The sequence below is a fragment of the Dama dama genome, unplaced genomic scaffold (genome assembly GCF_033118175.1).
Source record: "Dama dama isolate Ldn47 unplaced genomic scaffold, ASM3311817v1 ptg000064l, whole genome shotgun sequence".
Taxonomy (NCBI): Eukaryota; Metazoa; Chordata; class Mammalia; order Artiodactyla; family Cervidae; genus Dama; species Dama dama.
Window position 1 is genome coordinate 1,751,795 of NW_026870889.1, and position 135,827 is coordinate 1,887,621.

Consider the following 135,827-nt stretch of genomic DNA (forward strand, 5'->3'; position numbering starts at 1 on the left):
TGGGCAAGTCTGTCCATGGGCAGGGGCCCTGCTGGGTCCTGACCCTGGCCTGTGGGGCCTCTGAGCACAACCGGCCCTCTCCCACTGGAAGACCTCCCCGGCTGCCTCCAAAGGCCGGTTTGCAAGCGATCCCGCCCACTGTTTCCATCAGGCGTGCACAATGCTCCCAAGCCCGGGAGAAAAGCGCTTCAGGGTGGTGCTCTCTCTGGGCCCTTGACCCTGAGCCTGGGGGCAAGGCAGGGTGTCCACACTCCCAGGCCAAGGCAGAACCACATGCACACGTCTGATCTGCGCCCTGCACCGGCAGAGAGCTCGGGGGAGCCAGAGTCTGTCAGGCAGCTGCTGGGCTGGCCGCCTGTGTGGGAAGGGGCAGAGCCGACCTAGGGGCAAGTTGGGCCTCTTGCTCTCCCTGCTGCCCTGAGGCTGCTGGGCCAAAGAGGTCTTGGCCATCCAGCCCCTTGCTGGTCCCTTCCCTCTGACGAGGCCCTCTGAGCTCCAGCACCTTGCAGTGTGGAGACAGCCCCTGCCAGCAACCTCCTCTCCAAGGAGGCCTAAACCGAGGCCTAGGCACAGGGGAAAGGCACCAGCGGGGATGAGCCTGGGGAGGCGCCCGGGCATGTATGGACCCAGTCCCCGCAGCCTGCCCCTTGGTGGGGCAGTACCCCCGGAGGCGAGGAAGGTCTGGGCAAGGCTGGCCAGGGGCAGGGGACCTGCTGGGTCCTGCCCCTGGCCTGTGGGGCCTCTGAGCACAACCGGCCCTCTCCCACTGGAAGACCTCCCCGGCTGCCTCCAAAGTCCTGTTTGCAAACACTCCCGCCCGCTGTTCACGTCAGGCTCGCACAATGCTCCCAAGCCCGGGAGAAAAGCACTTCGGAGTGGTGCTCTCTCCGGGCTCTTGCCCCTGAGCCTGGGGGCAAGGCAGGGGGAACACACTCCCAGGCCAAGGCAGAAACACATGCCCACGTCTGTTCCTGTCCCCTGCACCGGCAGAGAGCTTGGGGGAGCCAGAGTCTGTCAGGCAGGTGCTGGGTTGGCCGCCTGTGTGGGAAGGGGCAGAGCCGACCTAGGGGCAAGTTGGGCCTCTTGCTCTCCCTGCTGCCCTGAGGCTGCTGGGCCAAAGACGTCTTGGGCATCCAGCCCCTCGCTGGTCCCTTCACTCTGACGAGGCCCTCTGAGCTCCAGCACCTTGCAGTGTGGAGACAGCCCCTGCCAGCAACCTCCTCTCCAAGGAGGCCTCAACCGAGGCCTAGGCCAAGGGGAAAGGCACCAGCGGGGATGAGCCAGGGGAGGCGCCCGAGCATGTCTGGACCCAGTTCCCGCAGCCTGCCCCTTGGTGGGGCAGTACCCCCGGAGGCCAGGAAGGTCTGAGTAAGGCTGGCCAGGGGCAGGGGCCCTGCTGGGTCCTGCCCCTGGCCTGTGGAGCCTCTGAGCACAACCGGCCCTCTCCCACTGAAAGACCTCCCCGGCTGCCTCCAAAGGCCGGTTTGCAAGCGCTACCGCCCACTGTTCCCAGCAGGCGTGCACAATGCTCCTAAGCCCGGGAGAAAAGCGCTTCAGGGTGGTGCTCTCTCTCGGCCCTTGCCCCTGAGCCTGGGGGCAAGGCAGGGTGTCCACACTCCCAGGCCAAGGCAGAACCACATGCACACGTCTGATCTGCCCCCTGCACCGGCAGAGAGCTCGGGGGAGCCAGAGTCTGTCAGGCAGCTGCTGGGCTGGCCGCCTGTGTGGGAAGTGGCAGAGCCGACCTAGGGGCAAGTTGGGCCTCTTGCCCTCCCTGCTGCCCTGAGGCTGCTGGGCCAAAGAGGTCTTGGGCATCCAACCCCTTGCTGGTCCCTTCCCTCTGACGAGGCCCTCTGAGCTCCAGCACCTTGCAGTGTGGAGACAGCCCCTGCCAGCAACCTCCTCTCCAAGGAGGCCTAAACCGAGGCCTAGGCACAGGGGAAAGGCACCAGCGGGGATGAGCCTGGGGAGGCGACCGGGCATGTATGGACCCAGTCCCCGCAGCCTGCCGCTTGGTGGGGCAGTACCCCCGGAGGCGAGGAAGGTCTGGGCAAGGCTGGCCAGGGGCAGGGGACCTGCTGGGTCCTGCCCCTGGCCTGTGGGGCCTCTGAGCACAACCGGCCCTCTCCCACTGGAAGACTTCCCCGGCTGCCTCCAAAGGCCGGTTTGCCAACACTCCCGCCCGCTGTTCCAACCAAGGGCGCACAATGCTCCCAAGCCCGGGAGAAAATCGCCTTGGGGTGGTGCTCTCTCCGGGCCCTTTCCCCTGAGCCTGGGAGCCAGGCAGGGGGTCCACACTCCCAGGCCAAGGCAGAACGACATGCACACGTCTGTTCCTGCCCCATGCACCGGCAGAGAGCTCGGGGGAGCCAGAGTCTGTCAGGCAGCTGCTGGGCTGGCCGCCTGTGTGGGAAGGGGCAGAGCCGACCTAGGGGCAAGTTGGGCCTCTTGCTCTCCCTGCTGCGCTGAGGCTGCTGGGCCAAAGAGGTCTTGGGCATCCAGCCCCTTGCTGGTCCCTTCCCTCTGACGAGGCCCTCTGAGCTCCAGCACCTTGCAGTGTGGAGACAGCCCCTGCCAGCAACCTCTTCTCCAAGGAGGCCTCAACCGAGGCCTAGGCCCAGGGGAAAGGCACCAGCGGGGATGAGCCTGGGGAGGCGCCGGGCCATGTCTGGACCCAGTCCCCGCAGCCTGCCCCTTGGTGGGGCAGTACCCCCGGAGGCCAGGAGGGTCTGGGCAAGGCTGCCAGGGGCAGGGACACTGCTGGGTCCTGCCCCTGGCCTGTGGGGCGTCTGAGCACAACCGGCACTCTCCCGCTGGAAGACCTCCCCGGCTGCCTCCAAAGGCCGGTTTGCAAGCACTCCCGCCCGCTGTTCCCGCCAGGCACGCACAATGCTCCCAAGCCCGGGAGAAAAGCGTTTCAGGGTGGTGTTCTCTCTGGGCCCAAGAAAGACCTCCCGGGCTGCCCCCAAATGCCGGTTTGCAAGCACTCCCACTCGCTGTTCCCGCCATCCGTGCAAATGCTCCAAGCCCAGGAGAAAAGCCCTTCAGGGATGGTGCTCTCTCCCGGCCCTTGGAAGACCTCCCCGGCTGCCTCCAAAGGCTGGATTTCAAGTACTCCCTCCCGCTGTCCCGCCAGCCGCACACAATGCTCCCAATCACGGGAGAAAAGCGCTTCGGGGTGGTGCTCTCTATGGGCCCTTGGAAGACCTCCCCGTTTGTCTCCAAAGGCCGGTTTGCAAGCACTCATGCCCGCTGTTCCCGCCAGCCGCGCACAATGCTCCCAAGCCTAGGAGAAAAGCGCTTCGGGGTGGTGCTCTCTCCCGGCCCTTGGAAGACCTCCCCGGCTGCCTCCAAAGGCCGGTTTGCAAGCACTCAATCCCGCTGTTCCCGCCAGCCGCGCACAATGCTCCCAAGCCCGGGAGAAAAGCGCTTCGGGGTGGTGCTCTCTCCCGGCCCTTGGAAGACCTCCCCGGCTGCCTCCAAAGGCTGGTTTTCAAGAACTCCCTCCCGCTGACCCGCCAGCCGCACACAATGCTCCCAAGCCCGGGAGAAAAGCATTTTGAGGTGGTCTCTCTCCGGGCCCTTGGAAGACTCCCCGGCTGCCTCTAAAGGCCGGTTTGCAAGCACTCATGTCCTCTGTTCCCGACAGCCGCGAACAATGCTCCCAATTCCGTGAGAAAAGTGCTTCGGGATGGTGCTCTCTCCGGGCCGTTGGAAGACCTCCCAAGCTGCCTCCAAAGGCCGGTTTGCAAGCACTCCCGCCCGCTGTTCCCGCCAGCCTCGCACAATGCTCCCAAGACCGGGAGAAAAGCGCTTCGGGGTGGTGTTCTCTCCGTGCCAATGGAGGACCTCCCTGGCTGCCCCCAAAGGCCGGTTTGCAAGCACTCCCACTCGCTGTTCCCGCCAGCCACGCACAATCCTCCAAAACCCCGGAGAAAAGCGCTTCGGGGTGGTGTTCTCTCAGTGCCCATGGAAGACCTCCCGGGGTGCCCCCAAAGGCCGGTTTGCAAGGACTCCCACTCGCTGTTCCCGCCATCCGCGCACAATGCTCCCAAGCCCGGGAGAAAAGCATTTTGGGGTGGTGCTCACACCGGGCCCTGGAAGACCTCCCCGGCTGCCTCCAAAGGACGGTTTTCAAGCACTCCTGCCTGCTGTTCCCGCCACCCGCGCACAATGCTCCCAAGCCCGGGAGAAAAGCGCTTCGGGGTGGTGCTCTCTACAGGCCCTTGGAAGACCTCCCCGGCTGCCTCCAAAGGCCGGTTTGCAAGGACTCCTTCCTGCTGTTCCCGCCATCCGCGCACAATGCTCCCAAGCCCGGGAGAAAAGCATTTTGGGGTGGTGCTCACACCGGGCCCTGGAAGACCTCCCCGGCTGCCTCCAAAGGACGGTTTTCAAGCACTCCTGCCTGCTGTTCCCGCCACCCGCGCAGAATGCTCCCAAGCCCGGGAGAAAAGCGCGTCGGGGTGGTGCTCTCTACAGGCGCTTGGAAGACCTCCCCGGCTGCCTCCAAAGGCCGGTTTGCAAGGACTCCTTCCTGCTGTTCCCGCCAGCCACGCACAATGCTCCCAAGCCCGGGAGAAAAGCATTTTGGAGTGGTGCTCACTCCGGGCCCTTGGAAGACCTCCTCGGCTGCCTCCAAAGGCCAGTTTGCAAGCAGTCCTGCCTGCTGTTCCCGCCAGCCGCGCACAATGCTCCCAAGCCCGGGAGAAAAGCGCTTCGGGGTGGTGCTCTCTCCGGGCACTTTCAAGACCTCCCCGGCTGCCTCCAAAGGCCGGTTTGTAAGTACTCATGCCCGCTGCTTCCGCCAGCCACGCACAATGCTCCCAAGCCCGGGAGAAAAGCATTTTGGGGTGGTGCTCTCTCCGGGCCCTTGGAAGACCTCCCGGGCTGCCTCCAAAGGCCGGTTTGCAAGCATTCATGTCCGTTATTCCCGACAGCCGCGCACAATGCTCCCAAGCCCGAGAGAAAAGCATTTTGAGGTGGTGCTCTCTCCGGGCCCTTGGAAGACCTCCCGGGCTGCCTGCAAAGGCCGGTTTGCAAGCATTCATGTCCGTTGTTCCCGACAGCCGCGCACAATGCTCCCAAGCCCGGGAGAAAAGCGCTTCGGGGTGGTGTTCTCTCAGGGACCATGGAGGACCTCCCCGGCTGCCCCCAAAGGCCGGTTTGCAAGCATTCCCACTCGCTGTTCCCGCCAGGCACACACAATGTTCCAAAACCCCGGAGAAAAGCGCTTCGGGGTGGTGCTCTCTCCGCGCCCTTGGAAGACTTCTCTGGCTGCCGCCAAAGGCCGGTTTGCAAGAATTCCCTCCCGCTGTCCCACCAGCCGCACACAATGCTCCAAAACCCGAGAGAAAAGCGCTTCGAGGTGGTGCTCTCTCCGGGCCCTTGGAAGACCTCCCCGGCTGCCTCCAAAGGCCGGTTTGCAAGCACTCCTGCCTGCTGTTCCCGCCACGCGCGCACAATGCTCCCAAGCCCGGAAGAAAAGCATTTTGGGGTAGTGCTCTCTCCGGGCCCTTGGAAGACCTCCCGGGCTGCCTCCAAAGGCCGGTTTGCAAGCACTCATGTCCGCTGTTCCCGACAGCCGCGCACAATGCTCCCAAGACCGGGAGAAAAGCATTTTGGGGTGCTGATCAGTCCGGGCCCTTGGAAGACGTCCCCGGCTGCCTCCAAAGGCCGGTTTGCAAGCACTCATGTCCGCTGTTCCCACCAAGCGCGCACAATGCTCCCATCCCGGGAGAAAAGCGCTTCGGGGTGGTGCTCTCTCCGGGCCCTTGCCCCTGAGACTGGGGGCCAGGCAGGGGGTCCACACTCCCAGGCCAAGGCAGAACCACATGCACACGTCTGTTCCTGACCCCTGCACCGGCAGAGAGCTCGGGGGAGCCAGAGTCTGTCAGGCAGCTGCTGGGTTGGCCGCCTGTGTGGGAAGGGGCAGAGCCGCCCTAGGGGCAAGTTGGGCCTCTTGCTCTCCCTGCTGCCCTGAGGCTGCTGGGCCAAAGACGTCTTGGGCATCCAGCCCCTTACTGGTCCCTTCACTCTGACGAGGCCCTCTGAGCTCCAGCACCTTGCAGTGTGGAGACAGCCCCTGCCAGCAACCTCCTCTCCAAGGAGGCCTCAACCGAGGCCTAGGCCCAGGGGAAAGGCACCAGCGGGGATGAGCCAGGGGAGGCGCCCGAGCATGTCTGGACCCAGTCCCCGCAGCCTGCCCCTTGGTGGGGCAGTACCCCCGGAGGCCAGGAAGGTCTGGGCAAGGCTGGCCAGGGGCAGGGGCCCTGCTGGGTCCTGCCCCTGGCCTGTGGGGCCTCTGAGCACAACCGGCCCTCTCCCACTGGAAGACCTCCCCGGCTGCCTCCAAAGGCCGGTTTGCAAGCACTCCCGCCCACTGTTCCCACCAAGCACGCACAATTCTCCCAAGCCCGGGAGAAAAGCGTTTCGGGGTGGTGCTCTCTCCGGGCCCTTGCCCCTGAACCTGGGGGCCAGGCAGTTGGTTCACACTCGCAGACCAAGGCAGAACCACATGCACACGTCTGTTCCTGACCCCTGCACCGGCAGAGAGCTCGGGGGAGCCAGAGTCTGTCAGGCAGCTGCTGGGCTGGCCGCCTGTGTGGGAAGGGGCAGAGCCGACCTAGGGGCAAGTTGGGCCTCTTCCTCTCCCTGCTGCCCTGAGGCTGCTGGGCCAAAGAGGTCTTGGGCATCCAGCCCCTTGCTGGTCCCTTCCCTCTGATGAGGCCCTCTGAGCTCCAGCACCTTGCAGTGTGGAGACAGCCCCTGCCAGCAACCTCCTCTCCAAGGAGGCCTCAACCGAGGCCTAGGCCTAGGGGAAAGGCACCAGCGGGGATGAGCCTGGGGCGGCGCCCGGCCATGTCTGGACCCAGTCCCCGCAGCCTGCCCCTTGGTGGGGAAGTACCCCCGGAAGCCAGGAAGGTCTCGGCAAGGCTGCCAGGGGCAGGGACACTGCTGGGTCCTGCCCCTGGCCTGTTGGGCGTCTGAGCACAACCGGCACTCTCCCGCTGGAAGACCTCCCCGTCTGCCTCCAAAAGACGGTTTGCAAGCACTCCCACCCGCTGTTCCCCCAGGCACGCACAATCCTCCGAAGCCCGGGAGAAAAGCGCTTTGCGGTGGTGCTCTGTCCGGGCCCTTGCCCCTGAGCCTGGGGCCAGGCAAGGGGAACACTCTCCCAGGCCAAGGGAGAACGACATGCACACGTCTGTTCCTGCCCCCTACACCGGCAGAGAGCTCGGGGGAGCCAGAGACTGCCAGGCTGCTGCTGGGCTGGCTGCCTGTGTGGGACGGGGCAGAGCCGACCTAGGGGCAAGTTGGGCCTCTTGCTCTCCCTGCTGCCCTGAGGCTGCTGGGTCAAAGAGGTCTTGGGCATCCAGCCCTTTGCTGGTGCCTTCCCTCTGACGAGGCCCTCTGAGCTCCAGCACCTTGCAGTGTGGAGACAGCCCCTGCCAGCAACCTCCTCTCCAAAGAGGCCTCAACCGAGGACTACACCCAGGGGAAAGGCACCAGCGGGGATGATCCTGGGGAGGCGCACGGACATGTCTGGACCCAGTCTCCGCAGCCTGCCCCTTGGTGGGGCAGTACCCCCGGAGGCCAGGAAGGTCTGGGCAAGTCTGTCCATGGGCAGGGGCCCTGCTGGGTCCTGACCCTGGCCTGTGGGGCCTCTGAGCACAACCGGCCCTCTCCCACTGGAAGACCTCCCCGGCTGCCTCCAAAGGCCGGTTTGCAAGCGATCCCGCCCACTGTTTCCATCAGGCGTGCACAATGCTCCCAAGCCCGGGAGAAAAGCGCTTCAGGGTGGTGCTCTCTCTGGGCCCTTGACCCTGAGCCTGGGGGCAAGGCAGGGTGTCCACACTCCCAGGCCAAGGCAGAACCACATGCACACGTCTGATCTGCGCCCTGCACCGGCAGAGAGCTCGGGGGAGCCAGAGTCTGTCAGGCAGCTGCTGGGCTGGCCGCCTGTGTGGGAAGGGGCAGAGCCGACCTAGGGGCAAGTTGGGCCTCTTGCTCTCCCTGCTGCCCTGAGGCTGCTGGGCCAAAGAGGTCTTGGCCATCCAGCCCCTTGCTGGTCCCTTCCCTCTGACGAGGCCCTCTGAGCTCCAGCACCTTGCAGTGTGGAGACAGCCCCTGCCAGCAACCTCCTCTCCAAGGAGGCCTAAACCGAGGCCTAGGCACAGGGGAAAGGCACCAGCGGGGATGAGCCTGGGGAGGCGCCCGGGCATGTATGGACCCAGTCCCCGCAGCCTGCCCCTTGGTGGGGCAGTACCCCCGGAGGCGAGGAAGGTCTGGGCAAGGCTGGCCAGGGGCAGGGGTCCTGCTGGGTCCTGCCCCTGGCCTGTGGGGCCTCTGAGCACAACCGGCCCTCTCCCACTGGAAGACCTCCCCGGCTGCCTCCAAAGTCCTGTTTGCAAACACTCCCGCCCGCTGTTCACGTCAGGCTCGCACAATGCTCCCAAGCCCGGGAGAAAAGCACTTCGGAGTGGTGCTCTCTCCGGGCTCTTGCCCCTGAGCCTGGGGGCAAGGCAGGGGGAACACACTCCCAGGCCAAGGCAGAAACACATGCCCACGTCTGTTCCTGTCCCCTGCACCGGCAGAGAGCTTGGGGGAGCCAGAGTCTGTCAGGCAGGTGCTGGGTTGGCCGCCTGTGTGGGAAGGGGCAGAGCCGACCTAGGGGCAAGTTGGGCCTCTTGCTCTCCCTGCTGCCCTGAGGCTGCTGGGCCAAAGACGTCTTGGGCATCCAGCCCCTCGCTGGTCCCTTCACTCTGACGAGGCCCTCTGAGCTCCAGCACCTTGCAGTGTGGAGACAGCCCCTGCCAGCAACCTCCTCTCCAAGGAGGCCTCAACCGAGGCCTAGGCCAAGGGGAAAGGCACCAGCGGGGATGAGCCAGGGGAGGCGCCCGAGCATGTCTGGACCCAGTTCCCGCAGCCTGCCCCTTGGTGGGGCAGTACCCCCGGAGGCCAGGAAGGTCTGAGTAAGGCTGGCCAGGGGCAGGGGCCCTGCTGGGTCCTGCCCCTGGCCTGTGGAGCCTCTGAGCACAACCGGCCCTCTCCCACTGAAAGACCTCCCCGGCTGCCTCCAAAGGCCGGTTTGCAAGCGCTACCGCCCACTGTTCCCAGCAGGCGTGCACAATGCTCCTAAGCCCGGGAGAAAAGCGCTTCAGGGTGGTGCTCTCTCTGGGCCCTTGCCCCTGAGCCTGGGGGCAAGGCAGGGTGTCCACACTCCCAGGCCAAGGCAGAACCACATGCACACGTCTGATCTGCCCCCTGCACCGGCAGAGAGCTCGGGGGAGCCAGAGTCTGTCAGGCAGCTGCTGGGCTGGCCGCCTGTGTGGGAAGTGGCAGAGCCGACCTAGGGGCAAGTTGGGCCTCTTGCCCTCCCTGCTGCCCTGAGGCTGCTGGGCCAAAGAGGTCTTGGGCATCCAACCCCTTGCTGGTCCCTTCCCTCTGACGAGGCCCTCTGAGCTCCAGCACCTTGCAGTGTGGAGACAGCCCCTGCCAGCAACCTCCTCTCCAAGGAGGCCTAAACCGAGGCCTAGGCACAGGGGAAAGGCACCAGCGGGGATGAGCCTGGGGAGGCGACCGGGCATGTATGGACCCAGTCCCCGCAGAATGCCCCTTGGTGGGGCAGTACCCCCGGAGGCGAGGAAGGTCTGGGCAAGGCTGGCCAGGGGCAGGGGACCTGCTGGGTCCTGCCCCTGGCCTGTGGGGCCTCTGAGCACAACCGGCCCTCTCCCACTGGAAGACTTCCCCGGCTGCCTCCAAAGGCCGGTTTGCCAACACTCCCGCCCGCTGTTCCAACCAAGGGCGCACAATGCTCCCAAGCCCGGGAGAAAATCGCCTTGGGGTGGTGCTCTCTCCGGGCCCTTTCCCCTGAGCCTGGGGGCCAGGCAGGGGGTCCACACTCCCAGGCCAAGGCAGAACGACATGCACACGTCTGTTCCTGCCCCATGCACCGGCAGAGAGCTCGGGGGAGCCAGAGTCTGTCAGGCAGCTGCTGGGCTGGCCGCCTGTGTGGGAAGGGGCAGAGCCGACCTAGGGGCAAGTTGGGCCTCTTGCTCTCCCTGCTGCGCTGAGGCTGCTGGGCCAAAGAGATCTTAGGGCATCCAGCCCCTTGCTTGTCCCTTCCCTCTGACGAGGCCCTCTGAGCTCCAGCACCTTGCAGTGTGGAGACAGCCCCTGCCAGCAACCTCCTCTCCAAGGAGGCCTCAATCGAGGCCTAGGACCAGGGGAAAGGCACCAGCGCGGATGAGCCTGGGGAGGCGCCCGGGCATGTCTGGACCCAGTCTCCGCAGCCTGCCCCTTGGTGGGGCAGTACCCCCAGAGGCCAGGAAGGTCTGGGCAAGGCTGGCCACGGGCAGGGGCCCTGCTGGGTCCTGCCCCTGGCCTGTGGGGCCTCTGAGCACAACCGGCCCTCTCCCACTGGAAGACTTCCCCGGCTGCCTCCAAAGGCCGGTTTGCCAACACTCCCGCCCGCTGTTCCCGCCAGGCGCGCACAATTCTCCCAAGCCCGGGAGAAAAGCGCTTCGGGGTGGTGCTCTCTCCGGGCCCTTGCCCCGAGCGTGGGGGCGAGGCAGTGGGTCCACACTCCCAGACCAACGCAGAACCACATGCACACGTGTGTTCCTGACCCCTGCACCGGCAGAGAGCTCGGGGAGCCAGAGTCTGTCAGGCAGCTGCTGGGCTGGCCGCCTGTGTGGGAAGGGGCAGAGCCGACCTAGGTGCAAGTTGGGCCTCTTCCTCTCCCTGCTGCCCTGAGGCTGCTGGGCCAAAGAGGTCTTGGGCATCCAGCCCCTTGCTGGTCCCTTCCCTCTGACGAGGCCCTCTGAGCTCCAGCACCTTGCAGTGTGGAGACAGCCCCTGCCAGCAACCTCTTCTCCAAGGAGGCCTCAACCGAGGCCTAGGCCCAGGGGAAAGGCACCAGCGGGGATGAGCCTGGGGAGGCGCCGGGCCATGTCTGGACCCAGTCCCCGCAGCCTGCCCCTTGGTGGGGCAGTACCCCCGGTGGCCAGGAGGGTCTGGGCAAGGCTGCCAGGGGCAGGGACACTGCTGGGTCCTGCCCCTGGCCTGTGGGGCGTCTGAGCACAACCGGCACTCTCCCGCTGGAAGACTTCCCCGGCTGCCTCCAAAGGCCGGTTTGCAAGCACTCCCGCCCGCTGTTCCCGCCAGGCACGCACAATGCTCCCAAGCCCGAGAGAAAAGCGCTTCGGGGTGGTGCTCTCTCCGGGCCCTTGCCCCTGAGCCTGGGGGACAGGCAGGGGGAACACACTCCCAGGCCAAGGCAGAACGACATGCACACGTCTGTTCCTGCCCCCTACACCGGCAGAGAGTTCGGGGGAGCCAGAGACTGCCAGGCTGCTGCTGGGCTGGCTGCCTGTGTGGGACGGGGTAGAGCCGACCTAGGGGCAAGTTGGGCCTCTTGCTCTCCCTGCTGCCCTGAGGCTGCTGGGTCAGAGAGGTCTTGGGCATCCAGCCCTTTGCTGGTCCTTTCCCTCTGACGAGGCCCTCTGAGCTCCAGCACCTTGCAGTGTGCAGACAGCCCCTGCCGGCAACCTCCTCTCCAAGGAGGCCTCAACCGAGGCCTAGGCCCAGGGGAAAGGCACCAGCGGGGATGAGCCTGGGGAGGCGCCCGGGCATGTCTGGACCCAGGCCCCGCAGCCTGCCCCTTGGTGGGGTAGTACCCCCGGAGGCCAGGAAGGTCTGGGCAAGGCTGCCAGAGGCAGGGACACTGCTGGGTCCTGCCCCTGGCCTGTGGGGCCTCTGAGAACAACTGGCACTCTCCCGCTGGAAGACCTCCCCGGCTGCCTCCAAAGGCTGGTTTGCAAGCACTCAATCCCGCTGTTCACGCCAGCTGCGCACAATGCTCCCAAGCCCGGGAGAAAAGCATTTTGGGGTGGTGCTCACTCCGGGCTTTGGAAGACCTCCCCGGCTGCCTCCAAGGCCGGTTTGCAAGCACTTCTGCCTGCTGTTCCCGCCACCCGCGCACAATGCTCCCAAGCCCGGGAGAAAAGCGTTTCGGGGTGGTGTTCTCTCTGGGCCCAAGAAAGACCTCCCGGGCTGCCCCCAAATGCCGGTTTGCAAGCACTCCCACTCGCTGTTCCCGCCATCCGTGCAAATGCTCCAAGCCCAGGAGAAAAGCCCTTCAGGGTGGTGCTCTCTCCCGGCCCTTGGAAGACCTCCCCGGCTGCCTCCAAAGGCTGGATTTCAAGTACTCCCTCCCGCTGTCCCGCCAGCCGCACACAATGCTCCCAATCACGGGAGAAAAGCGCTTCGGGGTGGTGCTCTCTATGGGCCCTTGGAAGACCTCCCCGTTTGTCTCCAAAGGCCGGTTTGCAAGCACTCATGCCCGCTGTTCCCGCCAGCCGCGCACAATGCTCCCAAGCCTAGGAGAAAAGCGCTTCGGGGTGGTGCTCTCTCCCGGCCCTTGGAAGACCTCCCCGGCTGCCTCCAAAGGCCGCTTTGCAAGCACTCAATCCCGCTGTTCCCGCCAGCCGCGCACAATGCTCCCAAGCCCGGGAGAAAAGCGCTTCGGGGTGGTGCTCTCTCCCGGCCCTTGGAAGACCTCCCCGGCTGCCTCCAAAGGCTGGTTTTCAAGAACTCCCTCCCGCTGACCCGCCAGCCGCACACAATGCTCCCAAGCCCGGGAGAAAAGCATTTTGAGGTGGTCTCTCTCCGGGCCCTTGGAAGACTCCCCGGCTGCCTCTAAAGGCCGGTTTGCAAGCACTCATGTCCTCTGTTCCCGACAGCCGCGAACAATGCTCCCAATTCCGTGAGAAAAGTGCTTCGGGATGGTGCTCTCTCCGGGCCGTTGGAAGACCTCCCAAGCTGCCTCCAAAGGCCGGTTTGCAAGCACTCCCGCCCGCTGTTCCCGCCAGCCTCGCACAATGCTCCCAAGACCGGGAGAAAAGCGCTTCGGGGTGGTGTTCTCTCCGTGCCAATGGAGGACCTCCCTGGCTGCCCCCAAAGGCCGGTTTGCAAGCACTCCCACTCGCTGTTCCCGCCAGCCACGCACAATCCTCCAAAACCCCGGAGAAAAGCGCTTCGGGGTGGTGTTCTCTCAGTGCCCATGGAAGACCTCCCGGGGTGCCCCCAAAGGCCGGTTTGCAAGGACTCCCACTCGCTGTTCCCGCCATCCGCGCACAATGCTCCCAAGCCCGGGAGAAAAGCGCTTCGGGGTGGTGCTCTCTCCGGGCCCTTGCCCCTGAACCTGGGGGCCAGGCAGTTGGTTCACACTCGGAGACCAAGTCAGAACCACATGCACACGTCGGTTCCTGACCCCTGCACCGGCAGAGAGCTCGGGGGAGCCAGAGTCTGTCAGGCAGCTGCTGGGCTGGCTGCCTGTGTGGGAAGGGGCAGAGCCGACCTAGGGGCAAGTTGGGCCTCTTCCTCTCCCTGCTGCCCTGAGGCTGCTGGGCCAAAGAGGTCTTGGGCATCCAGCCCCTTGCTGGTCCCTTCCCTCTGACGAGGCCCTCTGAGCTCCAGCACCTTGCAGTGTGGAGACAGCCCCTGCCAGCAACCTCCTCTCCAAGGAGGCCTCAACCGAGGCCTAGGCCTAGGGGAAAGGCACCAGCGGGGATGAGCCTGTGGAGGCGCCCGGCCATGTCTGGACCCAGTCCCCGCAGCCTGCCCCTTGGTGGGGCAGTACCCCCGGAAGCCAGGAAGGTCTCGGCAAGGCTGCCAGGGGCAGGGACACTGCTGGGTCCTGCCCCTGGCCTGTTGGGCGTCTGAGCACAACCGGCACTCTCCCGCTGGAAGACCTCCCCGTCTGCCTCCAAAAGACGGTTTGCAAGCACTCCCACCCGCTGTTCCCCCAGGCACGCACAATGCTCCCAAGCCCGGGAGAAAAGCGCTTTGCGGTGGTGCTCTCTCCGGGCCCTTGCCCCTGAGCCTGGGGCCAGGCAAGGGGAACACTCTCCCAGGCCAAGGGAGAACGACATGCACACGTCTGTTCCTGCCCCCTACACCGGCAGAGAGCTCGGGGGAGCCAGAGACTGCCAGGCTGCTGCTGGGCTGGCTGCCTGTGTGGGACGGGGCAGAGCCGACCTAGGGGCAAGTTGGGCCTCTTGCTCTCCCTGCTGCCCTGAGGCTGCTGGGTCAAAGAGGTCTTGGGCATCCAGCCCTTTGCTGGTGCCTTCCCTCTGACGAGGCCCTCTGAGCTCCAGCACCTTGCAGTGTGGAGACAGCCCCTGCCAGCAACCTCCTCTCCAAAGAGGCCTCAACCGAGGACTACACCCAGGGGAAAGGCACCAGCGGGGATGATCCTGGGGAGGCGCACGGACATGTCTGGACCCAGTCTCCGCAGCCTGCCCCTTGGTGGGTCAGTACCCCCGGAGTCCAGGAAGGTCTGGGCAAGTCTCTCCATGGGCAGGGGCCCTGCTGGGTCCTGACCCTGGCCTGTGGGGCCTCTGAGCACAACCGGCCCTCTCCCACTGGAAGACCTCCCCGGCTGCCTCCAAAGTCCTGTTTGCAAACACTCCCGCCCGCTGTTCACGTCAGGCTCGCACAATGCTCCCAAGCCCGGGAGAAAAGCACTTCGGAGTGGTGCTCTCTCCGGGCCCTTGCCCCTGAGCCTGGGGGCAAGGCAGGGGGAACACACTCCCAGGCCAAGGCAGAAACACATGCCCACGTCTGTTCCTGTCCCCTGCACCGGCAGAGAGCTTGGGGGAGCCAGAGTCTGTCAGGCAGGTGCTGGGTTGGCCGCCTGTGTGGGAAGTGGCAGAGCCGACCTAGGGGCAAGTTGGGCCTCTTGCCCTCCCTGCTGCCCTGAGGCTGCTGGGCCAAAGAGGTCTTGGGCATCCAACCCCTTGCTGGTCCCTTCCCTCTGACGAGGCCCTCTGAGCTCCAGCACCTTGCAGTGTGGAGACAGCCTCTGCCAGCAACCTCCTCTCCAAGGAGGCCTCAACCGAGGCCTAGGACCAGGGGAAAGGCACCAGCGGGGATGAGCCTGGGGAGGCGCCCGGGCATGTCTGGACCCAGTCCCCGCAGCCTGCCCCTTGGTGGGGCAGTACCCCCGGAGGCCAGGAAGGTCTGGGCAAGGCTGGCCACGGGCAGGGGCCCTGCTGGGTCCTGCCCCTGGCCTGTGGGTCCTCTGAGCACAACCGGCCCTCTCCCACTGGAAGACTTCCCCGGCTGCCTCCAAAGGCCGGTTTGCCAACACTCCCGCCCGCTGTTCCCGCCAGGCACGCACAATTCTCCCAAGCCCGGGAGAAAAGCGCTTTGGGGTGTTGCTCTTTCCGGGCCCTTGCCCCTGAGCGTGGGGGCGAGGCAGTGGGTCCACACTCCCAGACCAACGCAGAACCACATGCACACGTCTGTTCCTGACCCCTGCACCGGCAGAGAGCTCGGGGGAGCCAGAGTCTGTCAGGCAGCTGCTGGGCTGGCCGCCTGTGTGGGAAGGGGCAGAGCCGACCTAGGGGCAAGTTGGGCCTCTTGCTCTCCCTGCTGCCCTGAGGCTGCTGGGCCAAAGAGGTCTTGGGCATCCAGCCCCTTGCTGGTCCCTTCCCTCTGACGAGGCCCTCTGAGCTCCAGCACCTTGCAGTGTGGAGACAGCCCCTGCCAGCAACCTCCTCTCCAAGGAGGCCTCAACCGAGGCCTAGGCCCAGGGGAAAGGCACCAGCGGGGATGAGCCTGGGGAGGCGCCCGGGCATGTCTGGACCCAGTCCCCGCAGCCTGCCCCTTGGTGGGGCAGTATCCCCGGAGGCCAGGAAGGTCTGGGCAAGGCTGGCCAGGGGCAGGGGCCCTGCTGCGTCCTGCCCCTGACCTGTGGGGCCTCTGAGCACAACCGGCCCTCTCCCACTGGAAGACCTCCCCGGCTGCCTCCAAAGGCCGGTTTGCAAGCGCTCCCGCCCACTGTTCCCAGCAGGCGTGCACAATGCTCCCAAGCCCGGGAGAAAAGCGCTTCAGGGTGGTGCTCTCTCCGGGCCCTTGCCCCTGAGCCTGGGGTCAAGGCACGGTGTCCACACTCCCAGGCCAATTCAGAACCACATGCACACGTCTGTTCCTGCCCCCTGCACCGGCAGAGAGCTCGGGGGAGCCAGAGTCTGTCAGGCAGCTGCTGGGCTGGCCGCCTGTGTGGGAAGGGGCAGAGCCGACCTAGGGGCAAGTTGGGCCTCTTGCTCTCCCTGCTGCCCTGAGGCTGCTGGGCCAAAGAGGTCTTGGGCATCCATCCCGTTGCTGGTCCCTTCCCTCTGACGAGGCCCTCTGAGCTCCAGCACCTTGCAGTGTGGAGACAGCCCCTGCCAGCAACCTCCTCTCCAAGGAGGCCTCAACCGAGGCCTAGGCCCAGGGGAAAGGCACCAGCGGGGATGAGCCTGGGGAGGCGCCCGGGCATGTCTGGACCCATTCCCCGCAGCCTACCACTTGGTGGGGCTGTAACCCCGGAGGCAGGAAGGTCTGGGCAAGGCTGGCCAGGGGCAGGGGCCCTGCTGGGTCCTGCCCCTGGCCTGTGGGGCCTCTGAGCACAACCGGCCCTCTCCCACTGGAAGACCTCCCCGGCTGCCTCCAAAGGCCGGTTTGCAAGCACTCCCGCCCACTGTTCCCACCAAGCACGCACAGTTCTCCCAAGCCCGGGAGAAAAGCGCTTCGGGGTGGTGCTCTCTCCGGGCCCTTGCCCCTGAACCTGGGGGCCAGGCAGTTGGTTCACACTCGGAGACCAAGGCAGAACCACATGCACACGTCTGTTCCTGACCCCTGCACCGGCAGAGAGCTCGGGGGAGCCAGAGTCTCTCAGGCAGCTGCTGGGCTGGCCGCCTGTGTGGGAAGGGGCAGAGCCGACCTAGGGGCAAGTTGGGCCTCTTCCTCTCCCTGCTGCCCTGAGGCTGCTGGGCCAAAGACGTCTTGGGCATCCAGCCCCTTGCTGGTCCCTTCCCTCTGACGAGGCCCTCTGAGCTCCAGCACCTTGCAGTGTGGAGACAGCCCCTGCCAGCAACCTCCTCTCCAAGGAGGCCTCAACCGAGGCCTAGGCCCAGGGGAAAGGCACCAGCGGGGATGAGCCAGTGGAGGCGCACGGGCATGTCTGGACCCAGTCCCCGCAGCCTGCCCCTTGGTGGGGCAGTACCCCCGGAGGCCAGGAAGGTCTGGGCAAGGCTGCCAGGGGCAGGGACACTGCTGGGTCCTGCCCCTGGCCTGTGGGACGTCTGAGCACAACCGGCACTCTCCCGCTGGAAGACCTGCCCGGCTGCCTCCAAAGGCCGGTTAACAAGCGCTCCCGCCCACTGTTCCCAGCAGGCGTGCACAATGCTCCCAAGCCCGGGAGAAAAGCGCTTCGGGGTGGTGCTCTCTTCGGGCCCTTGCCCCTGAGCCTGGGGGCAAGGCAGGGTGTCCACACTCCCAGGCGAAGGCAGAACCACATGCACACGTCTGATCTGCCCCCTGCACCAGCAGAGAGCTCGGGGGAGCCAGAGTCTGTCAGGCAGCTGCTGGGCTGGCCGCCTGAGTGGGAAGGGGCAGAGCCGACCTAGGGGCAAGTTGGGCCTCTTGCCCTCCCTGCTGCCCTGAGGCTGCTGGGCCAAAGAGGTCTTGGGCATCCAACCCCTTGCTGGTCCCTTCCCTCTGACGAGGCCCTCTGAGCTCCAGCACCTTGCAGTGTGGAGACAGCCCCTGCCAGCAACCTCCTCTCCAAGGAGGCCTAAACCGAGGCCTAGGCACAGGGGAAAGGCACCAGCGGGGATGAGCCTGGGGAGGCGACCGGGCATGTATGGACCCAGTCCCCGCAGAATGCCCCTTGGTGGGGCAGTACCCCCGGAGGCGAGGAAGGTCTGGGCAAGGCTGGCCAGGGGCAGGGGACCTGCTGGGTCCTGCCCCTGGCCTGTGGGGCCTCTGAGCACAACCGGCCCTCTCCCACTGGAAGACTTCCCCGGCTGCCTCCAAAGGCCGGTTTGCCAACACTCCCGCCCGCTGTTCCAACCAAGGGCGCACAATGCTCCCAAGCCCGGGAGAAAATCGCCTTGGGGTGGTGCTCTCTCCGGGCCCTTTCCCCTGAGCCTGGGGGCCAGGCAGGGGGTCCACACTCCCAGGCCAAGGCAGAACGACATGCACACGTCTGTTCCTGCCCCATGCACCGGCAGAGAGCTCGGGGGAGCCAGAGTCTGTCAGGCAGCTGCTGGGCTGGCCGCCTGTGTGGGAAGGGGCAGAGCCGACCTAGGGGCAAGTTGGGCCTCTTGCTCTCCCTGCTGCGCTGAGGCTGCTGGGCCAAAGAGATCTTAGGGCATCCAGCCCCTTGCTTGTCCCTTCCCTCTGACGAGGCCCTCTGAGCTCCAGCACCTTGCAGTGTGGAGACAGCCCCTGCCAGCAACCTCCTCTCCAAGGAGGCCTCAATCGAGGCCTAGGACCAGGGGAAAGGCACCAGCGGGGATGAGCCTGGGGAGGCGCCCGGGCATGTCTGGACCCAGTCTCCGCAGCCTGCCCCTTGGTGGGGCAGTACCCCCAGAGGCCAGGAAGGTCTGGGCAAGGCTGGCCACGGGCAGGGGCCCTGCTGGGTCCTGCCCCTGGCCTGTGGGGCCTCTGAGCACAACCGGCCCTCTCCCACTGGAAGACTTCCCCGGCTGCCTCCAAAGGCCGGTTTGCCAACACTCCCGCCCGCTGTTCCCGCCAGGCGCGCACAATTCTCCCAAGCCCGGGAGAAAAGCGCTTCGGGGTGGTGCTCTCTCCGGGCCCTTGCCCCGAGCGTGGGGGCGAGGCAGTGGGTCCACACTCCCAGACCAACGCAGAACCACATGCACACGTGTGTTCCTGACCCCTGCACCGGCAGAGAGCTCGGGGAGCCAGAGTCTGTCAGGCAGCTGCTGGGCTGGCCGCCTGTGTGGGAAGGGGCAGAGCCGACCTAGGTGCAAGTTGGGCCTCTTCCTCTCCCTGCTGCCCTGAGGCTGCTGGGCCAAAGAGGTCTTGGGCATCCAGCCCCTTGCTGGTCCCTTCCCTCTGACGAGGCCCTCTGAGCTCCAGCACCTTGCAGTGTGGAGACAGCCCCTGCCAGCAACCTCTTCTCCAAGGAGGCCTCAACCGAGGCCTAGGCCCAGGGGAAAGGCACCAGCGGGGATGAGCCTGGGGAGGCGCCGGGCCATGTCTGGACCCAGTCCCCGCAGCCTGCCCCTTGGTGGGGCAGTACCCCCGGTGGCCAGGAGGGTCTGGGCAAGGCTGCCAGGGGCAGGGACACTGCTGGGTCCTGCCCCTGGCCTGTGGGGCGTCTGAGCACAACCGGCACTCTCCCGCTGGAAGACCTCCCCGGCTGCCTCCAAAGGCCGGTTTGCAAGCACTCCCGCCCGCTGTTCCCGCCAGGCACGCACAATGCTCCCAAGCCCGGGAGAAAAGCGCTTCGGGGTGGTGCTCTCTCCGGGCCCTTGCCCCTGAGCCTGGGGGACAGGCAGGGGGAACACACTCCCAGGCCAAGGCAGAACGACATGCACACGTCTGTTCCTGCCCCCTACACCGGCAGAGAGTTCGGGGGAGCCAGAGACTGCCAGGCTGCTGCTGGGCTGGCTGCCTGTGTGGGACGGGGTAGAGCCGACCTAGGGGCAAGTTGGGCCTCTTGCTCTCCCTGCTGCCCTGAGGCTGCTGGGTCAGAGAGGTCTTGGGCATCCAGCCCTTTGCTGGTCCTTTCCCTCTGACGAGGCCCTCTGAGCTCCAGCACCTTGCAGTGTGCAGACAGCCCCTGCCGGCAACCTCCTCTCCAAGGAGGCCTCAACCGAGGCCTAGGCCCAGGGGAAAGGCACCAGCGGGGATGAGCCTGGGGAGGCGCCCGGGCATGTCTGGACCCAGGCCCCGCAGCCTGCCCCTTGGTGGGGTAGTACCCCCGGAGGCCAGGAAGGTCTGGGCAAGGCTGCCAGAGGCAGGGACACTGCTGGGTCCTGCCCCTGGCCTGTGGGGCCTCTGAGAACAACTGGCACTCTCCCGCTGGAAGACCTCCCCGGCTGCCTCCAAAGGCTGGTTTGCAAGCACTCAATCCCGCTGTTCACGCCAGCTGCGCACAATGCTCCCAAGCCCGGGAGAAAAGCATTTTGGGGTGGTGCTCACTCCGGGCTTTGGAAGACCTCCCCGGCTGCCTCCAAGGCCGGTTTGCAAGCACTTCTGCCTGCTGTTCCCGCCACCCGCGCACAATGCTCCCAAGCCCGGGAGAAAAGCGTTTCGGGGTGGTGTTCTCTCTGGGCCCAAGAAAGACCTCCCGGGCTGCCCCCAAATGCCGGTTTGCAAGCACTCCCACTCGCTGTTCCCGCCATCCGTGCAAATGCTCCAAGCCCAGGAGAAAAGCCCTTCAGGGTGGTGCTCTCTCCCGGCCCTTGGAAGACCTCCCCGGCTGCCTCCAAAGGCTGGATTTCAAGTACTCCCTCCCGCTGTCCCGCCAGCCGCACACAATGCTCCCAATCACGGGAGAAAAGCGCTTCGGGGTGGTGCTCTCTATGGGCCCTTGGAAGACCTCCCCGTTTGTCTCCAAAGGCCGGTTTGCAAGCACTCATGCCCGCTGTTCCCGCCAGCCGCGCACAATGCTCCCAAGCCTAGGAGAAAAGCGCTTCGGGGTGGTGCTCTCTCCCGGCCCTTGGAAGACCTCCCCGGCTGCCTCCAAAGGCCGGTTTGCAAGCACTCAATCCCGCTGTTCCCGCCAGCCGCGCACAATGCTCCCAAGCCCGGGAGAAAAGCGCTTCGGGGTGGTGCTCTCTCCCGGCCCTTGGAAGACCTCCCCGGCTGCCTCCAAAGGCTGGTTTTCAAGAACTCCCTCCCGCTGACCCGCCAGCCGCACACAATGCTCCCAAGCCCGGGAGAAAAGCATTTTGAGGTGGTCTCTCTCCGGGCCCTTGGAAGACTCCCCGGCTGCCTCTAAAGGCCGGTTTGCAAGCACTCATGTCCTCTGTTCCCGACAGCCGCGAACAATGCTCCCAATTCCGTGAGAAAAGTGCTTCGGGATGGTGCTCTCTCCGGGCCGTTGGAAGACCTCCCAAGCTGCCTCCAAAGGCCGGTTTGCAAGCACTCCCGCCCGCTGTTCCCGCCAGCCTCGCACAATGCTCCCAAGACCGGGAGAAAAGCGCTTCGGGGTGGTGTTCTCTCCGTGCCAATGGAGGACCTCCCTGGCTGCCCCCAAAGGCCGGTTTGCAAGCACTCCCACTCGCTGTTCCCGCCAGCCACGCACAATCCTCCAAAACCCCGGAGAAAAGCGCTTCGGGGTGGTGTTCTCTCAGTGCCCATGGAAGACCTCCCGGGGTGCCCCCAAAGGCCGGTTTGCAAGGACTCCCACTCGCTGTTCCCGCCATCCGCGCACAATGCTCCCAAGCCCGGGAGAAAAGCGCTTCGGGGTGGTGCTCTCTCCGGGCCCTTGCCCCTGAACCTGGGGGCCAGGCAGTTGGTTCACACTCGGAGACCAAGTCAGAACCACATGCACACGTCGGTTCCTGACCCCTGCACCGGCAGAGAGCTCGGGGGAGCCAGAGTCTGTCAGGCAGCTGCTGGGCTGGCTGCCTGTGTGGGAAGGGGCAGAGCCGACCTAGGGGCAAGTTGGGCCTCTTCCTCTCCCTGCTGCCCTGAGGCTGCTGGGCCAAAGAGGTCTTGGGCATCCAGCCCCTTGCTGGTCCCTTCCCTCTGACGAGGCCCTCTGAGCTCCAGCACCTTGCAGTGTGGAGACAGCCCCTGCCAGCAACCTCCTCTCCAAGGAGGCCTCAACCGAGGCCTAGGCCTAGGGGAAAGGCACCAGCGGGGATGAGCCTGTGGAGGCGCCCGGCCATGTCTGGACCCAGTCCCCGCAGCCTGCCCCTTGGTGGGGCAGTACCCCCGGAAGCCAGGAAGGTCTCGGCAAGGCTGCCAGGGGCAGGGACACTGCTGGGTCCTGCCCCTGGCCTGTTGGGCGTCTGAGCACAACCGGCACTCTCCCGCTGGAAGACCTCCCCGTCTGCCTCCAAAAGACGGTTTGCAAGCACTCCCACCCGCTGTTCCCCCAGGCACGCACAATGCTCCCAAGCCCGGGAGAAAAGCGCTTTGCGGTGGTGCTCTCTCCGGGCCCTTGCCCCTGAGCCTGGGGCCAGGCAAGGGGAACACTCTCCCAGGCCAAGGGAGAACGACATGCACACGTCTGTTCCTGCCCCCTACACCGGCAGAGAGCTCGGGGGAGCCAGAGACTGCCAGGCTGCTGCTGGGCTGGCTGCCTGTGTGGGACGGGGCAGAGCCGACCTAGGGGCAAGTTGGGCCTCTTGCTCTCCCTGCTGCCCTGAGGCTGCTGGGTCAAAGAGGTCTTGGGCATCCAGCCCTTTGCTGGTGCCTTCCCTCTGACGAGGCCCTCTGAGCTCCAGCACCTTGCAGTGTGGAGACAGCCCCTGCCAGCAACCTCCTCTCCAAAGAGGCCTCAACCGAGGACTACACCCAGGGGAAAGGCACCAGCGGGGATGATCCTGGGGAGGCGCACGGACATGTCTGGACCCAGTCTCCGCAGCCTGCCCCTTGGTGGGTCAGTACCCCCGGAGTCCAGGAAGGTCTGGGCAAGTCTCTCCATGGGCAGGGGCCCTGCTGGGTCCTGACCCTGGCCTGTGGGGCCTCTGAGCACAACCGGCCCTCTCCCACTGGAAGACCTCCCCGGCTGCCTCCAAAGTCCTGTTTGCAAACACTCCCGCCCGCTGTTCACGTCAGGCTCGCACAATGCTCCCAAGCCCGGGAGAAAAGCACTTCGGAGTGGTGCTCTCTCCGGGCCCTTGCCCCTGAGCCTGGGGGCAAGGCAGGGGGAACACACTCCCAGGCCAAGGCAGAAACACATGCCCACGTCTGTTCCTGTCCCCTGCACCGGCAGAGAGCTTGGGGGAGCCAGAGTCTGTCAGGCAGGTGCTGGGTTGGCCGCCTGTGTGGGAAGTGGCAGAGCCGACCTAGGGGCAAGTTGGGCCTCTTGCCCTCCCTGCTGCCCTGAGGCTGCTGGGCCAAAGAGGTCTTGGGCATCCAACCCCTTGCTGGTCCCTTCCCTCTGACGAGGCCCTCTGAGCTCCAGCACCTTGCAGTGTGGAGACAGCCTCTGCCAGCAACCTCCTCTCCAAGGAGGCCTCAACCGAGGCCTAGGACCAGGGGAAAGGCACCAGCGGGGATGAGCCTGGGGAGGCGCCCGGGCATGTCTGGACCCAGTCCCCGCAGCCTGCCCCTTGGTGGGGCAGTACCCCCGGAGGCCAGGAAGGTCTGGGCAAGCCTGGCCACGGGCAGGGGCCCTGCTGGGTCCTGCCCCTGGCCTGTGGGTCCTCTGAGCACAACCGGCCCTCTCCCACTGGAAGACTTCCCCGGCTGCCTCCAAAGGCCGGTTTGCCAACACTCCCGCCCGCTGTTCCCGCCAGGCACGCACAATTCTCCCAATCCCGGGAGAAAAGCGCTTTGGGGTGTTGCTCTTTCCGGGCCCTTGCCCCTGAGCGTGGGGGCGAGGCAGTGGGTCCACACTCCCAGACCAACGCAGAACCACATGCACACGTCTGTTCCTGACCCCTGCACCGGCAGAGAGCTCGGGGGAGCCAGAGTCTGTCAGGCAGCTGCTGGGCTGGCCGCCTGTGTGGGAAGGGGCAGAGCCGACCTAGGGGCAAGTTGGGCCTCTTGCTCTCCCTGCTGCCCTGAGGCTGCTGGGCCAAAGAGGTCTTGGGCATCCAGCCCCTTGCTGGTCCCTTCCCTCTGACGAGGCCCTCTGAGCTCCAGCACCTTGCAGTGTGGAGACAGCCCCTGCCAGCAACCTCCTCTCCAAGGAGGCCTCAACCGAGGCCTAGGCCCAGGGGAAAGGCACCAGCGGGGATGAGCCTGGGGAGGCGCCCGGGCATGTCTGGACCCAGTCCCCGCAGCCTGCCCCTTGGTGGGGCAGTATCCCCGGAGGCCAGGAAGGTCTGGGCAAGGCTGGCCAGGGGCAGGGGCCCTGCTGCGTCCTGCCCCTGACCTGTGGGGCCTCTGAGCACAACCGGCCCTCTCCCACTGGAAGACCTCCCCGGCTGCCTCCAAAGGCCGGTTTGCAAGCGCTCCCGCCCACTGTTCCCAGCAGGCGTGCACAATGCTCCCAAGCCCGGGAGAAAAGCGCTTCAGGGTGGTGCTCTCTCCGGGCCCTTGCCCCTGAGCCTGGGGTCAAGGCACGGTGTCCACACTCCCAGGCCAATTCAGAACCACATGCACACGTCTGTTCCTGCCCCCTGCACCGGCAGAGAGCTCGGGGGAGCCAGAGTCTGTCAGGCAGCTGCTGGGCTGGCCGCCTGTGTGGGAAGGGGCAGAGCCGACCTAGGGGCAAGTTGGGCCTCTTGCTCTCCCTGCTGCCCTGAGGCTGCTGGGCCAAAGAGGTCTTGGGCATCCATCCCGTTGCTGGTCCCTTCCCTCTGACGAGGCCCTCTGAGCTCCAGCACCTTGCAGTGTGGAGACAGCCCCTGCCAGCAACCTCCTCTCCAAGGAGGCCTCAACCGAGGCCTAGGCCCAGGGGAAAGGCACCAGCGGGGATGAGCCTGGGGAGGCGCCCGGGCATGTCTGGACCCATTCCCCGCAGCCTACCACTTGGTGGGGCTGTAACCCCGGAGGCAGGAAGGTCTGGGCAAGGCTGGCCAGGGGCAGGGGCCCTGCTGGGTCCTGCCCCTGGCCTGTGGGGCCTCTGAGCACAACCGGCCCTCTCCCACTGGAAGACCTCCCCGGCTGCCTCCAAAGGCCGGTTTGCAAGCACTCCCGCCCACTGTTCCCACCAAGCACGCACAGTTCTCCCAAGCCCGGGAGAAAAGCGCTTCGGGGTGGTGCTCTCTCCGGGCCCTTGCCCCTGAACCTGGGGGCCAGGCAGTTGGTTCACACTCGGAGACCAAGGCAGAACCACATGCACACGTCTGTTCCTGACCCCTGCACCGGCAGAGAGCTCGGGGGAGCCAGAGTCTCTCAGGCAGCTGCTGGGCTGGCCGCCTGTGTGGGAAGGGGCAGAGCCGACCTAGGGGCAAGTTGGGCCTCTTCCTCTCCCTGCTGCCCTGAGGCTGCTGGGCCAAAGACGTCTTGGGCATCCAGCCCCTTGCTGGTCCCTTCCCTCTGACGAGGCCCTCTGAGCTCCAGCACCTTGCAGTGTGGAGACAGCCCCTGCCAGCAACCTCCTCTCCAAGGAGGCCTCAACCGAGGCCTAGGCCCAGGGGAAAGGCACCAGCGGGGATGAGCCAGTGGAGGCGCACGGGCATGTCTGGACCCAGTCCCCGCAGCCTGCCCCTTGGTGGGGCAGTACCCCCGGAGGCCAGGAAGGTCTGGGCAAGGCTGCCAGGGGCAGGGACACTGCTGGGTCCTGCCCCTGGCCTGTGGGACGTCTGAGCACAACCGGCACTCTCCCGCTGGAAGACCTGCCCGGCTGCCTCCAAAGGCCGGTTAACAAGCGCTCCCGCCCACTGTTCCCAGCAGGCGTGCACAATGCTCCCAAGCCCGGGAGAAAAGCGCTTCGGGGTGGTGCTCTCTTCGGGCCCTTGCCCCTGAGCCTGGGGGCAAGGCAGGGTGTCCACACTCCCAGGCGAAGGCAGAACCACATGCACACGTCTGATCTGCCCCCTGCACCAGCAGAGAGCTCGGGGGAGCCAGAGTCTGTCAGGCAGCTGCTGGGCTGGCCGCCTGTGTGGGAAGGGGCAGAGCCGACCTAGGGGCAAGTTGGGCCTCTTGCTCTCCCTGCTGCCCTAAGGCTGCTGGGCCAAAGAGGTCTTGGGCATCCAGCCCCTTGCTTGTCCCTTCCCTCTGACGAGGCCCTCTGAGCTCCAGCACCTTGCAGTGTGGAGACAGCACCTGCCAGCAATCTCCTCTCCAAGGAGGCCTCAACCGAGGCCTAGGCCCAGGGAAAAGGCACCAGCGGGGTTGAGCCAGGGGAGGCGCCCGGGCATGTCTGGACCCTGTCCCCGCAGCCTGCCCCTTGGTGGGGCAGTACCCCCGGAGGCCAGGAAGGTCTGGGCAAGGCTGGCCAGGGGCAGGGTCCCTGCTGGGTCCTGCCCCTGGCCTGTGGGGCCTCTGAGCACAACTGGCCCTTGCCCACTGGAAGACCTCCCCGGCTGCCTCCAAAGGCCGGTTTGCAAGCACTCCCGCCCACTGTTCCCGCCAGGCGCGCACAATGCTCCCAAGCTCGGGAGAAAAGCGCTTCGGGGTGGTGGTCTCTCCGGGCCCCTGCCCCTGAGCCTGGGGGCCAGGCAGGGGATCCACAGTCCCAGGCCAAGGCAGAACCACATGCACACGTCTGTTCCTGCCCCCTCCACCGGCAGAGAGCTGGGGGGAGCCAGAGTCTGTCAGGCAGCTGCTGGGCTGGCCGCCTGTGTGGGAAGGGGCAGAGCCGACCTAGGGGCAAGTTGGGCCTCTTGCTCTCCCTGCTGCCCTGAGGCTGCTGGGCCAAAGAGGTCTTGGGCATCCAGCCCCTTGCTGGTCCCTTCCCTCTGACGAGGCCCTCTGAGCTCCAGCACCTTGCAGTGTGGAGACAGCCCCTGCCAGCAACCTCCTCTCCAAGGAGGCCTCAACCGAGGCCTAGGCCCAGGGGAAAGGCACCAGCGGGGATGAGCCAGTGGAGGCGCACGGGCATGTCTGGACCCAGTCCCCGCAGCCTGCCCCTTGGTGGGGCAGTACCCCCGGAGGCCAGGAAGGTCTGGGCAAGGCTGGCCAGGGGCAGGGGCCCTGCTTGGTCCTGCCCCTGGGCTGTGGGGCCTCTGAGCACAACCGGCCCTCTCCCACTGGAAGACCTCCCCGGCTGCCTCCAAAGGCCGGTTTGCCAACACTCCCGCCCGCTGTTCCCGCCAGGCACGCACAATGCTCCCAAGCCCGGGAGAAAAGCGCTTCGGGGTGTTGCCCTCTCCGGGCCCTTGCCCCTGAGCCTGGGGTCCAGGCAGTGGGTCCACACTCCCAGACCAAGGCAGAACCACATGCACTCGTCTGTTCCTGACCCCTGCACCGGCAGAGAGCTCGGGGGTGCCAGAGTCTGTCAGGCAGCTGCTGGGTTGGCTGCCTGTGTGGGAAGGGGCAGAGCCGACCTAGGGGCAAGTTGGGCCTCTTCCTCTCCCTGCTGCCCTGAGGCTGCTGGGCCAAAGACGTCTTGGGCATCCAGCCCCTTACTGGTCCCTTCCCTCTGACGAGGCCCTCTGAGCTCCAGCACCTTGCAGTGTGGAGACAGCCCCTGCCAGCAACCTCCTCTCCAAGGAGGCCTCAACCGAGGCCTAGGCCCAGGGGAAAGGCACCAGCGGGGATGAGCCAGTGGAGGCGCAAGGGCATGTCTGGACCCAGTCCCCGCAGCCTGCCCCTTGGTGGGGCAGTACCCCCGGAGGCCAGGAAGGTCTGTGCAAGGCTGCCAGGGGCAGGGACAGCGCTGGGTCCTGCCCCTGGCCTGTGGGACGTCTGAGCACAACCGGCACTCTCCCGCTGGAAGACCTCCCCGTCTGCCTCGAACGGCCGGTTTGCAAGCACTCCCGCCCGCTGTTCCCGCCAGGCACGCACAATGCTCCCAAGCCCGGTAGAAAAGCGCTTCGGGGTGGTGCTCTCTCCAGGCCCTTGCCCCTAAGCCTGCGGGCCAGGCAGGGGGAACACACTCCCAGGCCAAGACAGAACGACATGAACACGTCTGTTCCTGCCCCCTACACCGGCAGAGAGCTCGGGGGAGCCAGAGTCTCTCAGGCAGGTGCTGGGCTGGCCGCCTGTGTGGGAAGGGGCAGAGCCGACCTAGGGGCAAGTTGGGCCTCTTGCTCTCCCTGCTGCCCTGAGGCTGCTGGGCCAAAGACGTCTTGGGCATCCAGCCCTTTGCTGGTCCCTTCCCTCTGACGAGGCCCTCTGAGCTCCAGCACCTTGCAGTGTGGAGACAGCACCTGCCAGCAATCTCCTCTCCAAGGAGGCCTCAACCGAGGCCTAGGCCCAGGGGAAAGGCACCAGCGGGGATGAGCCTGGGGAGGCGCCCGGGCATGTCTGGACCCAGGCCCCGCAGCCTGCCCCTTGGTGGGGTAGTACCCCCGGAGGCCAGGAAGGTCTGGGCAAGGCTGCCAGAGGCAGGGACACTGCTGGGTCCTGCCCCTGGCCTGTGGGGCCTCTGAGAACAACTGGCACTCTCCCGCTGGAAGACCTCCCCGGCTGCCTCCAAAGGCTGGTTTGCAAGCACTCAATCCCGCTGTTCACGCCAGCTGCGCACAATGCTCCCAAGCCCGGGAGAAAAGCATTTTGGGGTGGTGCTCACTCCGGGCTTTGGAAGACCTCCCCGGCTGCCTCCAAGGCCGGTTTGCAAGCACTTCTGCCTGCTGTTCCCGCCACCCGCGCACAATGCTCCCAAGCCCGGGAGAAAAGCGTTTCGGGGTGGTGTTCTCTCTGGGCCCAAGAAAGACCTCCCGGGCTGCCCCCAAATGCCGGTTTGCAAGCACTCCCACTCGCTGTTCCCGCCATCCGTGCAAATGCTCCAAGCCCAGGAGAAAAGCCCTTCAGGGTGGTGCTCTCTCCCGGCCCTTGGAAGACCTCCCCGGCTGCCTCCAAAGGCTGGATTTCAAGTACTCCCTCCCGCTGTCCCGCCAGCCGCACACAATGCTCCCAATCACGGGAGAAAAGCGCTTCGGGGTGGTGCTCTCTATGGGCCCTTGGAAGACCTCCCCGTTTGTCTCCAAAGGCCGGTTTGCAAGCACTCATGCCCGCTGTTCCCGCCAGCCGCGCACAATGCTCCCAAGCCTAGGAGAAAAGCGCTTCGGGGTGGTGCTCTCTCCCGGCCCTTGGAAGACCTCCCCGGCTGCCTCCAAAGGCCGGTTTGCAAGCACTCAATCCCGCTGTTCCCGCCAGCCGCGCACAATGCTCCCAAGCCCGGGAGAAAAGCGCTTCGGGGTGGTGCTCTCTCCCGGCCCTTGGAAGACCTCCCCGGCTGCCTCCAAAGGCTGGTTTTCAAGAACTCCCTCCCGCTGACCCGCCAGCCGCACACAATGCTCCCAAGCCCGGGAGAAAAGCATTTTGAGGTGGTCTCTCTCCGGGCCCTTGGAAGACTCCCCGGCTGCCTCTAAAGGCCGGTTTGCAAGCACTCATGTCCTCTGTTCCCGACAGCCGCGAACAATGCTCCCAATTCCGTGAGAAAAGTGCTTCGGGATGGTGCTCTCTCCGGGCCGTTGGAAGACCTCCCAAGCTGCCTCCAAAGGCCGGTTTGCAAGCACTCCCGCCCGCTGTTCCCGCCAGCCTCGCACAATGCTCCCAAGACCGGGAGAAAAGCGCTTCGGGGTGGTGTTCTCTCCGTGCCAATGGAGGACCTCCCTGGCTGCCCCCAAAGGCCGGTTTGCAAGCACTCCCACTCGCTGTTCCCGCCAGCCACGCACAATCCTCCAAAACCCCGGAGAAAAGCGCTTCGGGGTGGTGTTCTCTCAGTGCCCATGGAAGACCTCCCGGGGTGCCCCCAAAGGCCGGTTTGCAAGGACTCCCACTCGCTGTTCCCGCCATCCGCGCACAATGCTCCCAAGCCCGGGAGAAAAGCGCTTCGGGGTGGTGCTCTCTCCGGGCCCTTGCCCCTGAACCTGGGGGCCAGGCAGTTGGTTCACACTCGGAGACCAAGTCAGAACCACATGCACACGTCGGTTCCTGACCCCTGCACCGGCAGAGAGCTCGGGGGAGCCAGAGTCTGTCAGGCAGCTGCTGGGCTGGCTGCCTGTGTGGGAAGGGGCAGAGCCGACCTAGGGGCAAGTTGGGCCTCTTCCTCTCCCTGCTGCCCTGAGGCTGCTGGGCCAAAGAGGTCTTGGGCATCCAGCCCCTTGCTGGTCCCTTCCCTCTGACGAGGCCCTCTGAGCTCCAGCACCTTGCAGTGTGGAGACAGCCCCTGCCAGCAACCTCCTCTCCAAGGAGGCCTCAACCGAGGCCTAGGCCTAGGGGAAAGGCACCAGCGGGGATGAGCCTGTGGAGGCGCCCGGCCATGTCTGGACCCAGTCCCCGCAGCCTGCCCCTTGGTGGGGCAGTACCCCCGGAAGCCAGGAAGGTCTCGGCAAGGCTGCCAGGGGCAGGGACACTGCTGGGTCCTGCCCCTGGCCTGTTGGGCGTCTGAGCACAACCGGCACTCTCCCGCTGGAAGACCTCCCCGTCTGCCTCCAAAAGACGGTTTGCAAGCACTCCCACCCGCTGTTCCCCCAGGCACGCACAATGCTCCCAAGCCCGGGAGAAAAGCGCTTTGCGGTGGTGCTCTCTCCGGGCCCTTGCCCCTGAGCCTGGGGCCAGGCAAGGGGAACACTCTCCCAGGCCAAGGGAGAACGACATGCACACGTCTGTTCCTGCCCCCTACACCGGCAGAGAGCTCGGGGGAGCCAGAGACTGCCAGGCTGCTGCTGGGCTGGCTGCCTGTGTGGGACGGGGCAGAGCCGACCTAGGGGCAAGTTGGGCCTCTTGCTCTCCCTGCTGCCCTGAGGCTGCTGGGTCAAAGAGGTCTTGGGCATCCAGCCCTTTGCTGGTGCCTTCCCTCTGACGAGGCCCTCTGAGCTCCAGCACCTTGCAGTGTGGAGACAGCCCCTGCCAGCAACCTCCTCTCCAAAGAGGCCTCAACCGAGGACTACACCCAGGGGAAAGGCACCAGCGGGGATGATCCTGGGGAGGCGCACGGACATGTCTGGACCCAGTCTCCGCAGCCTGCCCCTTGGTGGGTCAGTACCCCCGGAGTCCAGGAAGGTCTGGGCAAGTCTCTCCATGGGCAGGGGCCCTGCTGGGTCCTGACCCTGGCCTGTGGGGCCTCTGAGCACAACCGGCCCTCTCCCACTGGAAGACCTCCCCGGCTGCCTCCAAAGTCCTGTTTGCAAACACTCCCGCCCGCTGTTCACGTCAGGCTCGCACAATGCTCCCAAGCCCGGGAGAAAAGCACTTCGGAGTGGTGCTCTCTCCGGGCCCTTGCCCCTGAGCCTGGGGGCAAGGCAGGGGGAACACACTCCCAGGCCAAGGCAGAAACACATGCCCACGTCTGTTCCTGTCCCCTGCACCGGCAGAGAGCTTGGGGGAGCCAGAGTCTGTCAGGCAGGTGCTGGGTTGGCCGCCTGTGTGGGAAGTGGCAGAGCCGACCTAGGGGCAAGTTGGGCCTCTTGCCCTCCCTGCTGCCCTGAGGCTGCTGGGCCAAAGAGGTCTTGGGCATCCAACCCCTTGCTGGTCCCTTCCCTCTGACGAGGCCCTCTGAGCTCCAGCACCTTGCAGTGTGGAGACAGCCTCTGCCAGCAACCTCCTCTCCAAGGAGGCCTCAACCGAGGCCTAGGACCAGGGGAAAGGCACCAGCGGGGATGAGCCTGGGGAGGCGCCCGGGCATGTCTGGACCCAGTCCCCGCAGCCTGCCCCTTGGTGGGGCAGTACCCCCGGAGGCCAGGAAGGTCTGGGCAAGCCTGGCCACGGGCAGGGGCCCTGCTGGGTCCTGCCCCTGGCCTGTGGGTCCTCTGAGCACAACCGGCCCTCTCCCACTGGAAGACTTCCCCGGCTGCCTCCAAAGGCCGGTTTGCCAACACTCCCGCCCGCTGTTCCCGCCAGGCACGCACAATTCTCCCAATCCCGGGAGAAAAGCGCTTTGGGGTGTTGCTCTTTCCGGGCCCTTGCCCCTGAGCGTGGGGGCGAGGCAGTGGGTCCACACTCCCAGACCAACGCAGAACCACATGCACACGTCTGTTCCTGACCCCTGCACCGGCAGAGAGCTCGGGGGAGCCAGAGTCTGTCAGGCAGCTGCTGGGCTGGCCGCCTGTGTGGGAAGGGGCAGAGCCGACCTAGGGGCAAGTTGGGCCTCTTGCTCTCCCTGCTGCCCTGAGGCTGCTGGGCCAAAGAGGTCTTGGGCATCCAGCCCCTTGCTGGTCCCTTCCCTCTGACGAGGCCCTCTGAGCTCCAGCACCTTGCAGTGTGGAGACAGCCCCTGCCAGCAACCTCCTCTCCAAGGAGGCCTCAACCGAGGCCTAGGCCCAGGGGAAAGGCACCAGCGGGGATGAGCCTGGGGAGGCGCCCGGGCATGTCTGGACCCAGTCCCCGCAGCCTGCCCCTTGGTGGGGCAGTATCCCCGGAGGCCAGGAAGGTCTGGGCAAGGCTGGCCAGGGGCAGGGGCCCTGCTGCGTCCTGCCCCTGACCTGTGGGGCCTCTGAGCACAACCGGCCCTCTCCCACTGGAAGACCTCCCCGGCTGCCTCCAAAGGCCGGTTTGCAAGCGCTCCCGCCCACTGTTCCCAGCAGGCGTGCACAATGCTCCCAAGCCCGGGAGAAAAGCGCTTCAGGGTGGTGCTCTCTCCGGGCCCTTGCCCCTGAGCCTGGGGTCAAGGCACGGTGTCCACACTCCCAGGCCAATTCAGAACCACATGCACACGTCTGTTCCTGCCCCCTGCACCGGCAGAGAGCTCGGGGGAGCCAGAGTCTGTCAGGCAGCTGCTGGGCTGGCCGCCTGTGTGGGAAGGGGCAGAGCCGACCTAGGGGCAAGTTGGGCCTCTTGCTCTCCCTGCTGCCCTGAGGCTGCTGGGCCAAAGAGGTCTTGGGCATCCATCCCGTTGCTGGTCCCTTCCCTCTGACGAGGCCCTCTGAGCTCCAGCACCTTGCAGTGTGGAGACAGCCCCTGCCAGCAACCTCCTCTCCAAGGAGGCCTCAACCGAGGCCTAGGCCCAGGGGAAAGGCACCAGCGGGGATGAGCCTGGGGAGGCGCCCGGGCATGTCTGGACCCATTCCCCGCAGCCTACCACTTGGTGGGGCTGTAACCCCGGAGGCAGGAAGGTCTGGGCAAGGCTGGCCAGGGGCAGGGGCCCTGCTGGGTCCTGCCCCTGGCCTGTGGGGCCTCTGAGCACAACCGGCCCTCTCCCACTGGAAGACCTCCCCGGCTGCCTCCAAAGGCCGGTTTGCAAGCACTCCCGCCCACTGTTCCCACCAAGCACGCACAGTTCTCCCAAGCCCGGGAGAAAAGCGCTTCGGGGTGGTGCTCTCTCCGGGCCCTTGCCCCTGAACCTGGGGGCCAGGCAGTTGGTTCACACTCGGAGACCAAGGCAGAACCACATGCACACGTCTGTTCCTGACCCCTGCACCGGCAGAGAGCTCGGGGGAGCCAGAGTCTCTCAGGCAGCTGCTGGGCTGGCCGCCTGTGTGGGAAGGGGCAGAGCCGACCTAGGGGCAAGTTGGGCCTCTTCCTCTCCCTGCTGCCCTGAGGCTGCTGGGCCAAAGACGTCTTGGGCATCCAGCCCCTTGCTGGTCCCTTCCCTCTGACGAGGCCCTCTGAGCTCCAGCACCTTGCAGTGTGGAGACAGCCCCTGCCAGCAACCTCCTCTCCAAGGAGGCCTCAACCGAGGCCTAGGCCCAGGGGAAAGGCACCAGCGGGGATGAGCCAGTGGAGGCGCACGGGCATGTCTGGACCCAGTCCCCGCAGCCTGCCCCTTGGTGGGGCAGTACCCCCGGAGGCCAGGAAGGTCTGGGCAAGGCTGCCAGGGGCAGGGACACTGCTGGGTCCTGCCCCTGGCCTGTGGGACGTCTGAGCACAACCGGCACTCTCCCGCTGGAAGACCTGCCCGGCTGCCTCCAAAGGCCGGTTAACAAGCGCTCCCGCCCACTGTTCCCAGCAGGCGTGCACAATGCTCCCAAGCCCGGGAGAAAAGCGCTTCGGGGTGGTGCTCTCTTCGGGCCCTTGCCCCTGAGCCTGGGGGCAAGGCAGGGTGTCCACACTCCCAGGCGAAGGCAGAACCACATGCACACGTCTGATCTGCCCCCTGCACCAGCAGAGAGCTCGGGGGAGCCAGAGTCTGTCAGGCAGCTGCTGGGCTGGCCGCCTGTGTGGGAAGGGGCAGAGCCGACCTAGGGGCAAGTTGGGCCTCTTGCTCTCCCTGCTGCCCTAAGGCTGCTGGGCCAAAGAGGTCTTGGGCATCCAGCCCCTTGCTTGTCCCTTCCCTCTGACGAGGCCCTCTGAGCTCCAGCACCTTGCAGTGTGGAGACAGCACCTGCCAGCAATCTCCTCTCCAAGGAGGCCTCAACCGAGGCCTAGGCCCAGGGAAAAGGCACCAGCGGGGTTGAGCCAGGGGAGGCGCCCGGGCATGTCTGGACCCTGTCCCCGCAGCCTGCCCCTTGGTGGGGCAGTACCCCCGGAGGCCAGGAAGGTCTGGGCAAGGCTGGCCAGGGGCAGGGTCCCTGCTGGGTCCTGCCCCTGGCCTGTGGGGCCTCTGAGCACAACTGGCCCTTGCCCACTGGAAGACCTCCCCGGCTGCCTCCAAAGGCCGGTTTGCAAGCACTCCCGCCCACTGTTCCCGCCAGGCGCGCACAATGCTCCCAAGCTCGGGAGAAAAGCGCTTCGGGGTGGTGGTCTCTCCGGGCCCCTGCCCCTGAGCCTGGGGGCCAGGCAGGGGATCCACAGTCCCAGGCCAAGGCAGAACCACATGCACACGTCTGTTCCTGCCCCCTCCACCGGCAGAGAGCTGGGGGGAGCCAGAGTCTGTCAGGCAGCTGCTGGGCTGGCCGCCTGTGTGGGAAGGGGCAGAGCCGACCTAGGGGCAAGTTGGGCCTCTTGCTCTCCCTGCTGCCCTGAGGCTGCTGGGCCAAAGAGGTCTTGGGCATCCAGCCCCTTGCTGGTCCCTTCCCTCTGACGAGGCCCTCTGAGCTCCAGCACCTTGCAGTGTGGAGACAGCCCCTGCCAGCAACCTCCTCTCCAAGGAGGCCTCAACCGAGGCCTAGGCCCAGGGGAAAGGCACCAGCGGGGATGAGCCAGTGGAGGCGCACGGGCATGTCTGGACCCAGTCCCCGCAGCCTGCCCCTTGGTGGGGCAGTACCCCCGGAGGCCAGGAAGGTCTGGGCAAGGCTGGCCAGGGGCAGGGGCCCTGCTTGGTCCTGCCCCTGGGCTGTGGGGCCTCTGAGCACAACCGGCCCTCTCCCACTGGAAGACCTCCCCGGCTGCCTCCAAAGGCCGGTTTGCCAACACTCCCGCCCGCTGTTCCCGCCAGGCACGCACAATGCTCCCAAGCCCGGGAGAAAAGCGCTTCGGGGTGTTGCCCTCTCCGGGCCCTTGCCCCTGAGCCTGGGGTCCAGGCAGTGGGTCCACACTCCCAGACCAAGGCAGAACCACATGCACTCGTCTGTTCCTGACCCCTGCACCGGCAGAGAGCTCGGGGGTGCCAGAGTCTGTCAGGCAGCTGCTGGGTTGGCTGCCTGTGTGGGAAGGGGCAGAGCCGACCTAGGGGCAAGTTGGGCCTCTTCCTCTCCCTGCTGCCCTGAGGCTGCTGGGCCAAAGACGTCTTGGGCATCCAGCCCCTTACTGGTCCCTTCCCTCTGACGAGGCCCTCTGAGCTCCAGCACCTTGCAGTGTGGAGACAGCCCCTGCCAGCAACCTCCTCTCCAAGGAGGCCTCAACCGAGGCCTAGGCCCAGGGGAAAGGCACCAGCGGGGATGAGCCAGTGGAGGCGCAAGGGCATGTCTGGACCCAGTCCCCGCAGCCTGCCCCTTGGTGGGGCAGTACCCCCGGAGGCCAGGAAGGTCTGTGCAAGGCTGCCAGGGGCAGGGACAGCGCTGGGTCCTGCCCCTGGCCTGTGGGACGTCTGAGCACAACCGGCACTCTCCCGCTGGAAGACCTCCCCGTCTGCCTCGAACGGCCGGTTTGCAAGCACTCCCGCCCGCTGTTCCCGCCAGGCACGCACAATGCTCCCAAGCCCGGTAGAAAAGCGCTTCGGGGTGGTGCTCTCTCCAGGCCCTTGCCCCTAAGCCTGCGGGCCAGGCAGGGGGAACACACTCCCAGGCCAAGACAGAACGACATGAACACGTCTGTTCCTGCCCCCTACACCGGCAGAGAGCTCGGGGGAGCCAGAGTCTCTCAGGCAGGTGCTGGGCTGGCCGCCTGTGTGGGAAGGGGCAGAGCCGACCTAGGGGCAAGTTGGGCCTCTTGCTCTCCCTGCTGCCCTGAGGCTGCTGGGCCAAAGACGTCTTGGGCATCCAGCCCTTTGCTGGTCCCTTCCCTCTGACGAGGCCCTCTGAGCTCCAGCACCTTGCAGTGTGGAGACAGCACCTGCCAGCAATCTCCTCTCCAAGGAGGCCTCAACCGAGGCCTAGGCCCAGGGGAAAGGCACCAGCGGGGATGAGCCTGGGGAGGCGCCCGGGCATGTCTGGACCCAGTCCCCGCAGCCTGCCCCTTGGTGGGGCAGTACCCCTGGAGGCCAGGAAGGTCTGGGCAAGGCTGACCAGGGGCAGGGGACCTGCTGGGTCCTGCCCCTGGCCTGTGGGGCCTCTGAGCACAACCGGCCCTCTCCCACTGGAAGACCACCCCGGCTGCCTCCAAAGGCCGTTTTGCACGCACTCCCGCCCACTGTTCCCACCAAGCGCGCCCAATGCTCCCAAGCCTGGGAGAAAAGCGCTTCGGGGTGGTGCTCTCTCCGGGCCCTTGCCCCTGAGACTGGGGGCCAGGCAGGGGGTCCACACTCCCAGGCCAAGGCAGAACCACATGCACACGTCTGTTCCTGACCCCTGCACCGGCAGAGAGCTCGGGGGAGCCAGAGTCTGTCAGGCAGCTGCTGGGCTGGCCGCCTTTGTGGGAAGGGGCAGAGCCGACCTAGGGGCAAGTTGGGCCTCTTGCTCTCCCTGGTGCCCTGAGGCTGCTGGGCCAAAGACGTCTTGGGCATCCAGCCCTTTGCTTGTCCCTTCCCTCTGACGAGGCCCTCTGAGCTCCAGCACCTTGCAGTGTGGAGACAGCCCCTGCCAGCAACCTCCTCTCCAAGGAGGCCTCAACCGAGACCTAGGACCAGGGGAAAGGCACCAGCGGGGATGAGCCTGGGGAGGCGCCCAGGCATGTCTGGACCCAGTCCCCGCAGCCTGCCCCTTGGTGGGGCAGTACCCACGGAGGCCAGGAAGGTCTGGGAAAGGCTGGCCAGGGGCAGGGGACCTGCTGGGTCCTGCCCCTGGCCTGTGGGGCCTCTGAGCACAACCGGCCCTCTCCCACTGGAAGACCTCCCCGGCTGCCTCCAAAGGCCGGTTTGCAAGCGCTCCCGGCCACTGTTACCAGCAGGCGGGCACAATGCTCCTAAGCCCGGAAGAAAAGCGCTTCAGGGTGGTGCTCTCTCTGGGCCTTTGCCCCTGAGCCTGGGGGCAAGTCAGGGTGTCCACACTCCCAGGCCAAGGCAGAACCACATGCACACGTCTGACCTGCCCCCTGCACCGGCAGAGAGCTCGGGGGAGCCAGAGTCTGTCAGGCAGCTGCTGGGCTGGCCGCCTGTGTGGGAAGTGGCAGAGCCGACCTAGGGGCAAGTTGGGCCTCTTGCTCTCCCTGCTGCCCTGAGGCTGCTGGGCCAAAGAGGTCTTGGGCATCCAGCCCCTTGCTGGTCCCTTCCCTCTGACGAGGCCCTCTGAGCTCCAGCACCTTGCAGTGTGGAGACAGCCCCTGCCAGCAACCTCCTCTCCAAGGAGGCCTCAACCGAGGCCTAGGCCCAGGGGAAAGGCACCAGCGGGGATGAGCCTGGGGAGGCGCCCGGGCATGTCTGGACCCAGTCCCCGCAGCCTGCCCCTTGGTGGGGCAGTACCCCCGGAGGCCAGGAAGGTCTGGGCAAGGCTGGCCAGGGGCAGGGGCCCTGCTGGGTCCTGCCCCTGGCCTGTGGGGCCTCTGAGCACAACCGGCCCTCTCCCACTGGAAGAACTCCCCGGCTGCCTCCAAAGGCCAGTTTGCCAACACTCCCGCCCGCTGTTCCCGCCAGGCACGCACAATGCTCCCAAGCCCGGGAGAAAAGCACTTCGGTGTGGTGCTCCCCTCGGGCCCTTGCCCCTGAGCCTGGGGGCCAGGCAGTTGGTCCACACTCCCAGACCAAGGCAGAACCACATGCACACGTCTGTTCCTGACCCCTGCACCGGCAGAGAGCTCGGGGGAGCCAGAGTCTGTCAGGCAGCTGCTGGGCTGGCCGCCTGTGTGGGAAGGGGCAGAGCCGACCTAGGGGCAAGTTGGGCCTCTTCCTCTCCCTGCTGCCCTGAGGCTGCTGGGCCAAAGAGGTCTTGGGCATCCAGCCCCTTGCTGGTCCCTTCCCTCTGACGAGGCCCTCTGAGCTCCAGCACCTTGCAGTGTGGAGACAGCCCCTGCCAGCAACCTCCTCTCCAATGAGGCCTCAACCGAGGCCTAGGCCCAGGGGAAAGGCACCAGCGGGGATGAGCCTGGGGAGGCGCCCGGGCATGTCTGGACCCAGTCCCCGCAGCCTGCCCCTTGGTGGGGCAGTACCCCCGGAGGCCAGGAAGGTCTGTGCAAGGCTGCCAGGGGCAGGGACAGCGCTGGGTCCTGCCCCTGGCCTGTGGGACGTCTGAGCACAACCGGCACTCTCCCGCTGGAAGACCTCCCCGTCTGCCTCGAAAGGCCGGTTTGCAAGCACTCCCGCCCGCTGTTCCCGCCAGGCACACACAATGCTCCCAAGCCCGGTAGAAAAGCGCTTCGGGGTGGTGCTCTCTCCGGGCCCTTGCCCCTAAGCCTGCGGGCCAGGCAGGGGGAACACACTCCCAGGCCAAGACAGAACGACATGAACACGTCTGTTCCTGCCCCCTACACCGGCAGAGAGCTCGGGGGAGCCAGAGTCTCTCAGGCAGGTGCTGCGCTGGCCGCCTGTGTGGGAAGGGGCAGAGCCGACCTAGGGGCAAGTTGGGCCTCTTGCTCTCCCTGCTGCCCTGAGGCTGCTGGGCCAAAGACGTCTTGGGCATCCAGCCCTTTGCTGGTCCCTTCCCTCTGACGAGGCACTCTGAGCTCCAGCACCTTGCAGTGTGGAGACAGCACCTGCCAGCAATCTCCTCTCCAAGGAGGCCTCAACCGAGGCCTAGGCCCAGGGGAAAGGCACCAGCGGGGATGAGCCTGGAGAGGCGCCCGGGCATGTCTGGACCCAGTCCCCGCAGCCTGCCCCTTGGTGGGGCAGTACCCCTGGAGGCCAGGAAGGTCTGGGCAAGGCTGACCAGGGGCAGGGGACCTGCTGGGTCCTGCCCCTGGCCTGTGGGGCCTCTGAGCACAACCGGCCCTCTCCCACTGGAAGACCTCCCCGGCTGCCTCCAAAGGCCGTTTTGCACGCACTCCCGCCCACTGTTCCCACCAAGCGCGCACAATGCTCCCATCCCGGGAGAAAAGCGCTTCGGGGTGGTGCTCTCTCCGGGCCCTTGCCCCTGAGACTGGGGGCCAGGCAGGGGGTCCACACTCCCAGGCCAAGGCAGAACCACATGCACACGTCTGTTCCTGACCCCTGCACCGGCAGAGAGCTCGGGGGAGCCAGAGTCTGTCAGGCAGCTGCTGGGCTGGCCACCTTTGTGGGAAGGGGCAGAGACGACCTAGGGGCAAGTTGGGCCTCTTGCTCTCCCTGCTGCCCTGAGGCTGCTGGGCCAAAGAGGTCTTGGGCATCCAGCCCTTTGCTTGTCCCTTCCCTCTGACGAGGCCCTCTGAGCTCCAGCACCTTGCAGTGTGGAGACAGCCCCTGCCAGCAACCTCCTCTCCAAGGAGGCCTCAACCGAGACCTAGGACCAGGGGAAAGGCACCAGCGGGGATGAGCCTGGGGAGGCGCCCAGGCATGTCTGGACCCAGTCCCCGCAGCCTGCCCCTTGGTGGGGCAGTACCCCCGGAGGCCAGGAAGGTCTGGGAAAGGCTGGCCAGGGGCAGGGGACCTGCTGGGTCCTGCCCCTGGCCTGTGGGGCCTCTGAGCACAACCGGCCCTCTCCCACTGGAAGACCTCCCCGGCTGCCTCCAAAGTCCTGTTTGCCAACACTCCCACCCGCTGTTCACGCCAGACTTGCACAATGCTCCCAAGCCCGGGAGAAAAGCGCTTCGGGGTGGTGCTGTCTCCGGGCCCTTGCCCCTGAGCCTGGGGGCAAGGCATGGGGAACACACTCCCAGGCCAAGGCAGAACCACATGCCCACGTCTGTTCCTGTCCCCTGCACCGACAGAGAGCTTGGGGGAGCCAGAGTCTGTCAGGCAGCTGCTGGGTTGGCCGCCTGTGTGGGAAGGGGCAGAGCCGCCCTAGGGGCAAGTTGGGCCTCTTGCTCTCCCTGCTGCCCTGAGGCTGCTGGGCCAAAGACGTCTTGGGCATCCAGCCCCTTACTGGTCCCTTCCCTCTGACGAGGCCCTCTGAGCTCCAGCACCTTGCAGTGTGGAGACAGCCCCTGCCAGCAACCTCCTCTCCAAGGAGGCCTCAACCGAGGCCTAGGCCCAGGGGAAAGGCACCAGCGGGGATGAGCCAGGGGAGGCGCCCGAGCATGTCTGGACCCAGTCCCCGCAGCCTGCCCCTTGGTGGGGCAGTACCCCCGGAGGCCAGGAAGGTCTGGGTAAGACTGGCCAGGGGCAGGGGCCCTGCTGGGTCCTGCCCCTGGCCTGTGGGGCCTCTGAGCACAACCGGCCCTCTCCCACTGGAAGACCTCTCCGGCTGCCTCCAAAGGCCGGTTTGCAAGCGCTCCCGGCCACTGTTACCAGCAGGTGGGCACAATGCTCCTAAGCCCGGAAGAAAAGCGCTTCAGGGTGGTGCTCTCTCTGGGCCCTTGCCCCTGAGCCTGGGGGCAAGGCAGGGTGTCCACACTCCCAGGCCAAGGCAGAACCACATGCACACGTCTGACCTGCCCCCTGCACCGGCAGAGAGCTCGGGGGAGCCAGAGTCTGTCAGGCAGCTGCTGGGCTGGCCGCCTGTGTGGGAAGTGGCAGAGCCGACCTAGGGGCAAGTTGGGCCTCTTGCTCTCCCTGCTGCCCTGAGGCTGCTGGGCCAAAGAGGTCTTGGGCATCCAGCCCCTTGCTGGTCCCTTCACTCTGACGAGGCCCTCTGAGCTCCAGCACCTTGCAGTGTGGAGACAGCCCCTGCCAGCAACCTCCTCTCCAAGGAGGCCTCAACCGAGGCCTAGGCCCAGGGGAAAGGCACCAGCGGGGATGAGCCTGGGGAGGCGCCCGGGCATGTCTGGACCCAGTCCCCGCAGCCTGCCCCTTGGTGGGGCAGTACCCCCGGAGGCCAGGAAGGTCTGGGCAAGGCTGGCCAGGGGCAGGGGCCCTGCTGGGTCCTGCCCCTGGCCTGTGGGGCCTCTGAGCACAACCGGCCCTCTCCCACTGGAAGAACTCCCCGGCTGCCTCCAAAGGCCAGTTTGCCAACACTCCCGCCCACTGTTCCCGCCAGGCACGCACAATGCTCCCAAGCCCGGGAGAAAAGCACTTCGGGGTGGTGCTCTCCTCGGGCCCTTGCCCCTGAGCCTGGGGGCCAGGCAGTTGGTCCACACTCCCAGACCAAGGCAGAACCACATGCACACGTCTGTTCCTGACCCCTGCACCGGCAGAGAGCTCGGGGGAGCCAGAGTCTGTCAGGCAGCTGCTGGGCTGGCCGCCTGTGTGGGAAGGGGCAGAGCCGACCTAGGGGCTAGTTGGGCCTCTTCCTCTCCCTGCTGCCCTGAGGCTGCTGGGCCAAAGAGGTCTTGGGCATCCAGCCCCTTGCTGGTCCCTTCCCTCTGACGAGGCCCTCTGAGCTCCAGCACCTTTCAGTGTGGAGACAGCCCCTGCCAGCAACCTCCTCTCCAAGGAGGCCTCAACCGAGGCCTAGGCCCAGGGGAAAGGCACCAGCGGGGATGAGCCTGGGGAGGCGCCCGGGCATGTCTGGACCCAGTCCCCGCAGCCTGCCCCTTGGTGGGGCAGTACCCCCGGAGGTCAGGAAGGTCTGGGCAAGGCTGCCAGGGGCAGGGACACTGCTGGGTCTTGCCCCTGGCCTGTGGGGCGTCTGAGCACAACCGGCACTCTCCCGCTGGAAGACCTCCCCGTCTGCCTCGAAAGGCCGGTTTGCAAGCACTCCCGCCCGCTGTTCCCGCCAGGCACGCACAATGCTCCCAAGCCCGGGAGAAAAGCGCTTCGGGGTGGTGCTCTCTCCGGGCCCTTGCCCCTGAGCCTGGGGGCAAGGCATGGGGAACACACTCCCAGGCCAAGGCAGAACCACATGCCCACGTCTGTTCCTGTCCCCTGCACCGGCAGAGAGCTTGGGGGAGCCAGAGTCTGTCAGGCAGCTGCTGGGTTGGCCGCCTGTGTGGGAAGGGGCAGAGCCGCCCTAGGGGCAAGTTGGGCCTCTTGCTCTCCCTGCTGCCCTGAGGCTGCTGGGCCAAAGACGTCTTGGGCATCCAGCCCCTTACTGGTCCCTTCCCTCTGACGAGGCCCTCTGAGCTCCAGCACCTTGCAGTGTGGAGACAGCCCCTGCCAGCAACCTCCTCTCCAAGGAGGCCTCAACCGAGGCCTAGGCCCAGGGGAAAGGCACCAGCGGGGATGAGCCAGGGGAGGCGCCCGAGCATGTCTGGACCCAGTCCCCGCAGCCTGCCCCTTGGTGGGGCAGTACCCCCGGAGGCCAGGAAGGTCTGGGCAAGGCTGGCCAGGGGCAGGGGCCCTGCTGCGTCCTGCCCCTGGCCTGTGGGGCCTCTGAGCACAACCGGCCCTCTCCCACTGGTAGACCTCCCCGGCTGCCTCCAAAGGCCGGTTTGCAAGCGCTCCCGGCCACTGTTACCAGCAGGCGGGCACAATGCTCCTAAGCCCGGAAGAAAAGCGCTTCAGGGTGGTGCTCTCTCTGGGCCCTTGCCCCTGAGCCTGGGGGCAAGGCAGGGTGTCCACACTCCCAAGCCAAGGCAGAACCACATGCACACGTCTGACCTGCCCCCTGCACCGGCAGAGAGCTCGGGGGAGCCAGAGTCTGTCAGGCAGCTGCTGGGCTGGCCGCCTGTGTGGGAAGTGGCAGAGCCGACCTAGGGGCAAGTTGGGCCTCTTGCTCTCCCTGCTGCCCTGAGGCTGCTGGGCCAAAGACGTCTTGGGCATCCAGCCCCTTGCTGGTCCCTTCCCTCTGACGAGGCCCTCTGAGCTCCAGCACCTTGCAGTGTGGAGACAGCCCCTGCCAGCAACCTCCTCTCCAAGGAGGCCTCAACCGAGGCCTAGGCCCAGGGGAAAGGCACCAGTGGGGATGAGCCTGGGGAGGCGCCCGGGCATGTCTGGACCCAGTCCCCGCAGCCTGCCCCTTGGTGGGGCAGTACCCCCGGAGGCCAGGAAGGTCTGGGCAAGGCTGACCAGGGGCAGGGGGCCTGCTGGGTCCTGCCCCTGGCCTGTGGGGCCTCTGAGCACAACCGGCCCTCTCCCACTGGAAGAACTCCCCGGCTGCCTCCAAAGGCCAGTTTGCCAACACTCCCGCCCGCTGTTCCCGCCAGGCACGCACAATGCTCCCAAGCCCGGGAGAAAAGCGCTTCGGGGTGGTGCTCTCTCCGGGCCCTTGCCCCTGAGCCTGGGGGCAAGGCAGGGTGTCCACACTCCCAGGCCAAGGCAGAACCACATGCACACGTCTGTTCCTGACCCCTGCACCGGCAGAGAGCTCGGGGGAGCCAGAGTCTGTCAGGCAGCTGCTGGGCTGGCCGCCTGTGTGGGAAGGGGCAGAGCCGACCTAGGGGCAAGTTGGGCCTCTTGCTCTCCCTGCTGCCCTGAGGCTGCTGGGACAAAGAGGTCTTGGGCATCCAGCCCCTTGCTGGTCCCTTCCCTCTGACGAGGCCCTCTGAGCTCCAGCACCTTGCAGTGTGGAGACAGCACCTGCCAGCAATCTCCTCTCCAAGGAGGCCTGAACCGAGGCCTAGGCCCAGGGAAAAGGCACCAGCGGGGTTGAGCCAGGGGAGGCGCCTGGGCATGTCTGGACCCTGTCCCCGCAGCCTGCCCCTTGGTGGGGCAGTACCCCCGGAGGCCAGGAAGGTCTGGGCAAGGCTGGCCAGGGGCAGGGGCCCTGCTGGGTCCTGCCCCTGGCCTGTGGGGCCTCTGAGCACAACCGGCCCTTGCCCACTGGAAGACCTCCCCGGCTGCCTCCAAAGGCCGGTTTGCAAGCACTCCCGCCCACTGTTCCCACCAAGCGCGCCCAATGCTCCCAAGACCGGGAGAAAAGCGCTTCGGGGTGGTGGTCTCTCCGGGCCACTGGCCCTGAGCCTGGGGGCCAGGCAGGGGATCCACAGTCCCAGGCCAAGGCAGAACCACATGCACACGTCTGTTCCTGCCCCCTCCACCGGCAGAGAGCTGGGGGGAGCCAGAGTCTGTCAGGCAGCTGCTGGGCTGGCCGCCTGTGTGGGAAGGGGCAGAGCCGACCTAGGGGCAAGTTGGGCCTCTTGCTCTCCCTGCTGCCCTGAGGCTGCTGGGCCAAAGAGGTCTTGGGCATCCAGCCCCTTGCTGGTCCCTTCCCTCTGACGAGGCCCTCTGAGCTCCAGCACCTTGCAGTGTGGAGACAGCCCCTGCCAGCAACCTCTTCTCCAAGGAGGCCTCAACCGAGGCCTAGGCCCAGGGGAAAGGCACCAGCGGGGATGAGCCAGTGGAGGCGCACGGGCATGTCTGGACCCAGTCCCCGCAGCCTGCCCCTTGGTGGGGCAGTACCCCCGGAGGCCAGGAAGGTCTGGGCAAGGCTGGCCAGGGGCAGGGGCCCTGCTGGGTCCTGCCCCTGGCCTGTGGGGCCTCTGAGCACAACCGGCCCTCTCCCACTGGAAGACCTCCCCGGCTGCCTCCAAAGGCCGGTTTCCCAACACTCCCGCCCGCTGTTCCCGCCAGGCACGCACAATGCTCCCAAGCCCGTGAGAAAAGCGCTTCGGGGTGTTGCCCTCTCCGGGCCCTTGCCCCTGAGCCTGGGGTCCAGGCAGTGGGTCCACACTCCCAGACCAAGGCAGAACCACATGCACACGTCTGTTCCTGACCCCTGCACCGGCAGAGAGCTCGGGGGAGCCAGAGTCTGTCAGGCAGCTGCTGGGTTGGCTGCCTGTGTGGGAAGGGGCAGAGCCGACCTAGGGGCAAGTTGGGCCTCTTGCTCTCCCTGCTGCCCTGAGGCTGCTGGGCCAAAGACGTCTTGGGCATCCAGCCCCTTACTGGTCCCTTCCCTCTGATGAGGCCCTCTGAGCTCCAGCACCTTGCAGTGTGGAGACAGCCCCTGCCAGCAACCTCCTCTCCAAGGAGGCCTCAACCGAGGCCTAGGCCCAGGGGAAAGGCACCAGCGGGGATGAGCCAGTGGAGGCGCAAGGGCATGTCTGGACCCAGTCCCCGCAGCCTGCCCCTTGGTGGGGCAGTACCCCCGGAGGCCAGGAAGGTCTGGGCAAGGCTGCGAGGGGCAGGGGCCCTGCTGGGTCGTGCCCCTGGCCTGTGGGGCGTCGGAGCACAACCGGCACTCTCCCGCTGGAAGACCTCCCCGTCTGCCTCCAAAGGCCGGTTTGCAAGCACTCCCGCCCGCTGTTCCCGCCAGGCAGGCACAATGCTCCCAAGCCCGGGAGAAAAGCGCTTCGGGGTGGTGCTCTCCTCGGGCCCTTGCCCCTGAGCCTGGGGGCCAGGCAGTAGGAACACACTCCCAGGCCAAGGCAGAACGACATGCACACGTCTGTTCCTGCCCCCTACACCGGCAGAGAGCTCGGGGGAGCCAGAGACTGCCAGGCTGCTGCTGGGCTGGCTGCCTGTGTGGGACGGGGCAGAGCCGACCTAGGGGCAAGTTGGGCCTCTTGCTCTCCCTGCTGCCCTGAGGCTGCTGGGTCAAAGAGGTCTTGGGCATCCAGCCCTTTGCTGGTCCCTTCCCTCTGACGAGGCCCTCTGAGCTCCAGCACCTTGCAGTGTGGAGACAGCCCCTGCCAGCAACCTCCTCTCCAAAGAGGCCTCAACCGAGGCCTACGCCCAGGGGAAAAGCACCAGCGGGGATGATCCTGGGGAGGCGCACGGACATGTCTGGACCCAGTCCCCGCAGCCTGCCCCTTGGTGGGGCAGTACCCCCGGAGGCCAGGAAGATCTGGGCAAGGCTGGCCAGGGGCAGGGTCCCTGCTGGGTCCTGCCCCTGGCCTGTGAGGCCTCTGAGAACAACCGGCCCTCTCCCACTGGAAGACCTCCCCAGCTGCCTCCAAAGTCCTGTTTGCAAACACTCCCGCCCGCTGTTCACGCCAGGCTCGCACAATGCTCCCAAGCCCGGGAGAAAAGCGCTTCGGGGTGGTGCTCTCTCCGGGCCCTTGCCCCTGAGCCTGGGGGCCAGGCAGTGGGTCCACACTCCCAGACCAAGGCAGAACCACATGCACACGTCTGTTCCTGACCCCTGCACCGGCAGAGAGCTCGGGGGAGCCAGAGTCTGTCAGGCAGCTGCTGGGCTGGCCGCCTGTGTGGGAAGGGGCAGAGCCGACCTAGGGGCAAGTTGGGCCTCTTCCTCTCCCTGCTGCCCTGAGGCTGCTGGGCCAAAGAGGTCTTGGGCATCCAGCCCCTTGCTGGTCCCTTCCCTCTGACGAGGCCCTCTGAGCTCCAGCACCTTGCAGTGTGGAGACAGCCCCTGCCAGCAACCTCCTCTCCAATGAGGCCTCAACCGAGGCCTAGGCCCAGGGGAAAGGCACCAGCGGGGATGAGCCTGGGGAGGCGCCCGGGCATGTCTGGACCCAGTCCCCGCAGCCTGCCCCTTGGTGGGGCAGTACCCCCGGAGGCCAGGAAGGTCTGTGCAAGGCTGCCAGGGGCAGGGACAGCGCTGGGTCCTGCCCGTGGCCTGTGGGACGTCTGAGCACAACCGGCACTCTCCCGCTGGAAGACCTCCCCGTCTGCCTCCAAAGGCCGGTTTGCAAGCACTCCCGCCCGCTGTTCCCGCCAGGCACGCACAATGCTCCCAAGCCCGGGAGAAAAGCGCTTCGGGGTGGTGCTCTCTCCGGGCCCTTGCCCCTAAGCCTGCGGGCCAGGCAGGGGGAACACACTCCCAGGCCAAGACAGAACGACATGAACACGTCTGTTCCTGCCCCCTACACCGGCAGAGAGCTCGGGGGAGCCAGAGTCTCTCAGGCAGGTGCTGGGCTGGCCGCCTGTGTAGGAAGGGGCAGAGCCGACCTAGGGGCAAGTTGGGCCTCTTGCTCTCCCTGCTGCCCTGAGGCTGCTGGGCCAAAGAGGTCTTGGGCATCCAGCCCCTTGCTGGTCCCTTCCCTCTGACGAGGCCCTCTGAGCTCCAGCACCTTGCAGTGTGGAGACAGCACCTGCCAGCAATCTCCTCTCCAAGGAGGCCTCAACCGAGGCCTAGGCCCAGGGGAAAGGCACCAGCGGGGATGAGCCTGGGGAGGCGCCCGTGCATGTCTGGACCCAGTCCCCGCAGCCTGCCCCTTGGTGGGGCAGTACCCCTGGAGGCCAGGAAGGTCTGGGCAAGGCTGACCAGGGGCAGGGGACCTGCTGGGTCCTGCCCCTGGCCTGTGGGGCCTCTGAGCACAACCGGGCCTCTCCCACTGGAAGACCTCCCCGGCTGCCTCCAAAGGCCGTTTTGCACGCACTCCCGCCCACTCTTCCCACCAAGCGCGCACAATGCTCCCAAGCCCGGGAGAAAAGCGCTTCGGGGTGGTGCTCTCTCCGGGCCCTTGCCCCTGAGACTGGGGGCCAGGCAGGGGGTCCACACTCCCAGGCCAAGGCAGAACCACATGCACACGTCTGTTCCTGACCCCTGCACCGGCAGAGAGCTCGGGGGAGCCAGAGTCTGTCAGGCAGCTGCTGGGCTGGCCGCCTTTGTGGGAAGGGGCAGAGCCGACCTAGGGGCAAGTAGGGCCTCTTGCTCTCCCTGCTGCCCTGAGGCTGCTGGGCCAAAGAGGTCTTGGGCATCCAGCCCTTTGCTTGTCCATTCCCTCTGACGAGGCCCTCTGAGCTCCAGCACCTTGCAGTGTGGAGACAGCCCCTGCCAGCAACCTCCTCTCCAAGGAGGCCTCAACCGAGACCTAGGACCAGGGGAAAGGCACCAGCGGGGATGAGCCTGGGGAGGCGCCCAGGCATGTCTGGACCCAGTCCCCGCAGCCTGCCCCTTGGTGGGGCAGTACCCCCGGAGGCCAGGAAGGTCTGGGCAAGGCTGGCCAGGGGCAGGGGACCTGCTTGGGTCCTGCCCCTGGCCTGTGGGGCCTCTGAGCACAACCGGCCCTCTCCCACTGGAAGACCTCCCCGGCTGCCTCCAAAGGCCGGTTTGCAAGCGCTCCCGCCCACTGTTACCAGCAGGCGGGCACAATGCTCCTAAGCCCGGAAGAAAAGCGCTTCAGGGTGGTGCTCTCTCTGGGCCCTTGCCCCTGAGCCAGGGGGCAAGGCAGGGTGTCCACACTCCCAGCCAAGGCAGAACCACATGCACACGTCTGACCTGCCCCCTGCACCGGCAGAGAGCTCGGGGGAGCCAGAGTCTGTCAGGCAGCTGCTGGGCTGGCCGCCTGTGTGGGAAGTGGCAGAGCCGACCTAGGGGCAAGTTGGGCCTCTTGCTCTCCCTGCTGCCCTGAGGCTGCTGGGCCAAAGAGGTCTTGGGCATCCAGCCCCTTGCTGGTCCGTTCCCTCTGACGAGGCCCTCTGAGCTCCAGCACCTTGCAGTGTGGAGACAGCCCCTGCCAGCAACCTCCTCTCCAAGGAGGCCTCAACCGAGGCCTAGGCCCAGGGGAAAGGCACCAGCGGGGATGAGCCTGGGGAGGCGCCCGGGCATGTCTGGACCCAGTCCCCGCAGCCTGCCCCTTGGTGGGGCAGTACCCCCGGAGGCCAGGAAGGTCTGGGCAAGGCTGGCCAGGGGCAGGGGCCCTGCTGGGTCCTGCCCCTGGCCTGTGGGGCCTCTGAGCACAACCGGCCCTCTCCCACTGGAAGAACTCCCCGGCTGCCTCCAAAGGCCAGTTTGCCAACACTCCCGCCCGCTGTTCCCGCCAGGCACGCACAATGCTCCCAAGCCTGGGAGAAAAGTGCTTCGGGGTGGTGCTCTCCTCGGGCCCTTGCCCCTGAGCCTGGGGGCCAGGCAGTTGGTCCACACTCCCAGACCAAGGCAGAACCACATGCACACGTCTGTTCCTGACCCCTGCACCGGCAGATAGCTCGGGGGAGCCAGAGTCTGTCAGGCAGCTGCTGGGCTGGCCGCCTGTGTGGGAAGGGGCAGAGCCGACCTAGGGGCAAGTTGGGCCTCTTCCTCTCCCTGCTGCCCTGAGGCTGCTGGGCCAAAGAGGTCTTGGGCATCCAGCCCCTTGCTGGTCCCTTCCCGCTGACGAGGCCCTCTGAGCTCCAGCACCTTGCAGTGTGGAGACAGCCCCTGCCAGCAACCTCCTCTCCAAGGAGGCCTCAACCGAGGCCTAGGCCCAGGGGAAAGGCACCAGCGGGGATGAGCCTGGGGAGGCGCCCGGGAATGTCTGGACCCAGTCCCCGCAGCCTGCCCCTTGGTGGGGCAGTACCCCCGGAGGCCAGGAAGATCTGGGCAAGGCTGGCCAGGGGCAGGGGCCCTGCTGGGTCCTCCCCATGGCCTGTGGGGCCTCTGAGCACAACCGGCCCTCTCCCACTGGAAGACCTCCCCGGCTGCCTCCAAAGGCCAGTTTGCCAACACTCCTGCCCGCTGTTCCCGCCAGGCACGCACAATGCTCCCAAGCCCGGGAGAAAAGCGCTTCGGGGTGGTGGTCTCTCCGGGCCCTTGCCCCTGAGCCTGGGGGCCAGGCAGGGGATCCAGAGTCCCAGGCCAAGGCACAACAACATGCACACGTCTGTTCCTGCCCCCTCCACCGGCAGAGAGCTGGGGGAGCCAGAGTCTGTCAGGCAGCTGCTGGGCTGGCCGCCTGTGTGGGAAGGGGCAGAGCCGACCTAGGGGCAAGTTGGGCCTCTTGCTCTCCCTGCTGCCCTGAGGCTGCTGGGCCAAAGAGGTCTTGGGCATCCAGCCCCTTGCTGGTCCCTTCCCTCTGACGAGGCCCTCTGAGCTCCAGCACCTTGCAGTGTGGAGACAGCCCCTGCCAGCAACCTCCTCTCCAAGGAGGCCTCAACCTAGGCCTAGGCCCAGGGGAAAGGCACCAGCGGGGATGAGCCAGTGGAGGCGCACGGGCATATCAGGACCCAGTCCCCGCAGCCTGCCCCTTGGTGGGGCAGTACCCCCGGAGGCCAGGAAGGTCTGGGCAAGGCTGGCCAGGGGCAGGGTCCCTGCTGGGTCCTGCCCCTGGCCTGTGGGGCCTCTGAGCACAACCGGCCCTCTACCACTGGAAGACCTCCCCGGCTGCCTCCAAAGGCGGGTTTGCCAACACTCCCGCCCGCTGTTCCCGCCAGGCACGCACAACGCTCCCAAGGCCAGGAGAAAAGCGCTTCGGGGTGTTGCTCTCTCCGGGCCCTTGCCCCTGAGCCTGGGGTTCAGGCAGTGGGTCCACACTCCCAGAACAAGGCAGAACCACATGCACACGTCTGTTCCTGACCCCTGCACCGGCAGAGAGCTCGGGGGAGCCAGAGTCTGTCAGGCAGCTGCTGGGTTGGCTGCCTGTGTGGGAAGGGGCAGAGCCGACCTAGGGGCAAGTTGGGCCTCTTGCTCTCCCTGCTGCCCTGAGGCTGCTGGGCCAAAGAGGTCTTGGGCATCCAGCCCCTTGCTGGTCCCTTCCCTCTGACGAGGCCCTCTGAGCTCCAGCACCTTGCAGTGTGGAGACAGCCCCTGCCAGCAACCTCCTCTCCAAGGAGGCATCAACCGAGGCCTATGCCCAGGGGAAAGGCACCAGCGGGGATGAGCCTGGGGAGGCGCCCAGGCATGTCTGGACCCAGTCCCCGCAGCCTGCCCCTTGGTGGGGCAGTACCCCCGGAGGCGAGGAAGGTCTGGGCAAGGCTGGCCAGGGGCAGGGGACCTGCTGGGTCCTGCCCCTGGCCTGTGGGGCCTCTGAGCACAACCGGCCCTCTCCCACTGGAAGACCTCCCCGGCTGCCTCCAAAGTCCTGTTTGCAAACACTCCCGCCCGCTGTTCACGTCAGGCTCGCACAATGCTCCCAAGCCTGGGAGAAAAGCACTTCGGAGTGGTGCTCTCTCCGGGCCCTTGCCCCTGAGCCTGGGGGCAAGGCAGGGGGAACACACTCCCAGGCCAAGGCAGAAACACATGCCCACGTCTGTTCCTGTCCCCTGCACCGGCAGAGAGCTTGGGGGAGCCAGAGTCTGTCAGGCAGGTGCTGGGTTGGCCGCCTGTGTGGGAAGGGGCAGAGCCGACCTAGGGGCATGTTGGGCCTCTTGCTCTCCCTGCTGCCCTGAGGCTGCTGGGCCAAAGACGTCTTGGGCATCCAGCCCCTCGCTGGTCCCTTCACTCTGACGAGGCCCTCTGAGCTCCAGCACCTTGCAGTGTGGAGACAGCCCCTGCCAGCAACCTCCTCTCCAAGGAGGCCTCAACCGAGGCCTAGGCCAAGGGGAAAGGCACCAGCGGGGATGAGCCAGGGGAGGCGCCCGAGCATGTCTGGACCCAGTTCCCGCAGCCTGCCCCTTGCTGGGGCAGTACCCCCGGAGGCCAGGAAGGTCTGGGCAAGGCTGGCCAGGGGCAGGGGCCCTGCTGGGTCCTGCCCCTGGCCTGTGGAGCCTCTGAGCACAACCGGCCCTCTCCCACTGAAAGACCTCCCCGGCTGCCTCCAAAGGCCGGTTTGCAAGCGCTACCGCCCACTGTTCCCAGCAGGCGTGCACATTGCTCCTAAGCCCGGGAGAAAAGCGCTTCAGGGTGGTGCTCTCTCTGGGCCCTTGCCCCTGAGCCTGGGGGCAAGGCAGGGTGTCCACACTCCCAGGCCAAGGCAGAACCACATGCACACGTCTGATCTGCCCCCTGCACCGGCAGAGAGCTCGGGGGAGCCAGAGTCTGTCAGGCAGCTGCTGGGCTGGCCGCCTGTGTGGGAAGTGGCAGAGCCGACCTAGGGGCAAGTTGGGCCTCTTGCCCTCCCTGCTGCCCTGAGGCTGCTGGGCCAAAGAGGTCTTGGGCATACAACCCCTTGCTGGTCCCTTCCCTCTGACGAGGCCCTCTGAGCTCCAGCACCTTGCAGTGTGGAGACAGCCCCTGCCAGCAACCTCCTCTCCAAGGAGGCCTAAACCGAGGCCTAGGCACAGGGGAAAGGCACCAGCGGGGATGAGCCTGGGGAGGCGCCCGGGCATGTATGGACCCAGTCCCCGCAGCCTGCCCCTTGGTGGGGCAGTACCCCCGGAGGCGAGGAAGGTCTGGGCAAGGCTGGCCAGGGGCAGGGGACCTGCTGGGTCCTGCCCCTGGCCTGTGGGGCCTCTGAGCACAACCGGCCCTCTCCCACTGGAAGACTTCCCCGGCTGCCTCCAAAGGCCGGTTTGCCAACACTCCCGCCCGCTGTTCCAACCAAGGGCGCACAATGCTCCCAAGCCCGGGAGAAAATCGCCTTGGGGTGGTGCTCTCTCCGGGCCCTTTCCCCTGAGCCTGGGGGCCAGGCAGGGGGTCCACACTCCCAGGCCAAGGCAGAACGACATGCACACGTCTGTTCCTGCCCCATGCACCGGCAGAGAGCTCGGGGGAGCCAGAGTCTGTCAGGCAGCTGCTGGGCTGGCCGCCTGTGTGGGAAGGGGCAGAGCCGACCTAGGGGCAAGTTGGGCCTCTTGCTCTCCCTGCTGCGCTGAGGCTGCTGGGCCAAAGAGATCTTAGGGCATCCAGCCCCTTGCTTGTCCCTTCCCTCTGACGAGGCCCTCTGAGCTCCAGCACCTTGCAGTGTGGAGACAGCCCCTGCCAGCAACCTCCTCTCCAAGGAGGCCTCAACCGAGGCCTAGGACCAGGGGAAAGGCACCAGCGGGGATGAGCCTGGGGAGGCGCCCGGGCATGTCTGGACCCAGTCTCCGCAGCCTGCCCCTTGGTGGGGCAGTACCCCCGGAGGCCAGGAAGGTCTGGGCAAGGCTGGCCACGGGCAGGGGCCCTGCTGGGTCCTGCCCCTGGCCTATGGGGCCTCTGAGCACAACCGGCCCTCTCCCACTGGAAGACTTCCCCGGCTGCCTCCAAAGGCCGGTTTGCCAACACTCCCGCCCGCTGTTCCCGCCAGGCGCGCACAATTCTCCCAAGCCCGGGAGAAAAGCGCTTCGGGGTGGTGCTCTCTCCGGGCCCTTGCCCCGAGCGTGGGGGCGAGGCAGTGGGTCCACACTCCCAGACCAACGCAGAACCACATGCACACGTGTGTTCCTGACCCCTGCACCGGCAGAGAGCTCGGGGAGCCAGAGTCTGTCAGGCAGCTGCTGGGCTGGCCGCCTGTGTGGGAAGGGGCAGAGCCGACCTAGGGGCAAGTTGGGCCTCTTCCTCTCCCTGCTGCCCTGAGGCTGCTGGGCCAAAGAGGTCTTGGGCATCCAGCCCCTTGCTGGTCCCTTCCCTCTGACGAGGCCCTCTGAGCTCCAGCACCTTGCAGTGTGGAGACAGCCCCTGCCAGCAACCTCCTCTCCAAGGAGGCCTCAACCGAGGCCTAGGCCCAGGGGAAAGGCACCAGCGGGGATGAGCCTGGGGAGGCGCCGGGCCATGTCTGGACCCAGTCCCCGCAGCCTGCCCCTTGGTGGGGCAGTACCCCCGGAGGCCAGGAGGGTCTGGGCAAGGCTGCCAGGGGCAGGGACACTGCTGGGTCCTGCCCCTGGCCTGTGGGGCGTCTGAGCACAACCGGCACTCTCCCGCTGGAAGACCTCCCCGGCTGCCTCCAAAGGCCGGTTTGCAAGCACTCCCGCCCGCTGTTCCCGCCAGGCACGCACAATGCTCCCAAGCCCGGGAGAAAAGCGCTTCGGGGAGGTGCTCTCTCCGGGCCCTTGCCCCTGAGCCTGGGGGACAGGCAGGGGGAACACACTCCCAGGCCAAGGCAGAACGACATGCACACGTCTGTTCCTGCCCCCTACACCGGCAGAGAGTTCGGGGGAGCCAGAGACTGCCAGGCTGCTGCTGGGCTGGCTGCCTGTGTGGGACGGGGTAGAGCCGACCTAGGGGCAAGTTGGGCCTCTTGCTCTCCCTGCTGCCCTGAGGCTGCTGGGTCAGAGAGGTCTTGGGCATCCAGCCCTTTGCTGGTCCTTTCCCTCTGACGAGGCCCTCTGAGCTCCAGCACCTTGCAGTGTGCAGACAGCCCCTGCCGGCAACCTCCTCTCCAAGGAGGCCTCAACCGAGGCCTAGGCCCAGGGGAAAGGCACCAGCGGGGATGAGCCTGGGGAGGCGCCCGGGCATGTCTGGACCCAGGCCCCGCAGCCTGCCCCTTGGTGGGGTAGTACCCCCGGAGGCCAGGAAGGTCTGGGCAAGGCTGCCAGAGGCAGGGACACTGCTGGGTCCTGCCCCTGGCCTGTGGGGCCTCTGAGAACAACTGGCACTCTCCCGCTGGAAGACCTCCCCGGCTGCCTCCAAAGGCTGGTTTGCAAGCACTCAATCCCGCTGTTCACGCCAGCTGCGCACAATGCTCCCAAGCCCGGGAGAAAAGCATTTTGGGGTGGTGCTCACTCCGGGCTTTGGAAGACCTCCCCGGCTGCCTCCAAGGCCGGTTTGCAAGCACTTCTGCCTGCTGTTCCCGCCACCCGCGCACAATGCTCCCAAGCCCGGGAGAAAAGCGTTTCGGGGTGGTGTTCTCTCTGGGCCCAAGAAAGACCTCCCGGGCTGCCCCCAAATGCCGGTTTGCAAGCACTCCCACTCGCTGTTCCCGCCATCCGTGCAAATGCTCCAAGCCCAGGAGAAAAGCCCTTCAGGGTGGTGCTCTCTCCCGGCCCTTGGAAGACCTCCCCGGCTGCCTCCAAAGGCTGGATTTCAAGTACTCCCTCCCGCTGTCCCGCCAGCCGCACACAATGCTCCCAATCACGGGAGAAAAGCGCTTCGGGGTGGTGCTCTCTACGGGCCCTTGGAAGACCTCCCCGTTTGTCTCCAAAGGCCGGTTTGCAAGCACTCATGCCCGCTGTTCCCGCCAGCCGCGCACAATGCTCCCAAGCCTAGGAGAAAAGCGCTTCGGGGTGGTGCTCTCTCCCGGCCCTTGGAAGACCTCCCCGGCTGCCTCCAAAGGCCGGTTTGCAAGCACTCAATCCCGCTGTTCCCGCCAGCCGCGCACAATGCTCCCAAGCCCGGGAGAAAAGCGCTTCGGGGTGGTGCTCTCTCCCGGCCCTTGGAAGACCTCCCCGGCTGCCTCCAAAGGCTGGTTTTCAAGAACTCCCTCCCGCTGACCCGCCAGCCGCACACAATGCTCCCAAGCCCGGGAGAAAAGCATTTTGAGGTGGTCTCTCTCCGGGCCCTTGGAAGACTCCCCGGCTGCCTCTAAAGGCCGGTTTGCAAGCACTCATGTCCTCTGTTCCCGACAGCCGCGAACAATGCTCCCAATTCCGTGAGAAAAGTGCTTCGGGATGGTGCTCTCTCCGGGCCGTTGGAAGACCTCCCAAGCTGCCTCCAAAGGCCGGTTTGCAAGCACTCCCGCCCGCTGTTCCCGCCAGCCTCGCACAATGCTCCCAAGCCCGGGAGAAAAGCGCTTCGGGGTGGTGTTCTCTCCGTGCCAATGGAGGACCTCCCTGGCTGCCCCCAAAGGCCGGTTTGCAAGCACTCCCACTCGCTGTTCCCGCCAGCCACGCACAATCCTCCAAAACCCCGGAGAAAAGCGCTTCGGGGTGGTGTTCTCTCAGTGCCCATGGAAGACCTCCCGGGGTGCCCCCAAAGGCCGGTTTGCAAGGACTCCCACTCGCTGTTCCCGCCATCCGCGCACAATGCTCCCAAGCCCGGGAGAAAAGCATTTTGGGGTGGTGCTCACACCGGGCCCTGGAAGACCTCCCCGGCTGCCTCCAAAGGACGGTTTTCAAGCACTCCTGCCTGCTGTTCCCGCCACCCGCGCACAATGCTCCCAAGCCCGGGAGAAAAGCGCTTCGGGGTGGTGCTCTCTACAGGCCCTTGGAAGACCTCCCCGGCTGCCTCCAAAGGCCGGTTTGCAAGGACTCCTTCCTGCTGTTCCCGCCATCCGCGCACAATGCTCCCAAGCCCGGGAGAAAAGCATTTTGGGGTGGTGCTCACACCGGGCCCTGGAAGACCTCCCCGGCTGCCTCCAAAGGACGGTTTTCAAGCACTCCTGCCTGCTGTTCCCGCCACCCGCGCAGAATGCTCCCAAGCCCGGGAGAAAAGCGCGTCGGGGTGGTGCTCTCTACAGGCGCTTGGAAGACCTCCCCGGCTGCCTCCAAAGGCCGGTTTGCAAGGACTCCTTCCTGCTGTTCCCGCCAGCCACGCACAATGCTCCCAAGCCCGGGAGAAAAGCATTTTGGGGTGGTGCTCACTCCGGGCCCTTGGAAGACCTCCTCGGCTGCCTCCAAAGGCCAGTTTGCAAGCAGTCCTGCCTGCTGTTCCTGCCAGCCGCGCACAATGCTCCCAAGCCCGGGAGAAAAGCGCTTCGGGGTGGTGCTCTCTCCGGGCCCTTGGAAGACGTCCCCGGCTGCCTCCAAAGGCCGGTTTGCAAGCACTCATGCCCGTTGTTCCCACCAGCCGCGCACAATGCTCCCAAGCCCGGGAGAAAAGCATTTTGGGGTGGTGCTCACTCCGGGCCCTTGGAAGACCTCCCCGGCTGCCTCCAAAAGCCAGTTTGCAAGCAGTCCTGCCTGCTGTTCCCGCCAGCCGCGCACAATGTTCCCAAGCCCGGGAGAAAAGCGCTTCGGGGTGGTGCTCTCTCCGGGCACTTTCAAGACCTCCCCGGCTGCCTCCAAAGGCCGGTTTGTAAGTACTCATGCCCGCTGCTTCCGCCAGCCACGCACAATGCTCCCAAGACCGGGAGAAAAGCATTTTGGGGTGGTGCTCTCTCCGGGCCCTTGGAAGACCTCCCGGGCTGCCTCCAAAGGCCGGTTTGCAAGCATTCATGTCCGTTGTTCCCGACAGCCGCGCACAATGCTCCCAAGCCCGAGAGAAAAGCATTTTGGGGTGGTGCTCTCTCCGGGCCCTTGGAAGACCTCCCGGGCTGCCTGCAAAGGCCGGTTTGCAAGCATTCATGTCCGTTGTTCCCGACAGCCGCGCACAATGCTCCCAAGCCCGGGAGAAAAGCGCTTCGGGGTGGTGTTCTCTCAGGGACCATGGAGGACCTCCCCGGCTGCCCCCAAAGGCCGGTTTGCAAGCATTCCCACTCGCTGTTCCCGCCAGGCACACACAATGTTCCAAAACCCCGGAGAAAAGCGCTTCGGGGTGGTGCTCTCTCCGCGCCCTTGGAAGACTTCTCTGGCTGCCGCCAAAGGCCGGTTTGCAAGAATTCCCTCCCGCTGTCCCACCAGCCGCACACAATGCTCCAAAACCCGAGAGAAAAGCGCTTCGAGGTGGTGCTCTCTCCGGGCCCTTGGAAGACCTCCCCGGCTGCCTCCAAAGGCCGGTTTGCAAGCTCTCCTGCCTGCTGTTCCCGCCTCGCGCGCACAATGCTCCCAAGCCCGGAAGAAAAGCATTTTGGGGTAGTGCTCTCTCCGGGCCCTTGGAAGACCTCCCGGGCTGCCTCCAAAGGCCGGTTTGCAAGCACTCATGTCCGCTGTTCCCGACAGCCGCGCACAATGCTCCCAAGACCGGGAGAAAAGCATTTTGGGGTGCTGATCAGTCCGGGCCCTTGGAAGACGTCCCCGGCTGCCTCCAAAGGCCGGTTTGCAAGCACTCATGTCCGCTGTTCCCACCAAGCGCGCACAATGCTCCCATCCCGGGAGAAAAGCGCTTCGGGGTGGTGCTCTCTCCGGGCCCTTGCCCCTGAGACTGGGGGCCAGGCAGGGGGTCCACACTCCCAGGCCAAGGCAGAACCACATGCACACGTCTGTTCCTGACCCCTGCACCGGCAGAGAGCTCGGGGGAGCCAGAGTCTGTCAGTCAGCTGCTGGGTTGGCCGCCTGTGTGGGAAGGGGCAGAGCCGCCCTAGGGGCAAGTTGGGCCTCTTGCTCTCCCTGCTGCCCTGAGGCTGCTGGGCCAAAGACGTCTTGGGCATCCAGCCCCTTACTTGTCCCTTCACTCTGACGAAGCCCTCTGAGCTCCAGCACCTTGCAGTGTGGAGACAGCCCCTGCCAGCAACCTCCTCCCCAAGGAGGCCTCAACCGAGGCCTAGGCCCAGGGGAAAGGCACCAGCGGGGATGAGCCAGGGGAGGCGCCCGAGCATGTCTGGACCCAGTCCCCGCAGCCTGCCCCTTGGTGGGGCAGTACCCCCGGAGGCCAGGAAGGTCTGGGCAAGGCTGGCCAGGGGCAGGGGCCCTGCTGCGTCCTGCCCCTGACCTGTGGGGCCTCTGAGCACAACCGGCCCTCTCCCACTGGAAGACCTCCCCGGCTGCCTCCAAAGGCCGGTTTGCAAGCGCTCCCGCCCACTGTTCCCAGCAGGCGTGCACAATGCTCCCAAGCCCGGGAGAAAAGCGCTTCAGGGTGGTGCTCTCTCCGGGCCCTTGCCCCTGAGCCTGGGGTCAAGGCACGGTGTCCACACTCCCAGGCCAATTCAGAACCACATGCACACGTCTGTTCCTGCCCCCTGCACCGGCAGAGAGCTCGGGGGAGCCAGAGTCTGTCAGGCAGCTGCTGGGCTGGCCGCCTGTGTGGGAAGGGGCAGAGCCGACCTAGGGGCAAGTTGGGCCTCTTGCTCTCCCTGCTGCCCTGAGGCTGCTGGGCCAAAGAGGTCTTGGGCATCCATCCCGTTGCTGGTCCCTTCCCTCTGACGAGGCCCTCTGAGCTCCAGCACCTTGCAGTGTGGAGACAGCCCCTGCCAGCAACCTCCTCTCCAAGGAGGCCTCAACCGAGGCCTAGGCCCAGGGGAAAGGCACCAGCGGGGATGAGCCTGGGGAGGCGCCCGGGCATGTCTGGACCCATTCCCCGCAGCCTACCCCTTGGTGGGGCTGTAACCCCGGAGGCAGGAAGGTCTGGGCAAGGCTGGCCAGGGGCAGGGTCCCTGCTGGGTCCTGCCCCTGGCCTGTGGGGCCTCTGAGCACAACCGGCCCTCTCCCACTGGAAGACCTCCCCGGCTGCCTCTAAAGGCCGGTTTGCAAGCACTCCCGCCCACTGTTCCCACCAAGCACGCACAATTCTCCCAAGCCCGGGAGAAAAGCGCTTCGGGGTGGTGCTCTCTCCGGGCCCTTGCCCCTGAACCTGGGGGCCAGGCAGTTGGTTCACACTCGGAGACCAAGTCAGAACCACATGCACACGTCGGTTCCTGACCCCTGCACCGGCAGAGAGCTCGGGGGAGCCAGAGTCTGTCAGGCAGCTGCTGGGCTGGCCGCCTGTGTGGGAAGGGGCAGAGCCGACCTAGGGGCAAGTTGGGCCTCTTCCTCTCCCTGCTGCCCTGAGGCTGCTGGGCCAAAGAGGTCTTGGGCATCCAGCCCCTTGCTGGTCCCTTCCCTCTGATGAGGCCCTCTGAGCTCCAGCACCTTGCAGTGTGGAGACAGCCCCTGCCAGCAACCTCCTCTCCAAGGAGGCCTCAACCGAGGCCTAGGCCTAGGGGAAAGGCACCAGCGGGGATGAGCCTGGGGAGGCGCCCGGCCATGTCTGGACCCAGTCCCCGCAGCCTGCCCCTTGGTGGGGCAGTACCCCCGGAAGCCAGGAAGGTCTCGGCAAGGCTGCCAGGGGCAGGGACACTGCTGGGTCCTGCCCCTGGCCTGTTGGGCGTCTGAGCACAACCGGCACTCTCCCGCTGGAAGACCTCCCCGTCTGCCTCCAAAAGACGGTTTGCAAGCACTCCCACCCGCTGTTCCCCCAGGCACGCACAATGCTCCCAAGACCGGGAGAAAAGCGCTTTGCGGTGGTGCTCTCTCCGGGCCCTTGCCCCTGAGCCTGGGGCCAGGCAAGGGGAACACTCTCCCAGGCCAAGGGAGAACGACATGCACACGTCTGTTCCTGCCCCCTACACCGGCAGAGAGCTCGGGGGAGCCAGAGACTGCCAGGCTGCTGCTGGGCTGGCTGCCTGTGTGGGACGGGGCAGAGCCGACCTAGGGGCAAGTTGGGCCTCTTGCTCTCCCTGCTGCCCTGAGGCTGCTGGGTCAAAGAGGTCTTGGGCATCCAGCCCTTTGCTGGTGCCTTCCCTCTGACGAGGCCCTCTGAGCTCCAGCACCTTGCAGTGTGGAGACAGCCCCTGCCAGCAACCTCCTCTCCAAAGAGGCCTCAACCGAGGACTACACCCAGGGGAAAGGCACCAGCGGGGATGATCCTGGGGAGGCGGACGGACATGTCTGGACCCAGTCTCCGCAGCCTGCCCCTTGGTGGGGCAGTACCCCCGGAGTCCAGGAAGGTCTGGGCAAGTCTGTCCATGGGCAGGGGCCCTGCTGGGTCCTGACCCTGGCCTGTGGGGCCTCTGAGCACAACCGGCCCTCTCCCACTGGAAGACCTCCCCGGCTGCCTCCAAAGTCCTGTTTGCAAACACTCCCGCCCGCTGTTCACGTCAGGCTCGCACAATGCTCCCAAGCCCGGGAGAAAAGCACTTCGGAGTGGTGCTCTCTCCGGGCCCTTGCCCCTGAGCCTGGGGGCAAGGCAGGGGGAACACACTCCCAGGCCAAGGCAGAAACACATGCCCACGTCTGTTCCTGTCCCCTGCACCGGCAGAGAGCTTGGGGGAGCCAGAGTCTGTCAGGCAGGTGCTGGGTTGGCCGCCTGTGTGGGAAGTGGCAGAGCCGACCTAGGGGCAAGGTGGGCCTATTGCCCTCCCTGCTGCCCTGAGGCTGCTGGGCCAAAGAGGTCTTGGGCATCCAACCCCTTGCTGGTCCCTTCCCTCTGACGAGGCCCTCTGAGCTCCAGCACCTTGCAGTGTGGAGACAGCCCCTGCCAGCAACCTCCTCTCCAAGGAGGCCTCAACCGAGGCCTAGGACCAGGGGAAAGACACCAGCGGGGATGAGCCTGGGGAGGCGCCCGGGCATGTCTGGACCCAGGCCCCGCAGCCTGCCCCTTGGTGGGGCAGTACCCCCGGAGGCCAGGAAGGTCTGGGCAAGGCTGGCCACGGGCAGGGGCCCTGCTGGGTCCTGCCCCTGGCCTGTGGGTCCTCTGAGCACAACCGGCCCTCTCCCACTGGAAGACTTCCCCGGCTGCCTCCAAAGGCCGGTTTGCCAACACTCCCGCCCGCTGTTCCCGCCAGGCACGCACAATTCTCCCAAGCCCGGGAGAAAAGCGCTTTGGAGTGTTGCTCTTTCCGGGCCCTTGCCCCTGAGCGTGGGGGCGAGGCAGTGGGTCCACACTCCCAGACCAACGCAGAACCACATGCACACGTCTGTTCCTGACCCCTGCACCGGCAGAGAGCTCGGGGGAGCCAGAGTCTGTCAGGCAGCTGCTGGGCTGGCCGCCTGTGTGGGAAGGGGCAGAGCCGACCTAGGGGCAAGTTGGGCCTCTTGCTCTCCCTGCTGCCCTGAGGCTGCTGGGCCAAAGAGGTCTTGGGCATCCAGCCCCTTGCTGGTCCCTTCCCTCTGACGAGGCCCTCTGAGCTCCAGCACCTTGCAGTGTGGAGACAGCCCCTGCCAGCAACCTCCTCTCCAATGAGGCCTCAACCGAGGCCTAGGCCCAGGGGAAAGGCACCAGCGGGGATGAGCCTGGGGAGGCGCCCGGGCATGTCTGGACCCAGTCCCAGCAGCCTGCCCCTTGGTGGGGCAGTACCCCCGGAGGCCAGGAAGGTCTGGGCAACGCTGGCCAGGGGCAGGGGCCCTGCTGCGTCCTGCCCCTGACCTGTGGGGCCTCTGAGCACAACCGGCCCTCTCCCACTGGAAGACCTCCCCGGCTGCCTCCAAAGGCCGGTTTGCAAGCGCTCCCGCCCACTGTTCCCAGCAGGCGTGCACAATGCTCCCAAGCCCGGGAGAAAAGCGCTTCAGGGTGGTGCTCTCTCCGGGCCCTTGCCCCTGAGCCTGGGGTCAAGGCACGGTGTCCACACTCCCAGGCCAATTCAGAACCACATGCACACGTCTGTTCCTGCCCCCTGCACCGGCAGAGAGCTCGGGGGAGCCAGAGTCTGTCAGGCAGCTGCTGGGCTGGCCGCCTGTGTGGGAAGGGGCAGAGCCGACCTAGGGGCAAGTTGGGCCTCTTGCTCTCCCTGCTGCCCTGAGGCTGCTGGGCCAAAGAGGTCTTGGGCATCCATCCCGTTGCTGGTCCCTTCCCTCTGACGAGGCCCTCTGAGCTCCAGCACCTTGCAGTGTGGAGACAGCCCCTGCCAGCAACCTCCTCTCCAAGGAGGCCTCAACCGAGGCCTAGGCCCAGGGGAAAGGCACCAGCGGGGATGAGCCTGGGGAGGCGCCCGGGCATGTCTGGACCCATTCCCCGCAGCCTACCCCTTGGTGGGGCTGTAACCCCGGAGGCAGGAAGGTCTGGGCAAGGCTGGCCAGGGGCAGGGTCCCTGCTGGGTCCTGCCCCTGGCCTGTGGGGCCTCTGAGCACAACCGGCCCTCTCCCACTGGAAGACCTCCCCGGCTGCCTCCAAAGGCCGGTTAACAAGCACTCCCGCCCACTGTTCCCAGCAGGCGTGCACAATGCTCCCAAGCCCGGGAGAAAAGCGCTTCGGGGTGGTGCTCTCTTCGGGCCCTTGCCCCTGAGCCTGGGGGCAAGGCAGGGTGTCCACACTCCCAGGCGAAGGCAGAACCACATGCACACGTCTGATCTGCCCCCTGCACCGGCAGAGAGCTCGGGGGAGCCAGAGTCTCTCAGGCAGCTGCTGGGCTGGCCGCCTGTGTGGGAAGGGGCAGAGCCGACCTAGGGGCAAGTTGGGCCTCTTGCTCTCCCTGCTGCCCTGAGGCTAATGGGCCAAAGAGGTCTTGGGCATCCAGCCCCTTGCTTGTCCCTTCCCTCTGACGAGGCCCTCTGAGCTCCAGCACCTTGCAGTGTGGAGACAGCACCTGCCACCAATCTCCTCTCCAAGGAGGCCTCAACCGAGGCCTAGGCCCAGGGAAAAGGCACCAGCGGGGTTGAGCCAGGGGAGGCGCCCGGGCATGTCTGGACCCTGTCCCCGCAGCCTGCCCCTTGGTGGGGCAGTACCCCCGGAGGCCAGGAAGGTCTGGGCAAGGCTGGCCAGGGGCAGGGTCCCTGCTGGGTCCTGCCCCTGGCCTGTGGGTCCTCTGAGCACAACCGGCCCTTGCCCACTGGAAGACCTCCCCGGCTGCCTCCAAAGGCCGGTTTGCAAGCACTCCCGCCCACTGTTCCCGCCAGGCGCGCACAATGCTCCCAAGCTCGGGAGAAAAGCGCTTCGGGGTGGTGGTCTCTCCGGGCCCCTGCCCCTGAGCCTGGGGGCCAGGCGGGGATCCACAGTCCCAGGCCAAGGCAGAACCACATGCACTCGTCTGTTCCTGACCCCTGCACCGGCAGAGAGCTGGGGGGAGCCAGAGTCTGTCAGGCAGCTGCTGGGCTGGCCGCCTGTGTGGGAAGGGGCAGAGCCGACCTAGGGGCAAGTTGGGCCTCTTGCTCTCCCTGCTGCCCTGAGGCTGCTGGGCCAAAGAGGTCTTGGGCATCCAGCCCCTTGCTGGTCCCTTCCCTCTGACGAGGCCCTCTGAGCTCCAGCACCTTGCAGTGTGGAGACAGCCCCTGCCAGCAACCTCCTCTCCAAGGAGGCCTCAACCGAGGCCTAGGCCCAGGGGAAAGGCACCAGTGGGGATGAGCCAGTGGAGGCGCACGGGCATGTCTGGACCCAGTCCCCGCAGCCTGCCCCTTGGTGGGGCAGTACCCCCGGAGGCCAGGAAGGTCTGGGCAAGGCTGGCCAGGGGCAGGGGCCCTGCTGGGTCCTGCCCCTGGGCTGTGGGGCCTCTGAGCACAACCGGCCCTCTCCCACTGGAAGACCTCCCCGGCTGCCTCCAAAGGCCGGTTTGCCAACACTCCCGCCCGCTGTTCCCGCCAGGCACGCACAATGCTCCCAAGCCCGGGAGAAAAGCGCTTCGGGGTGTTGCCCTCTCCGGGCCCTTGCCCCTGAGCCTGGGGTCCAGGCAGTGGGTCCACACTCCCAGACCAAGGCAGAACCACATGCACTCGTCTGTTCCTGACCCCTGCACTGGCAGAGAGCTCGGGGGTGCCAGAGTCTGTCAGGCAGCTGCTGGGTTGGCTGCCTGTGTGGGAAGGGGCAGAGCCGACCTAGGGGCAAGTTGGGCCTCTTCCTCTCCCTGCTGCCCTGAGGCTGCTGGGCCAAAGACGTCTTGGGCATCCAGCCCCTTACTGTTCCCTTCCCTCTGACGAGGCCCTCTGAGCTCCAGCACCTTGCAGTGTGGAGACAGCCCCTGCCAGCAACCTCCTCTCCAAGGAGGCCTCAACCGAGGCCTAGGCCCAGGGGAAAGGCACCAGCGGGGATGAGCCAGTGGAGGCGCAAGGGCATGTCTGGACCCAGTCCCCGCAGCCTGCCCCTTGGTGGGGCAGTACCCCCGGAGGCCAGGAAGGTCTGTGCAAGGCTGCCAGGGGCAGGGACAGCGCTGGGTCCTGCCCCTGGCCTGTGGGACGTCTGAGCACAACCGGCACTCTCCCGCTGGAAGACCTCCCCGTCTGCCTCGAACGGCCGGTTTGCAAGCACTCCCGCCCGCTGTTCCCGCCAGGCACGCACAATGCTCCCAAGCCCGGTAGAAAAGCGCTTCGGGGTGGTGCTCTCTCCAGGCCCTTGCCCCTAAGCCTGCGGGCCAGGCAGGGGGAACACACTCCCAGGCCAAGACAGAACGATATGAACACGTCTGTTCCTGCCCCCTACACCGGCAGAGAGCTCGGGGGAGCCAGAGTCTCTCAGGCAGGTGCTGGGCTGGCCGCCTGTGTGGGAAGGGGCAGAGCCGACCTAGGGGCAAGTTGGGCCTCTTGCTCTCCCTGCTGCCCTGAGGCTGCTGGGCCAAAGACGTCTTGGGCATCCAGCCCTTTGCTGGTCCCTTCCCTCTGACGAGGCCCTCTGAGCTCCAGCACCTTGCAGTGTGGAGACAGCACCTGCCAGCAATCTCCTCTCCAAGGAGGCCTCAACCGAGGCCTAGGCCCAGGGGAAAGGCACCAGTGGGGATGAGCCTGGGGAGGCGCCCGGGCATGTCTGGACCCAGTCCCCGCAGCCTGCCCCTTGGTGGGGCAGTACCCCTGGAGGCCAGGAAGGTCTGGGCAAGGCTGACCAGGGGCAGGGGACCTGCTGGGTCCTGCCCCTGGCCTGTGGGGCCTCTGAGCACAACCGGCCCTCTCCCACTGGAAGACCACCCCGGCTGCCTCCAAAGGCCGTTTGGCACGCACTCCCGCCCACTGTTCCCACCAAGCGCGCACAATGCTCCCATCCCGGGAGAAAAGCGCTTCGGGGTGGTGCTCTCTCCGGGCCCTTGCCCCTGAGACTGGGGGCCAGGCAGGGGGTCCACACTCCCAGGCCAAGGCAGAACCACATGCACACGTCTGTTCCTGACCCCTGCACCGGCAGAGAGCTCGGGGGAGCCAGAGTCTGTCAGGCAGCTGCTGGGCTGGCCGCCTTTGTGGGAAGGGGCAGAGCCGACCTAGGGGCAAGTTGGGCCTCTTGCTCTCCCTGCTGCCCTGAGGCTGCTGGGCCAAAGACGTCTTGGGCATCCAGCCCTTTGCTTGTCCCTTCCCTCTGACGAGGCCCTCTGAGCTCCAGCACCTTGCAGTGTGGAGACAGCCCCTGCCAGCAACCTCCTCTCCAAGGAGGCCTCAACCGAGACCTAGGACCAGGGGAAAGGCACCAGCGGGGATGAGCCTGGGGAGGCGCCCAGGCATGTCTGGACCCAGTCCCCGCAGCCTGCCCCTTGGTGGGGCAGTACCCACGGAGGCCAGGAAGGTCTGGGAAAGGCTGGCCAGGGGCAGGGGACCTGCTGGGTCCTGCCCCTGGCCTGTGGGGCCTCTGAGCACAACCGGCCCTCTCCCACTGGAAGACCTCCCCGGCTGCCTCCAAAGGCCGGTTTGCAAGCGCTCCCGGCCACTGTTACCAGCAGGCGGGCACAATGCTCCTAAGCCCGGAAGAAAAGCGCTTCAGGGTGGTGCTCTCTCTGGGCCCTTGCCCCTGAGCCTGGGGGCAAGTCAGGGTGTCCACACTCCCAGGCCAAGGCAGAACCACATGCACACGTCTGACCTGCCCCCTGCACCGGCAGAGAGCTCGGGGGAGCCAGAGTCTGTCAGGCAGCTGCTGGGCTGGCCGCCTGTGTGGGAAGTGGCAGAGCCGACCTAGGGGCAAGTTGGGCCTCTTGCTCTCCCTGCTGCCCTGAGGCTGCTGGGCCAAAGAGGTCTTGGGCATCCAGCCCCTTGCTGGTCCCTTCCCTCTGACGAGGCCCTCTGAGCTCCAGCACCTTGCAGTGTGGAGACAGCCCCTGCCAGCAACCTCCTCTCCAAGGAGGCCTCAACCGAGGCCTAGGCCCAGGGGAAAGGCACCAGCGGGGATGAGCCTGGGGAGGCGCCGGGCCATGTCTGGACCCAGTCCCCGCAGCCTGCCCCTTGGTGGGGCAGTACCCCCGGAGGCCAGGAGGGTCTGGGCAAGGCTGCCAGGGGCAGGGACACTGCTGGGTCCTGCCCCTGGCCTGTGGGGCGTCTGAGCACAACCGGCACTCTCCCGCTGGAAGACCTCCCCGGCTGCCTCCAAAGGCCGGTTTGCAAGCACTCCCGCCCGCTGTTCCCGCCAGGCACGCACAATGCTCCCAAGCCCGGGAGAAAAGCGCTTCGGGGAGGTGCTCTCTCCGGGCCCTTGCCCCTGAGCCTGGGGGACAGGCAGGGGGAACACACTCCCAGGCCAAGGCAGAACGACATGCACACGTCTGTTCCTGCCCCCTACACCGGCAGAGAGTTCGGGGGAGCCAGAGACTGCCAGGCTGCTGCTGGGCTGGCTGCCTGTGTGGGACGGGGTAGAGCCGACCTAGGGGCAAGTTGGGCCTCTTGCTCTCCCTGCTGCCCTGAGGCTGCTGGGTCAGAGAGGTCTTGGGCATCCAGCCCTTTGCTGGTCCTTTCCCTCTGACGAGGCCCTCTGAGCTCCAGCACCTTGCAGTGTGCAGACAGCCCCTGCCGGCAACCTCCTCTCCAAGGAGGCCTCAACCGAGGCCTAGGCCCAGGGGAAAGGCACCAGCGGGGATGAGCCTGGGGAGGCGCCCGGGCATGTCTGGACCCAGGCCCCGCAGCCTGCCCCTTGGTGGGGTAGTACCCCCGGAGGCCAGGAAGGTCTGGGCAAGGCTGCCAGAGGCAGGGACACTGCTGGGTCCTGCCCCTGGCCTGTGGGGCCTCTGAGAACAACTGGCACTCTCCCGCTGGAAGACCTCCCCGGCTGCCTCCAAAGGCTGGTTTGCAAGCACTCAATCCCGCTGTTCACGCCAGCTGCGCACAATGCTCCCAAGCCCGGGAGAAAAGCATTTTGGGGTGGTGCTCACTCCGGGCTTTGGAAGACCTCCCCGGCTGCCTCCAAGGCCGGTTTGCAAGCACTTCTGCCTGCTGTTCCCGCCACCCGCGCACAATGCTCCCAAGCCCGGGAGAAAAGCGTTTCGGGGTGGTGTTCTCTCTGGGCCCAAGAAAGACCTCCCGGGCTGCCCCCAAATGCCGGTTTGCAAGCACTCCCACTCGCTGTTCCCGCCATCCGTGCAAATGCTCCAAGCCCAGGAGAAAAGCCCTTCAGGGTGGTGCTCTCTCCCGGCCCTTGGAAGACCTCCCCGGCTGCCTCCAAAGGCTGGATTTCAAGTACTCCCTCCCGCTGTCCCGCCAGCCGCACACAATGCTCCCAATCACGGGAGAAAAGCGCTTCGGGGTGGTGCTCTCTACGGGCCCTTGGAAGACCTCCCCGTTTGTCTCCAAAGGCCGGTTTGCAAGCACTCATGCCCGCTGTTCCCGCCAGCCGCGCACAATGCTCCCAAGCCTAGGAGAAAAGCGCTTCGGGGTGGTGCTCTCTCCCGGCCCTTGGAAGACCTCCCCGGCTGCCTCCAAAGGCCGGTTTGCAAGCACTCAATCCCGCTGTTCCCGCCAGCCGCGCACAATGCTCCCAAGCCCGGGAGAAAAGCGCTTCGGGGTGGTGCTCTCTCCCGGCCCTTGGAAGACCTCCCCGGCTGCCTCCAAAGGCTGGTTTTCAAGAACTCCCTCCCGCTGACCCGCCAGCCGCACACAATGCTCCCAAGCCCGGGAGAAAAGCATTTTGAGGTGGTCTCTCTCCGGGCCCTTGGAAGACTCCCCGGCTGCCTCTAAAGGCCGGTTTGCAAGCACTCATGTCCTCTGTTCCCGACAGCCGCGAACAATGCTCCCAATTCCGTGAGAAAAGTGCTTCGGGATGGTGCTCTCTCCGGGCCGTTGGAAGACCTCCCAAGCTGCCTCCAAAGGCCGGTTTGCAAGCACTCCCGCCCGCTGTTCCCGCCAGCCTCGCACAATGCTCCCAAGCCCGGGAGAAAAGCGCTTCGGGGTGGTGTTCTCTCCGTGCCAATGGAGGACCTCCCTGGCTGCCCCCAAAGGCCGGTTTGCAAGCACTCCCACTCGCTGTTCCCGCCAGCCACGCACAATCCTCCAAAACCCCGGAGAAAAGCGCTTCGGGGTGGTGTTCTCTCAGTGCCCATGGAAGACCTCCCGGGGTGCCCCCAAAGGCCGGTTTGCAAGGACTCCCACTCGCTGTTCCCGCCATCCGCGCACAATGCTCCCAAGCCCGGGAGAAAAGCATTTTGGGGTGGTGCTCACACCGGGCCCTGGAAGACCTCCCCGGCTGCCTCCAAAGGACGGTTTTCAAGCACTCCTGCCTGCTGTTCCCGCCACCCGCGCACAATGCTCCCAAGCCCGGGAGAAAAGCGCTTCGGGGTGGTGCTCTCTACAGGCCCTTGGAAGACCTCCCCGGCTGCCTCCAAAGGCCGGTTTGCAAGGACTCCTTCCTGCTGTTCCCGCCATCCGCGCACAATGCTCCCAAGCCCGGGAGAAAAGCATTTTGGGGTGGTGCTCACACCGGGCCCTGGAAGACCTCCCCGGCTGCCTCCAAAGGACGGTTTTCAAGCACTCCTGCCTGCTGTTCCCGCCACCCGCGCAGAATGCTCCCAAGCCCGGGAGAAAAGCGCGTCGGGGTGGTGCTCTCTACAGGCGCTTGGAAGACCTCCCCGGCTGCCTCCAAAGGCCGGTTTGCAAGGACTCCTTCCTGCTGTTCCCGCCAGCCACGCACAATGCTCCCAAGCCCGGGAGAAAAGCATTTTGGGGTGGTGCTCACTCCGGGCCCTTGGAAGACCTCCTCGGCTGCCTCCAAAGGCCAGTTTGCAAGCAGTCCTGCCTGCTGTTCCTGCCAGCCGCGCACAATGCTCCCAAGCCCGGGAGAAAAGCGCTTCGGGGTGGTGCTCTCTCCGGGCCCTTGGAAGACGTCCCCGGCTGCCTCCAAAGGCCGGTTTGCAAGCACTCATGCCCGTTGTTCCCACCAGCCGCGCACAATGCTCCCAAGCCCGGGAGAAAAGCATTTTGGGGTGGTGCTCACTCCGGGCCCTTGGAAGACCTCCCCGGCTGCCTCCAAAAGCCAGTTTGCAAGCAGTCCTGCCTGCTGTTCCCGCCAGCCGCGCACAATGTTCCCAAGCCCGGGAGAAAAGCGCTTCGGGGTGGTGCTCTCTCCGGGCACTTTCAAGACCTCCCCGGCTGCCTCCAAAGGCCGGTTTGTAAGTACTCATGCCCGCTGCTTCCGCCAGCCACGCACAATGCTCCCAAGCCCGGGAGAAAAGCATTTTGGGGTGGTGCTCTCTCCGGGCCCTTGGAAGACCTCCCGGGCTGCCTCCAAAGGCCGGTTTGCAAGCATTCATGTCCGTTGTTCCCGACAGCCGCGCACAATGCTCCCAAGCCCGAGAGAAAAGCATTTTGGGGTGGTGCTCTCTCCGGGCCCTTGGAAGACCTCCCGGGCTGCCTGCAAAGGCCGGTTTGCAAGCATTCATGTCCGTTGTTCCCGACAGCCGCGCACAATGCTCCCAAGCCCGGGAGAAAAGCGCTTCGGGGTGGTGTTCTCTCAGGGACCATGGAGGACCTCCCCGGCTGCCCCCAAAGGCCGGTTTGCAAGCATTCCCACTCGCTGTTCCCGCCAGGCACACACAATGTTCCAAAACCCCGGAGAAAAGCGCTTCGGGGTGGTGCTCTCTCCGCGCCCTTGGAAGACTTCTCTGGCTGCCGCCAAAGGCCGGTTTGCAAGAATTCCCTCCCGCTGTCCCACCAGCCGCACACAATGCTCCAAAACCCGAGAGAAAAGCGCTTCGAGGTGGTGCTCTCTCCGGGCCCTTGGAAGACCTCCCGGGCTGCCTCCAAAGGCCGGTTTGCAAGCACTCATGTCCGCTGTTCCCGACAGCCGCGCACAATGCTCCCAAGACCGGGAGAAAAGCATTTTGGGGTAGTGCTCTCTCCGGGCCCTTGGAAGACCTCCCGGGCTGCCTCCAAAGGCCGGTTTGCAAGCACTCATGTCCGCTGTTCCCGACAGCCGCGCACAATGCTCCCAAGACCGGGAGAAAAGCATTTTGGGGTGCTGATCAGTCCGGGCCCTTGGAAGACGTCCCCGGCTGCCTCCAAAGGCCGGTTTGCAAGCACTCATGTCCGCTGTTCCCACCAAGCGCGCACAATGCTCCCATCCCGGGAGAAAAGCGCTTCGGGGTGGTGCTCTCTCCGGGCCCTTGCCCCTGAGACTGGGGGCCAGGCAGGGGGTCCACACTCCCAGGCCAAGGCAGAACCACATGCACACGTCTGTTCCTGACCCCTGCACCGGCAGAGAGCTCGGGGGAGCCAGAGTCTGTCAGTCAGCTGCTGGGTTGGCCGCCTGTGTGGGAAGGGGCAGAGCCGCCCTAGGGGCAAGTTGGGCCTCTTGCTCTCCCTGCTGCCCTGAGGCTGCTGGGCCAAAGACGTCTTGGGCATCCAGCCCCTTACTTGTCCCTTCACTCTGACGAAGCCCTCTGAGCTCCAGCACCTTGCAGTGTGGAGACAGCCCCTGCCAGCAACCTCCTCCCCAAGGAGGCCTCAACCGAGGCCTAGGCCCAGGGGAAAGGCACCAGCGGGGATGAGCCAGGGGAGGCGCCCGAGCATGTCTGGACCCAGTCCCCGCAGCCTGCCCCTTGGTGGGGCAGTACCCCCGGAGGCCAGGAAGGTCTGGGCAAGGCTGGCCAGGGGCAGGGGCCCTGCTGCGTCCTGCCCCTGACCTGTGGGGCCTCTGAGCACAACCGGCCCTCTCCCACTGGAAGACCTCCCCGGCTGCCTCCAAAGGCCGGTTTGCAAGCGCTCCCGCCCACTGTTCCCAGCAGGCGTGCACAATGCTCCCAAGCCCGGGAGAAAAGCGCTTCAGGGTGGTGCTCTCTCCGGGCCCTTGCCCCTGAGCCTGGGGTCAAGGCACGGTGTCCACACTCCCAGGCCAATTCAGAACCACATGCACACGTCTGTTCCTGCCCCCTGCACCGGCAGAGAGCTCGGGGGAGCCAGAGTCTGTCAGGCAGCTGCTGGGCTGGCCGCCTGTGTGGGAAGGGGCAGAGCCGACCTAGGGGCAAGTTGGGCCTCTTGCTCTCCCTGCTGCCCTGAGGCTGCTGGGCCAAAGAGGTCTTGGGCATCCATCCCGTTGCTGGTCCCTTCCCTCTGACGAGGCCCTCTGAGCTCCAGCACCTTGCAGTGTGGAGACAGCCCCTGCCAGCAACCTCCTCTCCAAGGAGGCCTCAACCGAGGCCTAGGCCCAGGGGAAAGGCACCAGCGGGGATGAGCCTGGGGAGGCGCCCGGGCATGTCTGGACCCATTCCCCGCAGCCTACCCCTTGGTGGGGCTGTAACCCCGGAGGCAGGAAGGTCTGGGCAAGGCTGGCCAGGGGCAGGGTCCCTGCTGGGTCCTGCCCCTGGCCTGTGGGGCCTCTGAGCACAACCGGCCCTCTCCCACTGGAAGACCTCCCCGGCTGCCTCTAAAGGCCGGTTTGCAAGCACTCCCGCCCACTGTTCCCACCAAGCACGCACAATTCTCCCAAGCCCGGGAGAAAAGCGCTTCGGGGTGGTGCTCTCTCCGGGCCCTTGCCCCTGAACCTGGGGGCCAGGCAGTTGGTTCACACTCGGAGACCAAGTCAGAACCACATGCACACGTCGGTTCCTGACCCCTGCACCGGCAGAGAGCTCGGGGGAGCCAGAGTCTGTCAGGCAGCTGCTGGGCTGGCCGCCTGTGTGGGAAGGGGCAGAGCCGACCTAGGGGCAAGTTGGGCCTCTTCCTCTCCCTGCTGCCCTGAGGCTGCTGGGCCAAAGAGGTCTTGGGCATCCAGCCCCTTGCTGGTCCCTTCCCTCTGATGAGGCCCTCTGAGCTCCAGCACCTTGCAGTGTGGAGACAGCCCCTGCCAGCAACCTCCTCTCCAAGGAGGCCTCAACCGAGGCCTAGGCCTAGGGGAAAGGCACCAGCGGGGATGAGCCTGGGGAGGCGCCCGGCCATGTCTGGACCCAGTCCCCGCAGCCTGCCCCTTGGTGGGGCAGTACCCCCGGAAGCCAGGAAGGTCTCGGCAAGGCTGCCAGGGGCAGGGACACTGCTGGGTCCTGCCCCTGGCCTGTTGGGCGTCTGAGCACAACCGGCACTCTCCCGCTGGAAGACCTCCCCGTCTGCCTCCAAAAGACGGTTTGCAAGCACTCCCACCCGCTGTTCCCCCAGGCACGCACAATGCTCCCAAGACCGGGAGAAAAGCGCTTTGCGGTGGTGCTCTCTCCGGGCCCTTGCCCCTGAGCCTGGGGCCAGGCAAGGGGAACACTCTCCCAGGCCAAGGGAGAACGACATGCACACGTCTGTTCCTGCCCCCTACACCGGCAGAGAGCTCGGGGGAGCCAGAGACTGCCAGGCTGCTGCTGGGCTGGCTGCCTGTGTGGGACGGGGCAGAGCCGACCTAGGGGCAAGTTGGGCCTCTTGCTCTCCCTGCTGCCCTGAGGCTGCTGGGTCAAAGAGGTCTTGGGCATCCAGCCCTTTGCTGGTGCCTTCCCTCTGACGAGGCCCTCTGAGCTCCAGCACCTTGCAGTGTGGAGACAGCCCCTGCCAGCAACCTCCTCTCCAAAGAGGCCTCAACCGAGGACTACACCCAGGGGAAAGGCACCAGCGGGGATGATCCTGGGGAGGCGGACGGACATGTCTGGACCCAGTCTCCGCAGCCTGCCCCTTGGTGGGGCAGTACCCCCGGAGTCCAGGAAGGTCTGGGCAAGTCTGTCCATGGGCAGGGGCCCTGCTGGGTCCTGACCCTGGCCTGTGGGGCCTCTGAGCACAACCGGCCCTCTCCCACTGGAAGACCTCCCCGGCTGCCTCCAAAGTCCTGTTTGCAAACACTCCCGCCCGCTGTTCACGTCAGGCTCGCACAATGCTCCCAAGCCCGGGAGAAAAGCACTTCGGAGTGGTGCTCTCTCCGGGCCCTTGCCCCTGAGCCTGGGGGCAAGGCAGGGGGAACACACTCCCAGGCCAAGGCAGAAACACATGCCCACGTCTGTTCCTGTCCCCTGCACCGGCAGAGAGCTTGGGGGAGCCAGAGTCTGTCAGGCAGGTGCTGGGTTGGCCGCCTGTGTGGGAAGTGGCAGAGCCGACCTAGGGGCAAGGTGGGCCTATTGCCCTCCCTGCTGCCCTGAGGCTGCTGGGCCAAAGAGGTCTTGGGCATCCAACCCCTTGCTGGTCCCTTCCCTCTGACGAGGCCCTCTGAGCTCCAGCACCTTGCAGTGTGGAGACAGCCCCTGCCAGCAACCTCCTCTCCAAGGAGGCCTCAACCGAGGCCTAGGACCAGGGGAAAGACACCAGCGGGGATGAGCCTGGGGAGGCGCCCGGGCATGTCTGGACCCAGGCCCCGCAGCCTGCCCCTTGGTGGGGCAGTACCCCCGGAGGCCAGGAAGGTCTGGGCAAGGCTGGCCACGGGCAGGGGCCCTGCTGGGTCCTGCCCCTGGCCTGTGGGTCCTCTGAGCACAACCGGCCCTCTCCCACTGGAAGACTTCCCCGGCTGCCTCCAAAGGCCGGTTTGCCAACACTCCCGCCCGCTGTTCCCGCCAGGCACGCACAATTCTCCCAAGCCCGGGAGAAAAGCGCTTTGGAGTGTTGCTCTTTCCGGGCCCTTGCCCCTGAGCGTGGGGGCGAGGCAGTGGGTCCACACTCCCAGACCAACGCAGAACCACATGCACACGTCTGTTCCTGACCCCTGCACCGGCAGAGAGCTCGGGGGAGCCAGAGTCTGTCAGGCAGCTGCTGGGCTGGCCGCCTGTGTGGGAAGGGGCAGAGCCGACCTAGGGGCAAGTTGGGCCTCTTGCTCTCCCTGCTGCCCTGAGGCTGCTGGGCCAAAGAGGTCTTGGGCATCCAGCCCCTTGCTGGTCCCTTCCCTCTGACGAGGCCCTCTGAGCTCCAGCACCTTGCAGTGTGGAGACAGCCCCTGCCAGCAACCTCCTCTCCAATGAGGCCTCAACCGAGGCCTAGGCCCAGGGGAAAGGCACCAGCGGGGATGAGCCTGGGGAGGCGCCCGGGCATGTCTGGACCCAGTCCCAGCAGCCTGCCCCTTGGTGGGGCAGTACCCCCGGAGGCCAGGAAGGTCTGGGCAACGCTGGCCAGGGGCAGGGGCCCTGCTGCGTCCTGCCCCTGACCTGTGGGGCCTTTGAGCACAACCGGCCCTCTCCCACTGGAAGACCTCCCCGGCTGCCTCCAAAGGCCGGTTTGCAAGCGCTCCCGCCCACTGTTCCCAGCAGGCGTGCACAATGCTCCCAAGCCCGGGAGAAAAGCGCTTCAGGGTGGTGCTCTCTCCGGGCCCTTGCCCCTGAGCCTGGGGTCAAGGCACGGTGTCCACACTCCCAGGCCAATTCAGAACCACATGCACACGTCTGTTCCTGCCCCCTGCACCGGCAGAGAGCTCGGGGGAGCCAGAGTCTGTCAGGCAGCTGCTGGGCTGGCCGCCTGTGTGGGAAGGGGCAGAGCCGACCTAGGGGCAAGTTGGGCCTCTTGCTCTCCCTGCTGCCCTGAGGCTGCTGGGCCAAAGAGGTCTTGGGCATCCATCCCGTTGCTGGTCCCTTCCCTCTGACGAGGCCCTCTGAGCTCCAGCACCTTGCAGTGTGGAGACAGCCCCTGCCAGCAACCTCCTCTCCAAGGAGGCCTCAACCGAGGCCTAGGCCCAGGGGAAAGGCACCAGCGGGGATGAGCCTGGGGAGGCGCCCGGGCATGTCTGGACCCATTCCCCGCAGCCTACCCCTTGGTGGGGCTGTAACCCCGGAGGCAGGAAGGTCTGGGCAAGGCTGGCCAGGGGCAGGGGCCCTGCTGGGTCCTGCCCCTGGCCTGTGGGGCCTCTGAGCACAACCGGCCCTCTCCCACTGGAAGACCTCCCCGGCTGCCTCCAAAGGCCGGTTAACAAGCACTCCCGCCCACTGTTCCCAGCAGGCGTGCACAATGCTCCCAAGCCCGGGAGAAAAGCGCTTCGGGGTGGTGCTCTCTTCGGGCCCTTGCCCCTGAGCCTGGGGGCAAGGCAGGGTGTCCACACTCCCAGGCGAAGGCAGAACCACATGCACACGTCTGATCTGCCCCCTGCACCGGCAGAGAGCTCGGGGGAGCCAGAGTCTCTCAGGCAGCTGCTGGGCTGGCCGCCTGTGTGGGAAGGGGCAGAGCCGACCTAGGGGCAAGTTGGGCCTCTTGCTCTCCCTGCTGCCCTGAGGCTAATGGGCCAAAGAGGTCTTGGGCATCCAGCCCCTTGCTTGTCCCTTCCCTCTGACGAGGCCCTCTGAGCTCCAGCACCTTGCAGTGTGGAGACAGCACCTGCCACCAATCTCCTCTCCAAGGAGGCCTCAACCGAGGCCTAGGCCCAGGGAAAAGGCACCAGCGGGGTTGAGCCAGGGGAGGCGCCCGGGCATGTCTGGACCCTGTCCCCGCAGCCTGCCCCTTGGTGGGGCAGTACCCCCGGAGGCCAGGAAGGTCTGGGCAAGGCTGGCCAGGGGCAGGGTCCCTGCTGGGTCCTGCCCCTGGCCTGTGGGTCCTCTGAGCACAACCGGCCCTTGCCCACTGGAAGACCTCCCCGGCTGCCTCCAAAGGCCGGTTTGCAAGCACTCCCGCCCACTGTTCCCGCCAGGCGCGCACAATGCTCCCAAGCTCGGGAGAAAAGCGCTTCGGGGTGGTGGTCTCTCCGGGCCCCTGCCCCTGAGCCTGGGGGCCAGGCGGGGATCCACAGTCCCAGGCCAAGGCAGAACCACATGCACTCGTCTGTTCCTGACCCCTGCACCGGCAGAGAGCTGGGGGGAGCCAGAGTCTGTCAGGCAGCTGCTGGGCTGGCCGCCTGTGTGGGAAGGGGCAGAGCCGACCTAGGGGCAAGTTGGGCCTCTTGCTCTCCCTGCTGCCCTGAGGCTGCTGGGCCAAAGAGGTCTTGGGCATCCAGCCCCTTGCTGGTCCCTTCCCTCTGACGAGGCCCTCTGAGCTCCAGCACCTTGCAGTGTGGAGACAGCCCCTGCCAGCAACCTCCTCTCCAAGGAGGCCTCAACCGAGGCCTAGGCCCAGGGGAAAGGCACCAGTGGGGATGAGCCAGTGGAGGCGCACGGGCATGTCTGGACCCAGTCCCCGCAGCCTGCCCCTTGGTGGGGCAGTACCCCCGGAGGCCAGGAAGGTCTGGGCAAGGCTGGCCAGGGGCAGGGGCCCTGCTGGGTCCTGCCCCTGGGCTGTGGGGCCTCTGAGCACAACCGGCCCTCTCCCACTGGAAGACCTCCCCGGCTGCCTCCAAAGGCCGGTTTGCCAACACTCCCGCCCGCTGTTCCCGCCAGGCACGCACAATGCTCCCAAGCCCGGGAGAAAAGCGCTTCGGGGTGTTGCCCTCTCCGGGCCCTTGCCCCTGAGCCTGGGGTCCAGGCAGTGGGTCCACACTCCCAGACCAAGGCAGAACCACATGCACTCGTCTGTTCCTGACCCCTGCACTGGCAGAGAGCTCGGGGGTGCCAGAGTCTGTCAGGCAGCTGCTGGGTTGGCTGCCTGTGTGGGAAGGGGCAGAGCCGACCTAGGGGCAAGTTGGGCCTCTTCCTCTCCCTGCTGCCCTGAGGCTGCTGGGCCAAAGACGTCTTGGGCATCCAGCCCCTTACTGTTCCCTTCCCTCTGACGAGGCCCTCTGAGCTCCAGCACCTTGCAGTGTGGAGACAGCCCCTGCCAGCAACCTCCTCTCCAAGGAGGCCTCAACCGAGGCCTAGGCCCAGGGGAAAGGCACCAGCGGGGATGAGCCAGTGGAGGCGCAAGGGCATGTCTGGACCCAGTCCCCGCAGCCTGCCCCTTGGTGGGGCAGTACCCCCGGAGGCCAGGAAGGTCTGTGCAAGGCTGCCAGGGGCAGGGACAGCGCTGGGTCCTGCCCCTGGCCTGTGGGACGTCTGAGCACAACCGGCACTCTCCCGCTGGAAGACCTCCCCGTCTGCCTCGAACGGCCGGTTTGCAAGCACTCCCGCCCGCTGTTCCCGCCAGGCACGCACAATGCTCCCAAGCCCGGTAGAAAAGCGCTTCGGGGTGGTGCTCTCTCCAGGCCCTTGCCCCTAAGCCTGCGGGCCAGGCAGGGGGAACACACTCCCAGGCCAAGACAGAACGATATGAACACGTCTGTTCCTGCCCCCTACACCGGCAGAGAGCTCGGGGGAGCCAGAGTCTCTCAGGCAGGTGCTGGGCTGGCCGCCTGTGTGGGAAGGGGCAGAGCCGACCTAGGGGCAAGTTGGGCCTCTTGCTCTCCCTGCTGCCCTGAGGCTGCTGGGCCAAAGACGTCTTGGGCATCCAGCCCTTTGCTGGTCCCTTCCCTCTGACGAGGCCCTCTGAGCTCCAGCACCTTGCAGTGTGGAGACAGCACCTGCCAGCAATCTCCTCTCCAAGGAGGCCTCAACCGAGGCCTAGGCCCAGGGGAAAGGCACCAGTGGGGATGAGCCTGGGGAGGCGCCCGGGCATGTCTGGACCCAGTCCCCGCAGCCTGCCCCTTGGTGGGGCAGTACCCCTGGAGGCCAGGAAGGTCTGGGCAAGGCTGACCAGGGGCAGGGGACCTGCTGGGTCCTGCCCCTGGCCTGTGGGGCCTCTGAGCACAACCGGCCCTCTCCCACTGGAAGACCACCCCGGCTGCCTCCAAAGGCCGTTTGGCACGCACTCCCGCCCACTGTTCCCACCAAGCGCGCACAATGCTCCCATCCCGGGAGAAAAGCGCTTCGGGGTGGTGCTCTCTCCGGGCCCTTGCCCCTGAGACTGGGGGCCAGGCAGGGGGTCCACACTCCCAGGCCAAGGCAGAACCACATGCACACGTCTGTTCCTGACCCCTGCACCGGCAGAGAGCTCGGGGGAGCCAGAGTCTGTCAGGCAGCTGCTGGGCTGGCCGCCTTTGTGGGAAGGGGCAGAGCCGACCTAGGGGCAAGTTGGGCCTCTTGCTCTCCCTGCTGCCCTGAGGCTGCTGGGCCAAAGACGTCTTGGGCATCCAGCCCTTTGCTTGTCCCTTCCCTCTGACGAGGCCCTCTGAGCTCCAGCACCTTGCAGTGTGGAGACAGCCCCTGCCAGCAACCTCCTCTCCAAGGAGGCCTCAACCGAGACCTAGGACCAGGGGAAAGGCACCAGCGGGGATGAGCCTGGGGAGGCGCCCAGGCATGTCTGGACCCAGTCCCCGCAGCCTGCCCCTTGGTGGGGCAGTACCCACGGAGGCCAGGAAGGTCTGGGAAAGGCTGGCCAGGGGCAGGGGACCTGCTGGGTCCTGCCCCTGGCCTGTGGGGCCTCTGAGCACAACCGGCCCTCTCCCACTGGAAGACCTCCCCGGCTGCCTCCAAAGGCCGGTTTGCAAGCGCTCCCGGCCACTGTTACCAGCAGGCGGGCACAATGCTCCTAAGCCCGGAAGAAAAGCGCTTCAGGGTGGTGCTCTCTCTGGGCCCTTGCCCCTGAGCCTGGGGGCAAGTCAGGGTGTCCACACTCCCAGGCCAAGGCAGAACCACATGCACACGTCTGACCTGCCCCCTGCACCGGCAGAGAGCTCGGGGGAGCCAGAGTCTGTCAGGCAGCTGCTGGGCTGGCCGCCTGTGTGGGAAGTGGCAGAGCCGACCTAGGGGCAAGTTGGGCCTCTTGCTCTCCCTGCTGCCCTGAGGCTGCTGGGCCAAAGAGGTCTTGGGCATCCAGCCCCTTGCTGGTCCCTTCCCTCTGACGAGGCCCTCTGAGCTCCAGCACCTTGCAGTGTGGAGACAGCCCCTGCCAGCAACCTCCTCTCCAAGGAGGCCTCAACCGAGGCCTAGGCCCAGGGGAAAGGCACCAGCGGGGATGAGCCTGGGGAGGCGCCCGGGCATGTCTGGACCCAGTCCCCGCAGCCTGCCCCTTGGTGGGGCAGTACCCCCGGAGGCCAGGAAGGTCTGGGCAAGGCTGGCCAGGGGCAGGGGCCCTGCTGGGTCCTGCCCCTGGCCTGTGGGGCCTCTGAGCACAACCGGCCCTCTCCCACTGGAAGAACTCCCCGGCTGCCTCCAAAGGCCAGTTTGCCAACACTCCCGCCCGCTGTTCCCGCCAGGCACGCACAATGCTCCCAAGCCCGGGAGAAAAGCACTTCGGTGTGGTGCTCTCCTCGGGCCCTTGCCCCTGAGCCTGGGGGCCAGGCAGTTGGTCCACACTCCCAGACCAAGGCAGAACCACATGCACACGTCTGTTCCTGACCCCTGCACCGGCAGAGAGCTCGGGGGAGCCAGAGTCTGTCAGGCAGCTGCTGGGCTGGCCGCCTGTGTGGGAAGGGGCAGAGCCGACCTAGGGGCAAGTTGGGCCTCTTCCTCTCCCTGCTGCCCTGAGGCTGCTGGGCCAAAGAGGTCTTGGGCATCCAGCCCCTTGCTGGTCCCTTCCCTCTGACGAGGCCCTCTGAGCTCCAGCACCTTGCAGTGTGGAGACAGCCCCTGCCAGCAACCTCCTCTCCAATGAGGCCTCAACCGAGGCCTAGGCCCAGGGGAAAGGCACCAGCGGGGATGAGCCTGGGGAGGCGCCCGGGCATGTCTGGACCCAGTCCGCGCAGCCTGCCCCTTGGTGGGGCAGTACCCCCGGAGGCCAGGAAGGTCTGTGCAAGGCTGCCAGGGGCAGGGACAGCGCTGGGTCCTGCCCCTGGCCTGTGGGACGTCTGAGCACAACCGGCACTCTCCCGCTGGAAGACCTCCCCGTCTGCCTCGAAAGGCCGGTTTGCAAGCACTCCCGCCCGCTGTTCCCGCCAGGCACGCACAATGCTCCCAAGCCCGGTAGAAAAGCGCTTCGGGGTGGTGCTCTCTCCGGGCCCTTGCCCCTAAGCCTGCAGGCCAGGCAGGGGGAACACACTCCCAGGCCAAGACAGAACGACATGAACACGTCTGTTCCTGCCCCCTACACCAGCAGAGAGCTCGGGGGAGCCAGAGTCTCTCAGGCAGGTGCTGGGCTGGCCGCCTGTGTGGGAAGGGGCAGAGCCGACCTAGGGGCAAGTTGGGCCTCTTGCTCTCCCTGCTGCCCTGAGGCTGCTGGGCCAAAGACGTCTTGGGCATCCAGCCCTTTGCTGGTCCCTTCCCTCTGACGAGGCACTCTGAGCTCCAGCACCTTGCAGTGTGGAGACAGCACCTGCCAGCAATCTCCTCTCCAAGGAGGCCTCAACCGAGGCCTAGGCCCAGGGGAAAGGCACCAGCGGGGATGAGCCTGGAGAGGCGCCCGGGCATGTCTGGACCCAGTCCCCGCAGCCTGCCCCTTGGTGGGGCAGTACCCCTGGAGGCCAGGAAGGTCTGGGCAAGGCTGACCAGGGGCAGGGGACCTGCTGGGTCCTGCCCCTGGCCTGTGGGGCCTCTGAGCACAACCGGCCCTCTCCCACTGGAAGACCTCCCCGGCTGCCTCCAAAGGCCGTTTTGCACGCACTCCCGCCCACTGTTCCCACCAAGCGCGCACAATGCTCCCATCCCGGGAGAAAAGCGCTTCGGGGTGGTGCTCTCTCCGGGCTCTTGCCCCTGAGACTGGGGGCCAGGCAGGGGGTCCACACTCCCAGGCCAAGGCAGAACCACATGCACACGTCTGTTCCTGACCCCTGCACCGGCAGAGAGCTCGGGGGAGCCAGAGTCTGTCAGGCAGCTGCTGGGCTGGCCACCTTTGTGGGAAGGGGCAGAGCCGACCTAGGGGCAAGTTGGGCCTCTTGCTCTCCCTGCTGCCCTGAGGCTGCTGGGCCAAAGAGGTCTTGGGCATCCAGCCCTTTGCTTGTCCCTTCCCTCTGACGAGGCCCTCTGAGCTCCAGCACCTTGCAGTGTGGAGACAGCCCCTGCCAGCAACCTCCTCTCCAAGGAGGCCTCAACCGAGACCTAGGACCAGGGGAAAGGCACCAGCGGGGATGAGCCTGGGGAGGCGCCCAGGCATGTCTGGACCCAGTCCCCGCAGCCTGCCCCTTGGTGGGGCAGTACCCCCGGAGGCCAGGAAGGTCTGGGAAAGGCTGGCCAGGGGCAGGGGACCTGCTGGGTCCTGCCCCTGGCCTGTGGGGCCTCTGAGCACAACCGGCCCTCTCCCACTGGAAGACCTCCCCGGCTGCCTCCAAAGTCCTGTTTGCCAACACTCCCACCCGCTGTTCACGCCAGACTTGCACAATGCTCCCAAGCCCGGGAGAAAAGCGCTTCGGGGTGGTGCTCTCTCCGGGCCCTTGCCCCTGAGCCTGGGGGCAAGGCATGGGGAACACACTCCCAGGCCAAGGCAGAACCACATGCCCACGTCTGTTCCTGTCCCCTGCACCGGCAGAGAGCTTGGGGGAGCCAGAGTCTGTCAGGCAGCTGCTGGGTTGGCCGCCTGTGTGGGAAGGGGCAGAGCCGCCCTAGGGGCAAGTTGGGCCTCTTGCTCTCCCTGCTGCCCTGAGGCTGCTGGGCCAAAGACGTCTTGGGCATCCAGCCCCTTACTGGTCCCTTCCCTCTGACGAGGCCCTCTGAGCTCCAGCACCTTGCAGTGTGGAGACAGCCCCTGCCAGCAACCTCCTCTCCAAGGAGGCCTCAACCGAGGCCTAGGCCCAGGGGAAAGGCACCAGCGGGGATGAGCCAGGGGAGGCGCCCGAGCATGTCTGGACCCAGTCCCCGCAGCCTGCCCCTTGGTGGGGCAGTACCCCCGGAGGCCAGGAAGGTCTGGGTAAGACTGGCCAGGGGCAGGGGCCCTGCTGGGTCCTGCCCCTGGCCTGTGGGGCCTCTGAGCACAACCGGCCCTCTCCCACTGGAAGACCTCTACGGCTGCCTCCAAAGGCCGGTTTGCAAGCGCTCCCGGCCACTGTTACCAGCAGGTGGGCACAATGCTCCTAAGCCCGGAAGAAAAGCGCTTCAGGGTGGTGCTCTCTCTGGGCCCTTGCCCCTAGCCTGGGGGCAAGGCAGGGTGTCCACACTCCCAGGCCAAGGCAGAACCACATGCACACGTCTGACCTGCCCCCTGCACCGGCAGAGACCTCGGGGGAGCCAGAGTCTGTCACGCAGCTGCTGGGCTGGCCGCCTGTGTGGGAAGTGGCAGAGCCGACCTAGGGGCAAGTTGGGCCTCTTGCTCTCCCTGCTGCCCTGAGGCTGCTGGGCCAAAGAGGTCTTGGGCATCCAGCCCCTTGCTGGTCCCTTCACTCTGACGAGGCCCTCTGAGCTCCAGCACCTTGCAGTGTGGAGACAGCCCCTGCCAGCAACCTCCTCTCCAAGGAGGCCTCAACCGAGGCCTAGGCCCAGGGGAAAGGCACCAGCGGGGATGAGCCTGGGGAGGCGCCCGGGCATGTGTGGACCCAGTCCCCGCAGCCTGCCCCTTGGTGGGGCAGTACCCCCGGAGGCCAGGAAGGTCTGGGCAAGGCTGGCCAGGGGCAGCGGCCCTGCTGGGTCCTGCCCCTGGCCTGTGGGGCCTCTGAGCACAACCGGCCCTCTCCCACTGGAAGAACTCCCCGGCTGCCTCCAAAGGCCAGTTTGCCAACACTCCCGCCCGCTGTTCCCGCCAGGCACGCACAATGCTCCCAAGCCCGGGAGAAAAGCGCTTCGGGGTGGTGCTCTCTCCGGGCCCTTGCCCCTGAGCCTGGGGGCAAGGCAGGGTGTCCACACTCCCAGGCCAAGGCAGAACCACATGCACACGTCTGTTCCTGACCCCTGCACCGGCAGAGAGCTCGGGGGAGCCAGAGTCTGTCAGGCAGCTGCTGGGCTGGCCGCCTGTGTGGGAAGGGGCAGAGCCGACCTAGGGGCAAGTTGGGCCTCTTGCTCTCCCTGCTGCCCTGAGGCTGCTGGGACAAAGAGGTCTTGGGCATCCAGCCCCTTGCTTGTCCCTTCCCTCTGACGAGGCCCTCTGAGCTCCAGCACCTTGCAGTGTGGAGACAGCACCAGCCAGCCATCTCCTCTCCAAGGAGGCCTGAACCGAGGCCTAGGCCCAGGGAAAAGGCACCAGCGGGGTTGAGCCAGGGGAGGCGCCCGGGCATGTCTGGACCCTGTCCCCGCAGCCTGCCCCTTGGTGGGGCAGTACCCCCGGAGGCCAGGAAGGTCTGGGCAAGGCTGGCCAGGGGCAGGGGCCCTGCTGGGTCCTGTCCCTGGCCTGTGGGGCCTCTGAGCACAACCGGCCCTTGCCCACTGGAAGACCTCCCCGGCTGCCTCCAAAGGCCGGTTTGCAAGCACTCCCGACCACTGTTCCCGCCAGGCGCGCACAATGCTCCCAAGACCGGGAGAAAAGCGCTTCGGGGTGGTGGTCTCTCCGGGCCCCTGGCCCTGAGCCTGGGGGCCAGGCAGGGGATCCACAGTCCCAGGCCAAGGCAGAACGACATGCACACGTCTGTTCCTGCCCCCTCCACCGGCAGAGAGCTGGGGGAGCCAGAGTCTGTCAGGCAGCTGCTGGGCTGGCCGCCTGTGTGGGAAGGGGCAGAGCCGACCTAGGGGCAAGTTGGGCCTCTTGCTCTCCCTGCTGCCCTGAGGCTGCTGGGCCAAAGAGGTCTTGGGCATCCAGCCCCTTCCTGGTCCCTTCCCTCTGACGAGGCCCTCTGAGCTCCAGCACCTTGCAGTGTGGAGACAGCCCCTGCCAGCAACCTCCTCTCCAAGGAGGCCTCAACCGAGGCCTAGGCCCAGGGGAAAGGCACCAGCGGGGATGAGCCAGTGGAGGCGCAAGGGCATGTCTGGACCCAGTCCCCGCAGCCTGCCCCTTGGTGGGGCAGTACCCCCGGAGGCCAGGAAGGTCTGGGCAAGGCTGCGAGGGGCAGGGGCCCTGCTGGGTCGTGCCCCTGGCCTGTGGGGCGTCTGAGCACAACCGGCACTCTCCCGCTGGAAGACCTCCCCGTCTGCCTCCAAAAGCCGGTTTGCAAGCACTCCCGCCCGCTGTTCCCGCCAGGCAGGCACAATGCTCCCAAGCCCGGGAGAAAAGCGCTTCGGGGTGGTGCTCTCCTCGGGCCCTTGCCCCTGAGCCTGGGGGCCAGGCAGTTGGTCCACACTCCCAGACCAAGGCAGAACCACATGCACACGTCTGTTCCTGACCCCTGCACCGGCAGAGAGCTCGGGGGAGCCAGAGTCTGTCAGGCAGCTGCTGGGCTGGCCGCCTGTGTGGGAAGGGGCAGAGCCGACCTAGGGGCAAGTTGGGCCTCTTGCTCTCCCTGCTGCCCTGAGGCTGCTGGGCCAAAGAGGTCTTGGGCATCCAGCCCCTTGCTGGTCCCTTCCCTCTGACGAGGCCCTCTGAGCTCCAGCACCTTGCAGTGTGGAGACAGCCCCTGCCAGCAACATCCTCTCCAAGGAGGCCTCAACCGAGGCCTAGGCCCAGGGGAAAGGCACCAGCGGGGTTGAGCCAGGGGAGGCGCCCGGGCATGTTTGGACCCTGTCCCCGCAGCCTGCCCCTTGGTGGGGCAGTACCCCCGGAGGCCAGGAAGGTCTGGGCAAGGCTGGCCAGGTGCAGGGGCCCTGCTGGGTCCTGCCACTGGCCTGTGGGGCCTCTGAGCACAACCGGCCCTCTCCCACTGGAAGACCTCCCCGGCTGCCTCCAAAGTCCTGTTTGCAAACACTCCCGCCCGCTGTTCACGTCAGGCTCGCACAATGCTCCCAAGCCCGGGAGAAAAGGACTTCGGAGTGGTGCTCTCTCCGGGCCCTTGCCCCTGAGCCTGGGGGCAAGGCAGGGGGAACACACTCCCAGGCCAAGGCAGAACCACATGCCCACACTGTTCCTGTCCCCTGCACCGGCAGAGATCTTGGGGGAGCCAGAGTCTGTCAGGCAGGTGCTGGGTTGGCCGCCTCTGTGGGAAGGGGCAGAGCCGACCTAGGGGCAAGTTGGGCCTCTTGCTCTCCCTGCTGCCCTGAGGCTGCTGGGCCAAAGACATCTTGGGCATCCAGCCCCTCGCTGGTCCCTTCACTCTGACGAGGCCCTCTGAGCTCCAGCACCTTGCAGTGTGGAGACAGCCCCTGCCAGCAACATCCTCTCCAAGGAGGCCTCAACCGAGGCCTAGGCCCAGGGGAAAGGCACCAGCGGGGATGAGCCTGGGGAGGCGCCCGGGCATGTCTGGACCCAGTCCCCGCAGCCTGCCCCTGGTGGGGCAGTACCCCCGGAGGCCAGGAAGATCTGGGCAAGGCTGGCCAGGGGCAGGGGCCCTGCTGGGTCCTCCCCATGGCCTGTGGGGCCTCTGAGCACAACCGGCCCTCTCCCACTGGAAGACCTCCCCGGCTGCCTCCAAAGGCCGGTTTGCAAGCACTCCCGCCCACTGTTCCCGCCAGGCGCGCACAATGCTCCCAAGCCCGGGAGAAAAGCGCTTCGGGGTGGTGCTCTCTCCGGGCCCTTGCCCCTGAGCCTGTGGGCAAGGCAGGGGGATCACACTCCCAGACCAAGGCAGAAACACATGCACACGTCTGTTCCTGTCCCCTGCACCGGCAGAGAGCTCGGGGGAGCCAGAGTCTCTCAGGCAGGTGCTGGGCTGGCCGCCTGTGTGGGAAGGGGCAGAGCCGACCTAGGGGCAAGTTGGACCTCTTGCTCTCCCTGCTGCCCTGAGGCTGCAGGGCCAAAGACGTCTTGGGCATCCAGCCCCTTACTGGTCCCTTCCCTCTGACGAGGCCCTCTGAGCTCCAGCACCTTGCAGTGTGGAGACAGCCCCTGCCAGCAATCTCCTCTCCAAGGAGGCCTCAACCGAGGCCTAGGCCCAGGGGAAAGGCACCAGCGGGGTTGAGCCAGGGGAGGCGCCCGGGCATGTCTGGACCCTGTCCCCGCAGCCTGCCCCTTGGTGGGGCAGTACCCCCGGAGGCCAGGAAGGTCTGGGCAAGGCTGGCCAGGGGCAGGGTCCCTGCTGGGTCCTGCCCCTGGCCTGTGGGGCCTCTGAGCACAACCGGCCCTCTCCCACTGGAAGACCTCCCCGGCTGCCTTCAAAGGCGGGTTTGCCAACACTCCCGCCCGCTGTTCCCGCCAGGCACGCACAACGCTCCCAAGGCCAGGAGAAAAGCGCTTCGGGGTGTTGCTCTCTCCGGGCCCTTGCCCCTGAGCCTGGGGTCCAGGCAGTGGGTCCACACTCCCAGACCAAGGCAGAACCACATGCACACGTGTGTTCCTGACCCCTGAACCGGCAGAGAGCTCGGGGGAGCCAGAGTCTATCAGGCAGCTGCTGGGTTGGCTGCCTGTGTGGGAAGGGGCAGAGCCGACCTAGGGGCAAGTTGGGCCTCTTGCTCTCCCTGCTGCCCTGAGGCTGCTGGGCCAAAGAGGTCTTGGGCATCCAGCCCCTTGCTGGTCCCTTCCCTCTGACGAGGCCCTCTGAGCTCCAGCACCTTGCAGTGTGGAGACAGCCCCTGCCAGCAACCTCCTCTCCAAGGAGGCATCAACCGAGGCCTATGCCCAGGGGAAAGGCACCAGCGGGGATGAGCCTGGGGAGGCGCCCGGGCATGTCTGGACCCAGTCCCCGCAGCCTGCCCCTTGGTGGGGCAGTACCCCCGGAGGCCAGGAAGGTCTGGGCAAGGCTGTCCAGGGGCAGGGGACCTGCTGGGTCCTGCCCCTGACCTGTGAGGCCTCTGAGCACAACCGGCCCTCTCCCACTGGAAGACCTCCACGGCTGCCTCCAAAGACCTGTTTGCAAACACTCCCGCCCGCTGTTCACGCCAGGCTCGCACAATGCTCCCAAGCCCGGGAGAAAAGCGCTTCGGGGTGGTGCTCTCTCCGGGCCCTTGCCCCTAAGCCTGCGGGCCAGGCAGGGGGAACACACTCCCAGGCCAAGACAGAACGACATGAACACGTCTGTTCCTGCCCCCTACACCGGCAGAGAGCTCGGGGGAGCCAGAGTCTCTCAGGCAGGTGCTGGGCTGGCCGCCTGTGTGGGAAGGGGCAGAGCCGACCTAGGGGCAAGTTGGGCCTCTTGCTCTCCCTGCTGTCCTGAGGCTGCTGGGCCAAAGACGTCTTGGGCATCCAGCCCTTTGCTGGTCCCTTCACTCTGACGAGGCCCTCTGAGCTCCAGCACCTTGCAGTGTGGAGACAGCACCTGCCAGCAATCTCCTCTCCAAGGAGGCCTCAACCGAGGCCTAGGCCCAGGGGAAAGGCACCAGCGGGGATGAGCCTGGGGAGGCGCCCGGGCATGTCTGGACCCAGTCCCCGCAGCCTGCCCCTTGGTGGGGCAGTACCCCTGGAGGCCAGGAAGGTCTGGGCAAGGCTGACCAGGGGCAGGGGACCTGCTGGGTCCTGCCCCTGGCCTGTGGGGCCTCTGAGCACAACCGGCCCTCTCCCCTGGAAGACCTCCCCGGCTGCCTCCAAAGGCCGTTTTGCACGCACTCCCGCCCACTGTTCCCACCAAGCGCGCACAATGCTCCCAAGCCCGGGAGAAAAGCGCTTCGGGGTGGTGCTCTCTCCGGGCCCTTGCCCCTGAGCCTGGGGGCCAGGCAGGGGGTCCACAGTCCCAGGCCAAGGCAGAACCACATGCACACGTCTGTTCCTGACCCCTGCACCGGCAGAGAGCTCGGGGGAGCCAGAGTCTGTCAGGCAGCTGCTGGGCTGGCCGCCTTTGTGGGAAGGGGCAGAGCCGACCTAGGGGCAAGTTGGGCCTCTTGCTCTCCCTGCTGCCCTGAGGCTGCTGGGCCAAAGAGGTCTTGGGCATCCAGCCCTTTGCTTGTCCCTTCACTCTGACGAGGCCCTCTGAGCTCCAGCACCTTGCAGTGTGGAGACAGCCCCTGCCAGCAACCTCCTCTCCAAGGAGGCCTCAACCGAGACCTAGGACCAGGGGAAAGGCACCAGCGGGGATGAGCCTGGGGAGGCGCCCGGGCATGTCTGGACCCAGTCCCCGCAGCCTGCCCCTTGGTGGGGCAGTACCCCCGGAGGCCAGGAAGGTCTGGGAAAGGCTGGCCAGGGGCAGGGGACCTGCTGGGTCCTGCCCCTGGCCTGTGGGGCCTCTGAGCACAACCGACTCTCTCCCACTGGAAGACCTCCCCGGCTGCCTCCAAAGTCCTGTTTGCCAACACTCCCACCCCCTGTTCACGCCAGACTTGCACAATGCTCCCAAGCCCGGGAGAAAAGCGCTTCGGGGTGGTGCTCTCTCCGGGCCCTTGCCCCTGAGCCTGGGGGCAAGGCATGGGGAACACACTCCCAGGCCAAGGCAGAACCACATGCCCACGTCTGTTCCTGTCCCCTGCACTGGCAGAGAGCTTGGGGGAGCCAGAGTCTGTCAGGCAGCTGCTGGGTTGGCCGCCTGTGTGGGAAGGGGCAGAGCCGCCCTAGGGGCAAGTTGGGCCTCTTGCTCTCCCTGCTGCCCTGAGGCTGCTGGGCCAAAGAGGTCTTGGGCATCCAGCCCCTTGCTGGTCCCTTCCCTCTGACGAGGCCCTCTGAGCTCCAGCACCTTGCAGTGTGGAGACAGCCCCTGCCAGCAACCTCCTCTCCAAGGAGGCATCAACCGAGGCCTATGCCCAGGGGAAAGGCACCAGCGGGGATGAGCCTGGGGAGGCGCCCGGGCATGTCTGGACCCAGTCCCCGCAGCCTGCCCCTTGGTGGGGCAGTACCCCCGGAGGCCAGGAAGGTCTGGGCAAGGCTGTCCAGGGGCAGGGGACCTGCTGGGTCCTGCCCCTGACCTGTGAGGCCTCTGAGCACAACCGGCCCTCTCCCACTGGAAGACCTCCACGGCTGCCTCCAAAGACCTGTTTGCAAACACTCCCGCCCGCTGTTCACGCCAGGCTCGCACAATGCTCCCAATCCCGGGAGAAAAGCGCTTCGGGGTGGTGCTCTCTCCGGGCCCTTGCCCCTAAGCCTGCGGGCCAGGCAGGGGGAACACACTCCCAGGCCAAGACAGAACGACATGAACACGTCTGTTCCTGCCCCCTACACCGGCAGAGAGCTCGGGGGAGCCAGAGTCTCTCAGGCAGGTGCTGGGCTGGCCGCCTGTGTGGGAAGGGGCAGAGCCGACCTAGGGGCAAGTTGGGCCTCTTGCTCTCCCTGCTGTCCTGAGGCTGCTGGGCCAAAGACGTCTTGGGCATCCAGCCCTTTGCTGGTCCCTTCACTCTGACGAGGCCCTCTGAGCTCCAGCACCTTGCAGTGTGGAGACAGCACCTGCCAGCAATCTCCTCTCCAAGGAGGCCTCAACCGAGGCCTAGGCCCAGGGGAAAGGCACCAGCGGGGATGAGCCTGGGGAGGCGCCCGGGCATGTCTGGACCCAGTCCCCGCAGCCTGCCCCTTGGTGGGGCAGTACCCCTGGAGGCCAGGAAGGTCTGGGCAAGGCTGACCAGGGGCAGGGGACCTGCTGGGTCCTGCCCCTGGCCTGTGGGGCCTCTGAGCACAACCGGCCCTCTCCCCTGGAAGACCTCCCCGGCTGCCTCCAAAGGCCGTTTTGCACGCACTCCCGCCCACTGTTCCCACCAAGCGCGCACAATGCTCCCAAGCCCGGGAGAAAAGCGCTTCGGGGTGGTGCTCTCTCCGGGCCCTTGCCCCTGAGCCTGGGGGCCAGGCAGGGGGTCCACAGTCCCAGGCCAAGGCAGAACCACATGCACACGTCTGTTCCTGACCCCTGCACCGGCAGAGAGCTCGGGGGAGCCAGAGTCTGTCAGGCAGCTGCTGGGCTGGCCGCCTTTGTGGGAAGGGGCAGAGCCGACCTAGGGGCAAGTTGGGCCTCTTGCTCTCCCTGCTGCCCTGAGGCTGCTGGGCCAAAGAGGTCTTGGGCATCCAGCCCTTTGCTTGTCCCTTCACTCTGACGAGGCCCTCTGAGCTCCAGCACCTTGCAGTGTGGAGACAGCCCCTGCCAGCAACCTCCTCTCCAAGGAGGCCTCAACCGAGACCTAGGACCAGGGGAAAGGCACCAGCGGGGATGAGCCTGGGGAGGCGCCCGGGCATGTCTGGACCCAGTCCCCGCAGCCTGCCCCTTGGTGGGGCAGTACCCCCGGAGGCCAGGAAGGTCTGGGAAAGGCTGGCCAGGGGCAGGGGACCTGCTGGGTCCTGCCCCTGGCCTGTGGGGCCTCTGAGCACAACCGACTCTCTCCCACTGGAAGACCTCCCCGGCTGCCTCCAAAGTCCTGTTTGCCAACACTCCCACCCCCTGTTCACGCCAGACTTGCACAATGCTCCCAAGCCCGGGAGAAAAGCGCTTCGGGGTGGTGCTCTCTCCGGGCCCTTGCCCCTGAGCCTGGGGGCAAGGCATGGGGAACACACTCCCAGGCCAAGGCAGAACCACATGCCCACGTCTGTTCCTGTCCCCTGCACCGGCAGAGAGCTTGGGGGAGCCAGAGTCTGTCAGGCAGCTGCTGGGTTGGCCGCCTGTGTGGGAAGGGGCAGAGCCGCCCTAGGGGCAAGTTGGGCCTCTTGCTCTCCCTGCTGCCCTGAGGCTGCTGGGCCAAAGACGTCTTGGGCATCCAGCCCCTTACTGGTCCCTTCCCTCTGACGAGGCCCTCTGAGCTCCAGCACCTTGCAGTGTGGAGACAGCCCCTGCCAGCAACCTCCTCTCCAAGGAGGCCTCAACCGAGGCTTAGGCCCAGGGGAAAGGCACCAGCGGGGATGAGCCAGGGGAGGCGCCCGAGCATGTCTGGACCCAGTCCCCGCAGCCTGCCCCTTGGTGGGGCAGTACCCCCGGAGGCCAGGAAGGTCTGGGTAAGGCTGGCCAGGGGCAGGGGCCCTGCTGGGTCCTGCCCCTGGCCTGTGGGGCCTCTGAGCACAACCGGCCCTCTCCCACTGGAAGACCTCTCCGGCTGCCTCCAAAGGCCGGTTTGCCAACACTCCCACCCGCTGTTCACGCCAGACTTGCACAATGCTCCCAAGCCCGGGAGAAAAGCGCTTCGGGGTGGTGCTCTCTCCGGGCCCTTGCCCCTGAGCCTGGGGGCAAGGCATGGGGAACACACTCCCAGGCCAAGGCAGAACCACATGCCCACGTCTGTTCCTGTCCCCTGCACCGGCAGAGAGCTGGGGGGAGCCAGAGTCTGTCAGGCAGCTGCTGGGCTGGCCGCCTGTGTGGGAAGGGGCAGAGCCGACCTAGGGGCAAGTTGGGCCTCTTGCTCTCCCTGCTGCCCTGAGGCTGCTGTGCCAAAGAGGTCTTGGGCATCCAGCCCCTTGCTGGTCCCTTCCCTCTGACGAGGCCCTCTGAGCTCCAGCACCTTGCAGTGTGGAGACAGACCCTGCCAGCAACCTCCTCTCCAAGGAGGCCTCAACCGAGGCCTAGGCCCAGGGGAAAGGCACCAGCGGGGATGAGCCAGTGGAGGCGCCCGGGCATATCAGGACCCAGTCCCCGCAGCCTGCCCCTTGGTGGGGCAGTACCCCCGGAGGCCAGGAAGGTCTGGGCAAGGCTGGCCAGGGGCAGGGTCCCTGCTGGGTCCTGCCCCTGGCCTGTGGGGCCTCTGAGCACAACCGGCCCTCTCCCACTGGAAGACCTCCCCGGCTGCCTTCAAAGGCGGGTTTGCCAACACTCCCGCCCGCTGTTCCCGCCAGGCACGCACAACGCTCCCAAGGCCAGGAGAAAAGCGCTTTGGGGTGTTGCTCTCTCCGGGCCATTGCCCCTGAGCCTGGGGTCCAGGCAGTGGGTCCACACTCCCAGACCAAGGCAGAACCACATGCACACGTGTGTTCCTGACCCCTGAACCGGCAGAGAGCTCGGGGGAGCCAGAGTCTATCAGGCAGCTGCTGGGTTGGCTGCCTGTGTGGGAAGGGGCAGAGCCGACCTAGGGGCAAGTTGGGCCTCTTGCTCTCCCTGCTGCCCTGAGGCTGCTGGGCCAAAGAGGTCTTGGGCATCCAGCCCCTTGCTGGTCCCTTCCCTCTGACGAGGCCCTCTGAGCTCCAGCACCTTGCAGTGTGGAGACAGCCCCTGCCAGCAACCTCCTCTCCAAGGAGGCATCAACCGAGGCCTATGCCCAGGGGAAAGGCACCAGCGGGGATGAGCCTGGGGAGGCGCCCGGGCATGTCTGGACCCAGTCCCCGCAGCCTGCCCCTTGGTGGGGCAGTACCCCCGGAGGCCAGGAAGGTCTGGGCAAGGCTGTCCAGGGGCAGGGGACCTGCTGGGTCCTGCCCCTGACCTGTGAGGCCTCTGAGCACAACCGGCCCTCTCCCACTGGAAGACCTCCACGGCTGCCTCCAAAGACCTGTTTGCAAACACTCCCGCCCGCTGTTCACGCCAGGCTCGCACAATGCTCCCAAGCCCGGGAGAAAAGCGCTTCGGGGTGGTGCTCTCTCCGGGCCCTTGCCCCTAAGCCTGCGGGCCAGGCAGGGGGAACACACTCCCAGGCCAAGACAGAACGACATGAACACGTCTGTTCCTGCCCCCTACACCGGCAGAGAGCTCGGGGGAGCCAGAGTCTCTCAGGCAGGTGCTGGGCTGGCCGCCTGTGTGGGAAGGGGCAGAGCCGACCTAGGGGCAAGTTGGGCCTCTTGCTCTCCCTGCTGCCCTGAGGCTGCTGGGCCAAAGACGTCTTGGGCATCCAGCCCTTTTCTGGTCCCTTCACTCTGACGAGGCCCTCTGAGCTCCAGCACCTTGCAGTGTGGAGACAGCACCTGCCAGCAATCTCCTCTCCAAGGAGGCCTCAACCGAGGCCTAGGCCCAGGGGAAAGGCACCAGCGGGGATGAGCCTGGGGAGGCGCCCGGGCATGTCTGGACCCAGTCCCCGCAGCCTGCCCCTTGGTGGGGCAGTACCCCTGGAGGCCAGGAAGGTCTGGGCAAGGCTGACCAGGGGCAGGGGACCTGCTGGGTCCTGCCCCTGGCCTGTGGGGCCTCTGAGCACAACCGGCCCTCTCCCCTGGAAGACCTCCCCGGCTGCCTCCAAAGGCCGTTTTGCACGCACTCCCGCCCACTGTTCCCACCAAGCGCGCACAATGCTCCCAAGCCCGGGAGAAAAGCGCTTCGGGGTGGTGCTCTCTCCGGGCCCTTGCCCCTGAGCCTGGGGGCCAGGCAGGGGGTCCACAGTCCCAGGCCAAGGCAGAACCACATGCACACGTCTGTTCCTGACCCCTGCACCGGCAGAGAGCTCGGGGGAGCCAGAGTCTGTCAGGCAGCTGCTGGGCTGGCCGCCTTTGTGGGAAGGGGCAGAGCCGACCTAGGGGCAAGTTGGGCCTCTTGCTCTCCCTGCTGCCCTGAGGCTGCTGGGCCAAAGAGATCTTGGGCATCCAGCCCTTTGCTTGTCCCTTCACTCTGACGAGGCCCTCTGAGCTCCAGCACCTTCCAGTGTGGAGACAGCCCCTGCCAGCAACCTCCTCTCCAAGGAGGCCTCAACCGAGACCTAGGACCAGGGGAAAGGCACCAGCGGGGATGAGCCTGGGGAGGCGCCCGGGCATGTCTGGACCCAGTCCCCGCAGCCTGCCCCTTGGTGGGGCAGTACCCCCGGAGGCCAGGAAGGTCTGGGAAAGGCTGGCCAGGGGCAGGGGACCTGCTGGGTCCTGCCCCTGGCCTGTGGGGCCTCTGAGCACAACCGACTCTCTCCCACTGGAAGACCTCCCCGGCTGCCTCCAAAGTCCTGTTTGCCAACACTCCCACCCGCTGTTCACGCCAGACTTGCACAATGCTCCCAAGCCCGGGAGAAAAGCGCTTCGGGGTGGTGCTCTCTCCGGGCCCTTGCCCCTGAGCCTGGGGGCAAGGCATGGGGAACACACTCCCAGGCCAAGGCAGAACCACATGCCCACGTCTGTTCCTGTCCCCTGCACCGGCAGAGAGCTTGGGGGAGCCAGAGTCTGTCAGGCAGCTGCTGGGTTGGCCGCCTGTGTGGGAAGGGGCAGAGCCGCCCTAGGGGCAAGTTGGGCCTCTTGCTCTCCCTGCTGCCCTGAGGCTGCTGGGCCAAAGACGTCTTGGGCATCCAGCCCCTTACTGGTCCCTTCCCTCTGACGAGGTCCTCTGAGCTCCAGCACCTTGCAGTGTGGAGACAGCCCCTGCCAGCAACCTCCTCTCCAAGGAGGCCTCAACCGAGGCCTAGGCCCAGGGGAAAGGCACCAGCGGGGATGAGCCAGGGGAGGCGCCCGAGCATGTCTGGACCCAGTCCCCGCAGCCTGCCCCTTGGTGGGGCAGTACCCCCGGAGGCCAGGAAGGTCTGGGTAAGGCTGGCCAGGGGCAGGGGCCCTGCTGGGTCCTGCCCCTGGCCTGTGGGGCCTCTGAGCACAACCGGCCCTCTCCCACTGGAAGACCTACCCGGCTGCCTCCAAAGTCCTGTTTGCAAGCGCTCCCGGCCACTGTTACCAGCAGGCGGGCACAATGCTCCTAAGCCCGGAAGAAAAGCGCTTCAGGGTGGTGCTCTCTCTGGGCCCTTGCCCCTGAGCCTGGGGGCAAGGCAGGGTGTCCACACTCCCAGGCCAAGGCAGAACCACATGCACACGTCTGATCTGCCCCCTGCACCGGCAGAGAGCTCGGGGGAGCCAGAGTCTGTCAGGCAGCTGCTGGGCTGGCCGCCTGTGTGGGAAGTGGCAGAGCCGACCTAGGGGCAAGTTGGGCCTCTTGCTCTCCCTGCTGCCCTGAGGCTGCTGGGCCATAGAGGTCTTGGGCATCCAGCCCCTTGCTGGTCCCTTCCCTCTGACGAGGCCCTCTGAGCTCCAGCACCTTGCAGTGTGGAGACAGCCCCTGCCAGCAACCTCCTCTCCAAGGAGGCCTCAACCGAGGCCTAGGCCCAGGGGAAAGGCACCAGGGGGGATGAGCCTGGGGAGGCGCCCGGGCATGTCTGGACCCAGTCCCCGCAGCCTGCCCCTTGGTGGGGCAGTACCCCCGGAGGCCAGGAAGGTCTGGGCAAGGCTGGCCAGGGGCAGGGGCCCTGCTGGGTCCTGCCCCTGGCCTGTGGGGCCTCTGAGCACAACCGGCCCTCTCCCACTCGAAGAACTCCCCGGCTCCCTCCAAAGGCCAGTTTGCCAACACTCCCGCCCGCTGTTCCCGCCAGGCACGCACAATGCTCCCAAGCCCGGGAGAAAAGCGCTTCGGGGTGGTGCTCTCCTCGGGCCCTTGCCCCTGAGCCTGGGGTCCAGGCAGTTGGTCCACACTCCCAGACCAAGGCAGAACCACATGCACACGTCTGTTCCTGACCCCTGCACCGGCAGAGAGTTCGGGGGAGCCAGAGTCTGTCAGGCAGCTGCTGGGCTGGCCGCCTGTGTGGGAAGGGGCAGAGCCGACCTAGGGGCAAGTTGGGCCTCTTCCTCTCCCTGCTGCCCTGAGGCTGCTGGGCCAAAGAGGTCTTGGGCATCCAGCCCCTTGCTGGTCCCTTCCCTCTGACGAGGCCCTCTGAGCTCCAGCACCTTGCAGTGTGGAGACAGCCCCTGCCAGCAACATCCTCTCCAAGGAGGCCTCAACCGAGGCCTAGGCCCAGGGGAAAGGCACCAGCGGGGATGAGCCTGGGGAGGCGCCCGGGCATGTCTGGACCCAGTCCCCGCAGCCTGCCCCTTGGTGGGGCAGTACCCCCGGAGGCCAGGAAGGTCTGGGCAAGGCTGGCCAGGGGCAGGGGCCCTGCTGGGTCCTCCCCATGGCCTGTGGGGCCTCTGAGCACAACCGGCCCTCTCCCACTGGAAGACCTCCCCGGCTGCCTCTAAAGGCCGGTTTGCAAGCACTCCCGCCCACTGTTCCCGCCAGGCGCGCACAATGCTCCCAAGCCCGGGAGAAAAGCGCTTCGGGGTGGTGCTCTCTCCGGGCCCTTGCCCCTGAGCCTGTGGGCAAGGCAGGGGGAACACACTCCCAGACCAAGGCAGAAACACATGCACACGTCTGTTCCTGTCCCCTGCACCGGCAGAGAGCTCGGGGGAGCCAGAGTCTCTCAGGCAGGTGCTGGGCTGGCCGCCTGTGTGGGAAGGGGCAGAGCCGACCTAGGGGCAAGTTGGGCCTCTTGCTCTCCCTGCTGCCCTGAGGCTGCAGGGCCAAAGACGTCTTGGGCATCCAGCCCCTTACTGGTCCCTTCCCTCTGACGAGGCCCTCTGAGCTCCAGCACCTTGCAGTGTGGAGACAGCCCCTGCCAGCAATCTCCTCTCCAAGGAGGCCTCAACCGAGGCCTAGGCCCAGGGGAAAGGCACCAGCGGGGTTGAGCCAGGGGAGGCGCCCGGACATGTCTGGACCCTGTCCCCGCAGCCTGCCCCTTGGTGGGGCAGTACCCCCGGAGGCCAGGAAGGTCTGGGCAAGGCTGGCCAGGGGCAGGGGCCCTGCTGGGTCCTGCCCCTGGCCTGTGGGGCCTCTGAGCACAACCGGCCCTCTCCCACTGGAAGACCTCCCCGGCTGCCTCCAAAGGCCGGTTTGCAAGCACTCCCGCCCACTGTTCCCGCCAGGCGCGCACAATGCTCCCAAGCCCGGGAGAAAAGCGCTTCGGTGTGGTGGTCTCTCCGGGCCCTTGCCCGTGAGCTTGGGGGCCAGGCAGGGGATCCACAGTCCCAGGCCAAGGCACAACAACATGCACGCGTCTGTTCCTGCCCCCTCCACCGGCAGAGAGCTGGGGGGAGCCCGAGTCTGTCAGGCAGCTGCTGGGCTGGCCGCCTGTGTGGGAAGGGGCAGAGCTGACCTAGGGGTAAGTTGGGCCTCTTGCTCTCCCTGCTGCCCTGAGGCTGCTGGGCCAAAGAGGTCTTGGGCATCCAGCCCCTTGCTGGTCCCTTCCCTCTGACGAGGCCCTCTGAGCTCCAGCACCTTGCAGTGTGGAGACAGACCCTGCCAGCAACCTCCTCTCCAAGGAGGCCTCAACCGAAGCCTAGGCCCAGGGGAAAGGCACCAGCGGGGATGAGCCAGTGGAGGCGCACGGGCATATCAGGACCCAGTCCCCGCAGCCTGCCCCTTGGTGGGGCAGTACTCCCGGAGGCCAGGAAGGTCTGGGCAAGGCTGGCCAGGGGCAGGGTCCCTGCTGGGTCCTGCCCCTGGCCTGTGGGGCCTCTGAGCACAACCGGCCCTCTCCCACTGGAAGACCTCCCCGGCTGCCTTCAAAGGCGTGTTTGCCAACACTCCCGCCCGCTGTTCCCGCCAGGCACGCACAACGCTCCCAAGGCCAGGAGAAAAGCGCTTCGGGGTGTTGCTCTCTCCGGGCCCTTGCCCCTGAGCCTGGGGTCCAGGCAGTGGGTCCACACTCCGAGACCAAGGCAGAACCACATGCACACGTGTGTTCCTGACCCCTGAACCGGCAGAGAGCTCGGGGGAGCCAGAGTCTATCAGGCAGCTGCTGGGTTGGCTGCCTGTGTGGGAAGGGGCAGAGCCGACCTAGGGGCAAGTTGGGCCTCTTGCTCTCCCTGCTGCCCTGAGGCTGCTGGGCCAAAGAGGTCTTGGGCATCCAGCCCCTTGCTGGTCCCTTCCCGCTGACGAGGCCCTCTGAGCTCCAGCACCTTGCAGTGTGGAGACAGCCCCTGCGAGCAACCTCCTCTCCAAGGAGGCATCAACCGAGGCCTAGGCCCAGGGGAAAGGCACCAGCGGGGATGAGCCTGGGGAGGCGCCCAGGCATGTCTGGACCCAGTCCCCGCAGCCTGCCCCTTGGTGGGGCAGTACCCCCGGAGGCCAGGAAGGTCTGGGCAAGGCTGGCCAGGGGCAGGGGACCTGCTGGGTCCTGCCCCTGGCCTGTGAGGCCTCTGAGCACAACCGGCCCTCTCCCACTGGAAGACCTCCACGGCTGCCTCCAAAGTCCTGTTTGCAAACATTCCCGCCCGCTGTTCACGCCAGGCTCGCAAAATGCTCCCAAGCCCGGGAGAAAAGCGCTTCGGGGTGGTGCTCTCTCCGGGCCCTTGCCCCTGAGCCTGGGGGCAAGGCAGGGGGAACACACTCCCAGGCCAAGGCAGAACCACATGCCCACATCTGTTCCTGTCCCCTGCACCGGCAGAGAGCTTGGGGGAGCCAGAGTCTGTCAGGCAGCTGCTGAGTTGGCCGCCTGTGTGGGAAGGGGCAGAGCCGCCCTAGGGGCAAGTTGGGCCTCTTGCTCTCCCTGCTGCCCTGAGGCTGCTGGGCCAAAGACGTCTTGGGCATCCAGCCCCTTACTGGTCCCTTCCCTCTGACGAGGCCCTCTGAGCTCCAGCACCTTGCAGTGTGGAGACAGCCCCTGCCAGCAACCTCCTCTCCAAGGAGGCCTCAACCGAGGCCTAGGCCCAGGGGAAAGGCACCAGCGGGGATGAGCCTGGGGAGGCGCCCGGCCATGTCTGGACCCAGTCCCCGCAGCCTGCCCCTTGGTGGGGCAGTACCCCCGGAGGCCAGGAAGGTCTGGGCAAGGCTGGCCAGGGGCAGGGGCCCTGCTGCGTCCTGCCCCTGGCCTGTGGGGCCTCTGAGCACAACCGGCCCTCTCCCACTGGAAGACCTCCCCGGCTGCCTCCAAAGGCCGGTTTGCAAGCGCTCCCGGCCACTGTTCCCAGCAGGCGTGCACAATGCTCCCAAGCCCGGGAGAAAAGCGCTTCAGGGTGGTGCTCTCTCCGGGCCCTTGCCCCTGAGCCTGGGGGACAGGCAGGGGGAACACACTCCCAGGCCAAGGCAGAACGACATGCACACGTCAGTTCCTGCTCCCTACACCGGCAGAGAGTTCGGGGGAGCCAGAGACTGCCAGGCTGCTGCTGGGCTGGCTGCCTGTGTGGGACGGGGTAGAGCCGACCTAGGGGCAAGTTGGGCCTCTTGCTCTCCCTGCTGCCCTGAGGCTGCTGGGTCAAAGAGGTCTTGGGCATCCAGCCCTTTGCTGGTCCTTTCCCTCTGACGAGGCCCTCTGAGCTCCAGCACCTTGCAGTGTGCAGACAGCCCCTGCCGGCAACCTCCTCTCCAAGGAGGCCTCAACCGAGGCCTAGGCCCAGGGGAAAGGCACCAGCGGGGATGAGCCTGGGGAGGCGCCCGGGCATGTCTGGACCCAGGCTCCGCAGCCTGCCCCTTGGTGGGGTAGTACCCCCGGAGGCCAGGAAGGTCTGGGCAAGGCTGCCAGAGGCAGGGACACTGCTGGGTCCTGCCCCTGGCCTGTGGGGTCTCTGAGAACAACTGGCACTCTCCCGCTGGAAGACCTCCCCGGCTGCCTCCAAAGGCTGGTTTGCAAGCACTCAATCCCGCTGTTCACGCCAGCTGCGCACAATGCTCCCAAGCCCGGGAGAAAAGCATTTTGGGGTGGTGCTCACTCCGGGCTTTGGAAGACCTCCCCGGCTGCCTCCAAGGCCGGTTTGCAAGCACTTCTGCCTGCTGTTCCCGCCACCCGCGCACAATGCTCCCAAGCCCGGGAGAAAAGCGTTTCGGGGTGGTGTTCTCTCTGGACCCAAGAAAGACCTCCCGGGCTGCCCCCAAATGCCGGTTTGCAAGCACTCCCACTCACTGTTCCCGCCATCCGTGCAAATGCTCCAAGCCCAGGAGAAAAGCCCTTCAGGGTGGTGCTCTCTCCCGGCCCTTGGAAGACCTCCCCGGCTGCCTCCAAAGGCTGGATTTCAAGTACTCCCTCCCGCTGTCCCGCCAGCCGCACACAATGCTCCCAATCACGGGAGAAAAGCGCTTCGGGGTGGTGCTCTCTACGGGCCCTTGGAAGACCTCCCCGTTTGTCTCCAAAGGCCGGTTTGCAAGCACTCATGCCCGCTGTTCCCGCCAGCCGCGCACAATGCTCCCAAGCCTAGGAGAAAAGCGCTTCGGGGTGGTGCTCTCTCCCGGCCCTTGGAAGACCTCCCCGGCTGCCTCCAAAGGCCGGTTTGCAAGCACTCAATCCCGCTGTTCCCGCCAGCCGCGCACAATGCTCCCAAGCCCGGGAGAAAAGCGCTTCGGGGTGGTGCTCTCTCCCGGCCCTTGGAAGACCTCCCCGGCTGCCTCCAAAGGCTGGTTTTCAAGAACTCCCTCCCGCTGACCCGCCAGCCGCACACAATGCTCCCAAGCCCGGGAGAAAAGCATTTTGAGGTGGTCTCTCTCCGGGCCCTTGGAAGACTCCCCGGCTGCCTCTAAAGGCCGGTTTGCAAGCACTCATGTCCTCTGTTCCCGACAGCCGCGAACAATGCTCCCAATTCCGTGAGAAAAGTGCTTCGGGATGGTGCTCTCTCCGGGCCCTTGGAAGACCTCCCAAGCTGCCTCCAAAGGCCGGTTTGCAAGCACTCCCGCCCGCTGTTCCCGCCAGCCTCGCACAATGCTCCCAAGCCCGGGAGAAAAGCGCTTCGGGGTGGTGTTCTCTCCGTGCCAATGGAGGACCTCCCTGGCTGCCCCCAAAGGCCGGTTTGCAAGCACTCCCACTCGCTGTTCCCGCCAGCCACGCACAATCCTCCAAAACCCCGGAGAAAAGCGCTTCGGGGTGGTGTTCTCTCCGTGCCCATGGAAGACCTCCCGGGGTGCCCCCAAAGGCCGGTTTGGAAGCACTCCGACTCGGTGTTCCCGCCATCCGCGCACAATGCTCCCAAGCCCGGGAGAAAAGCATTTTGGGGTGGTGCTCACACCGGGCCCTGGAAGACCTCCCCGGCTGCCTCCAAAGGACGGTTTTCAAGCACTCCTGCCTGCTGTTCCCGCCACCCGCGCACAATGCTCCCAAGCCCGGGAGAAAAGCGCTTCGGGGTGGTGCTCTCTACAGGCCCATGGAAGACCTCCCCGGCTGCCTCCAAAGGCCGGTTTGCAAGGACTCCTTCCTGCTGTTCCCGCCATCCGCGCACAATGCTCCCAAGCCCGGGAGAAAAGCATTTTGGGGTGGTGCTCACACCGGGCCCTGGAAGACCTCCCCGGCTGCCTCCAAAGGACGGTTTTCAAGCACTCCTGCCTGCTGTTCCCGCCACCCGCGCAAAATGCTCCCAAGCCCGGGAGAAAAGCGCTTCGGGGTGGTGCTCTCTACAGGCCCTTGGAAGACCTCCCCGGCTGCCTCCAAAGGCCGGTTTGCAAGGACTCCTTCCTGCTGTTCCCGCCAGCCACGCACAATGCTCCCAAGCCCGGGAGAAAAGCATTTTGGGGTGGTGCTCACACCGGGCCCTGGAAGACCTCCCCGGCTGCCTCCAAAGGACGGTTTTCAAGCACTCCTGCCTGCTGTTCCCGCCACCCGCGCAGAATGCTCCCAAGCGCGGGAGAAAAGCGCTTCGGGTTGGTGCTCTCTACAGGCCCTTGGAAGACCTCCCCGGCTGCCTCCAAAGGCCGGTTTGCAAGGACTCCTTCCTGCTGTTCCCGCCAGCCACGCACAATGCTCCCAAGCCCGGGAGAAAAGCATTTTGGGGTGGTGCTCACTCCGGGCCCTTGGAAGACCTCCCCGGCTGCCTCCAATGGCCAGTTTGCAAGCACTCATGTCCGCTGTTCCCACCAGCCGCGCACAATGCTCCCAAGCCCGGGAGAAAAGCTTTTTGGGGTGGTGCTCACACCGGGCCCTGGAAGACCTCCCCGGCTGCCTCCAAAGGCCAGTTTTCAAGCACTCCTGCCTGCTGTTCCCGCCACATGCGCACAATGCTCCCAAGCCCGGGAGAGAAGCGCTTCGGGGTGGTGCTCTCTACAGGCCCTTGGAAGACCTCCCCGGCTGCCTCCAAAGGCCGGTTTGCAAGGACTCCTTCCTGCTGTTCCCGCCAGCCACGCACAATGCTCCCAAGCCCGGGAGAGAAGCATTTTGGGGTGGTGCTCTCTACAGGCCCTTGGAAGACCTCCCCGGCTGCCTCCAGTGGCCAGTTTGCAAGCACTCATGCCCGCTGTTCCCACCAGCCGCGCACAATGCTCCCAAGCCCGGGAGAAAAGCTTTTTGGGGTGGTGCTCACACCGGGCCCTGGAAGACCTCCCCGGCTGCCTGCAAAGGCCGGTTTTCAAGCACTCCTGCCTGCTGTTCCAGCCACCCGCGCACAATACTCCCAAGCCCGGGAGAAAAGCGCTTCGGGGTGGTGCTCTCTACAGGCCCTTGGAAGACCTCCCCCGCTGCCTCCAAAGGCCGGTTTGCAAGGACTCCTTCCTGCTGTTCCCGCCAGCCACGCACAATGCTCCCAAGCCCGGGAGAAAAGTGCTTCGGGGTGGTGATCTCTCCGGGCCCTTGGAAGTCGTCCCCGGCTGCCTCCAAAGGCCGGTTTGCAAGCACTCATGCCCGTTGTTCCCTCCAGCCGCGCACAATGCTCCCAAGCCCGGGAGAAAAGCATTTTGGGGTGGTGCTCACTCCGGGCCCTTGGAAAACCTCCCCGGCTGCCTCCAAAGGCCAGTTTGCAAGCAGTCCTGCCTGCTGTTCCCGCCAGCCGCGCACAATGCTCCCAAGCCCGGGAGAAAAGCGCTTCGGGGTGGTGCTCTCTCCGGGCCCTTGGAAGACGTCCCCGGCTGCCTCCAAAGGCCGGTTTGCAAGCACTCATGCCCGTTGTTCCCACCAGCCGCGCACAATGCTCCCAAGCCCGGGAGAAAAGCATTTTGGGGTGGTGCTCACTCCGGGCCCTTGGAAGACCTCCCCGGCTGCCTCCAAAGGCCAGTTTGCAAGCAGTCCTGCCTGCTGTTCCCGCCAGCCGCGCACAATGTTCCCAAGCCCGGGAGAAAAGCGCTTCGGGGTGGTGCTCTCTCCGGGCACTTTCAAGACCTCCCCGGCTGCCTCCAAAGGCCGGTTTGTAAGTACTCATTCCCGCTGCTTCCGCCAGCCACGCACAATGCTCCCAAGCCCGGGAGAAAAGCATTTTGGGGTGGTGCTCTCTCCAGGCCCTTGGAAGACCTCCCGGGCTGCCTCCAAAGGCCAGTTTGCAAGCATTCATGTCCGTTGTTCCCGACAGCCGCGCACAATGCTCCCAAGCCCGAGAGAAAAGCATTTTGGGGTGGTGATCAGTCCGGCCCTTGGAAGACCTCCCCGGCTGCCTCCAAAGGACAGTTTGCAAGCACTCATGCCCGCTGTTCCCGCCAGCCGCGCACAATGCTCCCAAGACCGTGAGAAAAGCGCTTCGGGGTGGTGTTCTCTCAGGGACCATGGAGGACCTCCCCGGCTGCCCCCAAAGGCCGGTTTGCAAGCATTCCCACTCGATGTTCCCGCCAGGCACACACAATGTTCCAAAACCCCGGAGAAAAGCGCTTCGGGGTGGTGGTCTCTCCGGGCCCCTGCCCCTGAGCCTGGGGGCCAGGCAGGGGATCCACAGTCCCAGGCCAAGGCAGAACCACATGCACACGTCTGTTCCTGCCCCCTCCACCGGCAGAGAGCTGGGGGGAGCCAGAGTCTGTCAGGCAGCTGCTGGGCTGGCCGCCTGTGTGGGAAGGGGCAGAGCCGACCTAGGGGCAAGTTGGGCCTCTTGCTCTCCCTGCTGCCCTGAGGCTGCTGGGCCAAAGAGGTCTTGGGCATCCAGCCACTTGCTGGTCCCTTCCCTCTGACGAGGCCCTCTGAGCTCCAGCACCTTGCAGTGTGGAGACAGCCCCTGCCAGCAACCTCCTCTCCAAGGAGGCCTCAACCGAGGCCTAGGCCCAGGGGAAAGGCACAAGCGGAGATGAGCCAGTGGAGGCGCACGGGCATGTCTGGACCCAGTCCCCGCAGCCTGCCCCTTGGTGGGGCAGTACCCCCGGAGGCCAGGAAGGTCTGTGCAAGGCTGCCAGGGGCAGGGGCCCTGCTGGGTCCTGCCCCTGGCCTGTGAGGCCTCTGAGCACAACCGGCCCTCTCCCACTGGAAGACCTCCCCAGCTGCCTCCAAAGTCCTGTTTGCAAACACTCCCGCCCGCTGTTCACGCCAGGCTCGCACAATGCTCCCAAGCCCGGGAGAAAAGCGCTTCGGGGTGGTGCTCTCTCCGGGCCCTTGCCCCTGAGCCTGGGGGCCAGGCAGTGGGTCCACACTCCCAGACCAAGGCAGAACCACATGCACACGTCTGTTCCTGACCCCTGCACCGGCAGAGAGCTCTGGGGAGCCAGAGTCTGTCAGGCAGGTGCTGGGCTGGCCGCCTGTGTGGGAAGGGGCAGAGCCGACCTAGGGGCAAGTTGGGCCTCTTCCTCTCCCTGCTGCCCTGAGGCTGCTGGGCCAAAGAGGTCTTGGGCATCCAGCCCCTTGCTGGTCCCTTCCCTCTGACGAGGCCCTCTGAGCTCCAGCACCTTGCAGTGTGGAGACAGCCCCTGCCAGCAACCTCCTCTCCAAGGAGGCCTCAACCGAGGCCTAGGCCCAGGGGAAAGGCACCAGCGGAGATGAGCCAGTGGAGGCGCACGGGCATGTCTGGACCCAGTCCCCGCAGCCTGCCCCTTGGTGGGGCAGTACCCCCGGAGGCCAGGAAGGTCTGTGCAAGGCTGCCAGGGGCAGGGGCCCTGCTGGGTCCTGCCCCTGGCCTGTGAGGCCTCTGAGCACAACCGGCCCTCTCCCACTGGAAGACCTCCCCAGCTGCCTCCAAAGTCCTGTTTGCAAACACTCCCGCCCGCTGTTCACGCCAGGCTCGCACAATGCTCCCAAGCCCGGGAGAAAAGCGCTTCGGGGTGGTGCTCTCTCCGGGCCCTTGCCCCTGAGCCTGGGGGCCAGGCAGTGGGTCCACACTCCCAGACCAAGGCAGAACCACATGCACACGTCTGTTCCTGACCCCTGCACCGGCAGAGAGCTCTGGGGAGCCAGAGTCTGTCAGGCAGGTGCTGGGCTGGCCGCCTGTGTGGGAAGGGGCAGAGCCGACCTAGGGGCAAGTTGGGCCTCTTCCTCTCCCTGCTGCCCTGAGGCTGCTGGGCCAAAGAGGTCTTGGGCATCCAGCCCCTTGCTGGTCCCTTCCCTCTGACGAGGCCCACTGAGCTCCAGCACCTTGCAGTGTGGAGACAGCCCCTGCCAGCAACCTCCTCTCCAATGAGGCCTCAACCGAGGCCTAGGCCCTGGGGAAAGACACCAGCGGGGATGAGCCTGGGGAGGCGCCCGGGCATGTCTGGACCCAGTCCCCGCAGCCTGCCCCTTGGTGGGGCAGTACCCCCGGAGGCCAGGAAGGTCTGTGCAAGGCTGCCAGGGGCAGGGACAGTGCTGGGTCCTGCCCCTGGCCTGTTGGACGTCTGAGCACAACCGGCACTCTCGCGCTGGAAGACTCCCCGTCTGCCTCCAAAGGCCGGTTTGCAAGCACTCTCGCCCGCTGTTCCCGCCAGGCACGCACAATGCTCCCAAGCCCGGGAGAAAAGCGCTTCGGGGTGGTGCTCTCTCCGGGCCCTTGCCCCTAAGCCTGCGGGCCAGGCAGGGGGAACACACTCCCAGGCCAAGACAGAACGACATGAACACGTCTGTTCCTGCCCCTTACACCGGCAGAGAGCTCGGGGGAGCCAGAGTCTCTCAGGCAGGTGCTGGGCTGGCCGCCTGTGTGGGAAGTGGCAGAGCCGACCTAGGGGCAAGTTGGGCCTCTTGCTCTCCCTGCTGCCCTGAGGCTGCTGGGCCAAAGACGTCTTGGGCATCCAGCCCTTTGCTGGTCCCTTCCCTCTGACGAGGCCCTCTGAGCTCCAGCACCTTGCAGTGTGGAGACAGCACCTGCCAGCAATCTCCTCTCCAAGGAGGCCTCAACCGAGGCCTAGGCCCAGGGGAAAAGCACCAGCGGGGATGAGCCTGGGGAGGCGCCCGGGCATGTCTGGACCCAGTCCCCGCAGCCTGCCCCTTCGTGGGGCAGTACCCCTGGAGGCCAGGAAGGTCTGGGCAAGTCTGACCAGGGGCAGGGGACCTGCTGGGTCCTGCCCCTGGCCTGTGGGGCCTCTGAGCACAACCGGCCATCTCCCACTGGAAGACCTCCCCGGCTGCCTCCAAAGGCCGTTTTGCACGCACTCCCGCCCACTGTTCCCACCAAGTGCGCACAATGCTCCCAAGCCCGGGAGAAAAGCATTTTGGGGTGGTGCTCACACCGGGCCCTGGAAGACCTCCCCGGCTGCCTCCAAAGGACGGTTTTCAAGCACTCCTGCCTGCTGTTCCCGCCACCCGCGCAGAATGCTCCCAAGCGCGGGAGAAAAGCGCTTCGGGGTGGTGCTCTCTACAGGCCCTTGGAAGACCTCCCCGGCTGCCTCCAAAGGCTGGTTTGCAAGGACTCCTTCCTGCTGTTCCCGCCAGCCACGCACAATGCTCCCAAGCCCGGGAGAAAAGCATTTTGGGGTGGTGCTCACTCCGGGCCCTTGGAAGACCTCCCCGGCTGCCTCCAATGGCCAGTTTGCAAGCACTCATGTCCGCTGTTCCCACCAGCCGCGCACAATGCTCCCAAGCCCGGGAGAAAAGCTTTTTGGGGTGGTGCTCACACCGGGCCCTGGAAGACCTCCCCGGCTGCCTCCAAAGGCCAGTTTTCAAGCACTCCTGCCTGCTGTTCCCGCCACCTGCGCACAATGCTCCCAAGCCCGGGAGAGAAGCGCTTCGGGGTGGTGCTCTCTACAGGCCCTTGGAAGACCTCCCCGGCTGCCTCCAAAGGCCGGTTTGCAAGGACTCCTTCCTGCTGTTCCCGCCAGCCACGCACAATGCTCCCAAGCCCGGGAGAGAAGCATTTTGGGGTGGTGCTCTCTACAGGCCCTTGGAAGACCTCCCCGGCTGCCTCCAGTGGCCAGTTTACAAGCACTCATGCCCGCTGTTCCCACCAGCCGCGCACAATGCTCCCAAGCCCGGGAGAAAAGCTTTTTGGGGTGGTGCTCACACCGGGCCCTGGAAGACCTCCCCGGCTGCCTGCAAAGGCCGGTTTTCAAGCACTCCTGCCTGCTGTTCCTGCCACCCGCGCACAATACTCCCAAGCCTGGGAGAAAAGCGCTTCGGGGTGGTGCTCTCTACAGGCCCTTGGAAGACCTCCCCCGCTGCCTCCAAAGGCCGGTTTGCAAGGACTCCTTCCTGCTGTTCCCGCCAGCCACGCACAATGCTCCCAAGCCCGGGAGAAAAGTGCTTCGGGGTGGTGATCTCTCCGGGCCCTTGGAAGTCGTCCCCGGCTGCCTCCAAAGGCCGGTTTGCAAGCACTCATGCCCGTTGTTCCCACCAGCCGCGCACAATGCTCCCAAGCCCGGGAGAAAAGCATTTTGGGGTGGTGCTCACTCCAGGCCCTTGGAAAACCTCCCCGGCTGCCTCCAAAGGCCAGTTTGCAAGCAGTCCTGCCTGCTGTTCCCGCCAGCCGCGCACAATGCTCCCAAGCCCGGGAGAAAAGCGCTTCGGGGTGGTGCTCTCTCCGGGCCCTTGGAAGACGTCCCCGGCTGCCTCCAAAGGCCGGTTTGCAAGCACTCATGCCCGTTGTTCCCACCAGCCGCGCACAATGCTCCCAGGCCCGGGAGAAAAGCATTTTGGGGTGGTGCTCACTCCGGGCCCTTGGAAGACCTCCCCGGCTGCCTCCAAAGGCCAGTTTGCAAGCAGTCCTGCCTGCTGTTCCCGCCAGCCGCGCACAATGTTCCCAAGCCCGGGAGAAAAGCGCTTCGGGGTGGTGCTCTCTCCGGGCACTTTCAAGACCTCCCCGGCTGCCTCCAAAGGCCGGTTTGTAAGTACTCATTCCCGCTGCTTCCGCCAGCCACGCACAATGCTCCCAAGCCCGGGAGAAAAGCATTTTGGGGTGGTGCTCTCTCCGGGCCCTTGGAAGACCTCCCGGGCTGCCTCCAAAGGCCAGTTTGCAAGCATTCATGTCCGTTGTTCCCGACAGCCGCGCACAATGCTCCCAAGCCCGAGAGAAAAGCATTTTGGGGTGGTGATCAGTCCGGCCCTTGGAAGACCTCCCCGGCTGCCTCCAAAGGACAGTTTGCAAGCACTCATGCCCGCTGTTCCCGCCAGCCGCGCACAATGCTCCCAAGACCGTGAGAAAAGCGCTTCGGGGTGGTGTTCTCTCAGGGACTATGGAGGACCTCCCCGGCTGCCCCCAAAGGCCGGTTTGCAAGCATTCCCACTCGATGTTCCCGCCAGGCACACACAATGTTCCAAAACCCCGGAGAAAAGCGCTTCGGGGTGGTGCTCTCTCCGGGTCCTTGCCCCTGAGCCTGGGGACCAGGCAGGGGGAACACACTCCCAGGCCAAGGCAGAACCACATGCACACGTCTGTTCCTGACCCCTGCACCGGCAGAGAGCTCGGGGGAGCCAGAGTCTGTCAGGCAGCTGCTGGGCTGGCCGCCTTTGTGGGAAGGGGCAGAGCCGACCTAGGGGCAAGTTGGGCCTCTTGCTCTCCCTGCTGCCCTGAGGCTGCTGGGCCAAAGAGGTCTTGGGCATCAAGCCCCTTGCTTGTCCCTTCCCTCTGACGAGGCCCTCTGAGCTCCAGCACCTTGCAGTGTGGAGACAGCCCCTGCCAGCAACCTCCTCTCCAAGGAGGCCTCAACCGAGACCTAGGACCAGGGGAAAGGCACCAGCGGGGATGAGCCTGGGGAGGCGCCCGGGCATGTCTGGACCCAGTCCCCGCAGCCTGCCCATTGGTGGGGCAGTACCCCCGGAGGCCAGGAAGGTCTGGGAAAGGCTGGCCAGGGGCAAGGGACCTACTGGGTCCTGCCCCTGGCCTGTGGGGCCTCTGAGCACAACCGGCCCTCTCCCACTGGAAGACCTCCCCGGCTGCCTCCAAAGTCCTGTTTGCCAACACTCCCACCCGCTGTTCACGCCAGACTTGCACAATGCTCCCAAGGCCGGGAGAAAAGCGCTTCGGGGTGGTGCTCTCTCCGGGCCCTTGCCCCTGAGCCTGGGGGCAAGGCATGGGGAACACACTCCCAGGCCAAGGCAGAACCACATGCCCACGTCTGTTCCTGTCCCCTGCACCGGCAGAGATCTTGGGGGAGCCAGAGTCTGTCAGGCAGCTGCTGGGTTGGCCGCCTGTGTGGGAAGGGGCAGAGCCGCCCTAGGGGCAAGTTGGGCCTCTTGCTCTCCCTGCTGCCCTGAGGCTGCTGGGCCAAAGACGTCTTGGGCATCCAGCCCCTTACTGGTCCCTTCCCTCTGACGAGGCCCTCTGAGCTCCAGCACCTTGCAGTGTGGAGACAGCCCCTGCCAGCAACCTCCTCTCCAAGGAGGCCTCAACCGAGGCCTAGGCCCAGGGGAAAGGCACCAGCGGGGATGAGCCAGGGGAGGCGACCAAGCATGTCTGGACCCAGTCCCCGCAGCCTGCCCCTTGGTGGGGCAGTACCCCCGGAGGCCAGGAATTTCTGGGTAAGGCTGGCCAGGGGCAGGGGCCCTGCTGGTTCCTGCCCCTGGCCTGTGGGGCCTCTGAGCACAACCGGCCCTCTCCCACTGGAAGACCTCCCCGGCTGCCTCCAAAGGCCGGTTTGCAAGCGCTCCCGGCCACTGTTACCAGCAGGCGGGCACAATGCGCCTAAGCCCGGAAGAAAAGCGCTTCAGGGTGGTGCTCTCTCTGGGCCCTTGCCCCTGAGCCTGGGGGCAAGGCAGGGTGTCCACACTCCCAGGCCAAGGCAGAACCACATGCACACGTCTGATCTGACCCCTGCACCGGCAGAGAGCTCCGGGGAGCCAGAGTCTGTCAGGCAGCTGCTGGGCTGGCCGCCTGTGTGGGAAGTGGCAGAGCCGACCTAGGGGCAATTTGGGCCTCTTGCTCTCCCTGCTGCCCTGAGGCTGCTGGGCCATAGAGGTCTTGGGCATCCAGCCCCTTGCTGGTCCCTTCCCTCTGACGAGGCCCTCTGAGCTCCAGCACCTTGCAGTGTGGAGACAGCCCCTGCCAGCAACCTCCTCTCCAAGGAGGCCTCAACCGAGGCCTAGGCCCAGGGGAAAGGCACCAGCGGGGATGAGCCTGGGGAGGCGCCCGGGCATGTCTGGACCCAGTCCCCGCAGCCTGCCCCTTGGTGGGGCAGTATCCCCGGAGGCCAGGAAGGTCTGGGCAAGGCTGGCCAGGGGCAGGGGCCCTGCTGGGTCCTGCCCCTGGCCTGTGGGGCCTCTGAGCACAACCGGCCCTCTCCCACTGGAAGAACTCCCCGGCTCCCTCCAAAGGCCAATTTGCCAACATTCCCGCCCGCTGTTCCCGCCAGGCACGCACAATGCTCCCAAGCCCGGGAGAAAAGCGCTTCGGGGTGGTGCTCTCCTCGGGCCCTTGCCCCTGAGCCTGGGGTCCAGGCAGTTGGTCCACACTCCCAGACCAAGGCAGAACCACATGCACACGTCTGTTCCTGACCCCTGCACCGGCAGAGAGTTCGGGGGAGCCAGAGTCTGTCAGGCAGCTGCTGGGCTGGCCGCCTGTGTGGGAAGGGGCAGAGCTGACCTAGGGGCAAGTTGGGCCTCTTCCTCTCCCTGCTGCCCTGAGGCTGCTGGGCCAAAGAGGTCTTGGGCATCCAGCCCCTTGCTGGTCCCTTCCCTCTGACGAGGCCCTCTGAGCTCCAGCACCTTGCAGTGTGGAGACAGCCCCTGCCAGCAACATCCTCTCCAAGGAGGCCTCAACCGAGGCCTAGGCCCAGGGGAAAGGCACCAGCGGGGATGAGCCTGGGGAGGCGCCCGGGCATGTCTGGACCCAGTCCCCGCAGCCTGCCCCTTGGTGGGGCAGTACCCCCGGAGGCCAGGAAGATCTGGGCAAGGCTGGCCAGGGGCAAGGGCCCTGCTGGGTCCTCCCCATGGCCTGTGAGGCCTCTGAGGACAACCGGCCCTCTCCCACTGGAAGACCTCCCCGGCTGCCTCCAAAGGCCGGTTTGCAAGCACTCCCGCCCACTGTTCCCGCCAGGCGCGCACAATGCTCCCAAGCCCGGGAGAAAAGCGCTTCGGGGTGGTGCTCTCTCCGGGCCCTTGCCCCTGAGCCTGTGGGCAAGGCAGGGGGAACACACTCCCAGACCAAGGCAGAAACACATGCACACGTCTGTTCCTGTCCCCTGCACCGGCAGAGAGCTCGGGGGAGCCAGAGTCTCTCAGGCAGGTGCTGGGCTGGCCGCCTGTGTGGGAAGGGGCAGAGCCGACCTAGGGGCAAGTTGGGCCTCTTGCTCTCCCTGCTGCCCTGAGGCTGCAGGGCCAAAGACGTCTTGGGCATCCAGCCCCTTACTGGTCCCTTCCCTCTGACGAGGCCCTCTGAGCTCCAGCACCTTGCAGTGTGGAGACAGCCCCTGCCAGCAATCTCCTCTCCAAGGAGGCCTCAACCGAGGCCTAGGCCCAGGGGAAAGGCACCAGCGGGGTTGAGCCAGGGGAGGCGCCCGGGCATGTCTGGACCCTGTCCCCGCAGCCTGCCCCTTGGTGGGGCAGTACCCCCGGAGGCCAGGAAGGTCTGGGCAAGGCTGGCCAGGGGCAGGGGCCCTGCTGGGTCCTGCCCCTGGCCTGTGGGGCCTCTGAGCACAACCGGCCCTCTCCCACTGGAAGACCTCCCCGGCTGCCTCCAAATGCCGGTTTGGAAGCACTCCCGCGCACTGTTCCCGCCAGGCGCGCACAATGCTCCCAAGCCCGGGAGAAAAGCGCTTCGGGGTGGTGGTCTCTCCGGGCCCTTGCCCCTGAGCCTGGGGGCCAGGCAGGGGATCCACAGTCCCAGGCCAAGGCACAACAACATGCACACGTCTGTTCCTGCCCCCTCCACCGGCAGAGAGCTGGGGGGAGCCAGAGTCTGTCAGGCAGCTGCTGGGCTGGCCGCCTGTGTGGGAAGGGGCAGAGCCGACCTAGGGGCAAGTTGGGCCTCTTGCTCTCCCTGCTGCCCTGAGGCTGCTGGGCCAAAGAGGTCTTGAGCATCCAGCCCCTTGCTGGTCCCTTCCCTCTGACGAGGCCCTCTGAGCTCCAGCACCTTGCAGTGTGGAGACAGACCCTGCCAGCAACCTCCTCTCCAAGGAGGCCTCAACCGAGGCCTAGACCCAGGGGAAAGGCACCAGCGGGGATGAGCCAGTGGAGGGGCCCGGGCATGTCTGGACCCAGTCCCCGCAGCCTGCCCCTTGGTGGGGCAGTACCCCCGGAGGCCAGGAAGGTCTGGGCAAGGCTGGCCAGGGGCAGGGTCCCTGCTGGGTCCTGCCCCTGGCCTGTGGGGCCTCTGAGCACAACCGGCCCTCTCCCACTGGAAGACCTCCCCGGCTGCCTCCAAAGGCGGGTTTGCCAACACTCCCGCCCGCTGTTCCCGCCAGGCACGCACAACGCTCCCAAGGCCAGGAGAAAAGCGCTTCGGGGTGTTGCTCTCTCCGGGCCCTTGCCCCTGAGCCTGGGGTCCAGGCAGTGGGTCCACACTCCCAGACCAAGGCACAACCACATGCACACGTCTGTTCCTGACCCCTGAACCGGCAGAGAGCTCGGGGGAGCCAGAGTCTATCAGGCAGCTGCTGGGATGGCTGCCTGTGTGGGAAGGGGCAGAGCCGACCTAGGGGCAAGTTGGGCCTCTTGCTCTCCCTGCTGCCCTGAGGCTGCTGGGCCAAAGTGGTCTTGGGCATCCAGCCCCTTGCTGGTCCCTTCCCGCTGACGAGGCCCTCTGAGCTCCAGCACCTTGCAGTGTGGAGACAGCCCCTGCCAGCAACCTCCTCTCCAAGGAGGCATCAACCGAGGCCTATGCCCAGGGGAAAGGCACCAGCGGGGATGAGCCTGGGGAGGCGCCCAGGCATGTCTGGACCCAGTCCCTGCAGCCTGCCCCTTGGTGGGGCAGTACCCCCGGAGGCCAGGAAGGTCTGGGCAAGGCTGGCCAGGGGCAGGGGACCTGCTGGGTCCTGCCCCTGGCCTGTGAGGCCTCTGAGCACAACCGGCCCTCTCCCACTGGAAGACCTCCACGGCTGCCTCCAAAGTCCAGTTTGCAAACACTCCCGCCCGCTGTTCACGCCAGGCTCGCACAATGCTCCCAAGCCCGGGAGAAAAGCGCTTCGGGGTGGTGCTCTCTCCGGGCCCTTGCCCCTGAGCCTGGGGGCAAGGCAGGGGGAACACACTCCCAGGCCAAGGCAGAACCACATGCCCACGTCTGTTCCTGTCCCCTGCACCGGCAGAGAGCTTGGGGGAGCCAGAGTCTGTCAGGCAGCTGCTGAGTTGTCCGCCTGTGTGGGAAGGGGCAGAGCCGCCCTAGGGGCAAGTTGGGCCTCTTGCTCTCCCTGCTGCCCTGAGGCTGCTGGGCCAAAGACGTCTTGGGCATCTAGCCCCTTACTGGTCCCTTCCCTCTGACGAGGCCCTCTGAGCTCCAGCACCTTGCAGTGTGGAGACAGCCCCTGCCAGCAACCTCCTCTCCAAGGAGGCCTCAACCGAGGCCTAGGCCCAGGGGAAAGGCACCAGCGGGGATGAGCCTGGGGAGGCGCCCGGGCATGTCTGGACCCAGGCCCCGCAGCCTGCCCCTTGGTGGGGCAGTACCCCCGGAGGCCAGGAAGGTCTGGGCAAGGCTGGCCAGGGGCAGGGGCCCTGCTGCGTCCTGCCCCTGGCCTGTGGGGCCTCTGAGCACAACCGGCCCTCTCCCACTGGAAGACCTCCCCGGCTGCCTCCAAAGGCCGGTTTGCAAGCGCTCCCGCCCACTGTTCCCAGCAGGCATGCACAATGCTCCCAAGCCCGGGAGAAAAGCGCTTCAGGGTGGTGCTCTCTCCGGGCCCTTGCCCCTGAGCCTGGGGCAAGGCAGGGTGTCCACACTCCCAGGACAAGGCAGAACCACATGCACACGTCTGATCTGCCCCCTGCACCGGCAGAGAGCTCGGGGGAGCCAGAGTCTGTCAGGCAGCTGCTGGGCTGGCCGCCTGTGTGGGAAGGGGCAGAGCCGACCTAGGGGCAAGTTGGGCCTCTTGCTCTCCCTGCTGCCCTGAGGCTGCTGGGCCAAAGAGGTCTTGGGCATCCAGCCCCTTGCTGGTCCCTTCCCTCTGACGAGGCCCTCTGAGCTCCAGCACCTTGCAGTGTGGAGACAGCCCCTGCCAGCAACCTCCTCTCCAAGGAGGCCTCAACTGAGGCCTAGGCCCAGGGGAAAGGCACCAGCGGGGATGAGCCTGGGGAGGCGCCCGGCCATGTCTGGACCCAGTCCCCGCAGCCTGCCCCTTGGTGGGGCAGTACCCCCGGAGGCCAGGAGGGTCTGGGCAAGGCTGCCAGGGGCAGGGACACTGCTGGGTCCTGCCCCTGGCCTGTGGGGCGTCTGAGCACAACCGGCACTCTCCCGCTGGAAGACCTCCCCGGCTGCCTCCAAAGGCCGGTTTGCAAGCACTCCCGCCCGCTGTTCCCGCCAGGCATGCACAATGCTCCCAAGCCCGGGAGAAAAGCGCTTCGGGGTGGTGCTCTCTCCGGGCCCTTGCCCCTGAGCCTGGGGGACAGGCAGGGGGAACACACTCCCAGGCCAAGGCAGAACGACATGCACACGTCTGTTCCTGCCCCCTACACCGGCAGAGAGTTCGGGGGAGCCAGAGACTGCCAGACTGCTGCTGGGCTGGCTGCCTGTGTGCGACGGGGTAGAGCCGACCTAGGGGCAAGTTGGGCCTCTTGCTCTCCCTGCTGCCCTGAGGCTGCTGGGTCAAAGAGGTCTTGGGCATCCAGCCCTTTGCTGGTCCTTTCCCTCTGACGAGGCCCTCTGAGCTCCAGCACCTTGCAGTGTGCAGACAGCCCCTGCCGGCAACCTCCTCTCCAAGGAGGCCTCAACCGAGGCCTAGGCCCAGGGGAAAGGCACCAGCGGGGATGAGCCTGGGGTGGCGCCCGGGCATGTCTGGACCCAGGCCCCGCAGCCTGCCCCTTGGTGGGGTAGTACCCCCGGAGGCCAGGAAGGTCTGGGCAAGGCTGCCAGAGGCAGGGACACTGCTGGGTCCTGCCCCTGGCCTGTGGGGCCTCTGAGAACAACTGGCACTCTCCCGCTGGAAGACCTCCCCGGCTGCCTCCAAAGGCTGGTTTGCAAGCACTCAATCCCGCTGTTCACGCCAGCTGCGCACAATGCTCCCAAGCCCGGGAGAAAAGCATTTTGGGGTGGTGCTCACTCCGGGCTTTGGAAGACCTCCCCGGCTGCCTCCAAGGCCGGTTTGCAAGCACTTCTGCCTGCTGTTCCCGCCACCCGCGCACAATGCTCCCAAGCCCGGGAGAAAAGCGTTTCGGGGTGGTGTTCTCTCTGGACCCAAGAAAGACCTCCCGGGCTGCCCCCAAATGCAGGTTTGCAAGCACTCCCACTCACTGTTCCCGCCATCCGTGCAAATGCTCCAAGCCCAGGAGAAAAGCCCTTCAGGGTGGTGCTCTCTCCCGGCCCTTGGAAGACCTCCCCGGCTGCCTCCAAAGGCTGGATTTCAAGTACTCCCTCCCGCTGTCCCGCCAGCCGCACACAATGCTCCCAATCACGGGAGAAAAGCGCTTCGGGGTGGTGCTCTCTACGGGCCCTTGGAAGACCTCCCCGTTTGTCTCCAAAGGCCGGTTTGCAAGCACTCATGCCCGCTGTTCCCGCCAGCCGCGCACAATGCTCCCAAGCCTAGGAGAAAAGCGCTTCAGGGTGGTGCTCTCTCCCGGCCCTTGGAAGACCTCCGCGGCTGCCTCCAAAGGCCGGTTTGCAAGCACTCAATCCCGCTGTTCCCGCCAGCCGCGCACAATGCTCCCAAGCCCGGGAGAAAAGCGCTTCGGGGTGGTGCTCTCTCCCGGCCCTTGGAAGACCTCCCCGGCTGCCTCCAAAGGCTGGTTTTCAAGAACTCCCTCCCGCTGACCCGCCAGCCGCACACAATGCTCCCAAGCCCGGGAGAAAAGCATTTTGAGGTGGTCTCTCTCCGGGCCCTTGGAAGACTCCCCGGCTGCCTCTAAAGGCCGGTTTGCAAGCACTCATGTCCTCTGTTCCCGACAGCCGCGAACAATGCTCCCAATTCCGTGAGAAAAGTGCGTCGGGATGGTGCTCTCTCCGGGCCCTTGGAAGACCTCCCAAGCTGCCTCCAAAGGCCGGTTTGCAAGCACTCCCGCCCGCTGTTCCCGCCAGCCTCGCACAATGCTCCCAAGCCCGGGAGAAAAGCGCTTCGGGGTGGTGTTCTCTCCGTGCCAATGGAGGACCTCCCTGGCTGCCCCCAAAGGCCGGTTTGCAAGCACTCCCACTCGCTGTTCCCGCCAGCCACGCACAATCCTCCAAAACCCCGGAGAAAAGCGCTTCGGGGTGGTGTTCTCTCCGTGCCCATGGAAGACCTCCCGGGGTGCCCCCAAAGGCCGGTTTGGAAGCACTCCGACTCGGTGTTCCCGCCATCCGCGCACAATGCTCCCAAGCCCGGGAGAAAAGCATTTTGGGGTGGTGCTCACACCGGGCCCTGGAAGACCTCCCCGGCTGCCTCCAAAGGACGGTTTTCAAGCACTCCTGCCTGCTGTTCCCGCCACCCGCGCACAATGCTCCCAAGCCCGGGAGAAAAGCGCTTCGGGGTGGTGCTCTCTACAGGCCCTTGGAAGACCTCCCCGGCTGCCTCCAAAGGCCGGTTTGCAAGGACTCCTTCCTGCTGTTCCCGCCAGCCACGCACAATGCTCCCAAGCCCGGGAGAAAAGCATTTTGGGGTGGTGCTCACTCCGGGCCCTTGGAAGACCTCCCCGGCTGCCTCCAATGGCCAGTTTGCAAGCACTCATGTCCGCTGTTCCCACCAGCCGCGCACAATGCTCCCAAGCCCGGGAGAAAAGCTTTTTGGGGTGGTGCTCACACCGGGCCCTGGAAGACCTCCCCGGCTGCCTGCAAAGGCCGGTTTTCAAGCACTCCTGCCTGCTGTTCCCGCCAAACGCGCACAATGCTCCCAAGCCCGGGAGAAAAGCTTTTTGGGGTGGTGCTCACACCGGGCCCTGGAAGACCTCCCCGGCTGCCTCCAAAGGACGGTTTTCAAGCACTCCTGCCTGCTGTTCCCGCCACCTGCGCACAATGCTCCCAAGCCCGGGAGAAAAGCGCTTCGGGGTGGTGCTCTCTACAGGCCCTTGGAAGACCTCCCCGGCTGCCTCCAAAGGCCGGTTTGCAAGGACTCCTTCCTGCTGTTCCCGCCAGCCACGCACAATGCTCCCAAGCCCGGGAGAGAAGCATTTTGGGGTGGTGCTCTCTACAGGCCCTTGGAAGACCTCCCCGGCTGCCTCCAGTGGCCAGTTTGCAAGCACTCATGCCCGCTGTTCCCACCAGCCGCGCACAATGCTCCCAAGCCCGGGAGAAAAGCTTTTTGGGGTGGTGCTCACACCGGGCCCTGGAAGACCTCCCCGGCTGCCTGCAAAGGCCGGTTTTCAAGCACTCCTGCCTGCTGTTCCTGCCACCCGCGCACAATACTCCCAAGCCCGGGAGAAAAGCGCTTCGGGGTGGTGCTCTCTACAGGCCCTTGGAAGACCTCCCCCGCTGCCTCCAGTGGCCAGTTTGCAAGCACTCATGCCCGCTGTTCCCACCAGCCGCGCACAATGCTCCCAAGCCCGGGAGAAAAGCTTTTTGGGGTGGTGCTCACACCGGGCCCTGGAAGACCTCCCCGGCTGCCTGCAAAGGCCGGTTTTCAAGCACTCCTGCCTGCTGTTCCTGCCACCCGCGCACAATACTCCCAAGCCCGGGAGAAAAGCGCTTCGGGGTGGTGCTCTCTACAGGCCCTTGGAAGACCTCCCCCGCTGCCTCCAAAGGCCGGTTTGCAAGGACTCCTTCCTGCTGTTCCCGCCAGCCACGCACAATGCTCCCAAGCCCGGGAGAAAAGTGCTTCGGGGTGGTGATCTCTCCGGGCCCTTGGAAGTCGTCCCCGGCTGCCTCCAAAGGCCGGTTTGCAAGCACTCATGCCCGTTGTTCCCACCAGCCGCGCACAATGCTCCCAAGCCCGGGAGAAAAGCATTTTGGGGTGGTGCTCACTCCGGGCCCTTGGAAGACCTCCCCGGCTGCCTCCAGTGGCCAGTTTGCAAGCAGTCCTGCCTGCTGTTCCCGCCAGCCGCGCACAATGCTCCCAAGCCCGGGAGAAAAGCGCTTTGGGGTGGTGCTCTCTCCGGGCCCTTGGAAGACGTCCCCGGCTGCCTCCAAAGGCCGGTTTGCAAGCACTCATGCCCGTTGTTCCCACCAGCCGCGCACAATGCTCCCAAGCCCGGGAGAAAAGCATTTTGGGGTGGTGCTCACTCCGGGCCCTTGGAAGACCTCCCCGGCTGCCTCCAAAGGCCAGTTTGCAAGCAGTCCTGCCTGCTGTTCCCGCCAGCCGCGCACAATGTTCCCAAGCCCGGGAGAAAAGCGCTTCCGGGTGGTGCTCTCTCCGGGCACTTTCAAGACCTCCCCGGCTGCCTCCAAAGGCCGGTTTGTAAGTACTCATTCCCGCTGCTTCCGCCAGCCACGCACAATGCTCCCAAGCCCGGGAGAAAAGCATTTTGGGGTGGTGCTCTCTCCGGGCCCTTGGAAGACCTCCCGGGCTGCCTCCAAAGGCCAGTTTGCAAGCATTCATGTCCGTTGTTCCCGACAGCCGCGCACAATGCTCCCAAGCCCGAGAGAAAAGCATTTTGGGGTGGTGATCAGTCCGGCCCTTGGAAGACCTCCCCGGCTGCCTCCAAAGGACAGTTTGCAAGCACTCATGCCCGCTGTTCCCGCCAGCCGCGCACAATGCTCCCAAGACCGTGAGAAAAGCGCTTCGGGGTGGTGTTCTCTCAGGGACCATGGAGGACCTCCCCGGCTGCCCCCAAAGGCCGGTTTGCAAGCATTCCCACTCGCTGTTCCCGCCAGGCACACACAATGTTCCAAAACCCCGGAGAAAAGCGCTTCGGGGTGGTGGTCTCTCCGGGCCCCTGCCCCTGAGCCTGGGGGCCAGGCAGGGGATCCACAGTTCCAGGCCAAGGCAGAACCACATGCACACGTCTGTTCCTGCCCCCTCCACCGGCAGAGAGCTGGGGGGAGCCAGAGTCTGTCAGGCAGCTGCTGGGCTGGCCGCCTGTGTGGGAAGGGGCAGAGCCGACCTAGGGGCAAGTTGGGCCTCTTGCTCTCCCTGCTGCCCTGAGGCTGCTGGGCCAAAGAGGTCTTGGGCATCCAGCCCCTTGCTGGTCCCTTCCCTCTGACGAGGCCCTCTGAGCTCCAGCACCTTGCAGTGTGGAGACAGCCCCTGCCAGCAACCTCCTCTCCAAGGAGGCCTCAACCGAGGCCTAGGCCCAGGGGAAAGGCACCAGCGGGGATGAGCCTGGGGAGGCGCCCGGGCATGTCTGGACCCAGGCCCGGCAGCCTGCCCCTTGGTGGGGCAGTACCCCCGGAGGCCAGGAAGGTCTGGGCAAGGCTGGCCAGGGGCAGGGGCCCTGCTGCGTCCTGCCCCTGGCCTGTGGGGCCTCTGAGCACAACCGGCCCTCTCCCACTGGAAGACCTCCCCGGCTGCCTCCAAAGGCCGGTTTGCAAGCGCTCCCGCCCACTGTTCCCAGCAGGCATGCACAATGCTCCCAAGCCCGGGAGAAAAGCGCTTCAGGGTGGTGCTCTCTCCGGGCCCTTGCCCCTGAGCCTGGGGCAAGGCAGGGTGTCCACACTCCCAGGACAAGGCAGAACCACATGCACACGTCTGATCTGCCCCCTGCACCGGCAGAGAGCTCGGGGGAGCCAGAGTCTGTCAGGCAGCTGCTGGGCTGGCCGCCTGTGTGGGAAGGGGCAGAGCCGACCTAGGGGCAAGTTGGGCCTCTTGCTCTCCCTGCTGCCCTGAGGCTGCTGGGCCAAAGAGGTCTTGGGCATCCAGCCCCTTGCTGGTCCCTTCCCTCTGACGAGGCCCTCTGAGCTCCAGCACCTTGCAGTGTGGAGACAGCCCCTGCCAGCAACCTCCTCTCCAAGGAGGCCTCAACTGAGGCCTAGGCCCAGGGGAAAGGCACCAGCGGGGATGAGCCTGGGGAGGCGCCCGGCCATGTCTGGACCCAGTCCCCGCAGCCTGCCCCTTGGTGGGGCAGTACCCCCGGAGGCCAGGAGGGTCTGGGCAAGGCTGCCAGGGGCAGGGACACTGCTGGGTCCTGCCCCTGGCCTGTGGGGCGTCTGAGCACAACCGGCACTCTCCCGCTGGAAGACCTCCCCGGCTGCCTCCAAAGGCCGGTTTGCAAGCACTCCCGCCCGCTGTTCCCGCCAGGCATGCACAATGCTCCCAAGCCCGGGAGAAAAGCGCTTCGGGGTGGTGCTCTCTCCGGGCCCTTGCCCCTGAGCCTGGGGGACAGGCAGGGGGAACACACTCCCAGGCCAAGGCAGAACGACATGCACACGTCTGTTCCTGCACCCTACACCGGCAGAGAGTTCGGGGGAGCCAGAGACTGCCAGACTGCTGCTGGGCTGGCTGCCTGTGTGCGACGGGGTAGAGCCGACCTAGGGGCAAGTTGGGCCTCTTGCTCTCCCTGCTGCCCTGAGGCTGCTGGGTCAAAGAGGTCTTGGGCATCCAGCCCTTTGCTGGTCCTTTCCCTCTGACGAGGCCCTCTGAGCTCCAGCACCTTGCAGTGTGCAGACAGCCCCTGCCGGCAACCTCCTCTCCAAGGAGGCCTCAACCGAGGCCTAGGCCCAGGGGAAAGGCACCAGCGGGGATGAGCCTGGGGAGGCGCCCGGGCATGTCTGGACCCAGGCCCCGCAGCCTGCCCCTTGGTGGGGTAGTACCCCCGGAGGCCAGGAAGGTCTGGGCAAGGCTGCCAGAGGCAGGGACACTGCTGGGTCCTGCCCCTGGCCTGTGGGGCCTCTGAGAACAACTGGCACTCTCCCGCTGGAAGACCTCCCCGGCTGCCTCCAAAGGCTGGTTTGCAAGCACTCAATCCCGCTGTTCACGCCAGCTGCGCACAATGCTCCCAAGCCCGGGAGAAAAGCATTTTGGGGTGGTGCTCACTCCGGGCTTTGGAAGACCTCCCCGGCTGCCTCCAAGGCCGGTTTGCAAGCACTTCTGCCTGCTGTTCCCGCCACCCGCGCACAATGCTCCCAAGCCCGGGAGAAAAGCGTTTCGGGGTGGTGTTCTCTCTGGACCCAAGAAAGACCTCCCGGGCTGCCCCCAAATGCAGGTTTGCAAGCACTCCCACTCACTGTTCCCGCCATCCGTGCAAATGCTCCAAGCCCAGGAGAAAAGCCCTTCAGGGTGGTGCTCTCTCCCGGCCCTTGGAAGACCTCCCCGGCTGCCTCCAAAGGCTGGATTTCAAGTACTCCCTCCCGCTGTCCCGCCAGCCGCACACAATGCTCCCAATCACGGGAGAAAAGCGCTTCGGGGTGGTGCTCTCTACGGGCCCTTGGAAGACCTCCCCGTTTGTCTCCAAAGGCCGGTTTGCAAGCACTCATGCCCGCTGTTCCCGCCAGCCGCGCACAATGCTCCCAAGCCTAGGAGAAAAGCGCTTCAGGGTGGTGCTCTCTCCCGGCCCTTGGAAGACCTCCCCGGCTGCCTCCAAAGGCCGGTTTGCAAGCACTCAATCCCGCTGTTCCCGCCAGCCGCGCACAATGCTCCCAAGCCCGGGAGAAAAGCGCTTCGGGGTGGTGCTCTCTCCCGGCCCTTGGAAGACCTCCCCGGCTGCCTCCAAAGGCTGGTTTTCAAGAACTCCCTCCCGCTGACCCGCCAGCCGCACACAATGCTCCCAAGCCCGGGAGAAAAGCATTTTGAGGTGGTCTCTCTCCGGGCCCTTGGAAGACTCCCCGGCTGCCTCTAAAGGCCGGTTTGCAAGCACTCATGTCCTCTGTTCCCGACAGCCGCGAACAATGCTCCCAATTCCGTGAGAAAAGTGCGTCGGGATGGTGCTCTCTCCGGGCCCTTGGAAGACCTCCCAAGCTGCCTCCAAAGGCCGGTTTGCAAGCACTCCCGCCCGCTGTTCCCGCCAGCCTCGCACAATGCTCCCAAGCCCGGGAGAAAAGCGCTTCGGGGTGGTGTTCTCTCCGTGCCAATGGAGGACCTCCCTGGCTGCCCCCAAAGGCCGGTTTGCAAGCACTCCCACTCGCTGTTCCCGCCAGCCACGCACAATCCTCCAAAACCCCGGAGAAAAGCGCTTCGGGGTGGTGTTCTCTCCGTGCCCATGGAAGACCTCCCGGGGTGCCCCCAAAGGCCGGTTTGGAAGCACTCCGACTCGGTGTTCCCGCCATCCGCGCACAATGCTCCCAAGCCCGGGAGAAAAGCATTTTGGGGTGGTGCTCACACCGGGCCCTGGAAGACCTCCCCGGCTGCCTCCAAAGGACGGTTTTCAAGCACTCCTGCCTGCTGTTCCCGCCACCCGCGCACAATGCTCCCAAGCCCGGGAGAAAAGCGCTTCGGGGTGGTGCTCTCTACAGGCCCTTGGAAGACCTCCCCGGCTGCCTCCAAAGGCCGGTTTGCAAGGACTCCTTCCTGCTGTTCCCGCCAGCCACGCACAATGCTCCCAAGCCCGGGAGAAAAGCATTTTGGGGTGGTGCTCACTCCGGGCCCTTGGAAGACCTCCCCGGCTGCCTCCAATGGCCAGTTTGCAAGCACTCATGTCCGCTGTTCCCACCAGCCGCGCACAATGCTCCCAAGCCCGGGAGAAAAGCTTTTTGGGGTGGTGCTCACACCGGGCCCTGGAAGACCTCCCCGGCTGCCTGCAAAGGCCGGTTTTCAAGCACTCCTGCCTGCTGTTCCCGCCAAACGCGCACAATGCTCCCAAGCCCGGGAGAAAAGCTTTTTGGGGTGGTGCTCACACCGGGCCCTGGAAGACCTCCCCGGCTGCCTCCAAAGGACGGTTTTCAAGCACTCCTGCCTGCTGTTCCCGCCACCTGCGCACAATGCTCCCAAGCCCGGGAGAAAAGCGCTTCGGGGTGGTGCTCTCTACAGGCCCTTGGAAGACCTCCCCGGCTGCCTCCAAAGGCCGGTTTGCAAGGACTCCTTCCTGCTGTTCCCGCCAGCCACGCACAATGCTCCCAAGCCCGGGAGAGAAGCATTTTGGGGTGGTGCTCTCTACAGGCCCTTGGAAGACCTCCCCGGCTGCCTCCAGTGGCCAGTTTGCAAGCACTCATGCCCGCTGTTCCCACCAGCCGCGCACAATGCTCCCAAGCCCGGGAGAAAAGCTTTTTGGGGTGGTGCTCACACCGGGCCCTGGAAGACCTCCCCGGCTGCCTGCAAAGGCCGGTTTTCAAGCACTCCTGCCTGCTGTTCCTGCCACCCGCGCACAATACTCCCAAGCCCGGGAGAAAAGCGCTTCGGGGTGGTGCTCTCTACAGGCCCTTGGAAGACCTCCCCCGCTGCCTCCAAAGGCCGGTTTGCAAGGACTCCTTCCTGCTGTTCCCGCCAGCCACGCACAATGCTCCCAAGCCCGGGAGAAAAGTGCTTCGGGGTGGTGATCTCTCCGGGCCCTTGGAAGTCGTCCCCGGCTGCCTCCAAAGGCCGGTTTGCAAGCACTCATGCCCGTTGTTCCCACCAGCCGCGCACAATGCTCCCAAGCCCGGGAGAAAAGCATTTTGGGGTGGTGCTCACTCCGGGCCCTTGGAAGACCTCCCCGGCTGCCTCCAGTGGCCAGTTTGCAAGCAGTCCTGCCTGCTGTTCCCGCCAGCCGCGCACAATGCTCCCAAGCCCGGGAGAAAAGCGCTTTGGGGTGGTGCTCTCTCCGGGCCCTTGGAAGACGTCCCCGGCTGCCTCCAAAGGCCGGTTTGCAAGCACTCATGCCCGTTGTTCCCACCAGCCGCGCACAATGCTCCCAAGCCCGGGAGAAAAGCATTTTGGGGTGGTGCTCACTCCGGGCCCTTGGAAGACCTCCCCGGCTGCCTCCAAAGGCCAGTTTGCAAGCAGTCCTGCCTGCTGTTCCCGCCAGCCGCGCACAATGTTCCCAAGCCCGGGAGAAAAGCGCTTCCGGGTGGTGCTCTCTCCGGGCACTTTCAAGACCTCCCCGGCTGCCTCCAAAGGCCGGTTTGTAAGTACTCATTCCCGCTGCTTCCGCCAGCCACGCACAATGCTCCCAAGCCCGGGAGAAAAGCATTTTGGGGTGGTGCTCTCTCCGGGCCCTTGGAAGACCTCCCGGGCTGCCTCCAAAGGCCAGTTTGCAAGCATTCATGTCCGTTGTTCCCGACAGCCGCGCACAATGCTCCCAAGCCCGAGAGAAAAGCATTTTGGGGTGGTGATCAGTCCGGCCCTTGGAAGACCTCCCCGGCTGCCTCCAAAGGACAGTTTGCAAGCACTCATGCCCGCTGTTCCCGCCAGCCGCGCACAATGCTCCCAAGACCGTGAGAAAAGCGCTTCGGGGTGGTGTTCTCTCAGGGACCATGGAGGACCTCCCCGGCTGCCCCCAAAGGCCGGTTTGCAAGCATTCCCACTCGCTGTTCCCGCCAGGCACACACAATGTTCCAAAACCCCGGAGAAAAGCGCTTCGGGGTGGTGGTCTCTCCGGGCCCCTGCCCCTGAGCCTGGGGGCCAGGCAGGGGATCCACAGTTCCAGGCCAAGGCAGAACCACATGCACACGTCTGTTCCTGCCCCCTCCACCGGCAGAGAGCTGGGGGGAGCCAGAGTCTGTCAGGCAGCTGCTGGGCTGGCCGCCTGTGTGGGAAGGGGCAGAGCCGACCTAGGGGCAAGTTGGGCCTCTTGCTCTCCCTGCTGCCCTGAGGCTGCTGGGCCAAAGAGGTCTTGGGCATCCAGCCCCTTGCTGGTCCCTTCCCTCTGACGAGGCCCTCTGAGCTCCAGCACCTTGCAGTGTGGAGACAGCCCCTGCCAGCAATCTCCTCTCCAAGGAGGCCTCAACCGAGGCCTAGGCCCAGGGGAAAGGCACCAGCGGAGATGAGCCAGTGGAGGCGCACGGGCATGTCTGGACCCAGTCCCCGCAGCCTGCCCCTTGGTGGGGCAGTACCCCCGGAGGCCAGGAAGGTCTGGGCAAGGCTGCGAGGGGCAGGGGCCCTGCTGGGTCGTGCCCCTGGCCTGTGGGGCGTCTGAGCACAACCGGCACTCTCCCGCTGGAAGACCTCCCCGTCTGCCTCCAAAGGCCGGTTTGCAAGCACTCCCGCCCGCTGTTCCCGCCAGGCACGCACAATGCTCCCAAGCCCGGGAGAAAAGCGCTTCGGGGTGGTGCTCTCTCCGGGCCCTTGCCCCTGAGCCTGGGGGCCAGGCAGTTGGAACACACACCCAGGCCAATGCAGAACGACATGCACACGTCTGTTCCTGCCCCATACACCGGCAGAGAGCTCGGGGGAGCCAGAGACTGCCAGGCTGCTGCTGGGCTGGCTGCCTGTGTGGGACGGGGCAGACCCGACCTAGGGGCAAGTTGGGCCTCTTGCTCTCCCTGCTGCCCTGAGGCTGCTGGGTCAAAGAGGTTTTGGGCATCCAGCCCTTTGCTGGTCCCTTCCCTCTGACGAGGACCTCTGAGCTCCAGCACCTTGCAGTGTGGAGACAGCCCCTGCCAGCAACCTCCTCTCCAAAGAGGCCTCAACCGAGGCCTACGCCCAGGGGAAAAGCACCAGCGGGGATGATCCTGGGGAGGCGCACGGACATGTCTGGACCCAGTCCCCGCAGCCTGCCCCTTGGTGGGGCAGTACCCCCGGAGGCCAGGAAGGTCTGGGCAAGGCTGGCCAGGGGCAGGGGCCCTGCTGGGTCCTGCCCCTGGCCTGTGAGGCCTCTGAGCACAACCGGCCCTCTCCCACTGGAAGACCTCCCCAGCTGCCTCCAAAGTCCTGTTTGCAAACACTCCCGCCCGCTGTTCACGACAGGCTCGCACAATGCTCCCAAGCCCGGGAGAAAAGCGCTTCGGGGTGGTGCTCTCTCCGGGCCCTTGCCCCTGAGTCTGGGGGCCAGGCAGTGGGTCCACACTCCCAGACCAAGGCAGAACCACATGCACACGTCTGTTCCTGACCCCTGCACCGGCAGAGAGCTCTGGGGAGCCAGAGTCTGTCAGGCAGGTGCTGGGCTGGCCGCCTGTGTGGGAAGGGGCAGAGCCGACCTAGGGGCAAGTTGGGCCTCTTCCTCTCCCTGCTGCCCTGAGGCTGCTGGGCCAAAGAGGTCTTGGGCATCCAGCCCCTTGCTGGTCCCTTCCCTCTGACGAGGCCCTCTGAGCTCCAGCACCTTGCAGTGTGGAGACAGCCCCTGCCAGCAACCTCCTCTCCAATGAGGCCTCAACCGAGGCCTAGGCCTAGGGGAAAGACACCAGCGGGGTTGAGCCAGGGGAGGCGCCCGGGCATGTCTGGACCCAGTCCCCGCAGCCTGCCCCTTGGTGGGGCAGTACCCCCGGAGGCCAGGAAGGTCTGGGCAAGGCTGGCCAGGGGCAGGGGCCCTGCTGGGTCCTGCCCCTGGCCTGTGAGGCCTCTGAGCACAACCGGCCCTCTCCCACTGGAAGACCTCCCCAGCTGCCTCCAAAGTCCTGTTTGCAAACACTCCCGCCCGCTGTTCACGCCAGGCTCGCACAATGCTCCCAAGCCCGGGAGAAAAGCGCTTCGGGGTGGTGCTCTCTCCGGGCCCTTGCCCCTAAGCCTGCGGGCCAGGCAGGGGGAACACACTCCCAGGCCAAGACAGAACGACATGAACACGTCTGTTCCTGCCCCCTACACCGGCAGAGAGCTCGGGGGAGCCAGAGTCTCTCGGCTGGCCGCCTGTGTGGGAAGGGGCAGAGCCGACCTAGGGGCAAGTTGGGCCTCTTGCTCTCCCTGCTGCCCTGAGGCTGCTGGGCCAAAGACTTCTTGGGCATCCAGCCCTTTGCTGGTCCCTTCCCTCTGACGAGGCCCTCTGAGCTCCAGCACCTTGCAGTGTGGAGACAGCACCTGCCAGCAATCTCCTCTCCAAGGAGGCCTCAACCGAGGCCTAGGCCCAGGGGAAAAGCACCAGCGGGGATGAGCCTGGGGAGGCGCCCGGGCATGTCTGGACCCAGTCCCCGCAGCCTGCCCCTTGGTGGGGCAGTACCCCTGGAGGCCAGGAAGGTCTGGGCAAGTCTGACCAGGGGCAGGGGACCTGCTGGGTCCTGCCCCTGGCCTGTGGGGCCTCTGAGCACAACCGGCCCTCTCGCACTGGAAGACCTCCCCGGCTGCCTCCAAAGGCCGTTTTGCACGCACTCCCACCCACTGTTCCCACCAAGTGCGCACAATGCTCCCAAGCCCGGGAGAAAAGCGCTTCGGGGTGGTGCTCTCTCCGGGTCCTTGCCCCTGAGCCTGGGGGCCAGGCAGGGGGAACACACTCCCAGGCCAAGGCAGAACCACATGCACACGTCTGTTCCTGACCCCTGCACCGGCAGAGAGCTCGGGGGAGCCAGAGTCTGTCAGACAGCTGCTGGGCTGGCCGCCTTTGTGGGAAGGGGCAGAGCCGACCTAGGGGCAAGTTGGGCCTCTTGCTCTCCCTGCTGCCCTGAGGCTGCTGGGCCAAAGAGGTCTTGGGCATCCAGCCCTTTGCTTGTCCCTTCCCTCTGACGAGGCCCTCTGAGCTCCAGCACCTTGCAGTGTGGAGACAGCCCCTGCCAGCAACCTCCTCTCCAAGGAGGCCTCAACCGAGACCTAGGACCAGGGGAAAGGCACCAGCGGGGATGAGCCTGGGGAGGCGCCCGGGCATGTCTGGACCCAGTCCCCGCAGCCTGCCCCTTGGTGGGGCAGTACCCCCGGAGGCCAGGAAGGTCTGGGAAAGGCTGGCCAGGGGCAGGGGACCTACTGGGTCCTGCCCCTGGCCTGTGGGGCCTCTGAGCACAACCGGCCCTCTCCCACTGGAAGACCTCCCCGGCTGCCTCCAAAGTCCTGTTTGCCAACACTCCCACCCGCTGTTCACGCCAGACTTGCACAATGCTCCCAAGCCCGGGAGAAAAGCGCTTCGGGGTGGTGCTCTCTCCGGGCCCTTGCCCCTGAGCCTGGGGGCAAGGCATGGGGAACACACTCCCAGGCCAAGGCAGAACCACATGCCCACGTCTGTTCCTGTCCCCTGCACCGGCAGAGAGCTTGGGGGAGCCAGAGTCTGTCAGGCAGCTGCTGGGTTGGCCGCCTGTGTGGGAAGGGGCAGAGCCGCCCTAGGGGCAAGTTGGGCCTCTTGCTCTCCCTGCTGCCCTGAGGCTGCTGGGCCAAAGACGTCTTGGGCATCCAGCCCCTTACTGGTCCCTTCCCTCTGACGAGGCCCTCTGAGCTCCAGCACCTTGCAGTGTGGAGACAGCCCCTGCCAGCAACCTCCTCTCCAAGGAGGCCTCAACCGAGGCCTAGGCCCAGGGGAAAGACACCAGCGGGGATGAGCCAGGGGAGGCGCCCGAGCATGTCTGGACCCAGTCCCCGCAGCCTGCCCCTTGGTGGGGCAGTACCCCCGGAGGCCAGGAAGGTCTGGGTAAGGCTGGCCAGGGGCAGGGGCCCTGCTGGGTCCTGCCCCTGGCCTGTGGGGCCTCTGAGCACAACCGGCCCTCTCCCACTGGAAGACCTCCCCGGCTGCCTCCAAAGGCCGGTTTGCAAGCGCTCCCGGCCACTGTTACCAGCAGGCGGGCACAATGCGCCTAAGCCCGGAAGAAAAGCGCTTCAGGGTGGTGCTCTCTCTGGGCCCTTGCCCCTGAGCCTGGGGGCAAGGCAGGGTGTCCACACTCCTAGGCCAAGGCAGAACCACATGCACACGTCTGATCTGCCCCCTGCACCGGCAGAGAGCTCGGGGGAGCCAGAGTCTGTCAGGCAGCTGCTGGGCTGGCCGCCTGTGTGGGAAGGGGCAGAGCCGACCTAGGGGCAAGTTGGGCCTCTTGCTCTCCCTGCTGCCCTGAGGCTGCTGGGCCATAGAGGTCTTGGGCATCCAGCCCCTTGCTGGTCCCTTCCCTCTGACGAGGCCCTCTGAGCTCCAGCACCTTGCAGTGTGGAGACAGCCCCTGCCAGCAACCTCCTCTCCAAGGAGGCCTCAACCGAGGCCTAGGCCCAGGGGAAAGGCACCAGCGGGGATGAGCCTGGGGAGGCGCCCGGGCATGTCTGGACCCAGTCCCCGCAGCCTGCCCCTTGGTGGGGCAGTACCCCCGGAGGCCAGGAAGGTCTGGGCAAGGCTGTCCAGGGGCAGGGGCCGTGCTGGGTCCTGCCCCTGGCCTGTGGGGCCTCTGAGCACAACCGGCCCTCTCCCACTGGAAGAACTCCCCGGCTCCCTCCAAAGGCCAGTTTGCCAACACTCCCGCCCGCTGTTCCCGCCAGGCACGCACAATGCTCCCAAGCCCGGGAGAAAAGCACTTCGGGGTGGTGCTCTCCTCGGGCCCTTGCCCCTGAGCCTGGGGGCCAGGCAGTTGGTCCACACTCCCAGACCAAGGTAGAACCACATGCACACGTCTGTTCCTGTCCCCTGCACCGGCAGAGAGCTCGGGGGAGCCAGAGTCTCTCAGGCAGGTGCTGGGCTGGCCGCCTGTGTGGGAAGGGGCAGAGCCGACCTAGGGGCAAGTTGGGCCTCTTGCTCTCCCTGCTGCCCTGAGGCTGCAGGGCCAAAGACGTCTTGGGCATCCAGCCCCTTACTGGTCCCTTCCCTCTGACGAGGCCCTCTGAGCTCCAGCACCTTGCAGTGTGGAGACAGCCCCTGCCAGCAATCTCCTCTCCAAGGAGGCCTCAACCGAGGCCTAGGCCCAGGGGAAAGGCACCAGCGGGGTTGAGCCAAGGGAGGCGCCCGGGCATGTCTGGACCCTGTCCCCGCAGCCTGCCCCTTGGTGGGGCAGTACCCCCGGAGGCAAGGAAGGTCTGGGCAAGGCTGGCCAGGGGCAGGGGCCCTGCTAGGTCCTGCCCCTGGCCTGTGGGGCCTCTGAGCACAACCGGCCCTCTCCCACTGGAAGACCTCCCCGGCTGCCTCCAAAGGCCGGTTTGGAAGCACTCCCGCCCACTGTTCCCGCCAGGCGCGCACAATGCTCCCAAGCCCGGGAGAAAAGCGCTTCGGCGTGGTGGTCTCTCCGGGCCCTTGCCCCTGAGCCTGGGGGCCAGGCAGGGGGAACACACTCCCAGGCCAAGGCAGAACCACATGCACACGTCTGTTCCTGACCCCTGCACCGGCAGAGAGCTCGGGGGAGCCAGAGTCTGTCAGACAGCTGCTGGGCTGGCCGCCTTTGTGGGAAGGGGCAGAGCCGACCTAGGGGCAAGTTGGGCCTCTTGCTCTCCCTGCTGCCCTGAGGCTGCTGGGCCAAAGAGGTCTTGGGCATCCAGCCCTTTGCTTGTCCCTTCCCTCTGACGAGGCCCTCTGAGCTCCAGCACCTTGCAGTGTGGAGACAGCCCCTGCCAGCAACCTCCTCTCCAAGGAGGCCTCAACCGAGACCTAGGACCAGGGGAAAGGCACCAGCGGGGATGAGCCTGGGGAGGCGCCCGGGCATGTCTGGACCCAGTCCCCGCAGCCTGCCCCTTGGTGGGGCAGTACCCCCGGAGGCCAGGAAGGTCTGGGAAAGGCTGGCCAGGGGCAGGGTACCTACTGGGTCCTGCCCCTGGCCTGTGGGGCCTCTGAGCACAACTGGCCCTCTCCCACTGGAAGACCTCCCCGGCTGCCTCCAAAGTCCTGTTTGCCAACACTCCCACCCGCTGTTCACGCCAGACTTGCACAATGCTCCCAAGCCCGGGAGAAAAGCGCTTCGGGGTGGTGCTCTCTCCGGGCCCTTGCCCCTGAGCCTGGGGGCAAGGCATGGGGAACACACTCCCAGGCCAAGGCAGAACCACATGCCCACGTCTGTTCCTGTCCCCTGCACCGGCAGAGAGCTTGGGGGAGCCAGAGTCTGTCAGGCAGCTGCTGGGTTGGCCGCCTGTGTGGGAAGGGGCAGAGCCGCCCTAGGGGCAAGTTGGGCCTCTTGCTCTCCCTGCTGCCCTGAGGCTGCTGGGCCAAAGACGTCTTGGGCATCCAGCCCCTTACTGGTCCCTTCCCTCTGACGAGGCCCTCTGAGCTCCAGCACCTTGCAGTGTGGAGACAGCCCCTGCCAGCAACCTCCTCTCCAAGGAGGCCTCAACCGAGGCCTAGGCCCAGGGGAAAGAAACCAGCGGGGATGAGCCAGGGGAGGCGCCCGAGCATGTCTGGACCCAGTCCCCGCAGCCTGCCCCTTGGTGGGGCAGTACCCCCGGAGGCCAGGAAGGTCTGGGTAAGGCTGGCCAGGGGCAGGGGCCCTGCTGGGTCCTGCCCCTGGCCTGTGGGGCCTCTGAGCACAACCGGCCCTCTCCCACTGGAAGACCTCCCCGGCTGCCTCCAAAGGCCGGTTTGCAAGCGCTCCCGGCCACTGTTACCAGCAGGCGGGCACAATGCGCCTAAGCCCGGAAGAAAAGCGCTTCAGGGTGGTGCTCTCTCTGGGCCCTTGCCCCTGAGCCTGGGGGAAAGGCAGGGTGTCCACACTAACAGGCCAAGGCAGAACCACATGCACACGTCTGATCTGCCCCCTGCACCGGCAGAGAGCTCGGGGGAGCCAGAGTCTGTCAGGCAGCTGCTGGGCTGGCCGCCTGTGTGGGAAGGGGCAGAGCCGACCTAGGGGCAAGTTGGGCCTCTTGCTCTCCCTGCTGCCCTGAGGCTGCTGGGCCATAGAGGTCTTGGGCATCCAGCCCCTTGCTGGTCCCTTCCCTCTGACGAGGCCCTCTGAGCTCCAGCACCTTGCAGTGTGGAGACAGCCCCTGCCAGCAACCTCCTCTCCAAGGAGGCCTCAACCGAGGCCTAGGCCCAGGGGAAAGGCACCAGCGGGGATGAGCCTGGGGAGGCGCCCGGGCATGTCTGGACCCAGTCCCCGCAGCCTGCCCCTTGGTGGGGCAGTACCCCCGGAGGCCAGGAAGGTCTGGGCAAGGCTGTCCAGGGGCAGGGGCCGTGCTGGGTCCTGCCCCTGGCCTGTGGGGCCTCTGAGCACAACCGGCCCTCTCCCACTGGAAGAACTCCCCGGCTCCCTCCAAAGGCCAGTTTGCCAACACTCCCGCCCGCTGTTCCCGCCAGGCACGCACAATGCTCCCAAGCCCGGGAGAAAAGCACTTCGGGGTGGTGCTCTCCTCGGGCCCTTGCCCCTGAGCCTGGGGGCCAGGCAGTTGGTCCACACTCCCAGACCAAGGTAGAACCACATGCACACGTCTGTTCCTGTCCCCTGCACCGGCAGAGAGCTCGGGGGAGCCAGAGTCTCTCAGGCAGGTGCTGGGCTGGCCGCCTGTGTGGGAAGGGGCAGAGCCGACCTAGGGGCAAGTTGGGCCTCTTGCTCTCCCTGCTGCCCTGAGGCTGCAGGGCCAAAGACGTCTTGGGCATCCAGCCCCTTACTGGTCCCTTCCCTCTGACGAGGCCCTCTGAGCTCCAGCACCTTGCAGTGTGGAGACAGCCCCTGCCAGCAATCTCCTCTCCAAGGAGGCCTCAACCGAGGCCTAGGCCCAGGGGAAAGGCACCAGCGGGGTTGAGCCAAGGGAGGCGCCCGGGCATGTCTGGACTCTGTCCCCGCAGCCTGCCCCTTGGTGGGGCAGTACCCCCGGAGGCCAGGAAGGTCTGGGCAAGGCTGGCCAGGGGCAGGGGCCCTGCTAGGTCCTGCCCCTGGCCTGTGGGGCCTCTGAGCACAACCGGCCCTCTCCCACTGGAAGACCTCCCCGGCTGCCTCCAAAGGCCGGTTTGGAAGCACTCCCGCCCACTGTTCCCGCCAGGCGCGCACAATGCTCCCAAGCCCGGGAGAAAAGCACTTCGGCGTGGTGGTCTCTCCGGGCCCTTGCCCCTGAGCCTGGGGGCCAGGCAGGGGATCCACAGTCCCAGGCCAAGGCACAACAACATGCACACGTCTGTTCCTGCCCCCTCCACCGGCAGAGAGCTGGGGGGAGCCAGAGTCTGTCAGGCAGCTGCTGGGTTGGCTGCCTGTGTGGGCAGGGGCAGAGCCGACCTAGGGGCAAGTTGGGCCTCTTGCTCTCCCTGCTGCCCTGAGGCTGCTGGGTCAAAGAGGTCTTGGGCATCCAGCCCCTTGCTGGTCCCTTCCCGCTGACGAGGCCCTCTGAGCTCCAGCACCTTGCAGTGTGGAGACAGCCCCTGCCAGCAACCTCCTCTCCAAGGAGGCATCAACCGAGGCCTATGCCCAGGGGTAAGGCACCAGCGGGGATGAGCCTGGGGAGGCGCCCAGGCATGTCTGGACCCAGTCCCCGCAGCCTGCCCCTTGGTGGGGCAGTACCCCCGGAGGCCAGGAAGGTCTGGGCAAGGCTGGCCAGGGGCAGGGGACCTGCTGGGTCCTGCCCCTGGCTTGTGAGGCCTCTGAGCACAACCGGCCCTCTCCCACTGGAAGACCTCCACGGCTGCCTCCAAAGTCCTGTTTGCAAACACTCCCGCCCGCTGTTCACGCCAGGCTCGCACAATGCTCCCAAGCCCGGGAGAAAAGCGCTTCGGGGTGGTGCTCTCTCCGGGCCCTTGCCCCTGAGCCTGGGGGCAGGGCAGGGGGAACACACTCCCAGGCCAAGGCAGAACCACATGCCCACGTCTGTTCCTGTCCCCTGCACCGGCAGAGAGCTTGGGGGAGCCAGAGTCTGTCAGGCAGCTGCTGAGTTGGCCGCCTGTGTGGGAAGGGGCAGAGCCGCCCTAGGGGCAAGTTGGGCCTCTTGCTCTCCCTGCTGCCCTGAGGCTGCTGGGCCAAAGACGTCTTGGGCATCCAGCCCCTTACTGGTCCCTTCCCTCTGACGAGGCCCTCTGAGCTCCAGCACCTTGCAGTGTGGAGACAGCCCCTGCCAGCAACCTCCTCTCCAAGGAGGCCTCAACCGAGGCCTAGGCCCAGGGGAAAGGCACCAGCGGGGATGAGCCTGGGGAGGCGCCCGGGCATGTCTTGACACAGGCCCCGCAGCCTGCCCCTTGGTGGGGCAGTACCCCCGGAGGCCAGGAAGGTCTGGGCAAGGCTGGCCAGGGGCAGGGTCCCTGCTGGGTCCTGCCCCTGGCCTGTGGGGCCTCTGAGCACAACTGGCCCTCTCCCACTGGAAGACCTCCCCGGCTGCCTCCAAAGGCCGGTTTGCAAGCGCTCCCGCCCACTGTTCCCAGCAGGCGTGCACAATGCTCCCAAGCCCGGGAAAAAAGCGCTTCAGGGTGGTGCTCTCTCCGCGCCCTTGCCCCTGAGCCTGGGGGCAAGGCAGGGTGTCCACACTCCCAGGACAAGGCAGAACCACATGCACACGTCTGATCTGCCCCCTGAACCGGCAGAGAGCTCGGGGGAGCCAGAGTCTGTCAGGCAGCTGCTGGGCTGGCCGCCTGTGTGGGAAGGGGCAGAGCCGACCTAGGGGCAAGTTGGGCCTCTTGCTCTCCCTGCTGCCCTGAGGCTGCTGGGCCAAAGAGGTCTTGGGCATCCAGCCCCTTGCTGGTCCCTTCCCTCGGACGAGGCCCTCTGAGCTCCAGCACCTTGCAGTGTGGAGACAGCCCCTGCCAGCAACCTCCTCTCCAAGGCGGCCTCAACCGAGGCCTAGGCCCAGGGGAATGGCACCAGCGGGGATGAGCCTGGGGAGGCGCCCGGGCATGTCTGGACCCAGTCCCCGCAGCCTGCCCCTTGGTGGGGCAGTACCCCCGGAGGCGAGGAAGGTCTGGGAAAGGCTGGCCAGGGGCAGGGGACTTACTGGGTCCTGCCCCTGGCCTGTGGGGCCTCTGAGCACAACCGGCCCTCTCCCACTGGAAGACGTCCCCGGCTGCCTCCAAAGGCCGGTTTGCAAGCACTCCCGCCCACTGTTCCAACCAAGGGCGCACAACGCTCCCAAGCCCGGGAGAAAATCGCCTCGGGGTGGTGCTCTCTCCGGGCCCTTTCCCCTGAGCCTGGGGGCCAGGCAGGGTGTCCACACTCCCAGGCCAAGGCAGAACGACATGCACACGTCTGTTCCTGCCCCATGCACCGGCAGAGAGCTCGGGGGAGCCAAAGTCTGTCAGGCAGCTGCTGGGCTGGCCGCCTGTGTGGGAAGGGGCAGAGCCGACCTAGGGGCAAGTTGGGCCTCTTGCTCTCCCTGCTGCCCTGAGGCTGCTGGGTCAAAGAGGTCTTGGGCATCCAGCCCTTTGCTGGTCCCTTCCCTCTGACGAGGCCCTCTGAGCTCCAGCACCTTGCAGTGTGGAGACAGCCCCTGCCAGCAACCTCCTCTCCAAAGAGGCCTCAACCGAGGCCTACGCCCAGGGGAAAAGCACCAGCGGGGATGATCCTGGGGAGGCGCACGGACATGTCTGGACCCAGTCCCCGCAGCCTGCCCCTTGGTGGGGCAGTACCCCCGGAGGCCAGGAAGGTCTGGGCAAGGCTGGCCAGGGGCAGGGGCCCTGCTGGATCCTGCCCCTGGCCTGTGAGGCCTCTGAGCACAACCGGCCCGCTCCCACTGGAAGACCTCCCCAGCTGCCTCCAAAGTCCTGTTTGCAAACACTCCCGCCCGCTGTTCACGCCAGGCTCGCACAATGCTCCCATGCCCGGGAGAAAAGCGCTTCGGGGTGGTGCTCTCTCCGGGCCCTTGCCCCTGAGCCTGGGGGCCAGGCAGTGGGTCCACACTCCCAGACCAAGTCAGAACCACATGCACACGTCTGTTCCTGACCCCTGCACCGGCAGAGAGCTCTGGGGAGCCAGAGTCTGTCAGGCAAGTGCTGGGCTGGCCGCCTGTGTGGGAAGGGTTAGAGCCGACCTAGGGGCAAGTTGGGCCTCTTCCTCTCCCTGCTGCCCTGAGGCTGCTGGGCCAAAGAGGTCTTGGGCATCCAGCCCCTTGCTGGTCCCTTCCCTCTGACGAGGCCCTCTGAGCTCCAGCACCTTGCAGTGTGGAGACAGCCCCTGCCAGCAACCTCCTCTCCAATGAGGCCTCAACCGAGGCCTAGGCCTAGGGGAAAGACACCAGCGGGGATGAGCCTGGGGAGGCGCACGGACATGTCTGGACCCAGTCCCCGCAGCCTGCCCCTTGGTGGGGCAGTACCCCCGGAGGCCATGAAGGTCTGTGCAAGGCTGCCAGGGGCAGGGGACCTGCTGGGTCCTGCCCCTGGCCTGTTGGACGTCTGAGCACAACCGGCACTCTCGCGCTGGAAGACCTCCCCGTCTGCCTCCAAAGGCCGGTTTGCAAGCACTCCCGCCCGCTGTTCCCGCCAGGCACGCACAATGCTCCCAAGCCCGGGAGAAAAGCGCTTCGGGGTGGTGCTCTCTCCGGGCCCTTGCCCCTAAGCCTGCGGGCCAGGCAGGGGGAACACACTCCCAGGCCAAGACAGAACGACATGAACACGTCTGTTCCTGCCCCCTACACCGGCAGAGAGCTCGGGGGAGCCAGAGTCTCTCAGGCAGGTGCTGGGCTGGCCGCCTGTGTGGGAAGGGGCAGAGCCGACCTAGGGGCAAGTTGGGCCTCTTGCTCTCCCTGCTGCCCTGAGGCTGCTGGGCCAAAGACGTCTTGGGCATCCAGCCCTTTGCTGGTCCCTTCCCTCTGACGAGGCCCTCTGAGCTCCAGCACCTTGCAGTGTGGAGACAGCACCTGCCAGCAATCTCCTCTCCAAGGAGGCCTCAACCGAGACCTAGGCCCAGGGGAAAAGCACCAGCGGGGATGAGCCTGGGGAGGCGCCCGGGCATGTCTGGACCCAGTCCCCGCAGCCTGCCCCTTGGTGGGGCAGTACCCCTGGAGGCCAGGAAGGTCTGGGCAAGTCTGACCAGGGGCAGGGAACCTGCTGGGTCCTGCCCCTGGCCTGTGGGGCCTCTGAGCACAACCGGCCCTCTCCCACTGGAAGACCTCCCCGGCTGCCTCCAAAGGCCGTTTTGCACGCACTCCCGCACACTGTTCCCACCAAGTGCGCACAATGCTCCCAAGCCCGGGAGAAAAGCGCTTCGGGGTGGTGCTCTCTCCGGGTCCTTGCCCCTGAGCCTGGGGGCCAGGCAGGGGGAACACACTCCCAGGCCAAGGCAGAACCACATGCACCCGTCTGTTCCTGACCCCTGCACCGGCAGAGAGCTCGGGGGAGCCAGAGTCTGTCAGGAAGCTGCTGGGCTGGCCGCCTTTGTGGGAAGGGGCAGAGCCGACCTAGGGGCAAGTTGGGCCTCTTGCTCTCCCTGCTGCCCTGAGGCTGCTGGGCCAAAGACGTCTTGG